This window comes from Sciurus carolinensis, chromosome 6 (genome assembly GCF_902686445.1).
Source record: "Sciurus carolinensis chromosome 6, mSciCar1.2, whole genome shotgun sequence".
In the NCBI taxonomy this organism is placed as follows: Eukaryota; Metazoa; Chordata; class Mammalia; order Rodentia; family Sciuridae; genus Sciurus; species Sciurus carolinensis.
This window is the reverse complement of record NC_062218.1, coordinates 83,208,111-83,352,289: the sequence shown is the minus strand read 5'-3', so window position 1 is coordinate 83,352,289 and position 144,179 is coordinate 83,208,111. Positions and strand designations below refer to the sequence as shown.

At 34.5% G+C, this 144,179-nt stretch overlaps 1 protein-coding gene and 1 pseudogene across 5 annotated transcripts; both read left to right on the top strand.

The window, feature by feature from the left end:
• The first annotated feature begins 49,786 nt into the window (after positions 1–49,786).
• LOC124986559 (transcription initiation factor TFIID subunit 13-like) lies at positions 49,787–50,162 on the top strand (annotated as a pseudogene).
• Positions 50,163–71,265: 21,103 nt separating this feature from the next.
• On the top strand, positions 71,266–142,196 carry Chd1 (chromodomain helicase DNA binding protein 1). Of its 5 annotated transcripts, none has more exons than XM_047555051.1 (38): positions 71,266–71,831; positions 73,849–74,052; positions 91,165–91,256; positions 94,365–94,566; positions 95,520–95,642; positions 97,363–97,427; positions 99,496–99,642; positions 99,792–100,060; positions 100,833–101,058; positions 101,455–101,555; positions 101,768–101,946; positions 102,783–102,910; positions 103,453–103,669; positions 104,489–104,578; positions 105,780–105,970; positions 106,883–107,071; positions 109,188–109,350; positions 110,150–110,302; positions 114,255–114,326; positions 114,851–114,999; positions 115,909–116,061; positions 116,571–116,667; positions 116,757–116,852; positions 118,815–118,991; positions 121,714–121,874; positions 123,214–123,255; positions 124,335–124,465; positions 125,138–125,276; positions 125,451–125,601; positions 126,239–126,361; positions 127,121–127,249; positions 127,699–127,962; positions 128,325–128,465; positions 133,435–133,613; positions 137,291–137,387; positions 138,546–138,597; positions 139,144–139,354; positions 141,116–142,196. In XM_047555051.1, exons 3-38 carry the CDS (start codon positions 91,180–91,182, stop codon positions 141,459–141,461), a joined length of 5,430 nt encoding a protein of 1,809 aa, XP_047411007.1. In that variant the 5' UTR covers positions 71,266–71,831; positions 73,849–74,052; positions 91,165–91,179; the 3' UTR covers positions 141,462–142,196. The 5 variants fall into 5 exon arrangements, with proteins under 5 accessions (XP_047411007.1, XP_047411009.1, XP_047411008.1 ...); XM_047555052.1 differs by having other exon boundaries at positions 71,267–71,831; positions 114,851–115,000; positions 115,913–116,061; XM_047555053.1 differs by lacking the exon at positions 91,165–91,256.
• Positions 142,197–144,179: the final 1,983 nt, after the last annotated feature.

Genomic DNA, 144,179 nt, shown 5'->3' with positions numbered 1-144,179 from the left:
TACCATTCAAAATTAAGGTAAATAATAGACTTTGTTAAACTTGAATCTTTTTAAAAACTCTTCCTACTTTCTACTTAATCTACTTCAGAAGATTGCTTCCCTGTGGCAAGTCTAAACACAAATATCTCATATTTAACTGATTTAGAACCTTCAGGAACCTCAATTCTCACCAGTATTTGCCTTATGAAAACAGTTCTCAGGACTGGGGGTGTTGCTCAGTAACAGACTTTCCTCGTATACATGAAGTCAATGGGTTCGATCCCAGCACCACACACAAAATAATAATAATAATAATAATAATAATAATAATAATAATAAACAAAAGGAAGCAATTTTCCCTGGTGAGCATTTCTTTCTCTCTCTCCTGACTGAGTCCTGTCCAACCACAAATCATAAAAAATTGTGTACCTAGATAGGAAGTTTTCAAGCATACTTGTTCCTTTTTTCTAATTAATAGAATTTTTTCTTTGACAAAACTTACATGTTCACTGTTTCTGAGCTTTCCTTATCAGTTAGGTACCATATTTTGACCAAACAGTGTTTACCTTTCTATTAGAAAACTTAGGGTTTTTTGTTTATTTGATTTGTTTTTTTTTCATCCTGTGGATTTAGTCTATGTACACTTTACCCCTGAACCACATCCCTAAACCTTTGTATTTTTTATTTTGACACAAGATATCACTAAGTTGCTTAGTGCCTCATTAAATTGCTGAGGCTATCCTTGAACTTGTAATTCTCTTGTCTTAGTCTCCCAAGTAGCTGGATATACAGAAAACTTAGATTTTAAAGAACCAAATACTTTTCTGTTGTATATGTCTGTCTGTATATAATGCATAAGCAGATGCAAACTACCTTCAAAGTAGTGTACTTACATGTCTTTAATCATTTTTAACTATAAAATTCACATATATCTTTTAGAAAACAGATAAAAGATCTGTGATCCAAAGTGTAATAAAAGTATGTTGTATTTGCTCTCAATATGTTTTATATATACATACATTTTAAACTTAAACTTCTTAAATTTAAACTTCTATTAATGTTTACAAAAAAGTTAGACATATTTTCTTAGCCAGTTATTCGCACAAGGCCCTGGGTTCAATCCCCAGTACAACAACAACAAAAAAAAAGGAATTAGGGTTCTTAAGTAGTTTTACAATACATCTAATGTCTATCTTTAGAGGTAAAGCAAAGGGAAAAAAAATCCATAATAGAGTATACTGAACTTATTAATTTTTACACATCAAGGCATCTTTTACAATGTCTACTATTTGCATTTTGCATAGTGAGAAAAAATAATGAGTTTTTAGAGCTGTTGTAAAATAAGTCAGTCCGCCAATATTGTTTTCTCTTGCCTGGTAATGACACAGATAGGCCTAGGTGGTATGGAGCACAGAGAAAGGGCATGTAAGAAAGAAAATCACCTGTTGAGTGACACTAACTTAAATATTGAAGGGCAAGGGGAAAGAGACTGTAGCATAAGCAAAGGAATGCCTAGAAATAGTCAAGAAATATTTCATAAATTGACCCGATCATAAAAATTATTAGAGATAAAAAGCCTCAGTACTGGAGATTCCAACTCATTAAGTTTAGGTATAGGCCAAGAGGCTTAGAGGATGTTTAATAATATACCCAATAAATTCCTGATTCTGGAAAGATTACAAAGCAATTCTAGTCCCTCCAACTGGAAGCCTTATTGTTTTAAGGCACAGTGATAAGGCAGTGGCCATCAGTGAGGTCACTTGCCAAAAACGATTTGTGGACCAAGTTTTGAAATTATCCTTAAGGGACTAAACTTCAGTTTGCAAACAAGATTAAAATTTCAGAAAAATCACTCTATAAAAACTGTTGTGATATGGAAGGGAAGCTAGTTTTAAAGAGCTTGATGTTGACAGTCTTGGTGAGAAATTACACAGACCTTAAGTAAATGAGTGGTAATGATCACAGAACAGAAAATGTGAAGAGATTCCTGGGAAATGTGAAGACATTCCTGGGAAGAGATGGTAGTTATCAGTGAGATGGACCTACAGGAGCAGACTAACTGGACAAGAGAAATGTCATTCATGAGGATATGACATTCAAGTAGAAGAGCAGTTCTAGGGGAAAGAAGGAAGCTCACTTTAGAAACACTGAATTTTATTGGAAATACAAGTGTAAAATTAAGTCCAACATTCAAAAGAAAGATTTGGTGGGAAGCATAGATTGGGATATAACCATGGCAGAAGTTGAAATTATGCATCTGAGAAAGAATGTTCTGGGGAAGCCAACATTAACATTTAAGTAGGTGAGAAGGAAACTACAATGGAGACTAAAGGGGAGTGTCAACTTTGTTTTTAAGGGCCAGGAAGGCTGGGGATGTAGCTCAGTGGTAGAGGTCCTGAGTTGAATAACCAGTACCCCCCCACCCCCGGAATAAAAGGAGAAGGATGGTATCACCAAAAAAGAAACTGACTCAATAAGAAGAAAATGTTCATCAGTTTTACCTGCTAAGGAGAAATCAAGCAACAAGTAAGAAGACCAAGACTGCCTCCTCAATATGTTTCTGGACAGCTAGGCTAATCCAATGTTTCCTTCCTATGAACTGAATCTTGAGTAATGACACACAGGGATAAAAGGTAATTGAACCTGAGTTTTATGTGATCATGAATGTCCATTGCTTCATTTTCAATGATCCTGTGCTTTCTGCCCTGAGGAGATTTGATTGGGTAGCATTTTCTTCTGTGCTATGAATTATACAGGCGTCTTTCCAAAGAATACCATTCTTTTCTCCATAAGTTATCTGAATATATTTCTTTTCCTTATAAAATTCCCAAACTGATGAAGAAATAGTGTTTTTGTTTTCATTTTAAGCAAAGCAAACCATTGTATATTTTCTGAATTAGAATAGAAGAAGAGGGGCTGGGGTTGTGGCTCAGTGATGGAGCGCTTGCCTGGAGCATGTGGGGCACTGGGTTCCATCTTGAGCACCACATAAAAATAAAGATATTGTGTCCATCTACAACTAAAATATTTTTAAAAATAGAAGGGGAGGAGATGATTGATAAAGTCATTGAGAGGTGGAGGTGAAATCTATGTATAGATTGAGAAATTAGCCTTGAGTTGAGCAGTCTTCCATCAGGAAATGGAAGTACAAATGCCAATTAAAAAGGTTTAAGTAAGAGAGAGAGGCAGGTACAGTTCTCATTTTGTGCCACTGGCGTTCTTGGTGAAATAAAATCATCATCTGCTTAGTATAAGAAGAGTTGGTGGTGGGAAAAGGCTTTGAGAGAAAGGCAAATGTTTGAACTAGCCATTGTCAGTTGATCAGGCCCACATTGACCATAGCTGGGGAACCAGCCTTAGCCAGGATGCAGCATTACACTGTCATCAGTTGGCACTAGTATGTCATTTTTCTCCAGGAATGCTCATCTCCAGGGTTGCAAAGTCAGAGAAACAGGATGGCTAATTTGAGAGTTGAAAGTAATTTTGAAAGTATGACTTAAGTAGTGTACACCAGTGTCTGAGGCTGGACAGGGGAAAATGGGAAGACAGAAAGAGACTGATTGATTAGGAGAAAATGAAGGACTCAAAGCATATGGGGTCGTGAGGTCAAAGAGCAAGCACAGTTCAAGTAAGGATAAGAAAGTTACCAAAGACAAATGGTGGAGAAAAGCAGATGTGTTGCTTAAACACAAAGTCTGAATATGAATGTCTGTGATTAGAGGATCTACTCTTAACCACCTTCAGACACTCTGCTTTTCTATCAGTTTTAGAATTTCTAATTTAATTTTCTGTGACTTTCCCTCACAAACTGGATGACCACTTGGTGGGGCTCTTACAAAGAAAATGTAAACACATTGATTTACTATTAAGATCCCTGAAAAACTAAGATTCTATGAAATTATGCAGTTTACTTTAGCATAGTCCAGTAAGTGGTGGACTCACTGAGAAATACTCCCTCCCTACTCCAGTCACCATTCTTATGACCTGCCCTTTCCAACTTGCTTCTAGTAGAACAGCTGGCCTCTAGGACTCTAACCAACCTAGATTTTTGGAAGACTCTTTGATTTTAACACAATTACTATTCTCTCTATGGCTAGGCTTATTCTAATCCTTTTTAACTAGTTCTCCTCTGGCAGTAGAAATATTTTTAAAAGAGAAACAGAAAAAGAGACCATATCCAGGTGTGGCGGTACATGCCTGTAAGCCCAGCTATATTCTTCAGGAGACTGAGACAAAAGAATGACAAGTTTAAGGCCAGTCTGAGCAATTTAGAAAGATTATGTCACAAGATAAAATAATAAAAAGGGCTGGTGATGTAGCTCAATAAGAAAGCATCCTGAGTTCCATCCCCAGTACAGAAAGAAAAAAAGAAAGAAAGAAAGAAAGAAAGAAAGAAAGAAAAGAGGGAAGGAAGGAAGAAAAAGAGAGAGGAAGGAAGGAAGGGAGGGAAGGAAAAGAAAAAAAGAGCAAAATGAAGACATTGCTCCTTTAGGTCTAGCCTACAAATAACACCTTTAATCTATTTTACCTTACAGGTTTGAAAAAATTCTATGGTTTAGTTCCACACCTTTTACTGCTGACTATGCAATGATGATCTGTTGCATAAATTGCCACTTTCTTTTATTCTGCAGCAGCCATGTATTAAAATTGTAAGGCTAGTAATTACCAGCAATGAGACTGGTATTATCTGCTGTGACTTCCTGTTCAATTTTACTTCAAAAGTGTCCTAGAAGTTTACCTTGCTTTGATAGTGATACTTGTTTAAGTGCCATAGACTACTTATTCTCCTGTTTTGTCACTGTCCCCCAAAATGTTCCTTTGCTACAAGAAGATTGTCTGGCTAGCTGGGTGGATATGGTACACACCTGTAATCCTAGCAACTCAGGAGGCTGAGATAGAAAGATCACAAGTTCAAGGTCGACCTTAGCTATTTAGCAAGACCCTGTCCCAAAAAATGAATAAATGGATGAATGAATAAGAGAACTGGGAGTGTAGCTCAGTGGTAGAGCACCACTGGTTCAATCCTCAGTACCACAAAAATAAAGAGAGAAAGAAAGGGAGAGTGTGGCTAAATTGATGATACTCATTTTTACCACTGGTCAGACAATTGACACCACAGGGTCTCATTACATGTTTTTTGTGGTTTCATCATGGTTTATGACCAACGCACATACTTTCTAAAGTAGTATGAGAAAAACAAGAAAAGGAGGTGATTACAAAATAGTGATACCCACTATTTTGGGCATTAAGAAGACAGGTAAGAGCTTCTCATTAAAATGTTAAAGATCAAATTCTTAAAGTTTCCATAAGCAGTTCCCTCTTCCTTTAATGAAGGGATGTAGTAGTTATCTTTACCTACCATAGAATTAAATGGAAATCTGTCATGATGAGATAATATGATGTTTTCCAAATATTTTTTAGTTGTAGGTGAACAGGATACCTTTATTTTATTTATTTATATGTGGTGCTGAGAATTGACCCCAGTGCCTTACACATGCTAGGCAAGCATTCTACCACTGAGCCACAACTCCAGTCCTGAGATAAATATGATTTTGACAAGTTTTCAGGTGACTGTTGAATAATCTTTAATATTGTGGAATCCATTCTTCTTCTCTACCCCTATAGCCACACAGATATGTGGCTTGCTTTCTTTTCACACTGAGAGGTTATATTTTGTCGTGTGTTCCTTAAGACAATAAGACTGGACTGTAGATCAAGTGGGGAAAGTGGTATTGGTTTTCACCTGGCTGGGGATGCTGCCTCAGAGATGGAAAGGGTGAAAGAAGTCCAAGAAGCTGTGAGTTGGAAATGCCAGTCACCTGTGCAACAGTTAACCCTGGTAAAATCATTTTTAGAAAAATCTTGGACATAAACAAAAATGGAAAAATAGCCACTTTATAGTGAAGAAATCTGGCAGACATTACCAAAGATGGGACAAACTGACATCATATGCTTCCTAACAGAATGCACTAAGAAGGAAATGGTGTTATTCTTACGTAGTGTTCTGCCAAAATGCACAGCCTGGGTCAAATCACAAGGAAACACCAAGAAAAAACAACTGAACATTCTTTCTACCAAACAGAACTCAAAAAATATCAATATCATGAAGCAAAGAGTAAAGGACACTTCCAGATTAAAGGAAACACAAGCGATATAAAGGCTAAAATGCTACGATCCTGCTCAATTCTGAACAAGCAGCTTAGTTTCTTTTTTTGTTTGTTTGTTTGGTTTTGTTCGGTTTGACTTTTGTATTGTTTGCTTGTTTGTTTGTTTTGTTGTTTTGGTACTGGGGATTGAACCCAGGGGCACTTCACCACTGAGCTACATCCCCAAACATTTTATTTATTTATTATTTAAGTTTTGACACAGGATTTCATTAAGTTGCTTAGGGCCTCACTAAATTGCTGAGACTGTCCTTGAACTAACAATCCTCCTGCCTCCGCCTCCCTAGTAGCTGGGATTATAGGCGGGCACCAGTGTGACCAGCAGCAACTTACTTTCAATTCAGTGGTTCTCTCTATGTGCAGAAAGGAGAGACAGAAGAGACAGGGAGAGGGAGAAATTAAATTTGGGTAAAATGTTAGCAATGTGTAGATACGAATGAAGTATATTGGTGTTATCTGCAATACTCTTGCAACTTTTCTGTAAGCATGAAACTATTTCAAAATAAAAGGTTAAAAAGTAAGGTCTCAATCAAATGAAATTACCCTGAAGGTTCAAAAGACCTGAACTCTTGTTCAAAATCACTGATGCCAGATAAGTTTCCGTTTTCTCATCTAGAACCATACAAAATGATCAGACGAACTAAGTAAGGTAACATATGCAAAAGAAGTCTGAAACATTTAAAATAGCATACGCTTGTATAGTATTGTTAGAAATGAGAGATCTATTAAGAGATCTATTAAGATGACTTAATAGATGGGGTGTCAGATCATGCATCACCCAGGAAATGACAGGTATCTTTCTCTGAATAGAGAAACAGAGGAATGTGTGGGACAACTTGAAAGCAAGAGTATTTTAGGTCATTTTCAGTAACTGACTCCCTATCCCAAATGGGTTTTCTTTAACAGGCTTTTATTATCTAGTATACATTGGACAATGTACATATTACAAGAATCACAAGGATAAATATTTCATATCTTCAAGGAATTCAGAGTCAATCAGGAGATAAAACTAAAAACTAAAAATCAATAATATAATGTGTTAGAAATGTCTGTAGGGGCTAGGGTGTAACTCATTGGTATAGTATGTGCTTAGAATGGGCAAAGCCCTGCATTCCTTTCTAGCACAAATGTACACACACATGCATATGCACAGAAGTGTGGGTGCACACACACGTATACACATACACACACAAACAACACAGTCATAGAAACAAGAACAGTAAATCTGAGGTTTGTAGGCAGATATAAGAGAATTACTGACAGAAAGTAATACTTGAACTGAGCCTTGATGAATGAGAAGAGTGCTTGCAAACAAGAAGAGAGCATTCCAGGCAAAGAGAGCTGCTGCTGAGGAAGGTATGAAAAACTTCATGTCTACTCTCTTGTTAGGTCTTTGCCTCCTGTGTGACAGCCTGTCACTCATTACCTTCCTGACTTAACATCCCCCATGCCATAGGAATCCTTTTCATTTCAATTCCTTTTCTATCACCAACTTCTAATGTTGGGGTATATTAAAATACTGTGGCCCACCCCAGTCATGAAGAATGAATGGAACCTGATTCTATTTGGAGGTTTCTGGGATTTTTTTAATGTTAATTAGTTCTCTTAAATCCATTCCTGGATCCCAAGAATGTTATGGATTTTTTTAAAAAATAAATAAGAATCAAACATCTGTGTACCATCAAACACGCAATCTCTTCTTTGCTTTGGAATTGGGGTTTATTTTATAGAGAATTTTGATTAATGGTGCAAATTAGTCTAATTACCAAATCAGACTAAAAGCTCTCAGAAGTGAGGTCGGTGGATTCATGCACTGTGGAAAGGCCAGACTTCTCATAAAGCCACTAAAAACTATTTTTGGAACTCATAAGATGACTTCGTTAGTATCAAAAACAGTAAGGTGTACATATCAGGACACAACGTAAGACACCTCTGTGGTTTATAAATTTCACTTGCAACCAGGGAGTAGAAACCTACAGCAGATACACTCCTCTGCTCCTACGTATAGGTAAAAGTAGAGTTTCAGTTTCAATCTTGCTCTTTCTTTCTTTGAAATGATCCTAGCTTCTGCTTTTGAACAAACAGTAAGAGTTTCTGATTCCTGTTTTATTGCCACTGAAGACCAAATAGAGAACTTGTTTTTGACACAGGAAATGCTGGTGAAACTCCTAGCTCTATCAGCACTTTCTAAGCAAATTTAGGTACTTTGTTTCTGGTCTCTGCACATGAAGGCCTTCACCTTTACAAGATGCTCATTAGAACCTAGAAATTAAACTAATCCACACCTTGGACATCAATAGTCTGATCTCCATTCACATTAGAAAACTAAAAGCATAGTACTACCGATTATTTAAAATTAATACAAAGAGTTATACAAAGCAAATGTCTGAAAAGTGCAATAACCTTGGAAGACCATGCTTTCCAAAGTCACATACTGGGAAGGCATTATAATAACTGACCTGTTCCTGTTCCAATGAACCAAGGGTTGTTTGCAAGACACCATGAATTATGATGAGTATGCAAGATCTTTTGTTTTAAAAGCTTAACAAAATGCAACAGTTTTAACTCTGTAGCTTTTGACTGCCATCTGGTGCTACAATTTGTTTTTTGTTTTTTGTTTTTTTTTAATATACTAACAAATTCTTCCTCCTTTTCTTCTCTCTTCACTAAAGTAATCTATATTAGCAAGATCTCTCTCTACTTGTTTTAGGTCATCTTGGGCTCTTCTGACAGTCCCTTTCAGAAATGTCTTTGATGATGTGTATTTTAAATGTACTTTGCCTATAATGAAAATGAAAGCTGGAGGGAGACTTCTTAAAATATGGGATTCTCAGATCAGGTTCCATTGCAAAATCAGGGTGGATTCTGAAATCCTCAGAGAATTTCAGAAATTCTCTGGAGGTAGTTTTGCTGGCATGTAACCATTTGTAGCCCACATTGTTTTTTCTCCCTGAGGATGCAAGGCTGTAATTAACAGTATTTAACTGAACAGTCACACAGTGCCACGAGTTGGGGGGGGGGGGGGGCGGTTTGTCAGTCCCCGAACTAATTCCTGTTTCCAAGTCTTTAGCCAAGGCTTCCTCAAGCTGTTCAAACAGATTCTCTGCTTTAGTTAACAGTCACTTGAGCATTATTCCCTTGGACACATTTTAACTTCTCCTAAAATGTAAATATTTTTTGCACTATTGTAACTTATTTATACTCTACTGTGATGGAAAAATCTACACAATTTTGATAGGTGATTGCTTAAAAATTCCAGAGTCAATTAGCAGGTTTTTAATATTTTTGACAATTTATTTTATTGTTGATTTACTGTGTTAAGAACTCTGTACTAGACACCCTTTAGAAGGCATTTTAATTGTGTGTGTGTGTGTGTGTATGTTTGCATATATTTTTTCAGTCTCACAATAATCCTACTGTCCACTGATCTTTATTTTATGGAAGGAAAATTGAGGTTCAGAGTACAGAAAGGTTCACCCTACCTATAAGTGGCAACCAGAATCTAAATTCATGTCTGATACCAAAGCTGTGACCACGGTTTTGCTTAGACCCAAACAAGAGCATCTTATTTTGCACAATAGCAGGAGCAGAGTAAATACATGAGAACAAGAGACCTGGTTCAGGAAGACTAGTTTGGAGTTGGGGTAGAAGAAACACAAGAAAAAAGGAAAATGAAGTGAGAGAAGGGAAACATGAGGGAAAGTTTATCTACTCCTTAAGGAGATTTATTGAGTTACTTTTTCAGGAAGGTACTAGGTTAACTACTAGCATAGAGGGAAAGAGGTAAAAACCTCGCCCTCAGAAAATGCAGGTGAGAGCAGAGTGGCTGCTTCAGTGACCCATAGACAAAGGACAGCTGCCAACCAGCAGCCTGTTCAGCATTGTCTATTCAGTGGCTCGGATTCGTCTGTTTGATTGGCTTTAAGTAGCTACCTGTTTGTTTGTTTGTTTTTTTCCAAATAAATGATACATGCACATGAAACAAACTTTGAAAAATAACAAAGGATATACAATGAAAATTAAGTAATTTCCCAGTTCTTCTTCCTAACCATCAATTCCCCTTCACAGAAACAAGACTTGTTTCGACTTTCTGTTATATTCTTCTAAAGATCTTCACACAACACACACACACACATACACACACATTCTTTAAGATGAAGTATATACATGTTCTTTAAAAAATAATAAGAAAGTCAGGTGCGGTGGTGCACACCTGTAGTCACATTTGCTCAGGAGGTTGAGGCAGGAGGATTGTCTGAGCCCAGGAGTCAGAGACCAGCCCAAGCAAAACAGAAAGACCCCATCTCTAAATAAATAAATAAATAAATAAATATTTTTAAGAAGATAAATGATAGCATACATAAACATTTTCCCTACATCTTTCTTTTCTTTACAAAACATATCATGTCAGTACATATTAAGCTGCCTTCACTCATCCTAATGGCTACCCAGAAGTCCAGAGTTTATTTAAACATTTGCCTTTTGGTGGATATTCAAGTTGTTTTATTTATGATTGTTTATTTTATGATTGGGAAAGTGCTCTAATAAACATCCTTATGCACGTATCAATATGTAAGTATGCAAGCATACTTATAGGGTGGATTCATATATTGGGATTACTGAGTCTAAGAATATGCCTATTAGTACATACTAGAACTTGACAGGCAATGCCACACAATACTCTTCACAAAGGTTTTCTCAACTCATATTCCATCCAGAAATATGACCATACCATTTGACCTTAGTCAACGTATAGGTGAAATATACAGCTTCTGTGGTTTTTATTTGAATTGCAAATATTTTTAAATACAGGGTGTTTCATGAAAAATAAAAAGGATTTCTAACTTCTCTTGAAAATCTGAAAGTCTGGCAACTCTGGAATCACATGGTTAACAGCTAAATAGTGACTCTCTGCTTAGATAGGGCATGTGCATTCAAAAGTCCACATGCATTCAATACCTCATATGCATATACACACAACCACAAATACACACACACACACACACACACACACAATCCCATGTCCATCTTCATCACTGCAGTAAGAGCCAATTGCCACTCATTATCATCAGGACAAGCCCAAGTGCTAAGCCATATCACTTTCTTGGTCTTACATATGTGAGTTTTCAGTTGCTCTAGAAGAGAATAACAACCAAACACACAAAAAAACAAAAAGTTAAGGGGACAGAAAAATAGGTGAGTATGGAAAAATTTATGTTAATGTAGTTAATGAATAACAAATTTTTAGCTCTTCTGAATGATCGTCCATCTTCCTGGAACTTTATTATCAAGTTATACACGCAATGTTAACCCAGCATTAAATAATTTTATACCACTGACACAAACAAAAAAGAGTAGTTTGAGAAGCTTGGAAACAACTCTAGATATGAAACTAACAATAATTTTGGACCCGAACTTCTAAAAGGCAAATGTCTTCTTTATACCAAGTAGAGAAAGTGGCACATGGTTTTATTTTCTTAGGCCAAATTAAATTTGTTGCTATATCCCAACTCCTCGGGGAAATAAAACAGAAGATATTAGTTACGTGGAGAAGCAGAAGGGAGAGTCTCCCAGAGTCTGGTTGACCCTGTCCTGATGACTTCGAGAAGAATTGTATATCAGTCATTTTCTAAACCCATGATGTGCACCCCAAGACCAGTAGCCCACTCCCTTCATAGGCACAGGAAAACTCTGCTCTGATTCTCCACATTACAGCATCCATGCACCTTCTGAGGATGCTTCCACCTCTAGCCACACAAGGCACATCTCCAGTTACCACACCTTTGAGAAGTACCTTGGTGGAGGTACACATTCATCTGTTCAGCTCCAAAATCCAGTTTTGATCCTTTCTCCTCTAACATAATCCAGTTTACTTTCATCCTGACAAGGTAGAGGCAGGAAGAGAAGTTCTAACAGCAATTTTTTTTTCAATATCTTTAGTTGTAGATGGACACAATAACTTTATTTTATTTATTTATTTTTATGTGGTGCTGAGGATCAAACCCAGTGTATCCATGTGCCAGGCAAGTGCTCTATCACTGAGCCATGATCCCATCCCCTCTAACTGCAACCTTTAAAAACAAATTACTGGCCACTCCTCTCTTGCATTGGGATAAGGAGATACTTTATTCTTCCTTTTGAGTTCACAGTGGGGAGACAAAACACCTCTTTGATTTTGATAATCTTAACATTCTGCTGCTTAAGAGAGAAAGTTCTGTGAGGACTTCAGATCAGAGCCATGTATTAGATTCTAGATTAACCCAACCAACCTAGAAAATATTTAAATTATTATAGTTGAACCTTACTATGAAAAAGTCTCTCTTCTCCACTGAAACTTCTTTCTATTTCTGGAAATGCATCTGACCTGGGATCTGAATCTAACAATCTTGAGGTTTTTACCAGGGAGTATTAATCTCTTCAATGCTGACCTGTCATTTAGCCATTTTCTTCATGAATTTGCAATGATATCTTCATAAAAAAATAGAGTTATATTTATCCTCAAGCTTTCGGTTGAAGGGAATAATGGGGTGGTGAAGGAGGACAGTTAGATTCAGGTTCAATTACAACTTAAAAGCAGACATGAAAATCAGAACAAGTATCATTCACACAGAGTTCATTCTACTGTTGACAGAATGCCAATTACATGTGTATCTGAATAAGTCTTCCTTTCTTGCAACAAAAGAAAAGTATAGAAAAGTAAGTTCCATGGCAAAAAATAGGTACATAAGAGGTAATTTTCCTACTTATGTATCAGCAACTGAACACAATTGAAAATTTTGCTTACTTATTTGTATCTCCTAACACTATTTGTATCTCCTAATTTTTATGACACTTCTTTCCTTCTTTTTTACCTTTTTTCTTTTTCTTCCTTTTTTTTTTTTTTTTTTTTTTTTTTGGTTACAGGGTGGGGTGGCAGGGGAGAGGCTAGGGAATGAGCCCAGGAATTCGCATATGCTAAGCACATAACACATAAGCATATGCTGAGTTAAATCACCAACCTCTTTTGTTCTGTTTCTAATAAATAATTTGAATTTTTTGATATGAAAAGGGAAGAGTTTTTCCAATATTTAAAAGTATATGCAATATTACATTTAAGTTAGCTTTAGTTATAAAATTAGTAGACTTTCCAAAGTCCACTTATTGTGACTGTCTCACAGATAAGTACAGAGAATAAAAATCCTGATTGTTGACATCTCATGTGGGAGAACAGTTAAGCCTCTATAAAAACTCAGTCCTGTACCTTGCCCTCTCAAGTGTAAGATTGCATCCAGAATTCAAACTTCCGGAATATAACTAATTTGCATTTGCAATTTTATAGTCTTTAATAAGCATTTAAGATTACAGTGAGATGCTTTAGCACCAATTTAAGACAAAATGACTGCAGGTAAAAAAATTTTGCAAAGTAGAGCTTTCCAGAAATAAAGTTGTCCTTAAATGAGAATGATGTCATAATAAAGCCATATATCAAGGACAATTGCCCAACATATGGTCTGTGAAAATTAAACTCATTATACGTTTTATGCGATGAGTCACCACAATTACAGTCACTGGACAATGTCTTCAGAGCAAATGTTGAATAGACTTTGCAGCTCACAGAAACTTTGGCACCTTTTATACATAAAACATTGCAGATTTCTTCATGTCTCACTTGGTTTTGTTTTGTTTTGATTTGAATGGAGTTAGCCCAGAGCTTCTACAGAATCCTCAAGGGAGACCAGAGCTTCCCTCCACCATTTCCTGCCGCTGGCTCCTCTACACTTTCTCTGTCCTCCGGACACCATTTGCTTTCCTCCTTCCACACATTTCTGCTCTTACCTGTTTAAGAATGATGTTACAATTGCATTAACAAAACAAATAAATTAAAAAAAAAAAAAAAAAAAAAGCTTTCCAGTTATGTTGTGGGGTCTTGACAGGAAAATGAGGAACTTGCCTGAGTTTGATCCCACTTCTTAAACATTTTCAGAGGCTCTCTGTCACTTTACTTAAAAACATCTATTACCTTAACTCGGTATTCAAAGATTTTATACTTTGCCCCAGTAGCTCATTTCAAATTTACTTATTGTGCTTCCCAATTACTGTTCCATATGACTGCTTTGTGGGTTGAATTGTGACCATCCGCCAGTCCCCTGCAAAGAAACATGTTGAAGTCCCAACCCCCAGTACTCAGAATGCACTCATATTTGGAAATAAGAGTTTTTACAGAGGTAGTTAAGTAAAAATGAGGTCATTATGGTGGGCCCTCATCCAATATGACTAGTGTCCTTTAGTTATAAAAGAGAGAAATTTGGCTACAGAGATAGACACAAACAAAAGAAAGATGATATAAAGAAGGGGCAGGCCAAGTGAAGACAGAGAATGGAATGATGCATCTATAACCAAAGGAAGGTCCTGGGTGGCCAGCAAACCACAGAAGCTGGGACCAGGCAAGCTACAAACCTGAGGTGGCATGGTCCTGCCAGCACCTTGACTTCAGATTTCTACCCCCAAAACTGTTTTGGTTTCAAGTCACCCAGTTTGACACTCTTTTGTTGTTGTGACTGTCTCCCTGGGAAAATAATACAACTGCCATGGAAATTTCAAACATCTGTTAATATTATTTCTTCTGCTTCTATTTCTTTCCCTCCCTTTTTCCTCTTTAAAATAGTCTATCCTTGGGGCTGGGGATGTGGCTCAGTGACAGACTGTTTCCCTGGCATGAGTGAGGCCCTGGGTTCCACCTCCAGCACCACAGACAAAAAGGAAAAGCATTTCTATCCAGTTTAGAAGGCCGATCCCTTCTTACTTCCTCTGCTGCCACTATCTTTTGTAAAAACAATCATTCCTTGAAATTTGAACTCCTATATAATTTTCTGTGTTCTTAATAGTAATAATTCATTTTATTATGTGGATATTTAAATTGTATGCATAAATTCTCTTCCTAAATCTAGTCTCTAAACAGAATATATGTCTCATCTTTATATTCCTTAGGCTAACAATGAATAATGTATACATATTTATAAATATTTTTAGTGATATATCTTCCATGTGATAAAGAAATAATTTAATGAAATATGGAAAATGTGAATGACTTTTAAAATTATCTAATTTTAAAGTATCTTCATTACATAAATAATACATATGATGGTTAAAAACTTTTTTCTTCCAACCTTTCTTTATATGCTGCAATAGTTTCAGAAGCAAAGAGACACATATTATACATTCACTTTCATATTTCACCTTATTCATTTAATTTTCATTCAATATATGATCATATGAGTTTCTTCATTTTTATTTATTTATATGATGCTTAAAAATAAAATTGGAATCCTGGTATGCAATTTTAACTCCTTCCTTTAGTTATTTTAATATTATACTCTGAGCAATGTGTATTTTAAAAATATTTAAAAGCATTATTTTTAATGGTTATATTATATTTAATTGATATAGTTACACCATAACTTACTCAGCGGTTCTATTTATGGTCATTGAAATGTTTATGATCATTACTTTTTTTAATTTCATGAACACAGATCACCAAATTGTTCTTCATAACTGACTTTTCTTTTTTAAAGTTCCATCAGCTGTGTTTGAAACATACCTATCACACCACATGCCTGAAACATTTGGGTACTATGTTTTTTATTGTCAATATGATATGTAAAATTATTATACCAGTCTAACAAATCATTTGATCACTGGAGATGAAAAATGCATATTAGTAATTTGTATTATTGTGAATTTTCTGCTTAAGCTGTTTGGTTATTTTTCTATTGTAGTATTAGCATTTTCTTATAGAATAGGATGTTAAGTAGACTTTTCTACTATCTTAACTCTAGACAATACCTTTAAAGTTGAAGTCTAGATGTGCAAGGTTAAATAGACACACAAAATACCACCCAAAATTGTGACCAGACAGTTCCCCAGTTCCAAGGGTTTAGGAAGAATCAGCAAAAACAGTTCTGTTTCTTACAGTCCCTTCCCACCTATCTGCCTCCTCTGCATGACAAACAGGACTATAAAGTAAAAAGAGTCAAATTCAGAATCATCATTTTTGGCTACTCCAGTACTATACAATTTTTGTAGCATTTTACTTACCCCTGCACCCATTTGCTGGTCACTCTCTCTAGCCAGAAATAGTTTTTGATGGTACTAGGTAGGGAGAAATGAGGCTGTAAATTTAAATTTTCAGAACTCATTTAATATCAAAATAACCAGAAGATTTTGGAATCTGCCCAGGAGAGTATTCAAGGATGAAAAAGAAATTTCAACACAGCACATTTTCAAGTAATGATTTTTAAAAAGTAAAACTATTTCATCTTCATACTCCAATAGAAACAGTAAATAATCTGTTAACCTTATTAGTATGAAATAGTGTTTTTAATTCTGACAAAGCATTAACATGTGTTGAAATTGTTTTCTCAATTTGTCTTTTGCCTTTTATTTAAATTTGTTATTTAATGTACTGTGTTATATTAAAACTATTGGCCGATCTGTACTCTTAATGAACCTTTTAATGAATTTTGTAACATCATGCTTTGAACATTTGGAAAATATTGCTTCACTGAGTTATACAGAGCTCTTACACTTCATTTTATAATATCAAAAATCACATTCATTAATATCACAACAACATCAGTTTAAAAGTCTTTATTGGAAGCTTTCAAGCTTACAGGGTTGGATGGTTTTTCAAAATACTAACTTTTAGTTGAAAGCTTGAGTCTTTCACAGGAAACAAAATATTGTCAGTTGTGTCCCTTGAAATCACGGGTTCACTTGAGTCATTTGTCAGAAATATATGCTAAATATCCTAGTCTGAATACTCCTAATTTGTCTGTCAATTGTTCTTTCAAATAAAAATGGTGCTCTTGGATAAAAAGCAGTTCATTTGTTTCCCAACTTCAACACACAAATGCTTTTCCACAAGGTAAGAACTGTATTTTGGTACACAGCAGAAGTGTCATGTAAAATGACTTCTTACTTGCCACATCAAATATTAAGAAACCATGTTCTGAAGAATGGAGATTTAATCCATTTAATCATCTTTATGAGCTCATCAGTATGATTTTTCCCCCTTCTAAAAAATCTAAATTAAATTTATTTTTGTGGCTGGGGATATAACTCAGTATTAGTGTGCTTGCTTCGAATGAATGAGGACCAGGGTTCAATTCCCAGTAACAAGAAGAAAAAGGAGGAAGAGGAGGAGGGACAAGGGGAAGTGGGGGGAGGAGACAGAGGAAGAGGAAAAAAAGAGAAAGAGAAGGAGGGAGGGAGAAAGAAAAGGACTGGGAATATAGCTCAGTGGTAGGGCACTTGCTTAGCATGAGTGAGGTTCTGGGTTCAATCCCCAGTGCTGAAAATTTTAAAAAGAAGTTAAAGGGGAAAAAAAGGAAAAGATCAGTAACTAATACATAAAAATACAAAAATTATACTTGTTAATGGTATACTATGTGATGTTTCAACACATACATACATTTTATAATGCTTAAACCAGATTAAACATATCTATTCTCCTCATTCATCATTTCTATGTGGTTAAAACATTCAAAGTCCTTCCTTTTAGCTTTTTGAAATATACCATACATGATCGTAAGCTATAGTCATCCTATTATGCAAATAGCACACCAAAACTTCTTGCTTCTATTTAACTTAGCTTAATACTCTATGATCACCATTTCCCCTTCCTGCTCTCCCTCCTACTCTCAACTTCCACTGCCATCAGTATTTTTATTGATGAGAAGCTACATTGTGTGTGTGTGTGTGTGTGTGTGTGTGTGCGCGCGTGTGCCAAGTAGTGAAGAATCCTATGAGTTCAGTTTGGTGCTCCTGCCTTGGTTTGTTGTATGGGGACAAAGGACTTACCTATCACGGCTTTTGCACCATCACTGTAAGTATGAACATAAAGAAATGACAAATAATATCTTAGTGCTATTTAAAAACAGTTTTGACCCCCTAGGCCATTTGAAAGGGCCTTAAGAAATCCTCGGAGAAATATTGTTTTATGAGATACCATGATAGTGAACACAATAGTAAGTTCTTTGATGGCAGTGCTGATAGGAACATTTCAGAAGGAAAATGCAAATCTTAAAGCAAATCTGTCCAAGTTAAGACTATCTCCAAAGAAATCAACCTGCCAACTGATTGCTAGCTGGTCTCCCAGGGGAATGCTGCTATTTCAGAGGTTCAGTAATAGTCCTTGCTATTGGTCAGGCATAGACTCAGCAGAGGAAGTAACCAGATCAGGTTTGATGAGAGTAAATTCATGTTATTGAGCCTGTGCATCATTTCCACCCCCGCTGTCACAGCCACTTAGAGAAGCTGAATGTCATCCATAAAAATGGGTCATCTTGTCTAGCTGATAACTGCAAGGCTCTCCACTTAGTGACTTTGGTTGGAATACCAGTACACATGGCAGTATCTGCCAACTATTCCTCTTTCTCCATAATTAATAAGCATCTTAAGGGAAATACTTTGAGACTATGCAAATGTTCTGTTTTTTTCGTCAAATTTTTGCCCACTAACTTTAGTACTAACTTTTGTACTCTACTCTGTGACAATTACCACTATGATGTTTGCCTAACAGATGTTTTCAATTTTCCTTATTTTTTTTAACACATATTAATTGGAATCTTTCCATTAGGAAGAAATATCCCTTCTTCTTCAATTATTTATTCACTTCTATCCAGTTGTATTCCTTCTGTTTGCCTGTCTTGCCAAGCCTGTAGAAATTTAGTAAGGCAAGGGAATACAGACAAATATTACTTAAAAAGACAAATAACAAAGAATTTACACTTTTCTGTCAAGTCAGATGGACTGGTAAACAACAAAAAAGTTAGATTAAGATCAGACACACAATTGATCAAAGCAACATGATTCCATAAGAAACAAATTGACCACAAAAAGACAAAACTATTTTACTGTGTGTGGTATCTTAAGAGCAAAAGTCAATGCGATTTGATAACTAATGTTCATTTGGTTCCTGACTTTTACAGGGTAAAGTTTCTAAATAAAAGAAGAAACAGGATGATTTACTTTAAAATGGACAGCAATTTATATTTTTTTTTAATTTTTATTTTACAATAAATTGTGGGGCTGGGGAGAGAGCTCAGTTGGTAGAGTGTTTGCCTTGCAAGCACAGGGCCCTGGGTTCAATCTCCAGCACCGCAAAAAAAAAAAAAAAAAAAAAAAAAAAAAAAAAAAAAAAAATTTAAAAATAAAATAAAATAAATTGTGGGGTTTTGAATGGTTTGAGTTGAGGTTTTTTTCCTTACAACTAAGATGCCTAGTATTTTTCAGAAAACAACTAACAAATAATTTTTTGAGTTTTAGTTCTATGAATATTGATGCAATCAAATGTTTCAACCTTAAGAAAGATTATCTCCTTACCTACATCAACAAAATATTTTGCAAAATAGGCTGTTTTGCAACAGATTGGTGTACAGTGAATCAGAAATTTTTGTTTACATGTGAAGAATATAAACATTGATTCTGGAAATGAGCCACAATTTCTTGGGTGGCCTAAGAACGAGTCACTAAACTTGCCTAGACCTGATTTTCCCATCTCTGAAATGATAACAGTTTTCACCTACCTCATTAAGAGATGTCAGACATTAATTAATGTACATAATGGGCTTGAGATCTGTGATTAAAAGCTGTTATCCTTGATGGAAAACAAAGCCATTCAACCATTGAAGGGTAGTAAACAAATCAGGGAAGGTGTGTAGTTCATGAGAAGAAATATTGAACAGAGAAAAAAGTTAGTCAGAAAAGGAGAGTAGAGACTGGAACAAGATTCTCATCTGATGTAAGTATTCATGCATTTTTTTTCTTTATATGATTATTTTCAGCTACTCAGGGGGCTGAGACAGGAGGATTGGAAGTTCAAGACCAGTCAGGACAACTTTGTGAGATTTTGTCTCAAAATAAAATAAAAAATGCTGGGGATGTAGCTCAGTGATAGAGTACTTGCCTAGCATGTGTGAGACCCTGGGTTCAATAAATACTAAGAAAAAAAAATGTTCTTGCCAAATTTGCATGTGCAAAGCAACTTTAATTTGGAAATTAAGAAGAAATTTTTTGAGTCTATAAAAGCTATACTCATATATTTTATAAGTGTCATCAGGTCCTATTTCACTTTAAAGAAACAGAAACTAAAAGTCAGAAATGATGCAAGTTATGAATTCAACCATGCCAATTTTAGTATTTTTTTTTCATGCCAGGTATCAGCAAACATCCTCAAGGAAAATTCATGAGTGAATGAATATGTATGTATATGACTTAAGTCAAGATAAAATCCTTAAGATAGCTTCACCATTTTAAAAAATGCTTTCCAAATCTTAAATAACTATTTGATGTGAACTAGAATGACTGATTGATTAAAGCTTTAAATACAATTCTATAACTCTTCCTATTAGAGTTTTATTAGACAAAATATTCCTCAAAAATATAATAAAACATTTTCTGTACTTGGAAATCCCAAAAGAACATAAAACGTATTATGACATTTGAAAACAATGTTTAATTACAACACTTAGTCACTCTTAATGTCACATGCTTTTAAGTTGTCCTCTTTTGTTCTTAAACAATGACATACACTTTTTAAATAATTACATATTCCTCTTCAAATGAATATAGGAATTAATTATTTCATTGTAACTATGTAAAAATCTTTATTTCTTCATTGAAAAAAAATGTGTTGAACACTGATTAAGCCTAGCACTATTTCAGGTACTGGAGATATAGCAGAAAACAAAATAACACTTATGGAGCTTAAGTTATAGCAGAGAAAGACAATAATAAAACTATTAATGATGAGTAGTTATTACCTATTAACCAATAAGTAAGCTTTTCAACTGGTGACAAAAGCTATGGAAAAAATAAAACAGGAAAGGGAAATGGGGAGGACGGGCAAACACAGAACATAGATCTCAATTTTTAATAGGATGGTCAAGACAGGCCCTCTACAAAGATATTGATGGGGTAGGAAGGCATTTATAAAGACCTTAGCTTTTATTCCAAGTAAAAAGGGAAGCCTTTGAAAGTTTGGAAAAGAAAAACTACATGGCCTGACTTCCCCTTTGAAATGATCCCTGATTACTACTTTCAACATAAGCTGGAGGCAGAAAAAGGGAGAGTGCAGCGTGTAAGTTAAGAGGCTGTGGTAGTAACCAAGCTGAGACTAAGATGCTTTGAAAATGGAGCTGCACAGTGGCTCATGCCTGTAATCCAGCTACTCAGGAGGTTGAGGAAAGGAGGATCTCAAGTTCAAGGCCAGACTCAAAGTAAAAAGAGCCTAGGGCTCCATCTTCAATACTACAAAAAGAAAAAGAAAGAAGAAATTAGAAAAGAAAAAAAATGTTTAAATATGATGGAAGTTTTTAGATTTGGGATATCTTTTGAGATAGATTCTAAAAGAAGTATATGTTTTGAGATTTGCATACCGATGATATCTTCAGTTTTTTGGACTTTTTTTGTTTTTTCTTATATCCAACGAATAGTTTGGCTGGGTACAGAATTCTAGACTAAAATTTCTCCTCAAACTTTTGAGAGTAATGCTTCATTGTCTTTCCCTAATTTATTTTTTCTATAGCCTTTGTCACTAGTTGAAAAACTTATTCATTGAAAAATAATAATTATTTATCATTAATACTTGTGTTATTATTTGTCTTTCTGTGCTATAACTTAAGCTCCCTAAGTGCTATTTTTTTTTTTTTTTTTTTGCTATATCTCTAGTATCTAATGGAGTAATAGATTGAGTGTGGGTGTGAAAAAAAATCAATTACTCCAAATTATAAATTACTTAGTGGTAATCAAAGATGCTCTAGCTGTCCTTCCTTCTTCCTTTATCCCTGCCTGTCTTCTTCCTTTCTTTTCCTTTCTTCACCCAGAATCAAGATTGCTTTGCATTCTCATAGCTCTTCCTGTTAGAGAAAATATGGAAAATTATGACCCTGGAAAGAGACGAGTGGCACTTGGAAATGTAGAAGAGCAAGGTTTATTCAGCCTTACTTCAAGCTCAGCAGACTCTTTTCCAAAGGCTGAGCATAGCCCTTTGTTCTCAATATCCTTTATACAGTAAGACTTATGGGTTTGAAGACTTTCTCATGCAAGTAGCCTTGATGTCTCCCCCTTTTTCCAGGCAGCTCTGGTTCCTGCCATAGCTGCTGAGCAAGCATGATTACAGAAGCAGAAACTTGCTGGTTACAGCTATTGACAGAGATAAAAAGAAACATTTTAGGAAGAAGTTGCCACTTCATCCCAGACTCTCAAGATTCCATCCCAATTTTTCTGTCATAGGTGTTTACCCTAATAAAGTCCTTGCTTTACAATTAGCATTCAAAACAAACAAACAAACAAACAAACTGAATTCAGTCACTTGTTGAGACTATATTTAGAAATAGTAAAATATGCAATAACTGTATTAGTCAGGAGAGTCTAGGTTATGGTACTATGATGAAAGAGAAAAAAAGTCAGATGAATATGCAATTTTTTTCCTATCTGCAAAGCTCACTGCAGGCCCAGGAATTATTCCAGGGTAGCATCCTTCTTTAGACTTTTCAGATAGATGGTTTTGATCTATTACTTCTTTCATCTCAATTTGAGGTCTCTTCCATAACCAGTAGAGGAAGAAAGATGAAAAACTGTAAATGACTTTTTTTGCAGGGCTGAGGGGAAGGGCTATTTGTTTTTATGGTGCTAGGGATTGAACCCTAAACCTTGTGCATGCTACCCCATGCTTTTCAATGCATTTGCCTTAAAGTGGCATGTAGCACTTATACTCACATTTCATTCAGCACATCTAATGGCACAGCTCTACTCAATAGCAAGGGAGCTGAAAAGTAGTTTTCCATGAGTCAAGAAAGGGAAAGAGCACATTGGTAAAAGCTAGCATTGTCTACCTCATAGTAGCAGTGTTAATTTACCATAATACAGATAGCATTTTCTGTGTAATAGGCTGGGAGAGGCCTATATCTGTCTATCTTTCTACTTATTCTCACAGAACTATCGTGATAGATACTATTAATATTCTTTTTCTAATGAAAAGCAGGTCTGATTTGGTTAGGAATGCTAATTTGATTAATAAATGACATAAAATCTTTTTGTTTTCACTACAGGGCTTGTGGCAATGGCAGCTGTGCTTTCAGATTTATAGCCCCCTGGATCTCCTAGAGCAGGGATTTCTAATTAGAGAGCTTCAATTGCTGACTTCTGAAATGAATCACTTTGTTTGCACCAAGGTCAGCCTTCACTTGAGTTGCTTCTAGCTAACAAGGATGCAGACCTGTTCCTGGGAGATGCCAAGGCTCTTCTGACTTGAAGGGACTCTCCATTGGTTTTGTAGACTTTTGCCTAAACTGTACAGCAGTAGCAGATTCTTTCACTTGTTCTTCCTCCTTCCTCCTACCTTGCTTGCTTTCCTTCTGTCTTTTCCTCTTTGACTTGCTTTTCAGTGATGGCTCCCCCAACCTCTCCCAACTCCCATTTTTCTCACATAGTTGTTTAATATGTTTTTGTATATGTAATCTCATCTTGACCTAAGCTCCTTGGAAGAGCCAGACTAACATAGAGCAGTGCATTCTATATTGGTTGAGTGCACATATGGTTATAATTTGTAATCATTTTGAATTTTAATTTCATTAAAATAATTTATGGACACAGTAAAATGTTAAATAGTACAAAAAGTTTATAATGAACTACAGAAAAACCAAACTTCCCCTTTCTATTTTTTTCTTCCCATTCCTTAAGTGTTACCAGTTTCAATATTTATACATTTTGTTGAGGTGAAGGAACATTAAACAATTAGCTAATATTATTCATTTTTGCTTAATCAATTACATATTTAATGATAGATTAGGATAAGTGTGTGTATATATACAGACATATATATACATATATATATGTATATATATCTGCATTTTACCTTTCCTTAGAATTTCCCTAAATGTCTTAAATTAGCAGTCACCGTTCAGAATATTATGAATATTTAAAGAACTTTACAACTACTTCAGACTGCAAAATGATTGCTTTTTTTTTCCACTCTAAGTTTCTCTGTCTCCCACCCTAGAGTTACAAATTATCATTCTCTCTTTTAATTTGCTTATATTACCACATTCCTATCAAAAAGGCTCTCGATTTTTCAGAAAAGTCTTTAAAATGTTTTTAGATATTTAGAATGCATTTGATTATCCTTCATCCCCAGTTTTTCCTAGCCATCTCTCTATGGAGTCTCCCATCCTCCTGCTCTAGTCCAGACTGATTGCATCAGATACAAAGATGTCATTGAGGAATTCATTTACATTGCCTTTATTCTGGGCATGCTGTATTTTGGTGTCCATGATTTCTTTCTGAGTTCACTGCTATGTTTAGATGGAATAACATAAAATAATATCTTAAGAAACAGTGAAAGGAAGATATGTGTTTAAGACTTACATATTGACAGTACCTTTAGTGTTTTTCCTTATATTTGATGAATACTTTGACTGGGTACAGAATTCTAAACTAAAATTTTTCCTCAAAATTTTGAGAGCAATGTTCCATTGCTTCCTAGATATACTTTCTAGATATATGTCATGTAGTCTGATGACATTCTACTTCTGATACTCCACATTACTACCTCTCTCTCTCTCTCTCTCTCTCTCTCTCTCTCTCTGTCCATTTAAAAATCTTCTCTTTATTTGTAGCATTCTGAAATTTCACTTTGATGTGCTCTGTTGTTGGCCTTCATTTGCTGCTATGGAAATAGGTTTCTAGTTAAACATATGGACTCACGTTCTTTAATTCTGGGAAATTTTCTTTATACTACTTTTTTTTATCTTTAAAAAAAGATCAGTTTTATTTCTACTAAAATATTTTAAGTTATTTAATTAAATATAATTCCATTAGATTACAACATAATTTGTAGTTTAATTTTAAGTCCAATTACTGTTTTTTTTTTAATATTATTGTATACAAATGGGATACATGTTGTTTCTCTATTTGTACATGGAGTCAAGGCATACCATTTGTGTAATCATACATTTACATAGGGCAATGATGTTTGATTCATTATTTTTTTCCCTTCCCCCCCCACCCCTCTTTTCCCTCTATACAGTCCTTCTTTCCTTCATTCTTACCACACTCCTTATCCCTAACCCTAAACCTAACCCTAACCCTAATGCTAACCCCTCCCACCCCCCATTATATGTCCCCATCCGCTTATCAGCGAGATCATTCGTCCTTTAGTTTTTTGAGATTGGCTTATCTCACTTAGCATGATATTCTCCAATTTCATCCATTTGCCTGCAAATGCCATAATTTTATCATTCTTCATTGTGGAGTAATATTCCATTGTATATATATGCCACAGTTTCTTTATCCATTCATCAACTGAAGGGCATCTAGGTTGGTTCCACAATCTGGCTATGGTGAATTGAGCAGCAATGAACATTGATGTGGCTGTATCTCTGTAGTATGCTGATTTTAAGTCCTTTGGGTATAGGCCAAGGAGTGGGATAGCTGGGACAAATGGTGGTTCCATTCCAAGCTTTCTGAGGAATCTCCATACTGCTTTCCAGAGTGGCTGCACTAATTTGCAACCCCACCAGCAATGTATGAGTGTTCCTTTTTCCCCACATCCTCGCCAACACCTATTGTTGCTTGTGTTCTTGATAATCGCCATTCTAATTGGGGTGAGATGAAATCTTAGGGTAGTTTTGATTTGCATTTCCCTTATTACTAGAGATGTTGAACATTTTTTCATATATCTGTTGATTGCTTGTGTATCTTCTTCTGTGAAGTGTCTGTTCATTTCCTTAGCCCATTTGTTGATTGGATTATTTGTATTCTTCGTGTAGAGTTTTTTGAGTTCTTTATACTTAAATAAATCAATTTCAAGCAATGAAATAGAAGAGGTCATCAAAAGCCTACCAACAAAGAAAAGTTCAGGACCAGATGGGTTCTCAGCTGAGTTCTACAAAATCTTTAAAGAAGAGCTCATTCCAATACTCCTCAAAGTATTCCATGAAATAGAAGAGGAGGGAACCCTCCCAAACTCGTTCTATGAAGACAATATCACCCTGATACCTAAACCAGACAGAGACACATTGAGGAAAGAAAATTTCAGACCAATATCCCTAATGAACATCGACGCAAAAATTCTCAACAAAATTTTAGCAAATTGCATACAAAAATACATTAAAAAGATAGTGCACCACGATCAAGTGGGTTTTATTCCAGGGATTCAAGGTTGGTTCAACATTCGGAAATCAATAAATGTCATTCACCATATCAACAGACTTAAAGTTAAGAATCACATGATTATTTTAATAGATGCAGAAAAAGCATTCGATAAAATACAGCATCCCTTCATGCTCAAAACACTAGAAAAAATTGGGGTAGTGGGAACATTCCTTAACATTATAAAGGCCATCTACGCTAAGCCCATGGCCAATATCATTCTAAATGGTGAAAAACTGAAAGCGTTCCTCCTAAAAACTGGAACAAGGCAGGGATGCCCTCTTTCACCACTTCTATTCAACATCGTCCTTGAGACTCTAGCCAGAGCAATTAGACAAACCAAAGAAATTAAAGAGATACGAATTGGAAAAGAAGAACTCAAACTATCTCTGTTCGCTGATGACATGATTATATATTTAGAGGAACCTGGAAATTCCACCAGAAAACTTTTAGATCTCGTAAGTGAATTCAGTAAAGTAGCAGGTTACAAGATCAATGCTCATAAATCCAATGCATTTTTATACATAAGTGATGAATCTTCAGAAAGAGAAATTAGAAAAACTACCCCATTCACAATAGCATTGAAAAAAATAAAATACTTGGGAATCAATCTCACAAAAGAGGTGAAAGACCTCTACAATGAGAACTACAGAACACTAAAGAAAGAAATTAAAGAAAACCTTAGAAGATGGAAAGATCTCCCATGTTCCTGGATAGGATGAATTAATATCGTCAAAATGGCTATACTACCTAAAGTGCTATACAGATTCAATGCAATTCCAATTAAAATCCCAATGATGTTCCTTGCAGAAATAGAGCAAGCAATTATGAAATTCATCTGGAAGAATAAAAAACCTAGAATAGCTAAAGCAATCCTCAGTAGCAAGAGCAAAGCAGGGGGTATTGCAATACCAGATCTTCAACTCTACTACAAAGCAATAGTAACAAAAACGGCATGGTATTGGTACCAAAATAGACAGGTAGATCAATGGTACAGATTAGAGGACATGGACACAAACCCAAATAAATACAATTTTCTCATACTAGACAAAGGTTCCAAAAATATGCAATGGAGAAAAGATAGTCTCTTCAACAAATGGTGCTGGGAAAACTGGAAAACCATATGCAACAGAATGAAATTAAACCCCTATCTCTCACCCTACACAAAACTCAACTCAAAATGGATCAAGGACCTCGGAATCAGACCAGAGACCCTGCATCTTATAGAAGAAAAAGTAGGTCCAAATCTTCAACTTGTTGGCTCAGGATCAGATTTCCTTAACAGGACTCCCATAGCACAAGAAATAAAAGCAAGAATCAACAACTGGGATAGATTCAAACTTAAAAGCTTTCTCTCAGCAAAGGAAACTATCAGAAATGTGAAGAGAGAGCCTACAGAGTGGGAGAATATCTTTGCCAACCATACCTCAGATAGAGCGCTAATTTCCAGAATCTATAAAGAACTCAAAAAACTCTACACGAAGAATACAAATAATCCAATCAACAAATGGGCTAAGGAAATGAACAGACACTTCACAGAAGAAGATGTACAAGTAATCAACAGATATATGAAAAAATGTTCAACATCCCTAGTAATAAGGGAAATGCAAATCAAAACTACCCTAAGATTTCATCTCACCCCAATTAGAATGGCGATTATCAAGAATACAAGCAACAATAGGTGTTGGCGAGGATGTGGTGAAAAAGGAACACTCATACATTGCTGGTGGGGTTGCAAATTAGTGCAGCCACTCTGGAAAGCAGTGTGGAGATTCCTCAGAAAGCTTGGAATGGAAACACCATTTGTCCCAGCTATCCCACTCCTTGGCCTATACCCAAAGGACTTAAAATCAGCATACTACAGAGATACAGCCACATCAATGTTCATTGCTGCTCAATTCACCATAGCCAGATTGTGGAACCAACCTAGATGCCCTTCAGTTGATGAATGGATAAAGAAACTGTGGCATATTTATACAATGGAATATTACTCCGCAATGAAGAATGATAAAATTATGGCATTTGTAGGCAAATGGTTGAAACTGGAGAATATCATGCTAAGTGAGATAAGCCAATCTCAAAAAACTAAAGGACGAATGATCTCGCTGATAAGCGGATGAGGACATATAATGGGGGGTGGGAGGGGCTAGCATTAGGTTTAGGGTTAGGTTTAGAGTTAGGCTAAGGAGAGTGGCAAGAATGAAGAAAAGAAGGACTGTGTAGAGGGAAAAGAGGGGTGGGAGGGGTGGGGGGAGGGGAAAAATAAAATAAATAAAATAAACATCATTACCCTATGTAAATGTAAAAAAATAAAAAATAAATAAATTAAAAAAAAGAAGACTTAAAATGAAAAAAAAATTGTTGTTATTGTTCTATTTTCTTGAAATTTTCATTTGTCATTATTTTCTATAGGACCTTTTTTGGTTTAAGGGTTCCCAAATTATTCCTTTTTAAAAATAGCATCCTATTTTTTCTTAAAAAGTACCATTGCTTTTGTTTCAAGGATGAAATATCTTTTCTAAGAATATTCATATTTTTATTTTTTAAACAATTTTTAATTCTTCTTTCATTATGGCAATATCATCTGAGCTCCTTTCCCCTGTTAGGTTGATTCAACTAGCGTCTGCTGAGTTGGTTACTGTTCCTCCTCTGCTTTTCACCTTCCAAATAGTGCTTTAAATTTCTTGTACACTGTTGTTGCCTCTTCCATTCTTCTTCAAGTCTGTCATTTTATTCCTAATTCCCTGAGGACATAAGTGGAGGTAATCCTTAATCTTGGTATCAGTTAAAGCCTCCATTAATATTGTGAGTATTGTACAATTCTTATACAGGATTTGCTATCATGTCCTATTTATTGGTACCATATATAAGGAAAAAAATAGTAGAATGAGTTTTAGTAGAATGAGCAGAAAAGGAAATAATTCTGAAACTTCACTCTTTTCATAGTTAATTGTTTATGCTGGCTGTGACTGTCAGGAGACATTTGAGAACTTTTCCTCTTCTAATAATCTTAAACAGTGAGTATCACACATTCATTTAAAAACAAATACTTCTATGGGCCTATTACTAGTTTCTGGAAAAGACAAAGATGATTGAGACCCTCTGTCCTATAATTTAGGGACTTGAAAAGGCAGGCTTCTCTAGAAATAATCACCAGAAAGTGAGATAAATTTTATAATAAAGATGTGGGTATGGGCTTAAAGAGTAAAGGAGGCTGCTCTGCAAGTTACAGGTAGGGGGATGCTTTTAACTATAAATAAAGATGTTTCTAATAAAAAAAATAGTAAAGGAGGGAGGGCTGGGGGTATAGCTGAGTGTTGGATCACTTTTAAGCATGTGTAAGGTGCTGAAAGGCCCTGGGTTCAATCCCCAGCACCAAACACACACACACACACACACACACACACACATATAGGGGAGGGGAAATACAAGTCCTATGTGAATTGTATAAAGATTTGCTAAAGCAATTTTTAAATTGTATCTTCATGGCAGGAGCTTCAAGTAAAGAATATTGGTGGAAAAAAAAAAAGCAGAAAACTATGAGAAGTTCTTAGAGGGTTACCTATCTGTTAAGTTTCTCTCTAAAGTTTGAAAGGGATGGATATAGTTAATGAAAAGGAAAATACTTAGCTTCGATTCCTTAGAACATCTTTACTGGGTTCCTTCATAATAAAGCACAGATGTCAGGTCAAGTAGCCCTGAATCATTATATATCTGAACTTCAGCTTGTGTTTAGTTCATCCCTGAGCAGAAACTGAACACTGGATTCAGGAAAGGGTTCAAACTAAAGAGCAAAGGGAAGTGAGTCATGTAACAATTAAAACCTGTAAAGAATTCATATAGTACCATAGCAAAAGAAAAGCAAAGAATCATGAACACAAGATTTAAGGTAGTGATTACTTGGGTAAGGGAGTGAAGCTTCCTTAGACCATTTTGTGCTCCTGGGAGACTGGGAAGTCTGTGACCAAGACATCATATGGAACTCTGTTCCTTGGCTTCCAAGAGAGTGCCTCCAATGCTGAGTTCTCTAAGGGGGAGGAGCATCATATCTGCACATGGCAGAAGAGCAAAAGAGAGTGCCCATTCCCTCAAGTCCTTTCTGTAGCAGCATTAACCCATCCATGATAACAGAGCCCGCATGACTTAAACATCTCCCGTTTGGTCCCACCTCCCAACACTGTTGCATTGGGGATTAATTTTTCAAAACATGGCTTTTGGGGTACACAGTGAAACCACATCAGGAGAAAACATGATAAAGAAGGTAGATGTAAATTATTGACAGTGTTCTATTTTTTCCTTGGGTAGATTCATGAAAGGTTCTTTTTTACCTCTAAAGTTATTAAAAGGAAAGAAGGATAGAAAAATAAGGAGGGAAATAAGGACATCTTGGTCAGACAAATGATGTAACTCACTAAGAATTATGAGTAAACCAGGTGTGAGTGGCACACCCTATAATCCCAGACACTCAGGAGGCTAAGGCGGGAGGATTACAAGTTCAAGGTCAGCCTCAGCAATTCATTGAGGCCCTAAGCAACTTAGTGAGACCCTGTCTCAAAACAAAAAATAAATAGGACTGGGATGTGACTTAGTAGTAAAGCATCCCAGGGTTCAACTCTCAGTATCAAAAAAAAAAAAAAGAAAGAATCATGAATAATTCCATCCTGTGTGCAAAATGTCCAATAGGAGAAAAGGCAAACAAAGAAAATGAGTGATATTTTAGTGAGGAAAAAGGGAGATAAGGCAGAAGAAAAAGAACAATTAAACTCTTAATAAAGTACTCTTAATAAAGTTCTGAGTCAGGTGTACGGTGGGTAAGGTCAGGATGCTATGGTTTTAATCTGGGGACAACTGACATCTAAAAGGCTGAGCCTTGCAGTGCTTGATGACTCAAAGGACTTCCCTGGCACAGGAGCCAGACTGTGGAAAGTTATAATTTGATCTGGCAATACAATACAGGAAGATGGTTCCTCTGCTCTGTAGCTTAGCTGGTCTCTGAGATTGCAGGAGTCCAGAACCACCTAAGTGGAACATGCTGTCAATCTCACCTAAATCAGGAAGACAAGCAGAAAGCAATGTAAGATCTATAATGGAAAAAGTCTAGAGATGAGAAATAGAAAATGCAGAGGGTCCTTCTGAAAGGTGATGATCAGGCAGTAGTCCTCCAGAAATCTCCTGACTTGAAAGGGGCTTAGTGTCCAGTCCTCGAGTTTCTTTAGAGCCTGATATTGTGGATAGGGGCAGGGGTGTGGGGAGAAGGGATGAGCTACTTCCAATTCAAGTCTCTCCTGGGGACAATAGCCTGCTAGAATGCCCAGATAGTTTTTTCTTGACTGAAGATAGAGTAGCTTGAAAGTGTCATTTTGCAGCATAGAATACCAAGAATACTATACCTGTTCAGTTTGTGGTGTAGGTGACTTGTAGGGGAAAGGAGAAAGGACACAATTCATGACTGCCGTGAGTTCATTTTGTGTGGAGAATATCTTGTAGGGGAAAAATAGTCTCCTTGCTGTTAGCATCATAAGCTAAGAAAATTTACAGATACCCACAGATAAATAATTTCATAAAATGTTCTAGAAACTGTTAGAAATTTTGATGAGATCTGAAATTCTCAATGAATTTATGTTAAAATGTTTATTTAAATATTTAGTGCAATAAAACCAAATGTCAAACATCAAGTGCATTTTTTTTTCACAACACTGAAAATTTCTGGGAAAACATAATCCAAAACATACCTTCCCCTAAGCCTAGGGTACTTAATTCCTTTTCCTGAGGGACCCTAGGACACCACACATTATGCTCGACTTCTGCATTCTTTCATCCAGTATTTAGGGTTTCCCTCCATGTATTAGGTCTTGGAAGGGACTATGCATTACCTTTAACACAGCAGATTCCTTATTCTTGCTCTGGTCCCAGTTCCCTGCTGGCATTCAGTCAGCTATGTTCTGATCACTGCCTTCTGGGAAGCCCCTGGTGCAGCATCATCTGTACTTCCTTGCCAGGCTGTAGAAGGAGGGATGAAGCACTCTCTCTGATGTTGCTTGCAAGGAAACAGACTTCATTCCTCCCTCTGGCAGTCACCATCTCATTTCACCCTGTCATTTTTTTTCTCCCTTGTTCATAAGATCATTTCCTTTCCTCTCCTAAATCTTCCAGTGACCTCTGTCCCCTCAGTCTGACCCAATCCCAATGCATCCCTGAGTTCTGGTCTTACTACATTTGAAAATTGCACCAGTACTTCAGTGAAGTGGGTTAAAGAAAAAAATTAATCACTACCACACTGTCTGACTCTCTTTTCTCCCCACCTCTGCCACCTCCCTCCTCCTCTCTTTCTTTCTCTCTCTCTCTCTCTCTCTCTCTCTCTCTCTCTCTCTCTCTCTCTCTCTCTCTCTCTCTCTCTCTTTCCCCCCTCTCCTTTCTCTCTCTCTCTCTCTCTTCAGTACTGGGGATTGAACCCAGGACTCCACACATGCCTGGCAAGTACCCTATAACTGACTACATCCACACCCTTTTTTAACTACTTTTTTCTTTTGCAGTACTAGGCATTAAACCCAACAGTGCAGTACCACTAAGCTATACCTTTGTTTATTTCTTTGAGACAGGTTCTCACTGAGTTGTCCAGGCTGGCTTTGAACTTGTAATCCTCCTGTCTCAGTCACCCAAGTAGCTGGGATTACAGGTGTATGCCACTGCACCCAGCTCAATATACTTCTATAAAGTGTGCACCCTTCTTGAGAAGAATTATAGCTTCTTTTGCAGGAACCAGGAGGTTGATAACTCATATCATGTGTGTCCATGAATACAGGCAATTTTCGGACTCTGAGAGTATTGCTATTGAAAGTGTCCCAGACCAGCAACACCAACACATTAGGTTTAAGAGAAGATTGTGAAAGGAAGGTGCTACAGAGCTGCCTATGAAGCTGTAAGGCTTCAGGTAATGTTTTCAATGGTTTCTACTGACTGGAGTGGCACTTAGATCTGTCACAGTCTGGGATCAATGTCCTAGACCTAACTGATATGTTTCCTAATGCTTGGGATCTATAAGTGCTCTAGGGGGAGCCCAACTACTCCCAGATACATACGTGCAATAAGAGAATAGAGATTGTGTTAGACAGTTTCCACTGTATTTGCAGATAAGAGTAGAGTCTGGGGGTGGAGTTAGGGTACACAACTAGATACACATCCATATAAATAAGCCACAGTGCTCATCAGAGTCCATGCTTAGGCATATATATTCATGAACTCTGTTCTTCCAATGTGTGGATATCAAATTCCATATCTTGGGAAGTAGATGTTATGTTCAAAAGGATTAATTATCAAGGCATCTAGGAGACAGCTGTACAGCTGTACAGCAATCTCTCCAACTGAAGAGCTGGGGAATCCTGATGCCCCATAGAATTCATGAATGTTACTGCCAACAAGCAACTAACTTTATTCCTAGTAGGATCAAAAGAAATCCAGGACACCCAGCATGACATCATGTGCAATGAGGATGCCCATATCATACAAGGCAGCAGTAAGTCTTGAAAGACATGGACTGAATAGGCCCATGGCCTGTGCTGTGTTTCTTCTCAGTCCTCTCAAGTAACTCATCTCAGGTCAAAACACAACTGTTCATCCTAAGTACGAAACTAGAGGTCCAAGGAACTACGAAAACCACTTCTGACCCTTAACATCTTTGAAGGGCACTCCCTCTGGTAATTCTGTCTCAGAAGGGGTAGTGGGGGAGTTGATGCCAGTCAATAGTTGATTTTTTATTCAACGCCACCATCAGCCCTAGACATTACAGCCCTTTGGTCCTCCATGATTCACAAAAACATGGAAGTTAATTTTACATGTCAACTTGGTTGAGCACTAGGATGTCAAGATATCTGGTTGAACATTATGTATATGTGTCTATGATGGTGTTTCTGGAAGAGACTGGCATTTAAATTGGGGGGCTAAGTAAAGCAGATATGACTCTCCAGTCCTATGAGGGGCTAATAGAAGGCAGAGGAAGTTGAATTTGCTCTCTATTTGAGCTGGACATTGATTTTTCTCCTGTCCTTGGCATTCATGGTTCTTAGGCCTTCAGACTAAGACTGGAATCTACTTCAGCTTTCAACTCTTAGAACTTTGAACTATACTTTTCTGAGTCTTCAGATGGTAGAAGGCATTCTGTGGGACTTCTCAGCCCTTATAAAAATCAGATAAGCTGATATCTGATTGTACACACAAAAATACACACATTCACACACACATTTCCTTTTGGTTCTATTTCTCTGGAGAGCCCCGACAAATACAAATACTGAATACCTGTTCAGTTATTTTAAAATATAGTCATAGACCAGGTGAAATGGTGCATGCACATCTAAACTTTAAGCAATCTGGGATGCTGAAGCAGGAGGATCACAAGTTCCAGTTGAGCCTGGTCAACTTAGCAAGACCCTGTCTCAAAATAAAAAACAAATGGCTTGAATATCCTCATTGGTAGAGCACCTCTGGTTCCATTCCCAGTACCATGGAAAAGAAAAAAGAAAAAGAAAGAAAGGCAAAAAAGAAAGAAAGAAGAAATAGTTTCAATATAAAAATGGAGAGATTTATTTTTCTACTTTTGGAAGTAGTATGAGAATTTCCTTTTATTGGATAGAATGTTTTTATTGGGAAAAATATTTTTCTTAAATCTGAGAGTAGAAGCTGGGGTTCTGAAAGTCTAGGTATTGGCTGGTATGAAAACTTAGGAAGAAAGGAAATGTAACACTTCATAATAAAAGGGGTGTGAGTTTCTGGAGGAATATTTGAAAGAGGAAAAGAAAAGTGAGCAAAGCTGATGGATATATGAGGGAAGGACCAGAGAGAAAACCCAAGATATCTGAGAAAGAATCTGGGAAATCAATTGTCTTACAAGAATAAGAACTGTGACATACAGACTCTGCCACCTTGGCACCTGTAATACGTCAATGGAAGTCAGTCCTTCTCCCTAATATTTTAGTGTGAGTCAATTTTTGTATGAAAGTTCTGAATTACGCATCTTATATGAGACAAGGTAAAACAAAATGAGCATCTGGGGATGCAGGAGGCAACGGAAAGCATTTCCCCACTGAAGGCTTCATTGCCTCTTTAAGACTTCCATAAACAGGTTCTCCTTTCCAGATGAATAGTGTGAAATCTCCTCGTAGGGGAGATCCTTTAACATTGTTACCAGCCATTAGTTTGGAAGGACAAACTACATGGAAATTCCTCAGAAAACTTGGAATAGAATCACCATTTAACCCAGCTATCCCACTCCTCATTTTACACTCCAAGGTCTTAAAATCAGCATACTACAGTGACACAGCCACATCAATGTTTATAGCAGCTCAATTCACAAGAGCTAAACTATGGAACCAACCTAGGTGCACTTCAACAGATGAACAGATTTAAAAAATGCGGTACATATACACAAGGGAATTTTATTCAGCCTTAAAGAAGAATGAAATTATGGCATTTGACTGTAAATGGATGGAACTGGAGACTATCATGCTAAGTGAAATAAGTCTATACCCAAAACCAAAGTCCAAATGTTTTCTCTGACGAGTGGATGCTGATCCATAGTGGGAGTGGGGGGTAGGAAAGAATGAAGGAACTTTGGATTATACAGAGAGTGAGGGGAGGGGTGGGGCAATGGGGATGGGAAAGACTGTAGAAGGTGACAGACATTATTACCCTATGTACATGTATGATTACACTACTGGTGTGACTCAGCACCATGTATAGTCAGAAGACTGAGAAGTTATGCTCCATTTGTGTACAATGTGTCTAAATGCAGTCTACTGCCATGTATAACCAGTTAGAACAAGTTTAAAAATCAATTTAAAAAACATTAAGACAGACAAACTGTTAGAACTTTCTAATTATTTACTTATTTATCATGAGCTTTACTTAAAATTAAGGTCAAAATTCAATTTTTTTTTTTTTTTTTTTTTTTTTTTTTGTGAGAGAGGACTGAGAATTGAACCCAGGAGCTCTTTACCACTGAGCCACACCCCCAGCCCTTTATTTTTTATTTTTTGAGACAGTTGCTCAGGGCCTTGCTAAGTTGCTGAGACTGGCTTTGAACTTGGCAATCTTCCTGCCTCAGCCTTCTAAGACGCTGGGATTACAGGCATGTGCCACCATGCCTAGCCAAAATTCAATATTCTTTAAAATTATTGACTATATCAATGAGAGTTTCACAGACACTACCTAGATGTTTATAAACCCATATCCATTCTGGATGCACAGATGATACTTCTCAGACTCCATTGCAATTAAATGTTTGATAGACTGAGTTCTAGCCAATCAAAATAAGGACATAAGTGACACATGAGGAACTTCCAGCCTGACCCATAAAATTTTCTCATGTTAGATCGTCAATCTGTTATCTTCTTTTTGGAGTTCTTGAAGCACCCAGAATAGGGAAGAGCCTGGATCCCTTAAAAAAATAAATAAATAAAGTAAAATAATTAGAACAACTCCCATCCAAGGCCATCTACCTGAGACTGTTGAAAGAGTGAGAAATTCAATATGGTAAGACACTAAAATTTGGTGTTTATCTGTCAGACCAGTTTGTATTACCACCTAACTGATAAAAAGAATTCGTTTTCAATACAAGAAAAGATTTGCATCCTTTTTCTAAAACTTAAAAAAAGAATCACAGTATTTTGGAGTCAAAAGTGAAGTAAGAAACTCTCATCCAAACTATGCTCTCTATTTATTGACCCCCAAGTTAGTTAATAACTTTTCATGAACTCTTCAAAGTAATATTACCAACATCTTGCTTCACTTGCCACATCCTTCCACCATGCCAACACTGGGTTTGGGAATCACTTTCTCAAGTATGATATCTTCACTGTCAGGACTGGGACTTGTTTGGTTTGTTTCGTTTTGTTTTTGTCCTGGGGATTGAAACCAGGAGCTCTTGACCATTGAGCTACATCCCCAGCTCTTTTTATTTATTTATTTATTTTTATTTTGAGAGAGGGTCTCACTAAATTGCTTAGGGCCTTTCTAAGTTGTCGAGAGCCAGGTTTGAACTTGCAATCCTCCAGCCTCAGCTTCCCAATTCTCTGGGATTACAGGTGTGTGCCAACATGCCTGGCTCTGGTACTTGTTTTCAAGTAAATCCCAAGTGGCAATGGAAACACATTTAAAAAAAATTACTGAGATTATAAATACCAAATGTTTAAGGTGCTAGTATGGGTCCAGATGAAATTGCACTCTAAATATTTGTATAAGAATTAAAGCAAGGTCCAATAGTCTTCCCAGCGAGCAGTATCCAGGGATTTGATGCTTAGAACATCTGTTTCTACTATATAATTGTAGTGATGTTCCATGATTTTATCTCAGGAGTTTTTTTCCTTCCTCCTGATTGTATCTTACCCCTTATAAGTACTATTACTTCAAAAACAAATTTCCACATCTGCCATTGATAAGATTCTAGAATCGATTTTTAAAAATTTTTTAATTTATTCTAATTAGTTATACATGACAGTAGAATGCATTTATGCATTTTGATAAATCGTACGTAAATGGAGTATAATTTCTCATTTTTCTGATTGTACATATTGTAGGATCACATCAGTCAGGCAGTCATATATGTACATGAGGTAATAATGTCTGTTTCACTCTACTATCCTTCCTACCTCCATACCCCCTCCCCTCCCTTCACTCCCCTCTACCTAATCTAAAGTAACTCTATTCTTCCCTAGCTTCCCGTCCCCTTGTGGTGAATTAGCATCCGCATATGAGAGAAAACATTCAGCCTTTGGTTTTTGGGGTTTGGCTTATTTTTGCTTAGCATGATATTCTCCAACTCCATCCATTTACCAACAAATGCCATAATTTCATTCTTTTTTAAAGAGTAATATTCCATTGTACTTATATACCACATTTTTTTTATCTGTTCTCTGCTGAAGGGTACCTAGACTGGTTCCATAGTTTAGCTATTGTGAGTTGAGCTGCTTTAAACATTGATGTGGCTGTGTCACTGTAGTATGCTGATTTTAAGTCCTTTGAGTATAAACTAAGTAGTGGGATAGCTGAATCAAATGGTGATTCCATTCCAAGTTTTCTGAGGAATCTCCATACTGCTTTCCAGAGTAGTTGCACCAATTTGCAATCCCACCAGCAGTGTATGAGTGGACATTTTCCCCCACATCTTCACCAACATTTATTGTTCCTTGCAGTTTTGATAATTGCCATTCTGACCTGAGTGAGATGAAACCTTAGAGTAGTTTTGATTTGTATTTTCTAATTGCTAGAGATGTTGAACATTTTTTCATATATTTGTTGATCGATTGTATAGCTTCTTCTGTGAAGAGTCCGTTCAGTTCCTTATCCCATTTATTGTTTGCATTATTTGTCTTATGCTGTTAAATTTTGAGTTCTATTTATGCTTTATCTGAGGTGCATGTGGTAATGATTTTCTCCCAATCTGTAGGCGCTCTCTTCATATTATTGTTTCTCTTGCTGAGAACAAGCTTTTTAGTTTGAATTCATCACTTTTATTGATTCTTCCCCTCCCCTCCACACCTTTACTTAACTTTTGCACTTTAGGAAGCCAGATCCTAGGCTGACATGGTGAAGATTTGGGCCTACTTTTTCTTCTGGTAGGTGCAGGGTCTCTATTCTAGTGCCTAAGTCTTTGATACACTTTGAGTTGAGTTTCGTGCAGGGTGAGATAGAGATTTAATTTCATTTTGTTATATACAGCTTTCTATTTTTTCCAGCACCATTTGTTGAAGAAGCTATCTGTTCTCCAGTGAATGTTTATGGTGATTTTGTCTAGTATGAGATACCTGTATTTATGTGGGCTTGTCTCTGTTTCTTCTATTTTGTACCATTGGTCTATGCGTCTGTTTTGGTGCCATTACCATACTGTTTTATTACTATAGCTTTGTAGTATAGTTTGAGGTCTGGTCTGCCTCACTTAAGGATTGCTTTGGCTATTCTGAGTCTCTTATTTTTCCAAATGAATTTCATGATTGCTTTTGTGAAGAACATCATTGGGATTTTAAAAATAATTGCATTAACTTTGTATAATGCTTTTGTTAGTATGGCCATTTTGACAATATTACTTCTGCCTATCCAGGAGCATGGGAGATTTTCCCATCTTCTAAGGACTTCTTCAATTTCTTTCTTTAGTGTTCTGTAGTTTTCATTCTAAATGGAGAAAAATTGAAAGCATTCCCTCTAAGAATTGGGACAAGACAAGGATGTCCTCTTTCATCACTTCTATTCAACACTGTCCTTGAAACTCTAGCCAGAGCAATTAGACAGAAAAAGTAAATTAAAGGTACAAAATAGGTAAAGAAGAACTCAAACTACAACTATTTGCCAATGACATGATTCTACATTTAGAGGATCCAAAACATTTCACCAAAAAACTTCTAGAACTAATAAATGAATTCAACAAAGTAGCAGGGTATAAAATCAATAAATCAAACATGTTCCTATACCTCAGTAATGAATCCTCTGAAAGAAAAATTAAGAAAACTACCTCTTTCACAGTCATCTCAAAAAAATTAAAATACTTGTGAATTAATCTAGAATCAATTTTTAAAATATATTTATTTTTTAGTTTTAGATGGACATAATATCTTTATTTTACTTATTTGTCTTTATGTGGTGCTGCAGACTCAAACCCAGTGTCTCACACATGGTAGGCAAGCGCTTTACTACTGAGCTACAACTCCAGCCCTAGAATCAATTTTGAAAATTGGCATGCCATGATTCCTCCAGAGAAGCATTTTTTTCAAGAGTTTTTAAATATTTTTATGAAATATTAAAAATATGGCCTTTATATTTTTTTTATATCCACAATTGTAAACATGTAATTTGTTTTGTGTATCACAAAAATTCAGTCTTTAGGTAGGTTCCTTAGTTCAGTGCTTAGTAACATTGGTAACTTTATTATGCAATCTGTTTGATGAAATACTGTTTGGGGGTAAGGGTTCCCAGACTACCTTAGGGAATTCTGCTAGTATGTTCTAGTTCTACCAGCCCCACCTTTCACCTTAATGAACTCACTGGTTCATTTCTACTATGTAAAAATAATCTTTATACCTTATACTGTATTCCCATTGCTACAGTGAAGGTTTAAATTGCAGCAGTTGATATACAACACAGTGTAGATGAAGCAAATTGCATATTAAATGCTTTATTCAAAGGTCAAAGTAAAACTTTGTCCTTTTGACAACACATAACAATGGCGATAAATTTCAACTTGTATGTATTTTCAAGATTGATGTCCCATTACAGAGCCAGTAATCATTTAAAAAGTCATGGAGCATCAAGATTGTGCTCTACTAATGAAACTACAAGTAGCTTCTTGCTGTGTAATAAAGTTTCCACTTTGTGTTTTTCAGCATCTTACCGTTTTTTTTTTTTTTTTTTTCTTCCAAGGTAATTCTTTTGAATTCTTTTGAATGTGGTAGCATTCTCATGGTCTTTTAAAAAATAAAATCAAAATGTTTAATAAAATCCATGAAGTAAAATCTATTTAAAAATATACTTGATGAATTTATTTTGTAATAGTGTGTTTTATTTTGAATGTTTGAAAGTGTTTTCAACTAACAGCATTGAAAACCTATAAAGTGAGATTGATAAAACATTGGTTAAAAAAAAGTGTTTGTTTTCAGAATAGTTTTTGTGATTTCAAAATAGTTGCATATTCTATCATTCTTTATGCAATGTCTATCAGCAAAAAAAAAAAATTCCTAATACTTCTTCCTTCTTAATGTCTCAAGTATTCTCAAATCTTTTTTTCCTGTTTTTAATGATTAATACTAGTGGTCTAGATATTTACACCTTTAGAACAGCTTGTCCATAGTAGATTCGTATTTGATCTCTATAACTCTAAAACCTCCAATCTTTTCTATACATAATGACCTTAAAATTTCCTAAAATTCCCTTTGAAATGTTGTACAATTATTGGTTCATTAGACCACTTTCTTATTCAGTAACTTGATATTGCTAGCCAAAGTAGTGATTATTTGTCTGTCAGTCATAGCCGACTCTTTTTTGTAACACTAATTCCTACTACCAAGTATACTTATTTATGCTAAATAAATATTTTGTAAAGTAATGGCTTTGAAATTATTCCAAGTGGGTGCTAGTGTATAGCAGAAAGCAAGGAATACTGCAAGGTTAAAGAAAAAACTATGTACTGAGCTCTTACAATATGTTCACTTATTTTCTCAGCCTGTGAACTAGATATCATTCTTCTTTTTTTCTAAATAAAATATATTTTATTGGTTCTTATTAGTTATACATGACAGTAGAATGCATCTTGACATATTATACATGTATAGAGTATAACTTCTCATTCTTCTGGTTGTAGATGATGTAGAATTACATTGATCATGTAATCACATATGTACATAGGAAAGTAAAGTCTAATTCATTCTACTGTCTTTCCTATTCCTGTTCCCTGTCCCTTCCCTTCATTCCCCTTTGTCTAATCCAAAGTACTTCTGTTCTTCCCAACCTCCACCCTTTATTGTGAGTTAGCAATCTCATATCAGAGAGTGCCATTTCTCTAATTGCTAGAGATATTGAACTTTTTTTCAGTTATTGGTTGACCGATAGTATTTCTTCTTCTGTGAAGTGCCTATTCAGTTCCTCTTCCCATTTATTAGTTGGGTTATTTGGTTTTTTTTTTTTTTTTTTTTTGGTGTTAAGTTTTTTGAGTTCTTTATGTATCCTAGGGATTAGTGCTGTATCTAAGGTGCAGGTGGCAAACTGCACAAAAAGTTAAGTGATGAACAAATACACAAAGCTCAAAAGTGGTAAGTTAAGAATCAAAGATGGGTCTAACATAAAACCTTTTGTCTCTTTTTTTTTCACTTCAGGAAGTGCCATCTCTGTTTTGAATTAGGAGAATGGTTTTCCTTACTGAGAGAGAATCAGGGGTATGGTGTTTTTTGTTGTTGAGAGAGAGGGGAAATTCCATGCTGCACAAAAGTTAAGAGTATGAACAAATGGGCATACATTTGCATGAACCGTTCAGGATAATTTGAGTTGCTGACTATTATTGCAGCACAGATCCACCACCACCTCCATCTGGATGAAGTAAAGAGACAGGGGAACCTGCCAGTGGTCGATCTGGAGCAGAACTTGGGACAGAGGGTAGAATTACTTACTAAGCAGGTAGCCACAGTAGAATGCATATTATCAGAGGTATTCTAGAACAAGGTGGAACTACCCTTTTTTCTTCTTCCTCAAAGATAACCAATACTCTAACTTCTAAAATTTTACTTTGCAACATACATTAATGGAATTATGCAGTATACTATTGATTAGTCATTTGTTTTCTAGGAAAGCATGACTATTTAGATCCTTAAATCCATTTTTTAATTGGGTTATCTATTTTCTTGCTATTGACTTGTAAATGACTTCTAGATGTTTTGAGAGATTAACTCCATATCAGATACACAGTTTGCAAATATCTTTTCCTATTTTCTGAATTGCCTATTCACTCTGTTGTTTATTTCCTTTGCTGTACAGAAGCCCAATTCATGAGAGACTAAACATGTTACTTTGGGGATTCCATATTTATTTACTCAAAAATATGTATTGAGCATGCATTATATGCCAAGACCTTTTAAGAAGCTGGGAATGTTTCTGCAAATACAGCAGAAAACCCTTGCTTTTATGAAAAATGGTAGAATGAGACAGACATCATTACCATATGTACTTGTATGATTACATGAATGGTATGAATCTACATTGTGCACAACCATAGAAAGGAAAAGACGTACCACATTTGCATACAATGAATCAAAATGTAGTCTGTAAAAATAAAAAAATAATTTAAAACAATATGAAAAGAGTACATATAAAGGAAGGTTGCTGGAAAAACTTAAATGTAACAATGAGATCATTCTTTTTAAAAAAAAAAAAAAAGTCCAGTCCAGAAGATAGTTATGCATTCTCATTAGGAATTAAGAACAGTAGGTAATTGAAAATTATGTTCCTTGAGAGAAAAAAATAGGAAATATCTTCCTGAATTTAAATATATGAATATTTCCAAGTTATATAAACAAACATACTTTATACTTTAAAAAAAAATTCTTGCTTTCATTCCCTAGTATGGGAAGTTAGGCATTAAACAAAACAAAATAACTAAAATATATAGCATGGTGGGAAATGTCATAATGTCTAGAATGTGTTTAAAATATTCCTGCAACAAAATAAAACAAAAGGGGGGGGGACAGATTAAATAATACTGGTAAAATATTATTGTTGGAACTTGGGGAAAGAACATAGGGGGTTCATTACACCCTTCACACACACACACATACACACACACACACACACTATTGCTAATGTGTGATAAATGCTATGTAGAAAAGTAGAGAGGATCAGGAGAATAAGGAGTTCCTGTAGTAAATTAAAAGAATAATGCTTAAGGATGGCCTGCTGAAAAAGGACATTTGAGCAAAGAGCACATAAACAAGGGTTACACATTTACTCCTGTACTCAAATGAACAATGACAATGAGCTCTTTTCATTTTCTATCTGATCATTCTTGTGAGCCCCTAACCTTTTGAGAAGCAAACAAGGAAAAAATCTAAATTTAATTCATCTCAGGAAAATTTCAGCCTGACCTACTTGGCTGCCTCAAAGGTGTAGGACAGGACAGACTGATGAGGCAATGGGAAGACATTATTATGTATTATCTATACTGAATACAAGCTTGTCCGTTAATTATAACATATTTAAGGCACTCAAGGATTTTCTGAGTATGCAAGCTTGCCAATTTTTATGCCTACCCCATGCTTATTATTTTCATTTTCTCATCTTTATTGCACAACTTCCCTCTCATCACTCCCCCTTCCCCCACCTACCCTCCCCCACAATTAATTGCTCCCTGGTCTTCCCTTCAGGATCACACTGAAGATTGCTCTACCACTTTACTTCTCTTTCTTCTTTCTTTCTTTCTTTCTTTCTTTCTTTCTTTCTTTCTTTCTTTCTTTCTTTCTTTTCTTTTCTTTTCTTTTCTTTCCTTCTTTTATTTACTGTAATATTATCATGAGGAAGGATATCATTTCCTGGGGCCAGTAGGAGTGGGGCCTATACAGTATAATGTCAGTTATAGTCTATTTGGTCAAATGCCAATTGTGGTTTTAGCTCAGCTTATGCTTATCATTCTAGGAATATAAACATCGTGCAGATGACTCATCCATATCTATTTTTCACAGTGTCTTGGTGACCTTAAAATTTCCCCTGAATTCAGTCACTTCAAACTCTGCTTTTTATAACTGACATGAATACTATTCCATTCTTTGATGTGAGATATTTTCCCTGTGATCAGTTCTACTCAACACCAAGAATTTGAAGACTCTCATGCTGTCTCTAAGCCCTGCCCCCACACCACTGCAATCCCCTCCAGCAGAAGCAGAATTAACCTCTTTTCTTTTTCTGTCTCATTGAATTGTCTCTTTTGAAAACCCTAGGCTAGTATTTTTTTTAAAAATTCACATCACAGTTTAGTGTGTTGTGAATAGTATATTAAGAAGAAATTTTAGTGGGCAGAATATATCAAAATACATTGTAAGGAATAAAAGTATTCTTGTGTGTGAAACTTTTGTTTCAGCTGTAATATACATACACCAAATATTACACATAGATGTGAACTGGGTCATAATAAGTGTTTCCTATTGTGGTCGGTGGTGGTTTGAAAGCTCAGTAGCTACCAGCCTATCTTTTGATATGTTAAATGCAAGCAAAAGGAGTTTGGGAAAATCTTTTCACTCCCCAGGTTTGCAAGACAATTCTCTTCTTAGAGAGGTCAGGAAAGTCAGCTTTGAGTCGCAAAGCTGATCAGTGTCCTTTATGGTACAGCTTCTTTTGTGTAATAATCCTCAGCCTCCTTTTGTAACATAACTCCAAAACCAAGGAAGAGGAAGGCTACAAAGAAGCTTTATACATATCGGTGTGACATTGTAAAATATCATGTTTTTAAACATACCAATTATGAGTCTTAGGTTTTCACATAGAGTTACAGTTGCTTAAGCAAAGAAGGCACTTTTTCTTACTGATCCCAAGACATCTTTGAGGAGTGAAAGCAAAGACGAGCATGTCCCTTGGATCACTGTGGGAAGAGATGCTGGTACCTGTAGGACGAGCAGTTTCCCTCTATAACAAATTAGATCAGTCAGGAGAGTATGTGTAAATATCACGATCAGCATCCCCCTCCCTCAACTTTGGGCTTAAATAGATGCACTTCTCCCACCAGAAGGTAAACTCCATGAGGACAGGTATTTTCACTGACTATTACATCATTTCCAGCTGGTAGAGCACCTACCACCTATTGTTTGCTTAAACAATATTTGACAAAAATAACTGCTGATTTTGATGCATTTATAAAAATTTCTTTTAAGACTAGTATGTTCCTGACCACCTGTAATCCCAGTGGCTCAGGAGGCTGAGGTAGGAGGATCTTGAGTTCAAAGGCAGCTTCAGCAAATTAGCAAGAACCTAAACAAGTTACAGAGATCCTGTCTCAAAATAAAAACAAAATAACTGGTTGGGGATGTGGCTCACTGTAAGTGCCCCTGGTGAGATAGATAGATAGATAAATAAATAAATAAATAAATAAATAATAGTATGTTCCTAGATTCAACAGTTAGCAACAAAATGTAATGGTCCCCACATAGGGATTAGGTGTTAGGTTGGCTAGGCTATAGCACTCTGGGTATGAGAATAACTATAGTGACTCTATCAGCTGCAGTTGTCTAGAGCAGAGAAGATAGTCAGAATCTCAGAGGCTAAACAAGATCAGAACCCAATAGAAAGAAAAGTACCATACAATTCGACTGATTTAGAAATAGAGTACAATGGTGATTAGCAGAGGCTGGGGAGGTAGGGCAAGGAGCCATAGAATAGATTGATCAATGAGTACTGAATTACAGTTTATGAGCTAGGAGTAAGTTCTGCCATGCTACTGCATAATATAGTAAATATAGATAACAATAAAGTACTATATATTTCAAAAAGTTACAGTGGTAAACTATTTGGCCAGCACATGCAAGGCCCTGAGTTTGATCCCTACCACGAAACAAGAAAAAAACAAACAAACAAAAAAAAAACTAAAAGATTTGTAATGTTTCATCATGAATAAATAATAAATGTTTGAGAATAAATATATTTAATCTGATGTAAACATTACACAATACAAACATGTTTTGAAACATTACATGGTACCCCAGTAATAGGCACAATTTTTGCTTTTATGTATCATTAAAAATAAATTTATGTCCAAAATGAATACATTAATTAAACACAATTAAAAAATATTCAAAAGCCCAAAGTCATACATCAATGCCAAGTCAAGGAAATAAATTTGATGGAATGAGGATTCAGGATATATATAGGAAAGAACCAGAAATAGGGACATGAGTCCAAGAATGGTGTTTGCAAAAGTACTGGATTCAGCTTCTTTTCTAGAATTACAAGTAAGTAGCATGCAATGAGTTATATAAAGATATACAGAGATCAAAGAAAGAAAAAAAGAACATAGGAAGATGTGAATAAAGCAATGGAAAAAAATAACTTAGATACATTTCTAATTAGACCTTTCAAGACTTAGTCATCAATCATTACCATGATACAAGGGAATATTAAAATTGATTAAGAGAATTTACTGAGGACTGAGGTTATAGCTCAGTGGTAGAGCACTTGCCTAGTTTGTGTGAGACTGGGTTTGATCCTCAGCATCACATAAGATAAATAAATAAATAAGTAAATAAGTAAATAAATAACTAAAAGTATTGTGATTATTTCCTCAGTTTTTACTTGTGTAATACAAATCTTCATAGCATAGTATATTTCAGAACAAAGACATAGACATTTTTAAGAAAATAGACACTATTTCTAAATGTTATGAATAAGAAGGCACCACTGATTTGAGGTTGTGTTCAGTCATCACTGAGAGTTGGTTTTGAGTTATTTATCTCAGCATTTATTCTTATTAAACTTTTCTGGGTGATATTAAAATAAATAAATAAATAAATAAATGTGTCCATCTACAACTAAAAAAAAATTTTAAAAAGAAAAGGACCAGTGGCATTAGTAAATAAATATATTTGTTATCTAAGCTTCATCTTCTGTTGTTTTTCCCATAATTATAAAGTATGGATTCATTCAGGTTTTTTCCTTATTTCTCTTTCCCTATTTTCTTGTAAACATATACATAAGCTGTCACAGGTTGGGAGCTCAGGAAACAGACTGCATGTAGGAGGATTGTGGAGAAAAGGGGTTCTCTCCTGAACAAGATGTGTGAGAGGAGAGGGAAGTAGGATTAGAAGAGGAGGAAGTTGAAGTCTGCGGCAGTTGCAACAGAGGTCTCAGCTGATCCATGGAAACTCTGAAGCCCTTCTAAGAAGTTGTACTCCCACATCAACAGAGAGGTTTGACTTGTATGAGGCAGCTTCTTTATGTCAAGATCAATTTCCAGAGAAAGTAGCTCTGGGTGTCAGGCAAACAAGGATGGAAATTTCAGTCCTTAAAGGGCTGGAACTAGAGTGTCAGACCACAGAATCCACTACAGATCCTGATTTGTACCTTCACAGAGGTGTGTGTATGTGCATGTGTGTACACATGCAGTTAGTAAATCTCTGGTTTGTAAGTGTATAAAAAATGACTACTGATGACAGAAGCTCTCTGATGACTTAAATATGATGGTAAACTGACTACATTTGCATCTGTTATGAAGATACAAAAGAGATCAACTTTTCAGTTCATATCCCAGGCGCACAGAGACTATAAATCCAGGGATAAAACCAGGCTCGAGAAAATTCATCTCTTTCCTAAGAGGAACAAGTCAACGAAAACATTTTTTGTTTTCATGCTTCTGATCTTTAGTTTCCTCACATAATAGTTTTATAATGGGAATCACATCATATTATTTAGGATGTCTAAATAATACCAAATATATCTTTTGCCATAAATTTTCAGTCTGTCAAAGTTCTTACTAAAAATAATTTTAAGAGACATACAGATGCCTCTATATTGTGCTTAAATAATGACTTTTAGAATCACCCGAAAGTATCACACAGAATAAAGCAAAACTAAGCTTCATGGTTTTTAAAAATATGTTGCTGGGTTGTCTCTAATATTCTTTATAAAGAATTCAGGTGTATATAAATGTTACCATATTAATAGAAAAATAGTTCATAAAAAGTAGGTAACTGGATTAGAAAAAGGCATCAGGTTTATTTGTGAATTCAGATAGTGTGAAGTAATTATTTTATAACATGTGTTGGATTAACAAGTAGTTCTGAGTCATAAACCTGACATTATTTAAGCCTAACTTTTTTCAGATCTCTTCTGAATCCACTATAAATTTCATATCTAATTCCTCTTTCATGGAAACATATCAAGGAAAAACTAGATATGGGCAAGTGCTCAAGACAAAGTTAAACAAACTCCGCCATTAATTGGGTAAGTACTTTTGGATAGGTCATATAAGCTTAGTCATTAATTTTCTTACCTATAAAATGAGGGGTTTAAACCAGGCATGGTGGTGCATGCCTGCAGTTCCAGTGACTGGGGAGCCTAAGTCAGGAGGAATGTAAATCAAGGCCAACTTCTGCAACCTGGCATGACGTTTCTCAAAAGAAAAATGAAAGGGCTCAGGATGTACTTCAGTGGTAAAGCACTCTTGGGTTCAATCCTCAGTGCCTAAATATATAAAAAATAAACCACAATGAGGGGGTTAGACAGGTACTAATTAATCTTAGACAGTTCTAAGAGGAATACCAAAGATATAGATGATTCATCAGCACTGAGTTTAAATAGGAAACAGGATATATTAGCTGAAGAAAGTTTTTTAAAGCAGAATTATAGGATTTCTGTCTCTGAAATATATATAAGCCATAGAATTTGTAAAAGTAGTCTATGACTGCCCTCTCCTGTTAATTATATTTGAAGATAATAAATAGACAAAATGCTAAGGTTTTTATTTTAAACAAATTTGTAAGATTATCCCCTTAAATATATGCTCATTTACTCAGAAATGAAGAATATTAAAAAACTATGTTCATGTAAGTTTGATCAAACATTATACATTTTACAGTTAATGAGAAATCCCATGGCTCTCTATGCATTAAGAAATTGACCCAAGGAAATAGTATGCAACATATTAGGCACATGAATGCATGTCATTAAATGTAAGTATATAACACTAAGGAAGCTTAGAAACATTTAAAAATACCATAGAGATGTAGGAGCAGAGTTGATCTCCTCATAATTTTGCCTCCAAAAATCAGCAAGGAAAGTTCTATCATATAACATACTTGTCAAAATCTTAAAATTCAGTTGGGCCCAGTGGCCTACTGCAGCTCAGGAGGCTAGGGCAAGATGATTGCAAGTTCAAAGCTGTCCTCAGCAATTTAGCAAAACCCTAAGCAACTTAGTGAGACCCTGTGTCAAAAAAAGGGCTGGAGAGCGGGATGGCAGATGAGGAAGAAGACCGCGCACCTTTGAGGAGGAAAATGAAGAAATTGGAGGAGGTGCGGAAGGTGGGCAGGGTAAAAGTAAGAGACTTTTTTCTCATGAATTACGATGTACGATGTATGAGTTTGGGGATAACCACAACTCTTACACTGAGTCAGTGGATACTTCTGAGGACCTTGTCACAGAGTTCATCACTGAAATGACTCACAAGGCAATATCAATTGGAAGACAAGGTCGAGTACAAGTTGAAGATATTGTCTTCTTAATTTGAAAGGACCCAAGGAAGTTTGCTAGGGTTAAAGACTTGCTTATATGGATGAAAAATTGAAACAAGCTAGAAAAGCATTTGATGAAGCAAACTATGAATCTTGATACTTTTTGTACTTTATGAAATTTCATTATCTTCTGTGGAAATCATATACGATAATTGTGTATTTTCTACAGTAATGTCCTAATATCTAGGCATGGAGAAACAAAATTTTCAGCCTTTATTTTCATGTTCTTGATTTTAGATTGATACTTGAAACTTTAATTGCCTGCCTTGACATACTTGAATTACTTACTAGGTTTTAATGACTACATGTAAGTTAAAGTACCTTGAAAATTATGCAGTTCCTTCTGACTTTTGACTATCTAAAGGATGAAGTAGTATTTATGTATTAGGTATATTTGTACCATTATAAGCTATACTATAGCTATTTACTATGTGAAATTTAAATGTCATTTTGACTATGACAGCTGAGTCTTATACGTTACATATTCTGAAATTTTTAGACAACTGTGGTCTGAAAGGTTAGTAGACAGTGAACTGGTTTGTGTTTCTTTTAAGGAGATGATATTTGAAACTATACGTTTTTCTAAGAATGTGTCTTAAAAGATAAATCGTTTTAATATTCTTTTCTAAACAGTGATTATTTTATTTTATTTTTTTTAGAAACTTAAGAGTTTCATGTTGATGCTTCCATGTTGAAAGGCCTTTTTGATTTAAAATGTTTTGGGACTTATATTACTTTTTAAGTTTTAAAACTCATTTTCCTGATCATCTATTTTCAGTAACAGGAATGGCAATGTATAATAAGTTAATGGCAGGATAAGCATTTGGGGAAGCGTTTTATTAACATATTTGTAAGTACTCACAGAAATGTGTAGTTGACTGAAACCATATGCAGCTACAGAAAACACTTTTGTAGAACAGAATATACAGGTTTTGTATGCAGTTAGCTTATTGCATTAAATTATTGACCTTAGCTTAAAATAAGGATTATAATTGCATTTAAAGAGATCACTGAATGTTACTGTTTGTGAAACTGAACTTTTTGATTCCACTTATAAACTGTATCTATAAATCAGTACCTGGGAAAATTTTACTTTCTTAACCTATTGATACAAGGAATAAAGTATGAAAAATTAAATAGAAAAAAAGGAGGGGAGCTGGAGATCTGGCTCAGTGGTAAAGCACTCCTGGGTTCAATCCCAAGTACCAAAAGAAGAAGAAAAAAAAAGAAAAAAAATGTATGCCAAATACCTTTTCTTTTTTCTTTTTCTTTTGAGGGATCTGGGGTATACTGGGGAATGAACCCAGTGCCTCATGCATGCTAGGCAAGTACTCTACCCCTGAGCTATCCCCTTAGCCATTTTTATTTTATTTTGAAACAGGGTCTCACTAAATTGCCCAGACTGGCCTTAATTGCAATCCTTCTGCCTTTTCTCCCTACTAGCTGGGGTTATAGGTGTGTGCTTCCATGTCTTCTGTGCACCAAACATCTTTAACATCTCCTAACAATAAGTGATACTATTAGGTATTTGCTTTATATTATCTGTTTATATTCTCTTTTGATGGTCAATTTTTATTATCACTTGTTTTATTCTGAGCATCAGAAATTAGAATTTTAAAATTCCAACATAAATTCCCTTACTTCTATAACCAAAAATTCAACTTGTAGAATAATTCATTCATTTATTTGGCAACTTTAAAAAATTAAAATATAATTCACATACCATGAAATTCCCTCTTTTAAAGTATATAATTCAGTGGATTTTAGCATCATCATAAGAAACAACCACTAGTTATCAGATGCCTACTATGTACCAGATTTCTGGTCAATTTCATATTCAGGTTACTAGAAGTCAAGGGTTTTCAAATAAGAACATGAATATTTCTTATTTATGCCAGAAAAACTAGATAATAATGGCATAATTCTTAGTTCCTGGCCAGAGAATAATGTAGCCAATACGAAAATGGACTATGCTTTCAGGATCAAAGACAATCTAGAGTGCTAAGTCAAGAATTATATCCTTTTTGCCACATCCTGACATGCTTGTAAACATAGATTAAATCACTGGCATGGTTGGACAGATGTGGAATACTTTATCACCATGTAGAACCTGAGATCATGGAATTTTAGAGCTAGAAGATACTAGAGGGATCATCTAAATCTTTTATCTCTGCTTTATAGTCAGGGAACCAAAAGTCAGAGAGAGTTAAGTCACCAATTTGGAGTGAAGTTTTATATTCTAATCTAGTGCTTCTTTCTTATGACATTCCCAAATTATCCACCTCAGTGTCCAGGATTATTGGAGGAGCCTACAGTGCTTCTACAATGATGTTTGGGTGGCTGAATGGAAGAACTTCTGCAGCCCAAACTTCTTGCTATGTTCTAACAAGGCAAAAGGGTGAATAAAAAATACAAATGGTGTGTACTTACATGGTGAAAGACTGGCAGAGGGCAAACCCACTTCTTTGTGCCCTTTTATAAGTGCCATGATTCCACCATGAGAATTCAACTCTCTTAACTTAATCACTCGTAAAGGCCTCAGCTCTTATTACTATCAACTTGGCATTTTTGTTTCAACATGTGAGTTTTGGGGGGATATATTCATACCACAGCGGAATGAAAGAGCATTGATTATATTCTGTGGGATTATTTTATTCTCTTAAGGCTTGCACTGTTAAGTTTCCCTGTTAAAAGTATTGGTTTGTCTTTCCCTCTTAAAAACATCCTGTCAAGCAAGTCACACAGAACTTTTAAAAACAAAGTTAAAACTAACCAGGGCTTGAGGCACTTATGTTACTTGCCTCCTCCTCTCAAGGGTATCCAAATAAAAAAGTTTTTCCTAAACAAAAGGGAACTTGGTGTGTCACTCAGACTGCTGATTGATTGGCTCACTCTTGGTCTGTTCCTTTAGACTACCATTACCTATATATTCTGCTTATTAACTACCTCACTTCACCTTAGGAATGGGGAGTGGGAATCCCCTCAGGGATATCCTGATACACCCCTGGTTCTAAAGCTTTGCTTACTATTTCCTGAGGGAGCTGGTCTTCAAGGAGTTCCCAAAGCAAGCCTTTGAAGACCAGTTCCCCCAACTAAGTGCTACCAAAATGCAATTGGGATAAAGAGTGGGATGCAGACTGACATAGATCAAGGCTCTTTGGGGTCATTTTGATAAATTTACTTCAGTAGGAACTTTGACTTTCTCAGGTTACTTACATCTGCCTGCTAGGGCTGCTGTAACAAAATACCGTAGACTGGATGGCTTAAAAAGCAGAAATTTTGTTTCTCACAGTTCCGGAGGCTTGAAGTCTGAGATCAAGGTGTTATTAAGGTTGGTTTTTTCTTAGGTCTCTGACCTTGGCTTATCAATAGCTATTTTCTCCTTGTGATGTCATGTGGTCTTCCGTCTGTACTTGTCTCTAACTTTCCTCTTCTTAGGATACACCAGGTCATACTACTTTAGGGCCCACCCTAAAGACGTTATTTAAATTTAATTACCTCCTTGAGGGACCCTTAGTCCACGTACATTCACACTGAGGTACTAAATGTTAGGATGTCAACATATACAATTGGAGAGGGGACATAATTCAATCTCTAATTCTTACCTTGCAGTGGAAAACACTGCTGGTAAATGTTTAACAACCAGCTTTCCAAAAGAAAAAGATCCAAATTGTACCATTTGCTAATTTCAGTGGACATACTCTTCTACCACGTGCAATTTCAAGCTACTAAGGTGATTTCCATGAATGCAGAGTTGGGAGGAAATAAGCAGCAGTACATCATTATATAGTACTTCTATCTTGGAGATATAATAGATGTAAATAACCTCAACAAGTAAATATAAATAAGCTCAAAAACATATGTCAGGACTCAGTCGACTTTTATGTGAAGGACCAGGGAGTAAATATTTTCGGATTTACTCAACTCTGCATTATAGTTTAAAAACAAAACAAAACAAAAGAGCCATAGACAATATGTAAATGAATGGCTGTGACTGCATATCAACAAAATCTCAGTTGACAGCTGGCCTTTGCTCAGTGACCAGCAAGAGATCTAGTATTCTAATTGCTTCGTCATCAGCCTTCAACTCACCTGCCTTGTTTCAGTCTAACTCTTCAAACACAGGACCTTATAAATATTAAGTAAGCACTCTACTACCAAGCTACATCTCCAGTCTCTCTGGGCCCACCACAGTCTAGTTCTTTTCTTACTAGTTGCAGGTATCCTGTGAGACTTCTCAGGCTAGAACAGTGGAACAGCCATGAAAGTACACACTTTTATCTTCCTTTTTGATAAAACTTGCCATTTAGCTGCATTGAATACCATTAAGCTAACTGCCTCGACATGCACATATTCAAGACCAGCAGTCCTGTTTAGGCAATCTCTTCCCTGCTAGCCCTCAGTCAATGACTGAGCATGGCAATGGTGGTAGGGTATAGTCATTTCCGTTCAATGTCGGATTTCCCTAAGAGACAAACTTTTCTTCATAGTTCCACCCTGGGTTGGCTGAATTTTTTCAGATTTGTACTAGAGTCTGATGCTTTCCTTCTTAAATTTTTTTTTTTTTTTTTTCAGTACTGGGAATTGAGCCCAGTCATGCTTTTCTACTGAGCTATATCTCCAGCTTAAATTTGCAATCCTGCTGCCTCAGACTCCCAAGTACCTGGGATTACAGATGTGGCCATGATGCCCAGTTTTTTTTTTTTTTTTTTTTCCTTCCTAATAGTAGTTTCTTTCCTTTTACCATTTTCCCAATGGACTTCTTACACTCCTAACTTAATGTCATCTTCTACTACTGGAGCATCCAAAGCAATAGCTGGTATAAGAAGTAGTCTGAGAATGCAGACAGTAAGATGGTGCTATAATCTGAATGTTTGTATCTCTGTTAAAATCATATGTTGAAATACTAACCTCCAGTGGGGCATGGTGGTACATGCCCGTAATCCCAGCAACTCTAGAGGCTGAGGCAGGAGGATCGCAAGTTCAAAGTCAGCCTCAGCAATTTAGCAAGGCCCTAAACAACTTAGTGAGCCCCTATGTCAAAATAAAAATAAATAAATAAAAAGGGCTGGGGATGTAGCTCAGTGGTTAAAGGCAGCAGCTGGGTTCAATCTCTGGTTCTGGCCCCTCTCTAAAAAATGATGTTATTGAGAGGCAGGGCCTCTGGCAGGTGATTAGCTCTCGTGATTGAGATTAGTGACCTTAAAAGATTCCAGAGAACTAGCTTGTCCTTACCATATGAGGACACAGCAGGGAGACATCAGTTATGAGGAAGTGGGTCCTCACCAGACACTGAATTTGACACGGCCTTGACCTTGGACCTCAGCCTCTGAAACTTTAGGAAATACATTTCTGTTTTTTATAAGTCATTCAGCCTATGGCCTTCCTCCACACCCAGTATTGGGGATTGAACCCAGGGACATTCTACCACTGAGCCACATCCTCAGTCCTTGTGTATTCATTTTATTATTTTGAAGCAGGGTCTTACTGAGTTGCCCAGGCTGGCTTTGAACTTTCAATCCTCCTGCCTCAGCCTTTCTAGTTGCTGGGATTACAGGCGTGGGCCAGCACACCTGGCCAGTTTAAGGCATTTTGTTATAGCAGCACTATAAAAAAGGAAAATCAAACCATCTTTCACTTGCTACTTCACACTCCAAAAAGAATACTTCTGTGACCAGATGTGTGGAAGCTTTTCCCCATAAAAAACAGTTCTCCAGTGGACATGAATTGAGTAATTTATAATTCAATTCTGACCTCGAGATATTGTCAGATACCACAGGTTGAAGACTACCCCTCTCAGATACAAGTTACAAGCAGTAGGTTGTCACCCATGTTTCTGAATGACCTGCAAGGTGTGACTCTTAATCATCATAATTGGATTAAAGGATACCTAAAAACCTGGAAAAGCATTATTTTGAATGTGTCTGTGAGGGTGTTTCCAGAAAAGGAGGTTAGCATATGAGTTTAAGTGGATTAGATGGGGAAGATCTGCCTCAGCAGGGGTATAGGCAGGCACCACCTAAGTGCCCCAGGGCCTGAAGAGAACAAATACAGAAGGTGAACTGATTTCCCCCAAGAGCTGTGGCACACTCATTTCCTGCTGTGGCCATCAGAAGTCTAGGCTCTCAGGACTCTCACACAAGAGGCCTCCATGTTCTCAGGATCTACACCATCGGCTTCCCTGGTTGAAGGCATATGAACTCAGACTGAGCCTCACCACCAGCATGGCACTCCAGGTTTTGCAGCCTACTTTTGGATTTCTAAGCTTCCACAATTGAATGAGCCCAATTCCCTTATAAATTCCTTCTCATACTCCTATATACTACCCTATTGTTTCTGTCTCACAAGAGAACCCTGAACTAATACACTATTTTCTAAGATGGCTCAGAGAACTCAGAGCAACATTTTAATTATATTTATGGCTTACAGAATATTTCAGAGAACACAGACAAAGAGCTGGATAAAGAGATGGATTGGGCAAGGTATGAGGGAAGGGACAGAGCTTCCCTCTCTGGTCATGCCATCCTCCCAGAAATTCTACTTTTCAAAACCTAGATGCTTTTCAACTCTGTTGCTGAAGCGTTTTTACACAGTTTGACATCCAGCTCCTTCCACCCTTCCTAAAAGTGGGTGGGTCTCAAAGTTAGAATCCTCTAATTCTATAATCACTTGATCTGGTAACTGGCCCCATTTGGAGGAGATCTACAGTCCCCACCCAGTCATCTCATCAACTTAAACTCAGATATTATCAAAAAGGGCTGTGATAGTTTGAATATTGTTTGTGTATGTACCCTAAGGGATAATGTGTTGAAATGTCATCCTCATTGTGAGGTATTAGGGGTGGAACCTTATTCCAACTATAATGCTTAGAGGTAGGATAAATTCATCCTGTTAGAGCCCCCATGATTGAATACTGGTGGCTTTTTAAGAAGAGAGACGGGTGGGCATGGTGGCACACACCTGTAATCTCAGCGACCTGGGAGGCTGAGTCAGAAGGACTACAAAGTTGAAGCCAGTCTCATGATTTAATGAGGCCTTAGGCACCTTAGCAAGACCCTGTCTCAAAATAAAAAATAAAACAATCTTTTTAAAGGGTTAGGGGTGTAACTGATTGATAAAGCATCATCCCTGGGGGTTCAATTAACTTAGGTTAATCAGGCCAATCTCTAAAGAGGAACTACGTGACCACTACGGTATGGGAGAAAGGATCGACTTCTACTATAGGCATTTGGCACTCATACTACTTCCACCCCTACCACTCCAATAGAATTATATCTATATAAGATTCATGGGGCACAGTGATTTTATTTTCTGTGCGTAAAATTTTATACTTCACCTGGAATTTTAATTACTTCTTTAAAAAATTCTAAAGTATTTATTTATAACATATCTTTAACTATTTTTGGAGGGTGGGGTAGTGGGGACTGAACTCAGGGACACTCTATCACTGAGCTACATCCCCAGCCCTTTTTATTTTTTTATTTTGAGACAGGGTCTTGCTTAGGGCCTTGCTGAATTGCTGAGGCTGGCCTCAAACTTGCAATCCTTCTGCCTCAGTCTTCTGAGTTGCTAGGATTACGGGCATGCTCCATCGTGCCTGGCCATATCTTTAGTTTTTTCAGATGTGTTATCATATCAGGTTATCAGGGAGCTTACCTACTAGTAAGGGAGAAGACAACAAACAAGTAAAACAACAAAGTAAGGTAACTGCATATCATCGTCATTAATAAGAAGGAAACAAACACAGTAACTAGTAAAAGTGATGGAGGAAGGCTTCTCTAAGGAAGTGACATCTGACCCCAGACCTGAAGGGTAACAAGAGCCCCACATGGAAAGGTCTGGGAGAAGCATTCCAGGCAAATCAGAGTGAAAGACTGCGAATGGAAAAGAATTCAGCAGGACTGAGGAGAGAAAGCAAGGAAAGGAAGCCAATTGGCTGGAACAAAATGAGCAGGGGAGACTGATAGGCGAGAGGACTTTGGAGAACCAGACTAAAGTGACATCATGCAGGCCCTTGTGAACTCGGTGGAAAGGAGGTTGGATTTTTCTGGAGTGTTAAGCAGTGAAACAATATGATTTGTTTTGTGTGTTTAAAAAGCCTCTTTTTCAGTTTCTATAATGAGAGTAGCTGGGAAGAGACAGGGCAAACATGGAAGTGTGAAAATCAGGCAGGATACCATCACCATGTTCTAGCAGGTCTAGCAAATTGTACACTTAAAGATAGGTTTTTGTTGTCATTATTGCTTATTTTGTTACTAGGAAATGAAACTAGGGGTATTCTGCCACTGAGCTCTATCCCCAGTTCTTTTTTGTTCTGAAACGGGGTCTCACTAAGTTGCCCAGGTTGGTCTTCAAATTGTGATCCTCCTGCCTCAGCACCCAAGTCACTGGGTCTACAGGTATGTACCACCAGGCCTGACTTAAGGTAGATTTTTTAAAAAGATGTTTGAATAGTCTTCAAAATGAGATTTTTTCAATGTATGTATTGTCATTTAAAATTAGATATTGATTTATCTATGAAGACCCATAGGTCATCAGAGTTGCACAAAGGCAACTACATATATTCTAGCTTCCCTTCAAATGTGTCCGTCTTGTCTAAGGTTCATCTCCCATTTGCTCTGGAAGTTTGGTTACTGACATACAAAAAATATTAGTTTTACACAAGTTTTACTTATTTTTTTTAATAAAAGTGGCATTAGCTAGAGGGAAAGAAAACAGGTGACCTGCAAGAACACATTAAGAATCATAAAATCAAATTAATTTAAAACTAAAAAAATAAAGCATTCATACCTAATCATAACTATTATACTAAATCCCCAAGTACAAATTTCAGGTGTTCGAAAAATTAAGGTCTACAGAGAACATGAGACGTAAAAAGAAATAGAGAAAGCTCTTGCCAAATGAGTATTCTTACGTCCTCAAATCAGTATTAATACACAAATTTATAAAAACAAATTAAAGGTTGAAATTAACAATAAGTAGGTGAGTGTTCACTTAACCAGTAATCAACTCTACTTCTCATTTGCTATTCTCCAGGTATATCTGTGTCTTTCAGTTCTTTACACACGAGAAGTCCCTTCTACCAAGAGTCTTTTCACCTGATCTCCTTCTGCACTTCCTGTTTCTTCCTCCAGTAGGCTCCATCTCATCCTTTGACATATAGCTCAAAGAAGCCTTCACCACCTAACCTATCACTTTCCATTTAAATGTTTCTCTTTATTCTGATATTACCCTGACTTTCCTTTACTAATTCCATCCAACATTGTAATCATATTTCCTTATTCTTCTGCTCTGTCCTCCCCATCCTTCAAACTAAAATGTCAACTCCAAGTGAGAAAAATCCTTGTTCATCTTAACATTGTTTTCCTACTACCTAGCCTGAGAATGGGCATATACAGATCATCCAGGAAATACTTAAATACATACTATAATCTGTGAATTCAACCAAGTGAACTAGAGCATATTGTGTCCAGAATAGGCCCTTGAAATTTTTTAAGACATGAATTAATGGAACCACCTCTTGCCAATTAGTTACTAGAAAATCTTCCCTTTTATAGAGCCCTTCAGGGCCAACCCTGAGGACTCTAAGGTTCTTTACTTCTGGTTGGTGCAAATGCCTTTGTATTGGAGAATGGGAGGTTTCTGAAGAGTTGAGATTGTCTGTGGTCTGGGCTATTGCAGATTTTGGAAGTTTTTAGCATGAAACTGCTCTATCATAGAGGATGGCTTACCAATTTTTTCTTAGGAAGTTAACTTTTACATTTAACTAAAAATGAAGACCTTTGTGAGTGAGGCTTTTCCTTAAGTTTTCAATTCTTCTGGACTTCTGTTTCTTAGCAACAGCTGGTACTCTGTCCATTCACATTGTTCTGTTTTAGCTTGAAAGAAACAAAAACATAACATGGAAGCTTGCCCTTTAGTAATATCTTTGTACACAGTGCACTCCAGTTCTAATGGCTATTGATAGACAATATATAAGGTACCATCATATTTCTGCGATGCATTGAAAGGAATGGGCAATAGAAAATATTTTGGGGGGAACTGAAGAATTGAAATTCTTTAAGATCTTCTGTTCTTTCTTGAGAGTACTGTTGCTATTGTTAAGATTTCACTTTCTGGCATTTGGTGTAAAAACTTCCATGTTAGAAACAACGTGGCAATTCAACATGCACCTTGAACAATTTCTGGTCTTAAATTCTCAGACCCTAGGCTGTAGGTAGAAGAAATAGCATCCAATAACTCAAATTGATCAAATTTGGAGCAAATTGTCAAATTTACTATAATCTTCTTTCATTTGGAAACCTTGTTTAAAATGCCCCCTTTACAATATACTTTTCAAAACTCCATATATAGTAACCCATACACTTGACATTTTAAATTCTTGGTTATCAAATTCTCTAATGTCTTATTCAGTGGCTATATTATCTGGGTCTTAAGACATTATTGGAGAAAGCCTGCATAAAAGATTCATATCCACATAATGAAAACTAAGTTTTCATCTTATAGTAGGAAGTCCATGTTACCCACTAACTCACCTTGATTTTGCCAATTTTAGCTTCTCTCTAGTTTGTATTTGCAACCACACTCACAAACTGGGGCAGGACTTTCTCAGTTGCAATTGGCTGAAATCCACTCAAGCTGGTTTAAGTTAAGCAAAGAAATGAAATTTTATAAGGACAAATTATGATAACTAATTCAAAGATTCAGAGCAGATCAAAGGAATTAGGATTGGGAACTGGAAAGCTATCAGGAACTGAGGCAACTATTAGAGCTGGATCTGATATGTCAGCACTGCTTCAAGAAAGCATGAGCTCTGAAGTTAAACTGCCTAGGTGTTTGACAACATTGTGTATGTGTGTGGTGGTGGTGTGGGGGGTACTACTGATTGAACTCAGGACCTTGCACATTCTAGGCAAGTGCTCTACCACTGAGCTACATCCCCAGTTTATTCAGCTTCTGTACTTACTTTATCTGCACAGTAGTGATAACTATTAATTTCATAGTTATAACATTTACAACCCTGAGTGACACAGTGAGCAATGTGAAGTTATTCTTGTTCTTCAACACAACTCTTGGATTCTCCACATGATGCTTGCTATCAAACGTCAGGCAGCCCTGGTCTAACTTTATATCTTTTTAGTTCAAATGATCAGTAGCCTGACAAACTTCTTTCAATTCATAATTTAAATTTTCATGACAATCTAATTGTTCCAGTTAGGGTTCAGTTGTCTATTGGGCTAAAGTCAGAGGTGTCAGGTCACCTAATACATATCTATATGTAATCACTAGGTGCTGAGGGATACCCCTTCTTGTGTGTGGACATTTCTCAGTGGTGGTTAATTACGAATCAAGGCTGAACTCCAAAAAACAGCAGTTTTCTATATTTCTCTTAAATCACTGATCTTTTCTTTTAGGGTCACAAAAAGTAGATAAGTGACTTACTGACTGTATTAGTATAGCTAATTATGAAGCTGTATTCAAAACTAAGTCTAACTCTAAACCAAATGTTTTTAATAAAATGTACTAAGTTGTTAATTTTTTGAGAAATATCAGGTATTTATTTAACCAAGTATTAATGTATTTAACCAAGTATTTGTGAAAAGACTTCAAGTAGTTAAAAACTGGCTTTCCTGTTTTATTCTAGCATTTAAGAATCAGGGTGAAACATATCTACAATAAAGTTTACCAAGCTTAAGGGTTCAGCTTGATGATTTTTTTATGTGTCTCTGAGTGTATATGTATGCTAAAGATTGAACCCAGAAGGTCTATATCACTGAAATAAATTATTTTTATTTTCAGACAATTGTCCAAATCACTCTTGAAGTTGTGTTCTTTTTGCTTCAGCCTCCTAGTCACTGGAATTACAGGTGTGTGCCATTGCACCTGACATTGATGAATTTTTTTCATAATATACACCAATGTACAAACCATTAAGACCAAGATAACAAAAATTTGTGTCCAGAAGGTTCCCTGTGTCCCTAATAAGTTCAAACCAACACAGAGAAGTAACTGTTATCCTGACTTTTATCATCATAAATTATTTTTGTCTATTCTTGAATTTAATACAAATGGAATTGTACAATGTATTTTTTTCTTTTTCTTTCTTCATTCTTTTGTACTGGAGATTGAACCCAGGGGTGCTGTACCACTGAACTACATTTTCAGCTCTTTTAATTTTGAGACAGGGTCTTGCTAAGTTGCTGAGGGCCTCCCAAAATTGCTGAGGCTGGCCTTGAATTTGCAATTCTCCCATGTCAGCCTCCTTAGTCACTGGGATTAAAGGTGTACACCACTGCAACTGGCATTTTTGGAGGGTGGGTTATTGGGGACTGAACCTAGTTTGGGACTGTAATGAATCAATCTGCTAAAAATCATACAAGACTTTTAGTAGACACGAGCGTTCATTTCATTGAGTATACGCTTACAAGTGAAATTGTTGAACTATAAGGTTTGGCCTTAAGTTCAGCTACAATACAATGGATGCTACCTATCAATTTCCCAAAGTCATTGCAACCAATTTGCAGCAATAAGATTTTCAGTTGCACTATACATTTTTGACAAGGAAAATAACATTATAACCAGTCTATTGTGCTATTTACATTTCTTAGTTCTGCAAAATGTATTTTATTTGAAATTTGTTGTTGTTGTTGTTGCCAGTTATAATCACTGATAAATTTAGGTAGAACCATATTCAATAGTACCCTTATCAAACCACACTTCCCTTCCATTAAGATTTCACTAAAAATACTATCTGACTTTCCATTCTTTACAGGAGAGTATCTCAACTGGGACACTACCATATTTTGGGTCAGATGATTCTTGAGGTCCAGAGGAAGTTGTGTGGGGCATTGTAAGATCTCCAGCAAATAAGTAACACCAACTGCCTGAAACTCATCCCCTGTGACAAGAACTAATGTTTCCAGATTTTGCTAAATGTACCCTGTGGGGCAAAATCCCACCTCCAACAGCCATCAAGCACCACTGCTTTATAAGTAAGTATATTGGCCTCTCTACACTTTGCCTAAATAAAATATTACATGAGTTAATGCAGTGTTAATAGGATGATGACAGTTTTTTCAACACTAAGGGCACATCAGAAGAGAGATGGAGAGCTTTTAAAGAATACACATGCCAAGGCTCCACTTCAAAAAAATGGAATAGAATCACTTGAGGTGGAGCTTTAGCATTTTATTGTTTAACATATCAGGCAATTCTAAATGTTGGCACAGTTGAAAACCACCATTTAAATATGTTACTCTTCCCAGGAATATATGCTTTAAAATAGATTTATACAAATGAACTTTCCAGAATTAGTACAGAATGAGGCATATAAATTGGGTACTAGCAGACTCTCAGAAACTCTCAAATCACATTGATAAAGTGACCACCCATAGTCCACAACTATGAACAATGTTATTGTTCAGTTCCTGACTGAAAAAAATAGAAAAGATATTTTTACCCAATCAGAATCTGTTTACTTTTATGAATGATTAATGTTTAATAATCCTTCCAGCTAATTATTATACCCAACTCTTTTTTCATATATTCAATCACTCTCAAAATAGTATTTCCCATTGTCTTTGAAATACCTTAAGTCTTTCATCAAAGCAAATAAAAATACCCAAAGCTCTCAAACCAATAAAAATCCTACTCCCTCCTCCTGTCAAAGTAATTGAAAGAGAAACCTAGACCAATTTTTTCTTTTACTTTTTTTTTAAGAGCAAAGTAACATAATTTATTAGAGTAACAGAAAGAAAGTAGAGCTCCCAAAGAGGTAGAGTCCCAAGAGAGGGATACCAGAGAGTGGCTATTGTCTAGGGGTTTGTACAGATCTACAGGATTAAGGAAGCTATCCCCCTACTCAATCCTGAGCAAGGTATTCAGAGTCTACCAGTTCTTCATGCGTCTTTATCCCAATCAGGCTACTGTGCCTTTTTTGCTGGGGGTCTGGGTATCAGGTAGTAGATGGCTCACTATCACTTCTTTTTTCTCTCTCCCCTCCTCTGCTTACACAGGAGTTAGTCTGACCTTGATAAGGTCTGGTTTGTATCTGTAGTTTCTCAGTCCCACTACACAGAGGTCTGACCTTGAAGGAACCCAAGTCTCCTGCCTGTCCATTTTAACTCTTTCTTCTGCCTCATTCCCCCTTTGATGAGGTTACCTTAACTACTATTAATGAAGAAGGGCAACGACCACTCTGCCTTCTTTAGGCTAGCTGGAGGGTCCCAGTAAGGGAACAGCAGACAGAATCCCTCTATAGAGGTCTATCTACTGGGTGCTTGTAGAAGTCAGGTGGAATTTCCACAACAGGTTGTATTTTTATGACCATCTGGAACTTCATGAATTCTGTGGGCATCTCATGCATCAGGGTAGTCCAGAGATCTACGGTAGTAGTTGGCATGTAACTGAATGAGGTATATATGGGGCAAGAATCATGCTAGGACGACAATAAATAAGACATCAAAGTATTTTTTAAATATTTAGCACAAAATGGTGATTATTATAACCAACTTGTGAAGACCTCGAAGGCAGTAACTTATTAGCACTGAAGGTGTGGTCTGACATGCCATTTATTTGTGAATGGAGGTAATTTTAAGTCTTTAGAAACACTAGCATAATTTGTTAGACATATCCACAACTACCATCTGATTTTTGTAAAACAGCTTCTCATCACTATTACCTGTGTTAGTAGGATTCCTTTAGCTGTGTCACTCAGGACTCTCCTGGTAAAGTACATTAGTACTTTTAAGTGCCCCATTATATCCTTTAGAACAATCCAAGGGATAATATCAGGGCTAGAGAATCATACCTGTGAGAAACAAATTGAGCTAAACTACATAGGATATTAGGAAAATTTGTAGGTCACAAACTGACTCAGAACAAACTTGTGACTCTGGCAACATCTTTTGAGGTAGTTATCAGGCACTCCTGTATTAAGAATGTGTTCTTTAAAAAAAAAAAAAAGGTTTTCTTTAGTTGTAGATGAACATAATACCTTTATTTTTTTAATGTGGTACTGAGGATCAAACCCAGTGCCTCACATGTGCCAGGCAAGTGCTCTACCACTGAGCTACAACTCCAGCCTCAAACCCTTTCTTTATAGCCCCCCCCCCCCTCATTTTAGTAATTTTGGGGAGGTCTGACACAAGTGTATATCTCAAGTTACATAGAACCATTGTCTTTTCTTTAAAATGTCCATGTATGACTATGTTTTGGTTATACTCTCCTGAGTCCTCACAATCCCCCTGATTGGGAGGCCAAGTGATTCCCTAGAGTTGCAGGGTCCTCAGAAAAGTCATGTTACTCCCTGAATTTTGGTTGACCTTAAAGGGCAAGGGCCAAAATATTGGCTATTTTTTCCTTAGCCCTTTTACTTTCTTGATTTTTGTCTCCAAGTTTTGGTTTTAAACATCCAGCAAGTAAGTTTTACCAGTCTTAAAGTAAAACTGCTGGGTTTTAACTTTAATGTCTATAATTTTATTGTTATTCCTTCCATTTAATTGAGGTCAGTCTCAGTAATGAAAATTAGCCTATATCCTGTCTATCCTATAGGTGATGGCTTGTTGGTGCACATTAACTCAGGTTGTTCTATGAGAAGCAGTATTTTTGGAAAACACTTTTAAAATTATGTTTCATAAGTCTACCTAAATATTAGTTAACACAAAATAATATTACATCCATCTGAAACATAAATCAAACAAAACCTAAGAAAGCTCCAGATGAATTCCATTTTTTCATTTATCACATTGCATTCAAATTGGGCTTCTTATCTTTTAATTCCAACAGAAGAATTCTTGCTAAGGTCACTGATGACCATCATCTTACCAAATCCAGTGGCTATTTTTTTCAGGCCTTACTTCACATGACTTCTCAGTGTCATTTGACACTGTTCACCACTCCTTTGAAGCACTTATCTTCTCAGGAGCACAATACTCTCCCACACCCCCCTTTTTTTTTTGATAACAGGGATTGAAACCAGCTGAACTTAACCACTGAGCCACACCCCCAGCCCTTTATTCCTTTTCACATTTTTATTTAGAGACAGGGTCTCACTAAGTTGCCTAGGGTCTTGTTAAGTTGCTGAGGCTAGGTTTCAGCTCCCGATCCTCCTGCTTCGGATTTCCAAGCTGTTGGGATTACAGGCATGCACTACTGTGCCTGGCTTCATAATATCCTTTTGAATACTGGTTCTTATCTAGCTTTTCTTCTTCTATTTAGTCAAAATGGAATTGTACTTCTTCACTTCACGTCCCTAATCTGTTTTCAAAATAGTTAATGTATAATCAAGACTTTAATTTCTCTTTATATACTTGTTTTTATTTTCAATCTAGATCTCACTTCTCAGACCTGCACCTGTATATAAAAGCCTCAGCACAAGAAACTCAGAAATTTATAAACCAAATGATCCTCCCACCTACCCATCTCCAAATACATTTTCAAGGAGTGTCGTCATGTCATCACTCAGCTGCAAATGTACAACTTTCCACTTCCTTCATCACAAAGTCCAACCACATCAAGTCTTAATCTACTTTTCCTTTCAAATCTAGTTCGCCCTACCTCCATTATATTACCCTGGTCCAACATGTCTTTCTAACCTCTTTTATCTCCTCATTTTGGATTATTCTACCAAGTCTGATACATCTCTATCTTCCTTTGAGATTTGCAGATTGAGTACATTTTGCAATTTGCCAATCCCATCAAGTCACTGCCCCATTTAAAATCCTTCAGTGGTTTCTCATTGTCTTGAACAATGTACTTCTTTACCTAGCCTTTGAGCCCTGAAGGGGCTCTAGTCTAGCCTCTAGTAGATTCATCTCACTCAGTTGCTGTTCACCCCAGCACTACCGTGCTTCTTATGTTCCCTTATAGATAGGATGACTGTGTAATTTACCACCCAAACCTTCTTACAGGCATTTACAGAACACCTCTTTTGTGAATAAGGACTATTTTCTTTTTTCCCCCCTTTTGGTGTTACCGGGGATTGAACCCAGGGGTGCTTTATTACTTTTCCTTTTGGTTTTTGAGATAGGGTCTCACAAAGTTGCCCTAACTGGCTTCTAACTTCTAATCTTCTTGCCTCACCCTCCTGAGTAGTTTATAGGCATGCGCCATGGTACCAGCAACATCACCTATACTTGGTAAACTGAGAAGAGCAATGACATGATTTTTCTGGCCCCTGAATTTTTGTCATTTTTTTTTAAACTTGGAAAAAAATCTTAATTCCCTGTTATTTAATTCATACAATTGTTCAGTTCTCAGAGCATGTCATTTTATTAGGCCAGACTTTCCTGACTAGTTTTTTATTATAGATTCTCACAGCAATACATGTTTCTTCACACTATTTTTCTCGATTGTGATTTTGCAGTGTGATTGCTTCCTACACTAGACTAACTCTGAAAATGTGTTTTTGCTCTATTATAATTCCCCCAACTCCTAGCATGACATCTGATGTGTAATAAATTTGTACATATTTATTGAATGTCAATATAATGAATGCGCTGGGGACACCATCTCTTTGCTCAAGGATTTTACAATGTAGTATGGAAATAAATGCTGTATCACAATTCAATGATATGCCACACTAAAAGAATGGTTAATTCTGTCTTAAAAAGGAGGTCAGAGAGCTGCCTGCCAAGTCAGTACAGTTGTGTTAGGGTACTCTATACTTCTTGACCACTTACTTAAATCTATAAGAGACTGACCCAAAAGACAGATGGGCTATATCCATTTATGATAAGAAATATCTTTTCAATGACCTGGAGAAATGTATGTTGAGAGTGTCAAGTGTCTCCTAGAAATGATGGGAAGCAATGATGAGGTCAGACTGTGAAAGGTTAAATATTAAAATTTCATGAACATGAGATATTCACATACATCTGTTCATATATATGTATATAAATATATTTTTGTATATGAGCAGGGGAGTGATTTTGTTAGATTTCAAATTCGAAGAGAACTTAAGAGTGAGCTGAAGGGAAAGATGTAGAGAAAACAGGGACCTAAACACAACACAGTGGTAGGGATGAAGAGCAAAGGATAAACACAACACTTATGAGATAAAATGGACAGTATTTGGACAGCAGTGATAAAAGGTGAGAGGGAGTATTAACAGCTAAATGTGCCAGTTTGATAGAGGATAGTCATTTAAACATTCTTTTTTCTTCTTTTCTCTGCACACAATTATGCATGTAGAAGTGCAATTTTTCTCACCTATCAGATTTTATACAGAGTTGCTTCTTGGTATTATCTCTAACTCCAAGAACTTTCCATTGAAATCTTATCATGATTTGAAAATTTATCAGCCAAGAGTCAGGTGGAGGCGCATGAACTTGTGGTCCCAATTACTCAGGAGGATAAGGACAAGAGGCTAAATTGAGCCCACAAGTAATTTCAGGCCAGGTTAGGCAACATAGCAAGACCCCATATTTTTAAAAAATAAAATAAAAATCCTCAAATAAAGTGACTATACATAGGTGAATGAGCTGTTGTTGGATACCGAAGCAATCTGGGAGTTTTTTCCAAAAGCTACCTAGGACCTAGAAATTTTGCATATCAGAAGAGAGAGGAATGGGAGTGTTGGGCACTTACAGTTAGGGGAAAACAAACAAAAAACAAAACAAGCAACTTCCTAGATGAACTCTGGAAACCATAATTATTCTATACTTTTCTGATTCACAAAATACAAAATGTAAATTTTCAATTCCACTGACATAAAATGTCATGAGTTCAATTCAGAGGACTTTGCAACAGTTTAAGATTTTAGACTATAGATGCTCCTCAACTTAAAATGGGGTTATATGCCAATAAGCCTATCATAAATTTAAAATATTCTAAATCAAAGTGTACTTACTACATCTAACCTATTGAACATCATAGCTTGGCAACACAGAGTGCTGTTTACCCTTGCAATCACATGTCCTGCTGGGAGCTGCAGCTCACTGCCACTACTCCGCATTGTATAAGTTAGCTTATGCTGGACATGGTGATACATACCTGTATTTACAATTTGGGGTCCACAAAATGCTATCTTAGATTCTGTAATATTCTTCCCAAGGAACATGAAAAATTTCAAAGGAGAAATTAAATAGTAAAAAAACAAAATCAACAACAAAATTCCCCATGAGTTGAAGGTAACTTTCTGGGATTTTTACTATATACATGTTGTGATTATCAATGTTTATTATTTTGAACACTGATGGTTTATTAAAAATGAAACTGAGAATTACAAAAATATAACTTTGCAATACTCACTGGCTTTAAAAGAATGGTACTGGCTAGATTGTTGCAGTTTTTCTTTGTACATTCTAAAATTCTGCACAGCAATAAAGTATGACTTTACTTGAAATACAAATCTCCAAAGTTCAATAATTTATTATAAATTTGACAAGATTATGTTTCTGCAAAAGAGATCCCCAGAGCTCTTACCATGTAGACTAGCTTTTGAGGCACAATAAGTAGTCAAAAAAGGTTTGATATGCTTTCAGAAAACATGTAAAATAGACTTGTCTATACAGTGAATCCTTTCGTAATACAATGACAAAACGTAGTTCAGTTATACATGAGGACTTCATCATCTGAACCACACTTGGTATACTTTGTCATGCTTAGATTTTCTGGAGATTTTAGTTTTTATCATTCTAGTAATTAAGAAGAAGAAAAAAAAGGCACAGTTTGTATTCTTAAGGCTTAATATTAATAAAATCTTAATGTTAAAAATTAGTACTTAGTTCACAATACTTAAGGGGCTTCAGAACTGGAGATTTGTATGATATTGATATTCCCCTGAACCCCAATTTTTTTTTTTTTTTTTTTTTTTTGTGGTGCTGCTGGGGATTGAACCCTGAGCCTCACACAGGATAGGCAAGCACTCTACCACCGAGCTACATTCCCAGCCCAAAGCTATTTAATGTCTAGGAAAGGAAAGAGAAAAAGAGGTAAAGCACACAAAGAATGGTAATGTTCTATTTTGTTTCATTACTTAATGATTGAAGATAGGCATGTTTTTGAATAGGTCATGCATACCTCCTCCCATTCCTCAAAGGTGAATAGATCCTTGGATATTCTGAGCTCCTTGGAGATAGACCAAACCATTTAAGCAAGTATTTCCCAAATGGGAGAGTTATTATTTTGGGAATGTGTGTTATGAAAATCATATTCATTTGACTTGGAAGGCAGACCTTTAAATTAAATCAAATGACTTAAGAATGGGATTAGAAAGTTTCAAAACTTATCGTTAACCTTAACAAATTCAATACGAATTGGCAGACCTGAAAAACAGATGAAGTGTTAACTAATTTTGATCATATAAAAGTGCTTTCAAAAACAGTGAAGTGGGATATCACCAAGCTTGAAAAGATAGTGTTTCCAACACATAGAAAAGATTGTAACTGAAGCTTGCAGATACAGTTATGAAAGAAACTGTCAACTAAATTGCAGCACGTAAAACTGAGACAGTTACTAATGTCCCTCGAGTAACTTTTTTTGTTGCAATTCGGCGCCGCACCCTCCAACCCGCCCTTCGTGGAGGGACCTAAATAGGAAAGGTTGTAAAAGTTATTTTCTGAACCAGGAATGGGTCACCCGCAAATGAACCAAACAGCGTCACAGGATGTCAACAACCAGAACTCTATTTTCTCTCCTTCACCGGTGCCCCGCCCGTGCAAGGTATCAGCCCCGGAGGGACGTTCAGCGGCAGGTCGCCCCGGCGTAGGAGGCGGCGGGAGGCGACCACAGTTGCCCAACAGTTGGGTTCCCAGGCTGCCTGGTGTGACGCAGCAGCTCCCGCCCGGCCTCTGCGGACCAAAGCTCAGACTCGGCCAGGGGCCTGCGGGAGCGCGGGGCGAGGCCTGAGCGACTCGACACTAATCGCGACCCGCCCCTTCGGCTTTTCCAGCGCGGTGCTTTCGCGACTCCCCGAGGCCCACCCCGGTTTTTCCCTGGTTCCTCCTCAGTTTCTCCGCTGCGACGTCCTTGCGCGACCGTAGGAGTGACGGTAGCGCTCATACCCGCACGGAGCGAGCCTGCAGCTCCCTTCCCGGAATTCGCCGCCGGGCCACGGAGGGCGGGCACCGAAGCGAGGTTCGGCCGGACACAGCCTCGACCAGAGTCCGGCGGCTTCCGCGCAGCCAGCGTGCGCGCCCCCCGCGCGCGCGCGCACCGCTCTCCGCCCCGCCCCGGCACCAATCGCTTCCCCTCAACGCCCACGACTCCACGACGTCGTCCCTCCTACCGCCCGAGCGCCTGCAGAAAGGGTTCAGCGTGCGCGTGGCCGCCCGTCTCGCGCCCAGTGGGGAAGGGGAGTGAGCAGAGGCGCTTACGTCGCGCGGGAGGCGGGGGCGACGGCGACCTCGGTGGCGGCGGCGGCTACGACGAAGACGGTTGCGCTCCCTCGCTCTCTCGGCGTCATGGCGGCTGCCCGGGGCCGATAAGCGGCGGGAGCGGGCGCGCGCGCGCGACGGCGGCGGAGACGACGACGACTCGTTACTTCCAGCTCTTGCTGCCCTCGCCTTTGGTGCTTCAATAATGAATTGATTGTTGGATCCACTCGGCAGGGAGTCGCGCGTTGGTGCCGCGGGCCGGGGTTTCCCCTTCCCCGCCGCCTCTTTCCCCTTCCCCCACTCCTCCCGGACTCTTGCTTACCCCGAGGCGCCCGGAGCCCGAGGACTCGGCGGCAAGATCGCGGGCCCGGGCGCGGGGGAGGCCGCGGATCCGAGCCGGCTGCCTGCGAGCCGGCTTCCTCCGCCCCGCCAAGCCCGCACGTCCGCCGGTAAGAAAGGGGGTGGCGGGCGGGTCAGGATGTGGCGGGGAGGACTGGAGCCCGCAGGGCGGAGGGCGGCGGCGGCGCGGTGCCCTGGCGGCGGCCCGGCGGCCCGGAGAAGGCCCGGTCGGCCGTGCGAGGGCCGGCGGCGGCGTTGGCGGGCGGGCCAGGCGCGCAGGGGGCGTGTGAGCGGCGAGGGCAGGCCGGCCACCGCAGAGCGCATCCTTGCGCCGGCCGACCCGGCCCGGGCTTCTGGGGCATGGAGCCGGTCGGGCCGTGAAGGAAGAGCCGAGAGTGGCGAGCACTTGGCGGTGCGTCTGTCCTGCTGCAACCCCGGCACCCAGCACGTGGGGATCTGCGGGGAGGGGGAGGGGGCGGCGGCTCGGGCGAGCCTGGGAGGGCGCGGGGCGGTTCTGCGGGAAGTTTGAGGCGGGAAGAGACTCTGGGACCGGGATGGAGGCCCTGTGGAAAGGGGAGAGGTCCGGGAAGGAGGCTGATGGGAGCCAAACCGAGTTGGACGGATGAGCGAGGGGATGGTTTCCCATCCTCTTTGGAGTGCTGCTTCACAAACTTGGAGCAAAGCAACTGTTAAAAGACGGAGGATAGAAGTGGAGGATTGTAGAGGTTTAACGACTTAGACGCATTGTTGAGACGTACGGGAGACAGCAGAGAGCTGCGTGAGCTCTGAGCTTCAGAACTTAGGGTTCTGGAAAGGGTTTCGGAAAGAGGACTTACTCGGAGAAGGGAGTGAGAGGGGAAAGGAAGTTACAGCGCACAGAGAAAGCCATTTTGAGGGGCGAAAGGAAGGTGAAAGGAAAAGAACGAAAAGGAGAGAACTTTCTTAATGAAGACTTTAGGGAAAGAGAGTACTTAGATTTAAATCTAAGACTTGTTAATAGTAAAGCTTTTTGACTAAGGTTGGAATTTATGTTTAACATTAGGAATAAATGTTGAGTGGAACAGTTAACTTTTTAGATAACCTGCTCTTGCAGAAGAGGGTGTACTGCCCTGATGTCTGAAGAATTAAAATCCCGATCCACATGCAGAATTTGCTATGATTGAGCTGGCAGCACCGTTTTTTCACCTCTTTGTATTTGTGTGTGTGTATGTGTGTGTGTGTGTGTGTGTGTGTGTGTAGAATGGAAATAATCATAGGAGTAAATTTTCATTGCTGAGGTCGGAGGACAACTCTGCTTCAGTAGGCTGTCTCAGTACTTTCTGACTGGGGAAGGATCTGACGTCTCCTTCCCCCGCTTCTTCCTCTCCCTCCCCTGCCAGAGATCTCCTTTGTTTATTCGTGGATGGCTTGTAGGTGACTCTACTGTTGTGCTGAAATCTTGAGAGGTGGAAATACTGTTTCTTGGTGTATTTTTTTTATTTGTTTTTGCACCAAATCTTTAATTAAAAAAAGCACAGAGTGTATATTACTTTTTCTTTTTTATGGAATCTCTACTAGGCCAAACTAGTAAATATTAAATTTTTTCACTTCCCTATCAGTTTACCTGAGAAAGAACATGTTTATTTTGACCTGTGTATTTTTGCTAAGATTTTATGATAACTTTTTATTATTTTTTTCTCACGTGAACATTTTCAAAAACTTTCCTTCACAGGAGTATATGAAGTTCTTGGTGATAGAAATTGGGGCTTAATTAAGTGTAACCCTTTTCTCCCCTTCACTTATTTAATCAAGTTATCAAGTAAGACTCCATTTTCTAGGGATGTATTTATATGTTGCAGGCTACCACTTTGCTTTAGTAATTTATATAATATTGCTACACAGTTGGCAGTCTCTGAAAGTTTCATCACTCCAGAAATGTTCTGATTTCTTCTGTGGAAAATATGTTAGCGATATAGCTGACTAAATTCTAGTAAGTAATAAGAGATACGTCTAATAGAAGCTGAGATATTTTAAATAAAAGGCCTCTACTCTTTTCTTACCATCTCTAGGTAGATTTCTACAAGTTCTAAGCAGGGCTTATCTTTTTTTCTACAGAAAGTGTTCTTATTTTGTTAATGTTTCCCTTAGGTGAATCAAAGAGGGTCCCAGGACCACATCTTCTGAATGTTGAAGAAAATTCATCTGTGAATTTTTGTTATTCAAAGAGGAGTCAATATTTATATTCATCTTTTAAACTGGGAAGATTTATATTTTATTTTAAAACTTCCTGATATTTACAATGAATGGACATAGTGATGAAGAAAGTGTTAGAAACAGCAGTGGAGAATCAAGGTAACCAACAACTTTATTGATTGTTTACTGTGAGGAGGACTGAATAACTTTGCTGTTTTTTTAAATTTGTTGTCTTAGATATCCAAATATTAAAAAGGTTTCTAGTATTTGAAGCTTTGTTGACATTACAGGTGCTAATTATTTTTAAAAATATTGAAGTTCCAGAGGACTTAAATTTAGAACATTTTGAAGGTTTATATTTCAGTTAATCATTGAAGCTGGAGCCAGTTAAAAGTATTTAAAAGGATTTAACCGTTGGTGAAAAATCCTAAAAATAAATGCAGGAAGAATTGGTACTAATTTTTTTTTTCCTGGCATTTGGTTTTTTGCACCGTTACTGTCAAATATGATAACCCCTAGTCACATATGGCTATTTAAATTTATATTAATTTTAAATTATAGAATATTTAAAATTTAATTATTTAGACAAACCAGACACATTTCAAGTGCTAAATAATCACATGACTAGTGTCTAGTATAGTGGATAGCACAGATAGAAAACATTTTTATCACTAAAGAAAGCTTTAGACAACATTGATCTGTACATTTATTTTCCTATATCCCTTATTTTATTTTTATGGTGAACTTTTAATTAAATGAGTTAAGAGCTTTTACTTGTGCCATAGGTTTTAAAATTAGATATATGTAACTTATATATGAAGAAACCTTTCACATATGAAGACACTTAAATTCTTCTTTAGCCACCCCCCCAATTTTGAGTTGCTTATACACAGATAATAAAATTCATAGTTTTGTGGACTTATCATAGATCAAAATCAGCAAAATGAAGTTTGAAGTCATAATGGTTACTTATCCCACTTCTATCACTTATTAACTATGTGAGCTAGGGTAAATTAACCTCTGATGCTCTGATTTTTGCTCTTTTAAAAATATGGGGACCTGGGAATGTTGGCACATGCCTGTAATTCCAGTGACTCAGAAGGCTGAGACAGGAGGATCACAAGTTGGAGGCCAGCTGCAACTTAGTGGCGGACCCTGTCTCAAAGAAGGGTTAGGGATGTGACTCAGTGGTTAAGTGCCACTGGGTTCAATCCCCAGTACCAAAAATACGTAAGTAAGTAAGTAAATACTTACAATGAGGATTACACCGTTTATCTTAACTTTCAATTGAGAACTGAGATGCTTCTACAGGTAAAGGGCTTAAAATGGTTTCTGATAAAATGTGTACTTAACATTTGCTTGTTATAATTAACATGTTTTATGTAATAGTGCTACTTAACTGAGACATTACTTGTAGTGATGGAGAAATGGGGTGGACAAGAAATAGGAAAGTTGGTAGGAGGGTTTAAGAAAAAATGTTGGATAGAAAATTATGTTGTGCTTATGTGTATTTGATGTGAAACTTGGAATTTTGGGGCCATGCTGAGTGTATTTTTTCACCTTTCTCTGGTAGAATATTTGGATAGCAGGAATGTCAGAAACAGTAAAAACTAGTCATGGAAAACATCATTTAATTGAGCAAGTATTATTGGTCTAGGAGTTAAAAACCTGGACTGACACCATCTTTGTACTAGTAAGTTCTCATGATTTTCCCAGTTGTAAAATGAGAAGTTGAACTAATTTGAAAGTTTTACCCATCCTACTATTTAATTACCAAGTATAGTAAAGTTGCAGACAACAGAGTTTGACTGGAATTACCAGAGGCGAGGTTAAATTAGAAGTCTTTTGAATCTCAGCTTTGATTCAGATCTCTGTAGCTATACTGACTGCAGTAAGAGAACAGAGAAGAATCATGTTGTATACATTCTCTTACTCATTAGTGAACAATGAATTGATTAATAGATAGAAATATCCAGAGAAAATTCAAGAATCAGTCTCCCTACAAAATAGGAAAATATTGTGCTTGGGTATAAGGAGATTACCTGCTGGTGTATTTTGACCACTTATCTGTTCCACTAATCTTTTATAAATTTTCTATATTTTGCTGCCATACTTGAAAGAAGAATTATAAATTCAATTTAATAGTACAAGTGAAAAAAAATTAGACCCTGTGAAATCGTATTTACTTAAAGGATTATTTTAGAGTGCATACTTTTTTAAATGATTGCAAATCATATTTCTCTAATTATTCTGAGTCACCAATTCTACCATGTACTTCTGAGAAGTGTGGTTATCTAGTTATCTAGTTTTTGCAATTGCTTTGGCATTTGTCAGAAAGAGAGAGACTTGGTTCTGTTTTGCCTTCATTTTCTTTTTCTTTTGCTCTTTCCTTGCTCTGCTATCATTGTTAATAACAGTTACTTTTCACCCTTTCCCCCCACTGCTTTAATCATTACACACTGCAAAGAAAAGAGTTCCTGCATAGTTAAAGACTGAGGAGGTGACCCTTACAGATAGAGAAATTTTTAAAAAGTTGATATAGGTAGCAGGTTGTTTAAGAATTTGATTTTATTGGCTGGAATTTTAAATTGTGTTTTTGCTGCAGAATTTTCTTTGTGAAAGTTTCTGAAGTGAAATAGAATTAAGCAAGATGTCATTGGGCCTTTTCAGTTATTACAATTAACTTCCTACCAAAAAGATAAAAAGAGGGGAGGGTTAATTCCCTCTGTATGGAGCGCTTTCTGTAACTATGGGCTGAAAAGAAAAAAAAAATGCTCAGGAAAATAGGTCCTTTTGACTATACTGTAACTGTTTTGAAACTTACTATGAAATGTGGGCCAGGATGCACCTGTACAACAGTTTGAGCTCGACACCAATTTTTTTATAACTGAAGTTAAACTTTCTAAAGATAATGTTGGAAAGTTTCAAAGCCCAGGTTTCCAGCTGTGTTGAACTTTTGTTGTTATTTGTAACCAAGTTTCTCAATTCCTGGCTAGACTTTTTTTTTCTAATTTTAAAGTTATTTTAAATGATGATTTACCCTAGTAATAGATTTGTGGGTAAATACCTGAAATATAGGATCACAGTTTGCTTATTTTTAGTTGGTCAGTAGGTGCGTGCATGTAGATGAAATTTTCAAAAAAATTTCCAAGTACATTTAAGAATTTATTTGAATCACTTTAATTCCTAAATATAAATGTAATCCTTCTGAATAATTGTTATGGAGTGGGGGAAACATTGATGTGCTTTAATAGTCTTAGTCATTTCGAATTCATTTATATATGGCAACGGAATTTTATTGACCTGATTCTTAGAATAAACTTATTTCACTGAGGCTTTTTACAGTGTTAACAATACTTGATATTAATACCTGGAATCTGTGTTAATTAATCTGGAATCTAATTCAGATTTATCTGGAATCTGTATAAATTTTACATTTATATAGAGGAACCCTATGTTACCTGGCATATAGGAAATACTGTATGCCAAGGAAACTTGGGAAATACTTGTTCTTTTTAGTCATACATGACAGTACGAGTGTATTTTGACATACATACATACATAGAGAATAACTTATTTAGGATCTTGCAGTTGTACATGATGGGGAGTTTAACTGGTCATGTATTCATATATGAACATAGGAAAGTTATGTCCTATTCATTCTACTGTCTTTCCTATTGGAACTACTTTAATTATTGTTTCATGCTTCAAGTGTCTTGCATCTCAATTTTAAAGTGTTTTGAGGAAGCAGTGGTGGTTGTAGTGAGTAGGAAGTATGATTAATGGAAATGTTCAGAATAAAAATTCTTTCTATGCTGAATATCCTGATCTGATCATTATACATTGTATATATTTATTGGATTATAACATAGTACGCTATAAATGTTATTTTGTTACACAGAAATTATTGTGTTAATTAAAAAGAAAAGAAAACCAAAAAATCCTTTCTAAAATTCACAAATAGAGGTTACCAAATTAAATTTTTCTGTAGAAAAATAAAATTTATTAAAAATTGGGGCTCAAGGTGTATCTCAGTGGTAGAGTTTGCCTAGCATGTGGGAGGTCATGGATTTGATCCCAGGCACTGACCTGTACCCCACGTTATTAAAATGATAAGAAGTTAAAGCCTTTGAGAAGGCCTATAGTTTAAATAATCTGTTAAATTTAAGGAACACTGAATCATAGTTAATACATTTTTCACCATGTAACTTATATGTCTTATTAGTATCTGGTTGAATACAGTTGTGGTACACCAATTTGTGAAACATTGCATGTGTGTTTACACATAGCAGAAAGATTCCTTGCCATCAAAATAAAGTTTTCCACAAAAAATTTTGAAAAAAAATTTAAAAGGCAATATCATTTAAATTTGTGCTTCCTGAACTTACTTTGTAGTTACCTCAGTTTTTTTTTTTTTTTTTTTTTTTCCTTAAGTCATTTCATTACTGGCTCAAAAGTTATGCTAAGAAATGCTTAGAAAGACAGGATAATAAGAAATCACAGTGCTAGGATAGTTAGAAATCATTGAATTAAGAAAGTTGGCTGTAAGATTTTCCTGTGATGTCATTAATTGCAGGAAAGTATAACTCTTTTTTACATTTCATTTTTTGTTAATTCCTATTTCTTGGTTCATGTTATGTGCTTTCTTCATCTTTTCTTACTAATTTTCTTTTCATATACATGCTGTTGAATCCAAGATCATACCAATTCCTTTTCTTCTAACAACTCAAGTATCTTACATAACAGGAGCTTTATTAGTAAACAATTATTCTCTCTCAAGGCAGAATTTACCAAATTGAAATTATCACAGAGTTCCTTCAGATTGTGGTTAATCTAGATTATGGTATTTAGACTTTTATCTGGTGAGGATAACTACATGACTTATTTTCAAAGACTCTACTTTTCTGAATACAAGCATAGGGTATTGTGTAGGGAAACTAAAGTGAAGTTGCCCAATTGTTATTCTGCTTAACTAGTTGTTTACTTAAGGTCTTGATGACTGGTGGATTATATCTGTTATAGTTTTGTGTTTAAAAATTAGAGTATTCCCTTATAAAGACACAACGAAAACATTTATTTGTGGGAAAGTTTTAAGACATGCAGAAATAGGAAATCTGTAACTCTGTTTGTGTTCCCTGTACTAGCAGCATTGGCATAACTTTGGAACTTATTAGAAAAGTAGAATTTGGAGCCTTGTCCCAGACCTATTGAATCAGAATCCTCATTTTAACAAGATTCCTAAGTGATTCTTATACATATTCAATTTATAAGCATTTGTAGGAAACTTTTCCTGAAGACATTTTAGCATCTTTTTGCTAATTCCCCCCCTTTTTCTGTTAATGATGCTATTACATGCAGTTTTTATTTTTTAGAATCCCCAAGAAAGTGTCATGAACTGTACTAGTAAAGGATAAGGGAAATTTCCTTTCTAGAAATAACAATGACAACCAATATTATTGAGTTCTTTTTTTTTTTTCTGACTGAACCAAGCATGGTACATATAGGTCACTGTGCATTATATGAATTATTTCAATACATTCTCACAAAACTGATAATGTGAAGTTTTGTAATTCCTACTTTGCACATGAGAAACTACTCATAGTTTCTTAAATGTTTTTTGAACTATTAACTAATTTTCAGTCTTTAACTGGATTTCATTTGTTTTCCCATTAGTGCTTCTTTCTGCTCTAGAATTTAGTCCTGGAGTACTATGTTTGATTAAGTTGTCAGATCTGTTCAGCCACCTTGTCTTTATGTTTTCCTCTTTCTTTATTTTTCGTGACCTAATGGTTTTGAAAAATATGTCAGGTATCTTAGAATATCCTTAAATCTTATATTTGTTGTTTTTCTTACAATCAGCCATAGTTACTTGTTTTGAAAGAATGTCACAGATAGTGTTCTAGTCACATCATATGGGGAATTAGGATGTTAACCTTTGTTGGTTTCTGCACTGTCAAGTTACTGGTTTTTTTGTCCATTTTCATACTTTATTGCCTGGAAGCAAGTTACTGTGTCTAGCTCACTCTCAGTGGGGTTGAGTGGTAATTAAGCTTCATCTCCTGGAGGGAGTGTATCTACATATATTAAGTAGAATTTCAGTAAAGAATTTTTTTCTCCATTTCTTTTCTCTTTATATATGCACAGATTTATGTATACGTATTTATATATATATTTATATATATATCTACATACACACACATACATATATTATACTTTGGGTTATTAGTGAGTTATTTATTTTGCTGTGAAATTAATCAAATGGGAGCCTTTTCAGGTTAACTTCAAAAAAAATTTTTTTTAAAATTTTAAACCTATCTTTTTTTTTTTTTAAACTCAAGAATTGGCCATTCTTGAAGGAGCTCCCTGGTTCCATTTATTCTAGAATGATTTTAGAAATAAAGACTTGGGTCCTGAGTGTGCTTGTTACTACTCAAATGTCACTCATCTAGGACTCAGACAAAGTGAACAGAGATAGGTGACACATGTTTACATACTAAAGCAAGTATATCTAGTTATTTCTGTATCTGTTTGCATACATATTAAAATAAGCATGAGTTCATACTGATATTTCTACTGCTAATCCTTTATTATAAGGTTCATTCTAACTTCCCTTAAAATCTCTTATGTCCAACAGTGAGAAATGTGAATCCTACCATCCAATCTCTTAGTATTCATATATTCCACATAGCATGTATGTAAAGCAGTTTCTGAATTTATAGACTGTGGGCTGGGGAGATAGCTCAGCTAGTAGAGTGCTTGCCTCACAAGCACAAGGCCCTGAGTTCGATCCCCAGTACCGAAAAAAAAAAAAAAAAAAAAAGAATTTATAGACTGTACTCCCTGGAGAAACAAATTTATTAGCTGTTTGTGTACAGTGTACTTTAATATTTAACCTTACAGTTTTTAGTCAAATCTGTGTTTTCCTAAGTTACTCAAGTTAGCTTATTTTTCCTCAACTCCATCAGGGTATTGTGTCATGAATTTATAATAAATTTAGATTCATTTGTTAGTCTTCTTTCCACCCCAGGATTCCTATTATACTTGTTGACTTTTAAAATTGCTTAATTACGTTTATTCTGTGACATATAGTTCCATGGGTTTTGACAAATGGATAACATTGGTTATTCTCCACCCCAGTACTGTACGGAACAGTTCCTTCACCCTCAAAAGTTCCCCTGTGTATCTTAGATTTACTGAATCAGAATTTCCATTTTAAAAAGATTCCCAGAAGAATTATAGCAAAATTCATATGCATGTATATGAAATTATTCACCTGGAGTCATTCAACATTTTTGCCATGTAATAAGGCTATAAATTAACTTCTGAAAAGATTAGTATAATCTCAAAGCAATAATGGAATGAACAGTTTATATACACAATCATTGAGCATATTAAGATTCATGGTGCCATATAGGCATGGATGTGAATTGAAAGAAAATGGACTTTGGTAAATTACTAGAGTGATAATGAGCTATATGGAAAATTTTAAAGGAGCTCTTTAATTTTTCTAATCTTAATTGTGAGAATTGATAAAGTTTGTGAGAAAAAGGAAGAAGTAACGGTGTATATTTATATGAGTGATGGAGATAGTTTTTATAGCTATCATTTCCCTTGATGAAGAAGTGAACATCCTTTTTATTAGATATTGGGTATCCTAGATTTGTAGTTCAGTACCTTGAGGTTTTTTCAGTATATGTTGAAGTTTTTATGTGGCTTACTTGCAGGTAAAGGAAAGAGAAAAGAGGAAGCATCGCAAAACTTAAAAAAATTTTAAAAGGAAGGATAGAAAGATACCCTTGGGAGGAGTGTATTCTCTATGTGAGTGAACTGGTCAGAACCACTAGTTTAGGAAGAGACACCAGGAATCTATTGTACCATAATCAACTTGTTATATAAATGAGTAACTATGGGAATTGCAGTTCACTATTGAAGATATATTATCATCTGTTACTATGATATGAGGGGACTGCTTAGTTAAAAGTCAACCTTAATTAAATGTTAAGTAAGATCCAAGTTACCAGTGAGATTTAAAACGGAGGCAACCACACATCATGGTGCACACCTGTAATCCCAGCAACTTGGGAGGCTGTGACAGGAGGATTGCAGGTTTGAGACCAGCCTCAGCAATTTAGTGAGGCCCTAAGCAACTTAGAGAGGGCCTATCTGAAAATAAAAAAATTTAAAAGGGTTGGTGATATGCCTCAGTGGTTAGTGGTTAAATACCTCTGGGTTCAGTCCCCAGTACCAAAAAAAAAGAGAAAAGAAAAGAAAAGAAAAAAAAAAAAAGAAAAAAAGAAGTGGCAAAGTTGTGTCCAAATAATACTCACTTTTAGAATTCAGTGCTTGTGATCTCTCTCTTAGAACTGGGGCATAAGGCACTATAGTGGGCACTCTCAGATTACTGCTTCTCATCTCTTACTGCTGTTGCTTTCAAAATAAATTTATCTGTCTTTAGAGACAATTTAGACAGTTGAGCAGCTTACTGTGTGGTAGATACCATTGAACACTAAAATTTGAGCTGCTTCTTTGAAGCTTATAATCAAGAGAGATAGCCTTCATAAATATATGTAATGCCAGGTGGATGTAGTAAATGCAGAGAAATAACAAAATCCTGTGCTATTTCATATGTAAGAGAGAGAAATTTGATGACAAGGACAAATGATTTAAGTTGCATATTAATCCTGTGAATAAGGCGTTTGTGGCTTTTATTTTTGCTTTTCTTTGATCATTTAAAACACTGAATCTTAAAATTTATGCATTCTAAAAGTATCTCAGTAATGTGGTTTTTATGATGGGGAGGCATTTGGATTGGCTAGGCAAAAAACAAAGTAATTTTATACTAAGGCAGATGATAGTAGAAGACAGTGAATTCAGTGATCAGGAGTTTAAAGACATGGGACCATTGGAGAAGAGTGCTGTTACTTTCTACTTAAGGTAGATTATAATTATTGTCATTTGATTCAATGTCTACAGTACTCTTCACAGTTAAAAATGACTAAATCTTGATTACATTGGTTAAAGGAAGAAGCTTCATGTGGAAGGAAATTTTTAAGAAAAGAATTAGAATTAGCTGGGTGCAACTGGGTGCTAGGGTAAATAATCTTTTCTTCATTCCTGTTTTTACATATTTTTTATGGAAGGATTCACCCTCTCTCTGATCTCAATCACTTATTATTCTGGTTATATCATTTACTATTAGTAAATGACTACATTAGATGGAGTTTATTCTTATATGCACCCTTTCTGCAGACTGTAATACCAAATTACAAATAATTTTGTTTAAAATTATATGATCCTTTTTTATGGCAGTATTTATTAAAGAAATCTGTATATATGTACGAACATGTGTAATCTCGGCAGCTTGAGAGGCCAGGGCAGGAGGATCACAAGCTCAAAGCCAACCTCAGCAATTTAGCAAGGTCCTAAGCAACTTAGTGAAACCCTGTCTCAAAAAATAAAGAGGGGTGGGGATGTGGCTAAGTGCCTCTGGATTCAATCCCTGGTGCCAAAAGAAAAATAAGTAGTGACAATAGTAAAATGAAATTTCATATGCCCTTCATCTGCCATCAACACATTTCATCTCATGGCAGTCAAGTTTGATCTCTGCTATCTACTACCCTCCCCAACTCCCTCCCCAACTTGATTATTTTGAAACTTAATTTCTACATGTGTTAGATTTCTACATGATAGTTTATACTAATGGAGGAAACAGTCATCAGGTTGAAATTGTTAGAGCTTTTAATTATAGAATTAGACATTTTTATTATGTCATTGATATTGTGATAAATTGTATTTTATGTAGCTGTTCAAGATTTTTAAATGTATTTGTATATAGCCCTATTTCTCATCTGATCATTCCTTAAGGGTTTACTAGAGAATATTTAGTTTACCTCAGATTCAACACAACTGACCCAAACAGTTACCTTTGAAATTATTGATACTAAAAGTTACCCTTCCTAGCATCCACTTCTAGCAGTTTTATTCTTGGTTGTTCAGTTAGAGACTTTAAGGCCATAGAATCATATCACATACGTTTTAAAAAGTTCTTTCATAAGACTTTTTTTTTTCTTGAATTTGGTAGTTGAATGCATAAAGAAACTATTGTTTTTGGTGCTTGGTGCCTAACATAGCAATGGCACTACGTGATTTTTTTAGAGGCATACAGATGGAGATAGTCTCCAAATTTTCCAAAGCCTTTGGAAAGTTATTGGTAGTTGTTGTGTTTTTGGATAAAACTTGTGTTGTATGTGTGCTTGCATGTGTTTACCACACTGTTATGTGGTAATATACTTATGTACAACTTGTGGTCCAAAAGGTTTAAAAACAATTATTCGCCTTTTGTCACAAACGTGTTTTTTGTTAATGTTTAGTGTTTACTTATTATCTACTACTTTGTACATTGTTTTTCCAGTTATGCTGAAGTGGATCATGGTCTTAATAAAAACAAATAAAGGTTCCAATTTAATGAATTTAAGATATAGTTAGAAGGAGAGGTACATATATAAAAATAATTGTAATATTGTAAAGGAATTATTAGTAACATGAACAAAATGTTGTAGGAACATGAGCTGAACCAGTAACCTGTGCCTGAGGAAAGTGGAGATAGCTATGTAAAGGACATGATATTTTTTGAGTAGTCTTAAAGAATGGAAAGTTTTATCATTTCTGAGAGGAGATGTTTTCCAGATGGGGAAAGTTTGGGGTTGGGTACCTATGCTGAGTTTTATAATCTGTAAGTTTTGCCCCAGTTGCCTTTTTACCACCTCTGGTTACTCTCAGAAATTGATCCATCTTTTTTATTTTGATTACACATAGTTTTTATTTTTTTCTGTAACTCTTTGCCCCCAGTATAAACCCTTACACAACAGTTGATGAGCAAGTGAGGTCAAATTCTATATAAATAAAAGGTGTTCTTCCAGAAATGTTTATTGTAAAAACAATACAATATATTATTAATTAGAGAACCATTTAATATGCTATGCTAGAGACCCCAAATTTACAGGGGTTCAAATGCAGTTATTTTTCACCATCAGGTAAGTGAGCTCTACCTTTTATGATTATGCAGGTACCCAGGCTTTGTGGGGCAGCTTTTTAGTCCTTAACATATGATTTCTGATTATCCAGTGGTTATTTTCAAACAGTACAAAGGAGCTGGAAACAGGGAAGATGATATAAGGCAAGCTGTTTTATATTTAAGGATATGATGTAAAGATCACATATTACTGACTATATATCTATAGCCAAAATCGGTTTATGAGGCCACAACTAGCTGAAAGAAATACTGGGAAATCTTATCTTTAGCTGGATAGACTTATATCAGTCAAAATTGGAGTGATGCTGTCTAATACTAGAGGACAGACATATGAGATTGATAAGGTAGGCAATGAATAATAGCTTTTTATTTTTGTGTCCCAAACATTAAGGAATGTTCTTTTAAAATGAATTACTCTCAGCTGGGCATGGTAGCACATGCCTATAATCTAGCTACTCAGAAGACTGAGGCAGGGAGAATAATAGAAAGGGCTAGGGATGTAACCTTTGGGTTTAATCCTCAGTACCAATAACTTAAAAAAAAAAAGAGAAAGCTACATAAAATAGTAAATACATCCATACATCCTGTCATCCTAAATAGTAGTTTTCATTTTTCTGAATTTTCTTTCAGTCCTCCTTATACATAATTTTTACACTTTTTACCATAGTGTTAGAATTTGCTTTTTTTTGTTGTTATTAACCTTCTTTGAACCTCAATTTGTTTATAATAGAAATATGAAAAGAGTAAACAAGAATCTAATGTCTGATACATACTACCAACTAGTAATCATTATATATTCCTCTTTATTATATAATCTGTTTTGAAGATTTTAATATATGTGTAGTTGTTATTCATACACATTTCTGATCTTTGTTTAAAATTATGACAGTCCAGAGAAACCTAAAGCAAACTTTGAAGTAAAGATTCTGATCTTTAACTCAGGAGAAAGATCAGTGGTTTTTATCTGTTATAGCTATCAATATTGAACTCCTAAGTCAGGTAGTATGCTTTACTTCTTTTCATCTTCACAGTAATCTTAAAGTATATTTCCATGTAGCAGAAACCTCAGGCTGTGCAGGCTCATCTAATGGGTGTATGGATGTAAGCAATTACAGTGACAAGAAAGGGTTAGAAAGCTAGGAGAAAATAATTCACGGTTGAACTTCAAAACACCAATAAATTAACCCTGAATTTTCCCATAGTGTATCAAAAAATTCTTTTAAAAATTCTCCAAAGAAACGTTTTTGAATGACATAGATATTTAGCAATGTTAGGGTGGGGAGGGAATAAGACAGAATGAAAATTTAGTACAGTGTACTTCTTTAATAAACACAGTTCTTTGTTTTGTCTGTGTGTACAGCTCTGTTTGTCAGGCACACAGTCCGCTTTTATAAACTTCAATGGGAAATTAGATTACCTTATATCAGTGTGTGTGCAGTAGTGTATCACCCTTCCAACCAGGAATCTAATCTAAATATTACTAACAGTTTAAAACAGTTATAGAGAAAAGGTAGGGAAATGGAAATATAATAAAGAAAAATAGATAATAGAATTTAAAAAGATTTAAGGCTTTGTTAAAATCTAATTTACTTCTTATGGTTAAATACACAAATGATCTCTTTTCCTTCTCTGGTATTACTGGTTTGAGATGTTCTTTTCATTTCCCCTAACCACTTCCACACCCACTCCAATATTACTTTCTTGACATTTTAAATCTCCATGATTTATCAGTGCTTGTTTCTTCTGTTGGTAGTATAGTGGAAGGTAAAGCAGCTGCCCATTTGCTACTGTTTTTCTTAGAATGTCATCCATTATTTTATTCATGAACCCAGGATAAGTCTTAGTTTTTTCTTTAGTTCATAGAACTGATTTTACCATTCTGTCATGTTGAACTTTCTCTCCCAAAGCACTCCCTTCCCTAAACATGTGAAAATGCTAGGCAAAATAGAGCAAAGGAAAAAACTGAATTGTGTGACTGAACTTGAAAGAAGGCTTACTTCTATTTGCCAGAAACAAAAGGGAACCCAGAGCAGTAACTTCCGAACAAACATGACAGCACAGGGGATATTTGAAGGATCACAGGACCTTAGGAAAAGAGGCCAGGATTAATATTGGAATTAAGAGTCTGGCTGCAGCTGAAATTAAAAGTATTAATTTTCTCCTAAAAGCTGGCACTGTGGAAGATTTGCTTCCTCTGAAAAGAGTCTAGGAAAACTCCTTACATATGGCTTTAAGGACACTTTTCATTGTAAGGATAAAATGGAACACAGTATGAAAATATTTTATAAATTAGAGTTATATGATGTAAAGTTTTATCTTAACTGTAAAATAAATCAGAAAGAACCATAAGAACCTACCAGATAACATAAATGAATGAAAATTTCCAAGTATTAGATGTTTGTTCAGGAAAGATGATTTATGAATTTATGAGTATGTGCAACATCCATAGGAACCACTGTTGTCTAGGTTTACACAATTGTGACTGTGGGAAGTGGACTCAGTGTTTTATAGATTTTTCTGATTCTTCAAAAGTCATTTCTATATAGTATATTTAAATTACGTGAGTTAGATGAAGAACCAAAAGAAGAAATACAGAGGCAAAGAAGCCTGGAGGAAGACGAGAATTTGTGTGGAAGATTGAGACTTAAAATAGTTTCAGTTAGAAAACGAAAGAGGAGATAGTATTAATATTTATTGATTCACAGATGTATTTTCAGTCTGTCAAGTACAATGCTAGAAAGTAGGTGTACACTTGTTAAGTAAAACACCCATGTTCATGTTACCACGTTTTAAAGTGCCAGGTACCTAAAATTGTTTTGAGGAGAAAGACCACAAAAAGCATGACTTCAGAAGTAAAGGATGAATAGTAGAGTAGTTATACTAGGGAAGAGGGTCAGGTGGTGATTAATAGTCTTTCTAGATAGACATAACTATTTACACCAAGGCTGTGAGGTGAGAGAGCACAGGAGAGCCAAAGGAACTCAGGCTGAAGTGCAAATAGAGATAGAGTGGTTTTAGTTGTAAAGGCAGACAGAGATCAGATTTTAGTTATTTTATATCAAGACAAGGGTAAGCCATTAAAACCCTCAAAATCAGTTGTTCTGACTTTGCCACAGAGTGTAGTAAGAATGGAACCCATGCATACAGATTTTAAAAGTTGGGATGTGGTGATTTTGATGCAGGTTAGAGTTTGAAAATCATTTCTGTCAGTTAACCCATAGACATAGAATCATAGCATGTGAGTTAAATGAAATTCATGAGTAGTGAACCTTTACAGATTGCTACACTAAAATTTTTAAAAATTTAACCTTAAATTTTCAAAAATGGATTTCATGTCATTTCTTATTAAACAGGATGTTAATTTATTATTTTTTAGTCATTCAAGTTATTAGTATAAACTATAATACAATAACCTTGAAAATGTGGGGACAGAATATTGGCCTTTATGCTAAAAGAAACTGCACAGATGTAAATTTTGAGCACTTTATCTCTTCTGCTGTTGTCTGCAAACTTTGAAGGAAAACCAGAAGGACCAATAAAGGAAGCACATCTAGTTGAGTCAGCTGCTATTGATCAGCTTTCTGGGGCAGTACAACCCAATACTTTTGATTATGTCTCATTTGTCAGAACTTAAAGATTTTGACCATACTGGATGATCTTGACTTGGAATTTGTTACTAAGGACAAGAAGACATAGTGAATTAATTAACTAGCAGTTTCTGAGGCAGGTATCGAGGAAAGTTTTCATTTACCTTTAGCATTCATTTTGTCATTTCAGGTTTCTTAAAAGTTTCTTGCATTTCTTATATTTCTACGTGCCTAGTTTGGCCAGTTTGTTGGCTGATTATGTATTAGATACTTTTATTTATTTATTTATTTATTATTCCAGTGAATGTTTACTTACACATCCTTATTCATTTGACTTGTGTGACTTTTGAATCTTTTCATCTTTGTGCCCAATCTTGTGCAAACAAGAATGTACAATATCGAATGTTAATGGAGGAAGCTTGAGATATTAAAAATATTTTTTCATTATTTTTAAAATTTTGAGCTAATTTTAAATTACACAGTACTTACCAGAATAATATCAGCAACTTGATATGCCCTTTCCCAGATTCACTAATATTTTAACTTTTTTCCACATTTTCCTGTCATTTTATCTTTAAAATCACATGTTATTTGCATACATGTTAATGTTTATTTAATTTTTTGAACCATTTGAGAATAGATTGCAAAAGTCATGCCTCTTTCTTGTTAACACTTCAGTGTATATTTTCTGAGAATAAAGGCATAAGGCCTCTATAGTTAATAAAATCAGGAAAATTTACATTGATACAATATTATAATCTTCAGTCTGTATTTCAGTTTGGTCAGTCATCCCAGTCTTTGTTCCATGTCCAGTGTAAGATCCTGTACTGTATGTGACTTTCATGTCCTTTAATTGCCTTTAATCTGGATCATTCCTCTTTGTTTTTCATGAGATGAACATTTTGAAAAGTACAGGCTAGTTATTTTACAGAATGTATTTCTCAACTTGGGTTTGTCTGATGTGTACTTAAGGTTAGATCTAGGTCATACATCTCTTATTCTGTGCAAGTAAAGGTTTCTTAAGTATATGGTCGGTCAGTCTGCCCCTGTTGGCATTGCTGTAGGAGAAGGTATTGCCTAGTTTCTTCACTGTGAATTTAAGTTTATTCATTATAGCTAATAAGTTATTTGTTAAAAGACACTTTGCAGCTCTGTAAATATCTTACTCATCAAACTCTACCCCTAGGTGTAACTTCCAGTGATGATTATTGCTTGAACCGGTATTTTCTATAGTTATTCCAAAATGATTGTTTTCTATCACAACCACCTTGTTCACATTTGCTAGTTGGCATTTAGAGCTGTCAGAACCCTCCTCTCTGACTGTCTGTCTCAGCATGGACCCAGTGGTTCCTGTTTTATTTGTGGGGTAATAATCCTTTACTGTCTTCATTTTGATGCTCAAATCAGTATGAAAAACCTCTTCATATTGTCTTCTGCCCCCCCCACCAGTATCCTCTCTGACATACCCTCCTCTTTTTTTTTTTTTTAAGTAATTTTTGCAAGATTGTTTGAACTCATCATGTACCTTCCCTGTCAAAACCTTAGAATCGGCCATTTCCCAGAGGAGTTAAATAGTGTAGAGTAGTATTTAGAATTCCAGATCTGAGTGCTAGGTGATTATAAATTTGAAACTTAAAAGGTGTTTACATTGACTGATGAGTAACAAATCAAAGACACAGTGCCATAAATACAAAAAGATATCGTCAAAGGGGTCTTTTTTGATACCATTATTTACAGTGTCAAAGATTGGGAAATGTGCCTGTTTTTACTTGAGTGATAACGTGAAACAATGGAGCATATGCAAAATAGTGTATGAGCAGTTGCATAAAGGAATAGTAAGGGCTAGTTCAGTGGAGGAGTAGTTGCCTAGCATGTGTGAGGCCCTGCATTTGATCCTCTCTCCCTGCCCAAATGGGTAATACATTTGCTATGGAAAGAGTTCTAGGATATACTGTGTATATATGATTTTTTAAGATTGTAAAATATGTTAATCTCTTATGAAAGAGGGAGCATAAATGTTCAGTTGTTTATTATAAAAGGGGAATGTAAATTTAAAACTTTAAAGAATATTTACTATAGTGGGAAAAGTATATAGTATAGAAGAAAAAGGATAGAACATGGGTTTTTGACTAAGTACCTTCTCTGTAGCTCTAAAGTTGGATCCAAGTAAATAAAGCAATACTAAATGAATAAAAGTCCTTAAAAATTAAAAAAGACAAGTGACCCTAATTATACCAAATTGGTAGCCACATAGAAATAAATTATTTCACCTGATTTTAAAGCAGTAATTTGTGAGAGTATTCCTGAGAATAAAAAGAATTGCAAAGGTATTTTAACCTTCAGTAATCAGATTGTTAGTAATAATGGTATTATTTTGGAAAATTGTATGTATTCTGAGATAAAGCAAACAAATAGTTGCTAATGATGTTTGAAGCCAAGAAACTCAATTCAAGTGATGATATAAATATGAAATGAAAGGAATTAAGTAAAAAATCTGCAAATTTGAATTTTAATTGAAAATTCTAGTATAAATTAATGTATTTTCTCTAAAAAATACACATGTCCTAGCCCATTCCATTAAAAACAATGACCAGTCCAGGAGTAATAGACTCACCTAGTACTGAGATTGCTATTATTTTCCCATTTAAACAGAAGAAGAGCTTTTTGATGAAATGTCTGAGTTACAGCCTGAGGCAAGAAATATGCAAGATGAGCCTGGGACATCTTGTCATACCAAAAAGCAAGTAAGCTATCAAAGATTACTTGAAGTCTTATCAAAAGGACTCAGGAGCTAATCAAGGATTTCCTATTGGCTAAAAGTGGGACAGTTTGGAAATTAAGAGGGATGCTAGAGTGTATTAAAATTTATGAAATAAGTTCAAATCCATGAGGTTTTAATGAGACTAAAAATTATTGATGTGCTTTGAAGGATGCTATGGTTTTAACTCTTTTGAAAGCTGGTAAATAAGAAAAAATGAAAATGCCTTTCACTTATGAACTATGCCTCTAGGATAACAAATATGAAGAGGGAAAGTTTCTTTGTATTGTCCCTAATGAAGAAATGATATCAGATAAATGAATAATGATAAAATACCACCATTTTACTCCCTTTAATTAAATAATGGATGAATCACACAATCACCAGTGCTTGCTAAACTCGTTAGGTATAAGCTAATGAGAAAATCTATAATAGAGAATTAGGCTAGGATGAAATCTTTCATGAAAGACCTTATAGATGTTTGACCATTGTTATAGAAAGACTTAAGACCTAAAATTAAGCTGTGATTAGATTATTTGAAACATTTGTAGTATGCTGAAATAGAATTATTGGGGAAAGGCTTTTCACATATTTTAGCTTATAGTTTCATGTCTGAATATAGAGATTTTTTTCTGTCCCCTCACTTTTAATTTTTTGAATTTCGAAACAAGGTATATAAAATTTGCATAATTTCAAAACTGAAGAGTACCTTCAATCCATATTGCCTCTATTCTCCTAGCCATTTTTAAATTAGTTGCTGGTTTATGCTGCCATTGGTGCTTCTTTAAAAATAATAAGTGTATATAAATATTTCTGTCTTCTTTCTTATACAGAGAAAGCATAGCATATTGTTTTATTTGTATATTGCTTTTCCTTTTTTTTTTTTTTTAAATTAACTACATCCTAAAGATCACTCTTTGGCAGTAAATAAGATATTCCGTACTCTGCATACTCTTTTTTAATCGGCACACAGAACTGTACATATTTTATGAGATATCATGTGATGTTTATATATGTGTATGTGTAATGTTCAAATCAGGTTAAGCATATTTATCTCCTCAAGTATTTATCATTTCTTTTTTGGGAAAACATTTGAGATCTTTTCTTCTAGCTTAGTGGTTTGAAATAAATGGCATCATCATTATCTATAGTTTGTAGTCACACCTACTGTGCAATAGAACACCAGAACTTATTTCTCCTAAGTATAACTTAGTACCTACTGGCTGCTACCCCTGCCCCCAACATCTTTGCTTTTTTTTTTAATACTGGGACTTGAACCCAGGGACCCTCCTTTACCACCAAGTTACATCATCCCCAGTTTTTTTTTTTTTTTTCTTGAGATGGGAGTCTCAGTAAGTTGTTGAGGCTGACCTCCAACTTGCCTTATCTCAGCCTCTTGAGTTGCTGGGATTATAGATATGCATCACTGTGCCTAGTGTCTTAAACAGCACAGAATGATATTTATCAGTTTACATAAATGTCTCAATGTTTGTTCTTTAATGGTAAAGACTTTGTCTCATCTTACTCTCCCCAGTGTCTTGAGTCAGTGATGATTTTTCTTAACTAGTGGGTTAATGGAGAAATAAAATCATTGCTAAAATTTCTCTCAAGCACTTTAAGTAAACTGTTAGGGTTTGTGGTCTGGGATTGAAGCAAGGAGTACTCTATCACTGGGCTAAATCCCTTCTTTCTCTTTTTATTTTATTTTATTTTATTTTTGAAGAATCTCACTAAATTGCTGAGGTTAGCCTTGAATTTGTCATCCTCCTGCCTTAAACTCAAGTAGCTGAGGTTACAGGTGTATGCCACTGCATGTCCTTCCTTCCTTCCTTCCTTCCTTCCTTCCTTCCTTCCTTCCTTCCTTTCAAGTTTAAAGGCACTATGCTGTTTTGGGGCCTCCGAACCATGTGATGAAAGGATAGAAACAGTGGCAAAATGATCTTGATAGCATAAACCTTTCAGAGGCAAGTTTTCATTTACTGTTTTCCAAGAAGAAAAGCATTCCACTAGATGTTAAGAGCATGGTATGCTTGTTCATATTTTAAACATTTTAACTTATATCTGACTTGAGGAATCAAAATTCTTTCTGCAAACATTTATTTGTTTCCATATAAAAAATAGTCCTTATTCTAGAAAAAGGATTAGGGTAACTTTATTTTGTAGTCTGTTTTCTTAGGCCAGTTCTGCCATCTGGTGGCATTATTGAAAATTACAGAAGGTAGTAAAATTGGATTGTGCAGGAACTGTTACCTATGCATTTTGAAAGCCAGTTGAAATTCTGTCAAGAACTGACTTTACCATATGAATAGAGATTTAACACTCAAGTTTCCAACAATTCATATGTAAACATCATGTGCCCAAATGGCCTTGGAAGTAAAAACAATTTTACACACTCAATTGCTTAATTCAGGCCATTTCTGTCCTACTTTGGACCAATAATGAAAAATGGGAAAAAAGATGGTTTCTCAATGAGCTGCTAATTGCTTTCTCATGGTTGTGTGTAGAGGTTAGAAAATGTTGAGAGAATTTGGTATTATTTCAGATTTGTTTCTGTGGAACCATGAGAAATTTAAATAATTTTCTTAGAAGTATTATTGATATTTTAATGTAAATTATATTTTATAATAGTTTATTTATAGTAAATTGTTATATCCTGGAATTATAGAATAAAGGAATGGTCTTGAAAATAGATGAGAACTACAAATAAATTTCTTTTACACCTTATACAAGATTTTTCAACATTAAATCTTTCTTTCACATAATTCTTTTTTTTTGTAATTGCTGGAGATGGCCTCTTAAACTTCTGTGTACCATGACTTAAACTGATTTTCTTTCCAAGTTTCTAGTCCTGGAGCCTGTACTTGGGGTTTTGTTTATTAACTTGGAGGGAGAATGTCTTATTGCTTATGTTTTTAAATCTATCAAATATGTTAGTTGCTACAAATTAACTAACATTGATTCTCTTTTCTATTTGGACATAGACAGTTGAATATATTGAAATCATGTTTAAGGATTTGGGACTTCCTTCTGACCATTAAAAAAAACTAAATTCCTAATGAATTTTATTTGAATTCTGTGTATTTTCTAATTGTAGCCAGTCAGATGATGATTCTGGATCAGCTTCAGGCTCTGGATCAGGTTCGAGTTCTGGAAGCAGTAGTGATGGAAGCAGTAGCCAGTCAGGTAGCAGTGACTCTGACTCTGGATCTGAATCAGGCAGTCAATCAGAGTCTGAGTCAGACACGTCCCGAGAAAACAAAGTTCAAGCCAAACCACCGAAAGTTGATGGAACTGAGGTAATAAATAAAATATCCAATGAAAATTAGATTTCCAGCATTACTTTGGGAAAATTTATAGTATTACAAAACAATTTCAAACATTAAAGTTTACTTTTAGTAGTTCTAGAACTTGTGGCTATGTATCATTGTCAACTAATTAACTTAAGTGAAATAGTGTATAACCATAAAGACATGCATAACATACATGCACACATAAATGAAGCCTTTTCTGCCTCTTTTTGAGGCAGAGGTTGAATTTAATAAATAATTCAGTTTCATGGGTTAAAATTAAAGACTTCATGCAGTCTGCTTGTTAAGCTTACAGTGATCTCTCCTTTCAAGATCTTCAAAGGAGGTACTTTATTCCTAATAGGATGAAGATTTAATAGAAATTTGCTTCTGCAAAGATAATTGATAGAATAGGTTAGGGTTTTTCCTATTTGAAACAAGCTACTACAGCATAAACTAAGACCTGTCCATACTTCCCAATAGTATATGCTGTTATTACTCAGTGTACCAGTCCCTAATGTGATTAGATGCTTGGACTAAGACTATAAATCAACCTACAACTGCTTTCATGGAAAAAAAATCTTGCTTTAAAAGAAAAAAGGTCAGCTGAGCTTAATGTGCTTGGTGACATAGTTGATTTATATTCTGACTCAGGCTCTTCATCTTTACCATCAAAATAGATAAGTACACTGGGAGCACTGGCATAGCATATTTTCAGTTTGTTTTTTAAAGTAATACTCTTTAAGAGGATTATTGTCATCTATGAAACTTGAAATTCCCTTATTTTCTTATATATAGTGAAGCCCAGCATTTTAATTATTTTGCAGCGATATTATATGTAACATGAAAGAGGAAAATATTCTTAATTTATTATTTGGACGGAGAAAAGATGTTAGAATTGCCAGAAAATCCACTGTTTTTGCCGCATTTTATCTTTCTCCTGGTACATGTTTCTGTTACAGTTTTGGAAATCTAGCCCCAGTATTCTGGCTGTTCAGAGATCTGCAATGCTCAAGAAGCAACAGCAGCAGCAGCAGCAGCAGCAGCAGCAACATCCAGCTTCATCTAATAGTGGATCAGAAGAGGTGAATTTTCATAATGAGTTATTTAAAAAGTAGACCTTATGCTTAACCTTTTTTTTTTTTTTTTTTTTTTTTTTTTTTGTGGTGCTGGGGATTGAACCCAGGGCCTTGTGCTTGCGAGGCTTAACAATTTAATTTTTTTTTTTTAACAATTTAATATTAATGAAGTTACTAAAAGTAGTTTCTTTGAAAGAATAAATAGGAAATACCTGCATTTAAATATATTTATGAAGAATCTTGAAATATAAATATACCATTATCCAGTATTTCCACTTTAGGGATTAATTCAGAATAATGGGAAATGCATGTGCATTTGCTCATCATAGTGAAACTAGGAATAAACGCAAATGTGAAATTTGAAGGGAAAAAATTAAATAAGACATACATCTGTACACACCAGGGGATAAATATTATACTATTAAATTTGTATAGAATATTAACACAGTTTTTAAGAAATGTTTTTATTTCTAACTGAAACATAATAATTGTACATATTTATGGGGGTTAGAGTTTGATATTTCAATGCATATATACAATGTGTTAAGATTAGATGAAGGTACTTGGCATACCTATCACTTCAGATATGTGTAATTTCTTTGCATTGGAAACACTCAGTCTTCTCTACTATTTTGAAATATTCAATTAATTATTGTCAGTTAATAGTGTTTTTTTTTTTTTTTTTTTTTTTTTTTTTTTTTTGGTACTGGGGATTGAACCCAGGGACACTCAACCACTGAGTCACATCCCCAACCCTTTTTGTATTTAATTTAGAAACAGGGTCTCACTGAGTTCCTTAGGGCCTCACAAAATTGTGAGGCTGTCTTTGAACTCTCCATCCTCCAGTCTCAGCCTCCCAAGCCGCTGGAATTACATGCTTGCACTACCACTCCTGGCAGTTCATAGTTCTTCCTGTGCTATAGAACATTAGTTTTTCTTCCTATTAAACTGTCTGCACTCGTCTACCCATTAAAAATACTGACTCTATCCCTCCCTCTCCCACACCCTTCTCAGCCTTCTCAGGCTCTGGAAACTATTATGCTTTTAGTTTCCACTTGTAAGTGAGAATGTATGATATTTGTCTTTTTGTACTTGATGTATTTCAGTAAATATGTCCTTCAGTTCCATTCATTTGTTGCAAATGATAAAATCTTACTCTTTTTAATGACTGAGTAATATTGCTTATTGTATATATGCCACATTTTCTTTATTCATCTATCAGCGAATACATAAATTGGTTTTATACCGTATCTAGTGAATAACAAAATTATTGTCATAATAGTTGAAAAAGACTAGGCTGCAGTTATAAACAATGTAGTTCCTATGTGTGTATAAGTATATATACATAGGTGTTTGGACAGAAACATTCAGGAAAAACTGGATCAAAAATTATCTACTGTTGAAGAATAATGTTATTTCAAAATTTGGCATACCAACAGCTAGGATTCCTTATTGTAGCTATACTACACAACAATGATTACCAGAGAATGATGGATGTCAAGGTTTTATACAAAGTGCTGACATTGTGGTATTTATCTGATTTCATTATTTCAATATCCAATAAAATGTTATTAATTACTTTAAGCCAACAAATGTAAATATGAGAACATGGAACAACAAGAGACTTTACAGGTACTATTATTAGCAAAGTGAACATTATGTAGTATACCCAGCATGGTTAAATTTTAAACATTAATGAATTACATTTAAAAATTTTTCTTTACAGGATTCCTCTAGCAGTGAAGATTCTGATGATTCATCAAGTGAGGTCAAGAGGAAAAAGCATAAAGAGTATGTCATTTTTTTCATCTGACTACTTTCACATCAGAAAAATACTAATGATTTTGTATTTCTTCTTTATGAAAGTTGTTGCCAAAATTAGACCTTTAGAAATTCCTTGTTCATGGCTTTTATAATTTAAACCATTAACTCATAACATTTATCTTTCTTTGACTCTTAGATTTTTATGTCATTTATCTCTTATAATTCTCACCCCTAAATATTTGTAAATTTTAAAGATGTACTTACTATCAAAAAACCTTAATAACTTGGGAAATGTAGGAGCATGGAGATCATAGGAGATTTGATTGATTGTTAATTTATTTTATTAACTATCTTTACTATTCATCTGCACATGAAATTTACTTCACTGAGAACTCAGTTAGAAACTCACTGGAATTGCATTACAAATTATGACAGTATTAAGAGTCCCTCAGATTTTCAACTTATATACATTTGAAATGGTTTGTTTTTTTCTCTCATTTTGTAGAACCTTTGTTCTGTTGTTGGGTCTCTAAATGTTCTATTGGTCTTTGATATTCTGAATGTTCACTTTGCTATATTTTTCATATATCTTTAATATGAAGATTCATATTTCTTTTAACTTTCCCGAAATTCATTTGTTGTATCTTTGAAAGTTTTCTTTCTTTTTCTCATTAACTCAGCTGTTCCTGTTAATATGTATATTGGCTCATCCAGTTCATTCTACATAAATCTTACCATATATCATGTTTTTTATCCATTTATTGCTAAGCTTCATTGTGACTAATTTCTTCAAATGTGTCTTTTAGATTTCAGGGTTTTTTTTCTTTTTTTGCAGTGTGAGGGATCTAACCCAAGGCTTCATACATGCTAGTCAAGCACTGTACCACTGAGCTAGCCCTATATTCTAGCTTCTATTGCAAAGTCACTACATTTTCAAATGCTTTGTCTCTTCAACTATTTAAGTCTTTCACTGAGCTATTAATATTTAAACGTAGAATGAGTATAAGTATATATATTTAAAAATGAATGGTTTTTGATATATTTACTTCAATGTAGAGATTATTGTATTACAAAGAATATAATAGATTTTTTTCACATGGCCTGCATATTGCTACTTTAAACGTCCAAGCCCTAAAAAGATCTCAAGATGAAAAACAATTTGCTTTTGTTATTTATTTTCGTAATCAGATTTTATCATGTGTTTGTTTTTGTTACCTTAACATAGTCCTAATTAATGCAAGAGATGCAGAGCAATGGAGCTGATATAAGACAAAGGTTGATTATCCCTATATGAAGTGCTTGGGTCCAGAAGTGTTTCACATTTCAGTTTTTCACACTTTCGAGATATTTGCAGACTTAACCATTTGACCTTAAAATTCCAAACCTGAAATGTTCCCAAATCTGAAACATCCCAAACATGATGCTCAGTAAATTTCAAATTTTTGAATTAGGAATAGTCAACTTATATATATTAAGAACTCAATACGTATCTTTTATTTCAGCTTTAACAACAGAACATTGACTTGTGCATCCAGTATTTTATTTTACATGTGGATTATAAAGAAATAGATTAAATGACTAAAAATAGTAATGACAATAATTGTTGGCTATTGTTTAAGATGATGCTATTGGTAGTTTTTTTTACTTTTTGAGCATTTTTTTCTAAATGTATTTTAAACTTTTTAAATGAAAACAGTATTATTTTTAAAACTTATTTTAAAAATCTCAGCCTGCAGAAAATTAAAATGAAAGAAATTGGGGTTTTTGAAAGAGCAAGTGGAATAATTGTACAGTATTTTTAAAACTAAACCTGTGACTTTTGAGTTAACATAATATGTTTTCATCTGTAATGAGAATAAAATACCAGTTTTATGTACAGTTCATTTGAGGTATCTAAATAAAATTCTGAAGTTAAATCTGTGAAGAATATTTTCCAGTGTTATTTTACAGACTTTTATATTTTCTAGCATAGATAAAAGCAACAATATTTTTTACGTTAACTTGAAGAGAATTTAGTTGGTCATATTTGTATTTTATTAGTGACAATTTAATTACATCTGTGTAAATAAAAATACTTTACAAATTTTGTATACAGTGAAGATTGGCAGATGTCTGGGTCAGGATCTCCATCTCAGTCTGGTTCAGATTCAGAATCTGAAGAGAGAGAGAAAAGTAGTTGTGATGAAACAGAGTCTGATTATGAACCGAAAAACAAAGTCAAAAGCAGAAAACCTCAAAATCGGTGAGTGCATTATGTTATTGATTTGATGCTAAAAATTATTATAGAAAGTATTCCTTCTTTTTCTATATAGTGTCTTAAATCTTGCTTTAGAATAGTATCTTTAAAATGCCCCCACCCCTTTTTTTTAACCCCCGCCTGTCCTCCTCCAGCTCTAAGTCAAAAAATGGAAAAAAGATTATTGGACAAAAAAAGAGACAGATTGATTCATCTGATGATGATGATGATGAAGATTATGATAATGATAAAAGAAGTTCTCGTCGCCAGGCAACTGTCAATGTTAGCTATAAGGAGGATGAAGAAATGAAAACAGATTCTGATGATCTACTAGAAGTGTGTGGAGAGGATGTTCCTCAACCTGAGGAGGAAGAATTTGAAACAATAGAAAAGTTTATGGACTGTCGGATTGGGAGAAAAGGAGGTATTTTTCAAAAAAAAAAAAAAAAAAAAAAAATTTATTGTTTGGTTATTTAAATAATATGTACTATAATAGGATAAAGTATTTAATTTTTTAAATTCTGAAAGCCAAGGTGGTGGATTTTTCTTTTCTTTTGCTTATTTGCTATAAAACTATACTTAGCCCTTCTCAGAAATTATCCACCTGATCTCATGTCATATATGAAGGATACTTAGAAAATTTCAAACTTCTGCATTTGAATTTTTCTCTTCTTATACCTAAATAATTAATTTCTGTTTGAGTATTTTCAGTTACACAAAGTGTTTGGTTTTTGAAATATTTTTCATCTTAAGTATGTAGGTTATTTTTAGTTACCTAGAGATGTAGTTTCAAAATAATAATAAATTAAAATAATTAAAAATCAGCTGAATGAGGTGGTGGTTGCCTGTAATCCAATGACTTGGGAGTCTGAAGCAGGAGAATTGCAAATTTGAGGCCAAACAAAAAAACCTAGCCTCCTAATTGTCAGTATCCTAAATGGCATGTCAGTATTCTAATCTTGGATGTTCCACTATGTTTTGGTCTTATTTATTTTTTTGAATTTTAAAAATGGGATTAAATTTAGATTTTATTTCTGAAAATTGAGTTGCTTTTATGTGTAATGTAACTTGACAAATTTCTGTACTGATTGTTTGCTTATTTGAGTCATTTTGTACTAATATTCTTGAAATTTAGAACCAAAAGGAAATAATCCTATAACAGAATTATATGGTAGTGTCTCTACTTTTGTTTTTAGCTACTGGTGCTACTACAACCATCTATGCAGTTGAAGCAGATGGTGACCCAAATGCAGGATTTGAAAAAAATAAGGAATCAGGAGAAATCCAGTATTTAATTAAATGGAAAGGATGGTCACATATCCACAACACCTGGGAGACAGAAGAAACCCTTAAGCAACAGAATGTTAGAGGAATGAAAAAATTGGATAATTACAAGAAAAAAGATCAGGAAACAAAAAGATGGTAAATATGCCCTCTACTATACATACGCACAAAGATGATAACTAAGCTTTTTTGGTAATACAAATATATTCAAGAACTAAATGGCAGTCTAAAATACTTCATAATTTATAGTATGCCATGTCAAGGTAAAATTCTTAGGGTAGCCATATCCAATTTTTTTCCCCCTGTGTGTATATCTGCATCTGCATCTATATATGTGTATCTCATACGTTAAAAATTACAAATTTATAAAGTTAAAAATCAGTGTTGCTCTATTTGTTTCAGTTCCTTCATTATACATCTTGGCTTATGTGATTAAGTGGCAAAATGGGAGCTTGTGTGCTACAGATAAGTGTTTGGTGGGATAAGTTATTTAGAGGAGAATTTGAAGTCTATTCTTGTTTTCAAATTTTTCAGGTTGAAAAATGCTTCACCAGAAGATGTAGAATATTATAATTGCCAACAAGAACTTACAGATGATCTCCATAAGCAGTATCAAATAGTGGAGCGTATAATTGGTTAGTAATAAATGATTGTGATAAAACTTATTTTGTTTGTACTTGAAATTTTTAAAAATTGATGTTTACATGTCAAATTACAGTAGCTTGCTCTTATTAGAATGATAATTTTAATAAAGCAGATGAATAATTTTTACTTGTGTAACCTTTGCTGAGAATTTCTCTTGAGATTAAATGTCCAAAGATACAATAAATACTGATTTATCTCACAGCTCATTCCAATCAAAAGTCAGCAGCTGGTTATCCTGATTATTATTGCAAATGGCAGGGCCTTCCATACTCAGAGTGCAGCTGGGAAGATGGAGCTCTCATTTCCAAAAAGTTTCAAGCATGCATTGATGAGTATTTTAGCAGGAACCAATCAAAAACCACTCCCTTTAAAGATTGCAAAGTGAGTATTATTTGACATTTTTAATTAGTGAAAATGTCTTTATGTATCACAAATATTACAGGTATAAGTAGAGTTGTATTCTGATTTCAGACATACTTAAGGGAGACTACTTTTTGGTTAATAGGTCTTACAGGAAGTAAGGAGTCCTCCAATTGCTCTGTGATCTTAGATGTGGCATTGACTTTTATCTTTAGTGAATCACATTATGTCAGAAAGGTGAAAAATTGATGGTGATGGTGATCATTGTGGGAAATAGACTGGGGAAACAAAATAGAGAAAAATTGCTTGAGAATAGAGGGGTTTAAAAATAGCAGATATTTTCTCTGAAGGTAGGAAAGAAGAAGAGGGAAATACTCATAAGAAAGTAACCAGGACTAGTTTGTCTAATACTTTTGAAATCTTCATAGTTGATATGAAGTTATTAGTGATAGTTTTCAGGTTTCTTATGGTATTTTAAAAATTGAATGGAAAGCTAAACCAGTATTATGGTTTCTTTTTAGATGAGCAATGGAGGAATGGCTATGAATGAATCTAATATATATAGTCTTTGCTTGTGAATACTTGAATCCCATGTATTTTTGCAGTAACTGATTTTTCTCAATAATTTTTTATTCAAAAAGAGGGCAGGATATTTCACTGTGTGTTCTTGTTAGAATACTAGAAAAATAGTCTAAATCCCAGGTGTATTTTGATATTGATATTGTATTTTGATATTCTCTGACATTGAAGATTTTAGATGGAATTTTATAGTTTGTGGTGAAAGTTGAAATTTTGAACTTCTAGTATAATTTGTTATATTTAGTAATTCTGTAAGTTAATATTTACTTCCACTACAGGTATTAAAACAGAGACCAAGATTTGTAGCCTTGAAGAAGCAGCCATCCTATATTGGTGGACATGAAGGTTTAGAATTGAGAGATTATCAGCTTAATGGTTTAAATTGGCTGGCTCACTCTTGGTGCAAGTAAGTATATTTTAAAATCATTTTCGGATTAAAAATCTTATTAACAAAGAGTTCAGAGATGATTTCCTTTTTAAGGATAAGGCCCTTTTACATGCATTTCCTAGTTTGTATAAACAGTTCTTATTACATAATAAAAAGAAGGGAATTAAGAGTTTAACTTGTTTGATTGTTGGAATTTTTCAGTGTGTTTTTATTCAACTTAAAAATCATATGTACAGTCTCATCCTGCAGTATTTCTTGAATATTTCTCTTTCCTCTTGTTATTCCTAATAACCATTTAGTCCTTACTTTTTCCATATCTCTTATGATCTCTACCCTTGAGAGTATACACAACCCTGTAAGTTGCATTTTAGCTATGATTTTTCACCTTTGTTCTTCCTAGATACTTTTTATAATTATTTACTATATGTGGACTTGACCTCTAGTAGATCATATACATGTTCATATAAATGTGTCCACATGGTGTGAAAAGTACATGGTATGTATATATTGAGTCTTTATTGTGTACTTATTTTACAAATTTTTGTTTTTTAACTTTGTAGGGGAAATAGTTGCATACTTGCTGATGAAATGGGCCTTGGAAAAACAATTCAGACGATCTCATTTTTGAACTATTTGTTTCATGAACATCAGTTATATGGACCTTTTCTGTTAGTAGTACCACTTTCCACTCTCACGTCCTGGCAAAGGGAGATTCAGACATGGGCTTCTCAAATGAATGCTGTGGTTTATTTAGGTGATATTAACAGCAGAAACATGGTAAGTTGTTTTCCCACAGATTTAAAATCTGGAAAGACTTGTCTTTGACCATGAGTATTTTATCTTTTTTGTTTTTGTTTTTTGTTCCTGTAGTTCATTCTTTTTGTTTTGTTCATTTGTTTGGCACTGGAGATTGAACCCAGGGGCCCTTTACCACTGTGCTTCATCCCCAGCCTTTTTTATATTGAAATAGGGTCTTGATAAATTGCTGAGGCTAGCCTCAAACTTGGAATCCTCTGACCTCATCCTCTTAATTAGGTAGGATCACAGGCATGAGCCTCCATGTCTGGTGTGTAGTCTTAATTCTAGCATGGAATTTGCCACAAAGACATAAAAATAATAATATAATTAGATATAATAAAATCAATTTTGGGTTTAGAACTCATAGATGTATATTTTTTAACAACTTATAGAAAATTTCAGATGTACAAAGCTGTCAATATAGTGTCATCTCACTTCACAATTTTAACTCATTGCCAGTTTTCTTTCTTCTGTACCTCTACATATTACTGTCCTCCCATTGTTGAGAAAACTCCAGATATATTCATCTATAAATGTTAATATTAAATGGATTTCTTAAGTTTTGATTAATGAGAACTTTCTTCAGTAAAGGTGTGTATTAAAATGATGTTTGCTTTTTTTAATAAAATGTGTCTATGATACTGTTTGTATTTTGTGAGATTAATACAGTATGTGGGACTTTAAAAGAATAATTTTTGTTGTATAAACATATATGGATTCTTTCATGTATTTCGAGTGACTTTTAATTTAAGAATAATTTGCTTAAGGCTATTAATTATCCTTAAAATTTCTTAATAGATAAGAACACATGAATGGATGCATCCCCAGACCAAACGGTTAAAATTTAATATACTTTTAACAACTTATGAAATTTTATTGAAGGATAAGGTATGTAGTAGCTCTATTGTTTTCCTGTTTGGTATATGTCAGTTTTTCCTTTACTGTATGTTTTGGACAAAATGAAAGGATAATTTAAATCATGGCACAGGCCAGCAAACTATAGTTTATGGGCTTTTTTTTTTTTTTTTTTTTTTTAATATAGCTAAGAATGGCTTTTACCTTTGAAAAGGTTACATTTACAGGGTTATGTAGAAAGAATGTATGATAGAGACTACAGGTTGATCTGCAAATCCTAAAATATTTATGATCTTGCTCTTTACAGAAAATGTTTCCCAACTCTTCACTTAAACCAGTTTATTAGTGTCTATTGATTTGGAAGCATTTTAGAGAGGAGGACGATGCTGAACAGGATTAAACTACCACTATATGAAGCATTATATTAATTGTTTTATTAAATTCTCCCTTCTACATTTCTATTTGTTGTTTCTACTTTACTGAAGAGAAAAATCAAGTCTCCAAGAATTTAATGGAATTGCCTAAGATCACACAATTAAGCAGCAGAATCAGGCCTGTTAGAGACCTAAATTTATATATTAGAGATTTATATAGTTTATGAAAGTCAAGTAGTAAATAATACTTGCAGTGGAAGAAGACATTGTTCCAAATTGACATTAATGGAGACCTTCATTAGACTTAGGATTTTTAAATTTGATTTAATTTTTTTTTGTTTGTTTTTTTGGTACTGGGATTGAACCCACAGGTCCTCAACCACTGAGCCACATCCCTAATCCCTAGGCCTTTTTATTTATTTATTTGTTGAGACAAGGTCTCAATAGGTTGCTTAGGGTTTTTGTATTTTGCTGAGTCTCGCTTTGAACTTGACCATCCTCCTGTCTCAGCTTCTCGAACTGCTGGGATTATAGGCGTGCACCACCACCAAGATTTTAAAATCTTACAAAAATTTTAGATATCATTCGTTTTTCCTTTCTTATCAGTATGTTTGCTCTGTTTTCTAATGGTTAAATTAATCATAGAAAAAAACATTTTGCATGATGTGTTATTCAATTTGGCAACTCCAGTAAATCTTGAAGTAAAAATTATTATTCTATTTGAAAATTAGATGAAATTTGTTTTTAATTTGCTTTGTTTTAATCAATTCACATCAGGGGAATTAAAATTCCATATTTTTAATTTAAATTCCAATTTTTTTTCTCAATTTTAACTTTTTTTTTTTTTTTTTTCTTTTAAGGCATTCCTTGGTGGTTTGAATTGGGCATTTATAGGTGTTGATGAGGCACATCGATTAAAAAATGATGACTCCCTTCTTTATAAAACTTTGATAGATTTTAAATCTAATCACCGTCTGCTTATCACTGGAACTCCTCTACAAAATTCCCTCAAAGAGCTGTGGTCTTTACTACATTTCATTATGCCAGAAAAGTAAGACAAATTTGGGATATAAAACTTTAGTCTTGACTTTGTATGGTAATGTTGGGTGGGAAAAAAATTAATGCAGGGAATAAAACCAGTTAGTGTTTTTTTTTTTTTTGCTGTAAAGCATTGTTTCACAGATTATTGAGAAAAATAAAAGGACATGGTGGAGTGAGATAATATTTGGAATTTGTGGTATTTTAATTTTTAAAATTTTGTATGTAAAACTTAAGCCATGTGTAATAAATTATATCAATTGATTTACCCATGCTCAATATACCTTGCTTAGAAATCAAAATAGCATTAGTCTTCGAATTTAGTTTTAGCAGTAAAAAAAATAACAAGCTGCTTCTAATCCCATTCTACAAAATTAGACTGGAAAAGGTTAAATAACTTTGTGATGGGCACCTGAGCATTGTTTTTTAATAAAGCCATAGCTTTAAATGTTTATTTGTTTCTTTGGTTTTTTTTGATACCAGGAATTGAACCACAAGGGTAGTTAACCACTGAACCACATTCCCAGCCCTTTTTAATATTTTATTTAGAGACAGGTTCTCGCTGAGTTGCTGAGGTTGACTTTGAACTCATCATCCTCCATCCTCAGCCTTCTGAGCTGCTGGGATTAAAGGCGTGTGCCACCGTGTCCAGCTAAATGTATATTTGTGAGAAATACATACTTAAATACTTCTGATTTAAGCTCAAGGAAATTTATGACTTATAAAACTCGTATTTTACATATATATGTATGTATGTATGTATATATATATGTATATATACACAAAATTGACCTCTTGGGAGGGAAATTTTTAGAAGTGACTTTTTTAACTCTTGTTTTCTAAAAGAATATTCCATATGACTACCCTGGATAATCTCATATGCTTTTTTTTTTAAATGATTATTCCATTATTTTAAATTTTAAAGGTTTTCTTCCTGGGAAGATTTTGAAGAAGAACATGGAAAAGGAAGAGAATATGGTTATGCAAGCCTCCACAAAGAGCTTGAGCCATTTCTCTTACGCCGAGTTAAGAAAGATGTAGAAAAATCTCTTCCTGCCAAGGTTGAGCAAATTTTAAGAATGGAAATGAGTGCTTTACAGAAACAATATTACAAGTAAGCTGTACACAGAACACGTTTTGAATATTTAATTCTGGTTGCCCTCCATTTTTTTGTCTTGGTGTTATCACCCTCCTCACAAATAGGATCTTAGAGCAGTAGCAACTCTTGTATTTTAGAATGGGTTTATTTTATTATATCATGAGGCATAGATATGATGATGTCTTCAATTTGTGGGTAACATAATACTGAATCATCTTCTAACACATCATTTAGTCTCTTTCTTAGATGTTATACTATTACCTGATAGAGATTTTTTTTTTTTAAAGTATGAGAATTTCCATGTTAGTAAGGTATTATAGTTATAAGAATTGAAAAGTGGAGGTTAAAAAAAAAAGCTTAGGACTGAATTTTAGGCTCCCCTGTTTTATGAAGAACAGTAACCTTTTGTATACATTTTGCCTGTCAAAATCTTTATATTAACACTGTTTAAAGAATGAAAAAAGAAAATGTCCTATCATCTACTTAAATACTTAATTGCATAAAGCAAAACGGCACATGTGTTTTTTTTGTTTGTTTGTTTTTTGTTTTTTTGGTTTTTTTTGCGGTGCTGGGGATTTGAACCCTGGGCCTTTTGCTTGGGAGACAAGCACTCTACCAACTGAGCTATATCCCCAGCCCAGCAAAGCCCATGTGTTTTAAGTGTAAGTATCATGCATTTAGAAATATACTTATTACTTAATTTTTAGGTTTTTATTAGGGAAGATTTCAAAAAAAGTCACAAAAATAGGATAATAAAATTGTTTTAGCATTTTTGCCACTGTGACCAAAAGACCTGATAAGAACAATTAGAGAGGAAAAAGTCTATTTTGGGACTTAGAATTTGAGAGGTCTCAGTTCTTAGATAGTTGATTCTAGTTTTCAGGGTCTGAGGTGAGGCAGAAGATGGAGGAAAGCAGAGAGAGAGAGAGAGAGAATATTGAAATAAGGTCTGTCTATGGCCATTGATTTGTGTTTTTAAAGTCTCTTATCTGTAGACCCACCCTTTTTTTCCTTAAAACTTACTTAATAAGAAAAAAGCTATTCTATAGAATTTTTCCAGTGTAGATTTTGTGTAGTATTCTCTATAATATAGAATACTTTGACATATCATATTTCCTATACATTGGTAGATAGCTCCTTGTTTAGATTCAGAGTTTTAATTTGTGTTAAGCATACGTTTTATAGTACAAATAGAGATATTCTAATTCTGGTATGGAGTTGCTTTTTAAAAAGTGAAGATTTTTATCATAGAAAATATCAGGAAAAGGAGACTGAAGACACAATCCCCTCTAATTCTTAGTGCTAGTCATATATCATGAAATTTGAACATTAGACTCTTCCAGGTACATTTTGGTTAGCTAAGATAATAAAGTACTGCCATAAATGTATGTAAAGCATTTTAGAAATTCTTTCTGGAAGGAAAAAAGTCTTTTAGTTTTTATTATCTCTTTTGGTATTGAGAATTGTCCCTGTGTTCCATTTTACTTTTTAGCCCATACTCAGGGAGATAGTGAATAGTAGTGAAGAATGCTAGAAGAAGAATATATAAACTATATAGTTGGGGATTTTCACATCCCTTTAAAGATGAATTTTATAAGAAGAAAGTAAAATGTGGTATAAGAGAAAGTAGGTCTTAGGAGGAGGAAATGTTTTATGTATTTTGGACTAGTAGCACTAAAAGTTATTCTGTAAGTTGCATATGTGTTGTGTAAACGTAATTTAGAGAAGTCAGTGTGACTAAAATCAGGCACTGTGAGGTTTCTTTTAGGTCTGAGAAAAAGGTCTCATTTCAGAAGCTGTCTAGAGCAGTAAAATTTGTGAGAAGGTTAAAGTAGATGATACAGTTGACCATCTTTGTAGCAAATTTTGAAGTGGGAGAATTGATACACTATCCCTATTATAGTACACTATCACTCACAGTGTTACTTAAAGCCTTTTCTATGTACAGTTAATGATTTACATAACAAATAATTTGTTCCAGTGAGTCTTATGAATGAGGTTTAGTCCATGGTATATCCAGTTGTGAATTTCACAATAGTGCAATTTTGCTTGTGCAAAATTGGTTTTATGGTTTCAGAATTCATCTTATTAATTGTTCTGCTAAACATCACTTTCATTATATTTTTTCCAGATGGATTTTAACTAGAAACTACAAAGCCCTCAGCAAAGGTTCCAAGGGCAGTACCTCAGGCTTTTTGAACATTATGATGGAGCTAAAGAAATGTTGTAACCATTGCTACCTCATTAAACCACCAGATAATAATGAATTCTATAATAAACAGGAAGCCTTACAAGTAAGAATTTTTAAATATTACCTTGTGATAAAGCAAAATTCTAGAAATGTTTCAGTTTTAACTGAAGATGGTGCAGTGCTTTAATACATTTTTCAGATGTTCTCATTGGTTAATGTTTTACTTAAATAAAGGTCTTGATTATTTTTTAGTCTTTATAAAACTTGTAAAATTTTAATTATATAATTTTTGATTTGTTTTACAAACATCTCTCAAACTATGTATTATAGTAATTTATTCAACAAAAATCTATTAGCATGTTCATAATTGTGAAAAATTTGCTATAATGATTATGCTAGATTTGTGAATTTGCAAATAGTAGTCCAAAGAATTTCTTGATCTCTGAGCTTCCCTATTCCCAGTACTTCTGGAAGAAAAATTTTAAAATATGTGAGTATACCTGTAATCCAGTCAAACTGAGGGACCAGGTTCAGTTACTAAACTATAATACATTTGCTTATTCTCTTAAATATTGGATTGCTTCTTCTTGTATATTTTTGACTAAGATATTTGGAGAAATAGTATGACAGCTTACAAATAGAATAGGACAGTATGTAATCCCTCCAAAAAAATAAAAGAATTCTTGTGCTCAATGGTAAGGGACAGTTTTAATTTATGTAATACACTAAAATTGTAAAGGCTCTAGAAAATTTTGAAACTGAAATTGTTTTTATCCCATTATGAAAATATAAAATCTCAATTGAAAATAATTAAAAAGCAACTTATTGTATCATTTGCTTTTTTTAATGTGTTTGTAACAGTTTATTATGTCTTATAGCAGTTTAATTTATTGTATCCTCAGCACTTAATTCGTAGCAGCGGAAAATTGATTCTTCTTGACAAGCTGTTAATTCGCCTAAGAGAACGAGGCAATCGTGTTCTCATTTTTTCTCAAATGGTGCGGATGTTAGATATACTTGCAGAATATTTGAAATATCGTCAGTTCCCCTTTCAAGTGAGTATTTCATTATCTTTATTTTCATCTAATTCCTCAGTTTTACTGAATTACCTTTGAAATTATTTTGTAAATGTAGATTTTATATCAAATGTATTTTCCTTTAAAGAAATGTTTTTTTTTAAAGAAATACTTGTCATTGTTCCCCTTTTTGTCTTATATTTATCAACAAAGCAGTTTTTCTTTCTTTTCTCTAATTTTCTCTTAATTCTGTCTTTAATGCTTGCTTTAGATTTTAAAGCATTGTATTGAGGCAGAGTTTGAGTGTTTAATATTAAAGTCAGGTGCTATTCTCAGTACTTCAGTGTATTTAATTCTTATCGCATTTTTATAAATAGTGCCAGAAACATAGTTTGATGTTCATTATATACAGCTAGTAAATAGTATGTATTTAGTGCTGGCAGTAAAATAAGAGAAGTAAAAGACTCATTACACATAATTCCTGCTCTGTTGGAATCATAATCTGATGTGGTAGACACATTAAAGTAGGTAGTTACAAATAAATATAAACATCCCTGTGGTAAGTGCTGTGAAGGACAAGTTTTTATTGATATGATCAAGGTTAAGAAATACATAGTCATTTAAGGGGAATAGTAGAAGAGTACCATTATTTGAGGTTTTTAAAACCACTTTGAGATGTTATTTCCATGCTATATAATTCACCCACTTAAAGTATACCATTCCGTGATTTTTTTTTAAGCATATTTTACAGATGTGCAACCACGTCAGTTTTAGAACATTTTCATCACCTCAGAAACTAACTCTGTACCCTTTAGCTACCCCTTGCCTTTCCATTCCTCCTCTTACTCTAGCCTTGCTCTGGTATATTTTTAAACAAATTATTTTGTGTACATGGTGATCAAATGGAAAAATAGTACAGAAGTGCTTGTAAGCAGTTCTTTACCACCACTTCCTTCTTGTTCTAAATCATTTCCTGCTGAGAATTATTTTTAACTTTTTTGTTTGTTTTGTTTTAGGCCATGCCATAATAAATGATATACCACTATGCTTACAGGCTTTCTAGTTGTAATTTAAATGTTTTCTAAGACTTTTCTTTTTACAGTTGAAAATTTATGTTTGTATAATGAAATCAATAAAGTTCTTATAACTATTTTCTTTAAAAATCATTAGAAACTTTTTAAAATAATGTCAATTATGAACAATCACTTTGAGCTACATGTGTAAAATGAAAAAAATTGTCAGCAAACAGTGCATGTTTAACATCACTTGCAAAAAAAAAATATAAAAAGTCATGTCATAAATTACTGCTGTCATGCCTAGTTTATTTGGTCTTACACACCATTGATATTCTGTCTTTATGCTGGAGTTGGTAGGGCACCTTGAATTTTCTTCTCTGCTCCCAAGAGGGAGATCACATTTAATCAGGCCACAATGAACAGTCTTTTCATATTGCCCTTGGTGCCCTTTGTCCTACTTGACTCCAACTCAGTCATTCATTGATAATTCCCTCAACCCAGTTAAGTAAATTTGGCATACATGCTAAGCCAACTTGTGTGATTGCTGTTAACTGGTTGGGGTTCCCATGAACAATCTGCACTGTACTTTAAAAAAAAAAAGAAAAAAAAAAAGTGTTGTCAGTTACCATGTAAATACCTTAAAAACCTGATCAATTTCCAAGTGAATATCTGTTTTCCCTAGGATATATGCTTACAGAAGTTAGAGTGGGCGTCTTATAAATATGGTGAATTGAACACACTTTGTTTCTTTTTCTTCTAGAAAGTCAAACAACAGTATAGTGACTGGGGGCTTGGTGGGTTAAAAACCTTCCAGAACATGGGCAAGACAGTGGAATCTGAATGGTAGATAAATTGGTGGTAATTGACTTAGTAGATCTGAAAGAACTGAATAAGTAATCAGTGTGAAAAGTTCAGAAACACACTAATCTACATTGCAAAAATCTGTGAAGGTTCAGGAATTTTTAACACTAGTAATTCTGAAAGCAGGATACAGGTGGGGCTTTAAAAAAAGATTGAAAATATTATTGAAAAGGACACATTTATACTTCTGTTCCCTTCTGAAACTTCACTAAAATGGTAGCCTCGTTATTTGCTTTGTTATGAGGAATATATTCAATTACCCAAATCAATCTCAACCAGAAACATGTTTTTACACACTTGTATTTTAATCATTTCCTGAGTTTTTGGTTTTACTGTTGTAACTAGTACCTTTTAGGTTTATTATTTTCTAGCTGTTTTCTGTTGCTTTACAAAAATACCACTGATTTTGGTTATTTATCTTGTAACTTGGAACTTTGTTACATGATGCATTTTTATAATTTGGGATTTCCATTTGATGGACAGTCATATTGTCTCTGAATGATAATTATTTTTAACACTTATAGGTTTTCTTTTCTGTAAAAGTCTTTTTTTTTTTCTTACTGCAGTGGCTATGACATTTAGTCCAATGTTGAATAGCAATACTGAGAATAATTATAATGGTTTACCATTGAGTATAATGTTTTCTATAAAAGGTCTGCATATTATTTCAGGTTAAAGACATTCCTTATAATTTGTCCACTGAGAATTTATATAAAAGATTATTAAATGTTATTAACTATTCAGAATACTTTATAGAGTAACAAAGCAGAAGTTGAAATAGCTTCCAAAAATATTGTAACTCACCAACTGAATGCATGATCACAGTAGGCAAGGTATTTCTAATCTAGAACCAATTTATTAAATTGGTTTTGGACTGGAGCTGTAGTTCAGTGGTAGAGCACTTACCTCGCATGTGTGAGGCACTGGGTTCAATCCTTAGCACCACATAAAAATAAATAAATTAAAGGCATTGTGCCCATTTACAACTAAAAAAGCATTTTAAAAAAATGTCAGGACTGGGGAGATAGCTCAGTTGGTAAAGTGCTTGCTTTGCAAGTATTTAATCCCATGGGTTCCATTCCCAGCACCGAACACACACAAAAAAATGTCAATTATAATTAAAGTGAAAATAATAGCATTTTTTTTTTCTTAAATCTTTTTTTCCCTCCCCTTTTACTCTCCTGGGGATCAACCCAGGGCCTCAGGCATGCTAAGCAAAGCTTTCTACTACTGAACCATACCCTCAACCCAATAATGGCTAATATTTAGGAAGCCTCATGTATGTCAGGCACTGTGCTAAGTTCTCTAGTTTGTGAAAGAGGCCCTTTATGTCCATTTTACTGATAAAGAAGTTGACATTGAGAAAATTCAAGTCTCTTGTCCAAGGCATCCAGGATATTTATTCAGTCTTTTGAAATAGAGCCCACATTGCCTTTGAATCTTTATCATGCATCAAAATTAGCTGAAGGGCTTTTGCTGAACCCTTTTCTCAAAGTTTCTGATTCAGTAGGTGTGGGGTGAGGATCAATAATTTGCTTTAGGTAATTATGTTCTCAGTTAACACTAATGCTATTGGTTCAGTAATCACACTGGACTTTATCAATGTTTTTTATAGTGTGGGTTGTAACCTGTTAATGGATCTGGGAATCAGTTTAATGAGGTACAGCATTTTAAAAGATGAAACAACTGGGGTTGGGGATATATAGTTCAGTTGGTAGAATGCTTGCCTCGCAAGCACAAGGCCCTGGGTTCAATCCCCAGCACTGCAAAAAAAAAAAAAAGAAACAACTTATAAATTATGGAACTGTAGTATATATAGTACATCTCATGAAATTTATTTTAGGTATATGTAAACTTATTTCAGGTGTTTGTATTCTTTAACATATCTCCCACATTGAGTCTTAAGCAGAACAGTGTGACAGCTGATACTACATATACTCTTGGGGAAGCAATCATTGGTAAAGAGCACAGACTAGGGACAGAATTGGACATTATTTTATAGTACTGTGTATTCATAAAATTGTAGTAAAGGACACCTGCCTTTCTATACTTCATAATTAATTGCTTTTTAACATTTTGTGGTATATGCATTATTGTAATGTGTTTTATTATAGAGATTAGACGGATCAATAAAAGGGGAGCTGAGGAAACAAGCTCTAGATCATTTTAATGCTGAGGGATCAGAGGTATGTATGCTTTAAAATTGTAAGTTTTGTTTCAATCACATATTTTGTGTAGTCATCATATTTATAGTTTGATTAAAAAGCCTTTTCAGTACTAGTGAGTTCATTAGCAAATGACTTTTTTAAAGTCTGTTTTCTGTTAAATCTGAGAATTTTATGCTTTCTTAACAATACCATTTCAACATAATAATTTGCTTTAAAGTGAATTATCCCATTTTCATTTAGAATTCTTTTTATGTACCTTATCCTTTATTTTTTAAAGAAATAAACTTTACATATATAGTCAAAGCCTCATCCCTCCCCTATTCCTTTCCCTCTTTTTTTAATCATAATTAAACACCTAAATAATTTGTTTTTTCCTATTAACATGTGTATTTGTATTTTGGAGTATTGCTGATTGCTCTTCCTAAAGATTTATGTTATTAATTTTCAATGTTCATTTTTAGTTTTATTAGTAAAATCATTTTTCAATTTGATTATTTGTTCACTTAGAATTTTAAATCTTGCTTATTTACATTTCCTTATAGGATTTCTGCTTTTTGCTTTCTACAAGAGCTGGTGGTTTAGGGATTAATTTAGCCTCTGCTGACACTGTTGTTATATTTGATTCTGACTGGAATCCACAAAATGATCTTCAGGCACAGGCAAGAGCTCATCGAATTGGGCAAAAAAAACAGGTATTTTTGATTTGTATTATTTACTGGTTTAGAATTTAGTGTTTAGAATTGTCTAAGATCATCAGGAAATAGAGGGAACATAGTTATTTTGATATTTAACCAATAGAATACTGAGGAAACCAGTTTACCACAGTCACTTGGAGTGTCAGACATAATTGAGGTAACTAGTCCTAAATAGGATCATGCATTCTAAGTACAAGCATTTATTCTGTTCTTCTGTAGAACAGTGTTTCTTATTCAGTGTAAAAACTTATTAACATCTTCATTGGTTATTTTCAACTTTTGAATGAGAGTTTGAGAAGTATAACCCTACCTTTTTACTAGCCTATATTTTGCCCCTATGCTTACAAGATAGCACACACAAAAGCTACTTCAATTTTATAAAGTTTATACAACCATCTGGCACCACTGTAACAAAATATTTCTCTCCTATGGTAACTGTTTCAACCATATAGAACCTCTCTCTGATCTAAAAAATAGTGGGAGTTCTTCTCAATTTTGGGAAGCTTCGTTTTGTGGTTGAGGCTTCTTCATTATCTTGTGGAAAGGTTCATAGAATTTTTATTTTAGGGAGTGATGAAACATCAGAATCACAGGAACTGCCTTAAGAACATCAGAAATTTGCCCTTTTTTTTCTTTTTTTCCCAACTATATCAACTTTAAAATAGCAAGTTATTTAAAAAAAAGAGAGAGAGAAAGAAAATCTTAACTAGTCTATAAAATGGAAACATATATTCTCAAAAGTTTTTAAAATTGAAGAACTTTTAACCATATGTATATGTTTTTAAATTTTGCTTATCAATAGTATAAACTTCATGTTGGATTATTCAGTCTGTGTACTACTGTTTGGGCACTTCAGGTTAGCACAACAAATTTTTACTGCAGTTTGTTTCCTCATGCATGTTTTTACAGGTGAATATATATCGTCTAGTTACCAAGGGATCAGTTGAAGAAGATATTCTTGAAAGGGCCAAAAAGAAGATGGTTTTAGATCATCTTGTGATTCAAAGAATGGACACAACTGGCAAGACTGTACTTCACACAGGTTCTGCTCCATCAAGGTGGTTACTTTAGTATAAAAAAAATATCATTTTAGAGTTACCCTAAATTCATTTTTCTAAAATTTTGCATCACTAAGTGAATAACTGAGGTGCTGTATTTTTGAAGACTGATTTCTAGTCAGAGTGTGTACATTCAGTATTTGGTTTTTCCAGTACAAATTTATACTCTAAGGGGAAATTCCTTGAACTTCAACACTTCTAGGTCCTTAGTTTAAAAAAATAAGTATACTAGGGAAGGATGATAGAATGAGACAGATGTTATTACTCTATATACGTGTGATTACACTACTGGTATGAATGGGGAATGAGAATTACGTTCCATTTGTGTGCAGTATGTCAGAATGCATTCTACAGTCATGTATAACCAATCAGAACAAATTTTAAAAATTGCAAAAAAAATTGTAATTATACTAAAACGTCACCAGTTTAATTTTCTCATAACTGTTGTAAAGGTGACTGTGTAAATGTTAACTATTAAAATTATTTTTATTTGTTTTTCCTGTTTTTAGTTCTACTCCTTTCAATAAAGAAGAATTATCAGCCATTTTAAAGTTTGGTGCTGAGGAACTTTTTAAGGAACCTGAAGGAGAAGAACAAGAGCCCCAGGTTAAAAAAAAAAAAAAAAGCCTCAGAATGTGTGCTTTATAATAGAAGGGAAGAATTTGCACATATTAAAGTTTGTCTTTTAATTATAGGAAATGGATATAGATGAAATCTTGAAGAGGGCTGAAACTCATGAAAATGAACCAGGGCCTTTAACCGTAGGAGATGAATTGCTTTCCCAGTTCAAGGTAGATTTCTTTTTTTCTTTTCTTTTCTTTTTTTTTTTTTTTTTTTTTTTGGAGATTTTTCTTTATATAATTGAGAGGGATTGAGTTTCTTAGTATTATTCTAATTTTTCTTTTACATAAAATCAGTAAGATAATTTTTCTCTTAAAAAATTTGGTTTTCTAAAAATATTTTCTCAGAAAAACTAGTGGCAACTGATTTGAATAAAAGACCAAGTCACTTATGAACAGTTAAACTTAGTTGGGTGGGGGACGCTGTTACTTCCTAATTACCACCTGAATAATGCTCAGCAAATAGCATGTCCTCAAATACTTGAATAAATGAATAAATGAATGGGATCTCCAAATTTCTATGAAGACTTTTTATTAGAGCAATTTTTAATATTATATCAATTTAAGCATTATCACTAATGCTTAAGAAAACTAATACTGAAACATAATCACTAATAAGAAAACTTAAGTAAATTGAATAGACAAAATAAGCAGTAAGTTAACCATTTATTAATACTTACAATGTATTATAAGTCAAACCCGGGTTTGGTTGAGGGTGGAAGAGCTGTAAAAAGAGCTAAAGCAACATGTATCAGGTGACATTATGGAGGAGGTTGAGTGCCCTTGTTTAGTGTGAGTAAACAAGTTCTACATCTTACCATTTACTATGAACTGAGGTTCTAGGGAATCAGTTCAATTCGTAGCATTGTTCATTCAACAAATATTTACAGAGCACCTGCAGTGTGTGCCACACATGAGGGACACACAAATGAGTAAAAACTTGGTAATGTAATCACTGTGTTTTGTGGGGGCAGGAGAGAATAGACTGTAATGAGAAGAACTGAAGTAGGGAGATAAGTTAGACAATTACAATAATCTGTTGAAAAGTGAAGATTAATGGAACTGGCACTCACTCTGAGCATGATCTAATTGACTCTTTCCAATTACAAAGTTATATGATTTGGAAAAATTTGACTAGTAATTTGGAAAAACTTACTGATAACTAGAATAAGTACAGGTTATTTTTATACCAGTGAGTTGGTATTCACACACCATTGGGTTTTTGGTTATGGTATTTTTATAATAGGAAAGAATAAACATTACTTTTAGCTCCATTCCATATATGGAATAAGCATAGTTTTCTTGTCTTTATCCAGTTATTAATAAGTCTATACATTTTAATATATTAGTACTCATAGCCAGTTTTAATGAGTGCTTGCTGTATACCAGACTGTTACTTTAAATGTTCTTTTATCCTCACAAAGTTACTTTGCTATTTCTATCTATTCCTTTAGAAATGAGAACACTAGGGCTTAGGGAACATAAGTCATTAATCTGAATTCTAACAGAGCTCCTGTCTTTACCCACAGCTCTTTACATTCTACTTTTCTGATCATAAAGATATAAGAATATTGTTCAACAGCACTTGGTAGTTCATGGACTGGTCTGGGAATTCTATAGGATATTATTTAGCATGTTAATAGTATAAACTATCTTTTTTGTTGTTATTTGTTAACTGACTCATTTGCTATCTGCCTCTAGTTCAGTTACATTTTGTTGAGCAGCAGGGCAAAGAGAATCTTTCCCAGGGGTGGGGACCATTGTTGGAAGTCATTTGATTTAAATCTCTTTGCCCTAATGAAGAAATAAATGTAGATAGGTTAGCAATCATATTTGGTTTAACTCATAGTCTTAGTCATGTTCATTTTACTGAGGTATTTTTATTTTTGTGTTGTTTTTGTTTTTGAGTGGAGTTCTGTTACGTTATGTTGCCCAGGCTGGCCTCAGTCTCCTGGGCAAATGATTCCCCTACTTCAGCCTCTTGGGTGGCTGAAATTACAGGCACAGGGCATTGTGTCCTACTGCTATTTATGTTTTAGTCTCAGATTTTGTCATGTCACTACTTCTCCCTTAAGAAATTTATAATTTAAGGATATATTTTTCTATAATACTTTTTTTGTTAAAATTTATCAGGTTGCCAACTTTTCAAATATGGATGAAGATGACATTGAATTGGAACCTGAAAGAAATTCAAAGAATTGGGAAGAAATCATTCCAGAAGATCAAAGAAGACGATTAGAAGAAGAAGAAAGACAAAAGGAACTTGAAGAAATTTATATGCTCCCTAGAATGAGAAACTGTGCAAAACAGGTGACTTTGTAATTTAAACTTTCCTGTCAAGAGTATAGTAATTACCATGAACTGGTCTTTTGTTTGTTTTGTTTATATTTTTTTTTTCTTTTCTTTTAGCGCCTTTGATTTAATAATGTTTACCTTATAAAATGAGGTGAAAAGTGTTTCCTTTTCTTTTTGGGAGAATATTAAAGGACTTGGGAATAGTTCTTCATTAAAAAGTGGGAGTATTGTTAGGGAAGATATCTAGGCCGGTAATTTTCTGTGGTGTTTGTAGAATGTTTAATGGTGCCTTTCTTTCACTTACCTAATGTTAGTGTTTTCTTTCTTGATCATTCTAGGTAGAATTTAATCAATTTTATTAATCTTTTCAAAGAACCAGCTTTTTGTTTCATTGTTTTTTCTATTTTCAATTACATGTGTTTCAGCTCTTTATCTTTTCTTCTTACTTTTGGTTTCATTTGCTTCTTTTTTTAAAGTTTTTTAAGGTGTGAGCATAGATACTGAATTGGGATCTTTCTTTTCTAATATTAGCATTTAATGCTACAAATTTTCTTTTAAGCACTTTTTGTGAATCTTCACATTTTAATGTTTGGAGTGTTCTTATTTTTGTTCATTTCAAAATAATTTATAATTTCCCATGCAATGATTTCTTTGATCCATAGTTTTCTTAGAAGTGTATTTTTTAATTTCCAAATGTTTGGAAGATTTTGCAAGTATGTTGTTTAATGACTTCCAGGTTAACTAGAACTGGTCAAAGAGCTTTCTTTGTGCAATTTGAGTTTTTAAAAACTTTTATTTTATGGCCCAAATAAAATAAATACCTAATTTTAAAATTATGGTAACATTGGTATGGCAAGCTCTGTTTTATTCTTCAGCAAAAGGAAAAAATCCCTAATATTAGGCTTCTTTTTGCATTAACCTTTATCTTTTAGAACATTAAATTATAAGATTATTTGCCTTGATTACTCAGTTTTTTGGTGCCTCAGTAAATTTTGAATCAGAAGCAGGAGTCCTGCCTTATTCTGGTCATTGCCCAGTTACTACTTCCAAAATAAAGAGTTTTTATGTTGTTGTTTGCTTTTTGGAAACAATCATAATAGGAGTGTTCTTATGCCCTTAGGACAGTAGGTGGGAAGGGTTTGGCAAGACTTCCTGCCTGTCCCCCAGAAGTTGACTACTACTTTCTCCAGGCTTACTCCCTAGATCAAAGTTCTCTCCAATTTCCCAGCATGCCAATCTGTCTCATAAGTGCCTGACAGAGGTTTATAGAAAGTACCTGAGAGTGACTTCAAGTTTTCACTGTGTCTTTGCTTTCTAGGTGTCCTGTGCTATCTTGTTTGCCTACCTTTAGTCTTTAGCAAGTGTAATGTTGTGGTCATCCTGTGTCCCCTCTCCCCCACTGCTGGTGATTGAATTCAGGGATTCACACATGCTAGACAAGCTCTCTACCACTGAGCTACACCCCCTAACTCTGCCTTTAGCAAATTATACCTGCCTTCTTTTGCCTGCTTATATGATACTCAATTTCTATCACCTTAGCTCTTCATAAGGGAGCCAATGTTCAATTAATTTTTCATCTCTTCTTGTAAACTTGTATCTTCCCTTATATTTTAGAGGAGTAGATTTCACCATGATTTCAACTCTGATGCCTTTAAGAAAAATTATGATTTTGTAGGTTAGATTTGTTGTTAGGGTGGGAGCCTTGGCCTACCAATTTTCTACAGAACAAGCAGTAGTGGGATGAAATAATTTGACCTGTAAGTGACTACATTTATTGTTTCTTGCTTATTTCTGTGAACTCTAAAATTATTTCCTTTTATAGTGCATGGGAAGCATAGCATTACATTAATCTTATGAAAGGGTAAAAGGAAATTAAAATAAGAATTAAATTTATCCTTGACTTAGTCTTTACATAATAGGGTTCAAAATATGTACAGCAGCTTTGGAAAAACTCCAGAGTCACACAGTATATTTTTTGCTGTATGCGTTAATTATGTGGATGTTAGGAATAGACATGTGGATTACATGGCATTTTTTCTGTCAAATATTTGATAGCCTAGTTAGAACAGAAATATGTGAAAAGAGGGATAAGTAATCATCCTTCCACCCCCAGATAGATGCCTAGTAGTGTTATTATAGTATACAACATTCTAATTTTTTAAATGGCTATCATTTGTTAGGTTAAATAGTAGCCACATTGTTTTAGAATTTATTTTCTCTTTGACAATGTATCATGAATGTTAATTATTCTACAATACAATAATAATATTTCTAAAATTGCTCTCTGCCCTATCTTAAATACCCACCAGAGATACATAAGTGTCTTTTTCTGTACCATTACCAGTATTGACTATTATTACTTATTTGGTGTTTTCAAATTGGTATATTTTAAAAAGGTATATTTAATTGGTATATTTCATTGTTAATTTATTTTGCATTTTAAAAAATAACATTTAGGTAGCACAGTTTTGTATTTGTTATTTGATTACTTGCTTATTAATAACCTTTTTCATATTTTTACAAGAGACTGATTATTGTTGATTGATAAGCATGCTTTATGTATTAAGGCTATTAATTCTTTTTCATTAACATGTTATTGTTTTTGTTTGCTTAATTACTTTTGCTTATGGAATATTCTTTATAATATTTTTTAAGGTTTTACAGTGTTTTTCTTTGCCCTTTAGATAAAAACTTAACTTTACCCTAAGCTGGGTAAATTTTTGTTTTCAAATTCCAGATTAGTTTCAATGGAAGTGAAGGGAGGCGCAGTAGAAGTAGGAGATACTCTGGATCTGATAGTGATTCAATCTCAGAAAGAAAAAGGCCAAAGAAACGTGGAAGACCACGCACTATACCCCGGGAGAATATTAAAGGATTTAATGATGCAGAAATTAGGCGGTAAGATGATAATAGACCATTTTGTTTTAACTTGGTTTCACTAGAAAGTAAAACGAAAATATGAAAATATAATAATTTTCAAAAATCAAGATGAAAGTTTTAGAGGAGGCAAGTATATGATGTTTTACTAGGAATTGAGCATTCCTTACTGCTTTGGGGTTCATTATAACTGTAAAAGCAAGTTCACTTTCTAATTTTGCATGTTATTTATTGTTAGGCTAGACTACTAAAATCCTTTGGTTTTATTAATGTGTTTCAGAATAATGGTTTTGTTTATTAAAAATTCACACTACATTGATGATTCCCAGCATTAATAATTTTTTGTGGGAATAATTTAGTTCTGTATTTTTCTATTGTCTTAACACTGAAGTGATTGCTTTTTGAAAGTAACCATGTTTAAAACATTTCTGGGGTTGGGGATGTAGCTCAGTGGTAGATTATGCATTTAGCATGCACAAGGCAGATGATCACCAGCACCACAAACAACAGTAACAAAGGAACAAATTTTGATATGACCAAGTAGGAAATGGGTTAAGATTAGCTATGCAGAATAAATTCTAGCTTTTGCTCAGAATATACTATACTTCTTTAAGGGGGACAGAGTAACAAATTATTTTGTTAATGTTTTGCATGTGAAATTTGTAAAAAATTGTTCATTACTTGAGAGTTTGTTTTTCTGTTTCTTTCAAGCCATTGTAACTTTTGTCTTTTAAATCATAGACCTGACTGATAAGGTTCTTCCTCATTCTTCCTAGCAGAAAACTAAATACATTGTTAGCTTTCGTTAAGAGTACTTTTATGACATCTGATTTGCTGGACTTTCTGTTTTTACTTGAAGAGGCATTTCATCTTCTACTTTTCCTGGATATTTTTCCTCATCTATCAACCACCTACATAGTTTTTCTGAAGTAAAATTTTATTTTCCATTGTTTAGTGTAATACCACACATCTTACTTATTTTTATCAGCACTTGGAATGTGAGGAGGTGTAATATGATTGATAATTATTCTGGAGACACTTCCTGTGATATACTTCGAACATTTTTCCAGTCTTGTGAAAATAATAAAGTAATTTCTAAAATAAAATTTAGCTTCTATTGTTTTATTTACATTGGTATCTTAAGTTCATCCTGGGTGTAAAAATACTTCTTGTTTTACTTGATTTATAACTTCTTGTCTCAACATTTGTGTTTATACCACAGCTTATTCATTTTTTGGTCAGTAAATGTGCTTTCAATTTATTTTTGCACTAATAAGTATTATCTTATTTCTGTGTGTTATATGTATTTTTAAATGGATAATGAAGGACACATTTAAACCAAGTATTTATTTTCTGCTAGGTTTATCAAGAGCTATAAGAAATTCGGTGGCCCTTTGGAAAGGTAAATGCATTTGTCATCCTCACAGAATTATGAAATTTTGTATACGGTCAACTTGATATGTATTCATATTTAGTTTGCTACCTTGTTCAGTTTGCTTTTTTTTTTTTTTTTTTTTTTTTTGCGGTTCTGGGGATCAAACTCAGGGCCTTGTGCTTGTGAGGCAAGTACTCTACCAGCTGAGCTATCTCCCCAGCCCTTCAATTTGTTTTTAATAGGCACTTAAAAATTATAGGAATCCAATTTCAGATTTCTTATGTTCTTAATTCTGGTCTGTAAATTTTTCTTAAAATCATCTATAAAACATTTAAATTTTATTTTTATACCTAATGCACTTTTCATTGTCACAGTTTTCATTATACAACTTATGAAAGCACAAATTTGTTTTATAGAGGCACTGAGTTGCTAACTTACCACTGCTATTTTTTTTTCTAACTAGGAAATTCTTAATTTTTAAGAATTATATCCTCTTAGTATACAAACAACTAAAATTCAGTTTAAGCTATGAATTAATCCTAATAATTATTGTTCATTTAAATATTCTTTGTCCTTTGTTGTGACCAACCCTTTGTAGAGCTGCAAAGACTCAAATTAATTTGCCTTATCCTCTTAAAAACTTGTAAGAGAGAGATTATATTGTTTTCTTTTGAGGTGACTTAAGAGGCAATGAAATACATGTGTGATTATTTAGATGATGGAAAAATGTCTTTAGTGTTAATTTTTCTTATCTGTTTGCGTATTTTACTCTCACTTATAATTGTCATAAAACTTCCTTTTGAATTACTTGAAATTTGATCAGTTTGTGAAAAGTTTTTAGAGAATTGTGTGACCTTCAAATTTGTAGTATGCCATTTGCTTAGTAACAGATTTTCAAAATTTATTGTCTTCGAATGTGTAAACAATTTGATTCCCTACCAAATTGTCCTAGCTTTTTACATATTGTATGTGAATTATGCAAGCTAGAATTTATAGGACATTTAGTAGAGTGATATTTTGATCTTAAAATAGAAAACTTGGTTTATCATAAATATTGCCACATCATTTAACATTATATGCCTGAAAAGTGTCTTACTTTGATACAGATTAGATGCAATTGCTCGAGATGCTGAATTGGTTGATAAGTCAGAAACGGACCTCAGACGATTAGGAGAATTGGTACATAATGGCTGCATTAAAGCTTTAAAGGACAGTTCTTCAGGAACAGAACGAACAGGTAATATTAAAATGAGTGATTTAAAAAAAAATAAATGAAAGTTTCAAGATATACTTTTTTGAGTTTGGTATTATATCTTAACTTGCCTGTTCATTAGTCTTAGAAGATGCTTTACAAGACAAAGCAAGGACCTGAATTACAGGAAGTGGATAACAGAATTCCAGTTTTAAGGCAATAGAATCTATCCTTTAGAAAGGTCCCTGATGTATTCTGACTGGAACATAATGTCAGAAATTACTGTTAGTTATACTTTTCTTTTTAGTATGGATGACTAGGGGAAGAAAATATAAATATACATGTGATATTGGTTTGGTGCATAGTTACTTTATTATGCTTATTTTGTAGTTCATATGTCTGAAAAATATTTACATGAGGTTTAATAATCAGATATACTAAAAAAAATTATACTAGAAATTCTTAGAGGCTGACAGTACAAATAGACAATCTATCTTGTATGATTAATAATTCACTTAATTACATGAAATACAATTTGAATCTACACTGCTAGATTGTGATGATTAGTTTATTATATATTGTGAAAGTTAAATTTTGTCACTAATCCCTTCCTCAATAGTACAAATAATACTTAGTATATGTAATAGCATAAATTGTTTTGCATTTTGTAAAATTATGTTTTATATTTTTTTCTATACTCTTGTTTAAAAAATTAAGGTGGGAGACTTGGAAAAGTGAAGGGGCCCACATTCCGAATATCAGGAGTACAAGTGAATGCCAAGCTAGTCATCTCCCATGAAGAAGAATTAATACCTTTGCACAAATCCATTCCTTCAGATCCAGAAGAAAGAAAGCAGTGAGTTACTTTATAAAATTTTTGTTGTTAAATAATTTTGATATGAATGTTTGTTAAGTCTTTATGGCATTATTGACTACTTTTGAATTGGAATTTTTAATGACTCATACTTTTTTCAGAATTTTTTAGTAAGTCAATTATAAACATGGCAGTAATTATTAACTTTAATAATAGGTATACAATCCCATGCCACACGAAGGCAGCTCATTTTGATATAGACTGGGGCAAAGAAGATGACTCCAATTTGTTAATTGGTATTTATGAATATGGATATGGAAGCTGGGAAATGATTAAAATGGATCCTGACCTCAGTCTAACACATAAGGTACTTCTATATCTCTTGACTGTTGGCTTTAATACAGACTTTTAAATATTAGTACTCTATCATTTGTTCTTATTAGGCAAAACTTAAATAGTCAAGATATCCACTGTGGAAGTTTCCTCAGGAAGACTATATTAGGTCATCTTCTAGACAGGTGATACATGTAGTCCAGGAATTTTTTTATACATTATATAGTTAAATGTAGTGTTATTGAGAGAGGAAGGGATTCTAAGGATAATGTAACGTTTAATAACAGTGAATGTTAAATGTACCTTTTAGTATATTTGAAAGAAATGTGTAACCTTATACTTTGTTTTCATTGTTTTGGAGGCATATTTATTTAGAATTCATTTCTAAAAATTAAATTTTGCCTGTTGTGTAGACATTTTTAAAAAATGTATATTGAATGAGTCATTCCTGTGAATACTAAAATTTGTAACTTCAGTGAGTTATTATGCTTCTGAAAATGGTTAAAAGTTTTTCACCCGTAAGGTTTTTTTCCACTTTTAATTGTTGCATTATAGTTGTACACAATAGGATTTATTGTTACATATTCATACCTGCACACAGTATAATTTGGCCCATCGCCAATAAGCTTTTTATGTTATTTAAACAACCTGAAAATTAATTGATTTTTCAGATTCTTCCGGATGATCCTGATAAAAAACCACAAGCAAAACAGTTGCAGACACGTGCGGACTACCTCATCAAATTACTTAGTAGAGATCTTGCAAAAAAAGAAGCTCAGAGACTTTCTGGTGCAGTAAGTTAAAATTTACATGCTTAAGAGTAGTTTATTTTCTATAAGGTAAACCTAGTTTACTGATCATGCTAGACATGCATAGTTAATACATTTTATAAGTTTTTTTTTAATAGTTTTATTTGAATATTGGTAATGTTTTGTTTTAAATTATTTCACCATACATATGAAAACGGTTGAGTTCATTTTTTTCTTAGGATAGGGATTAAAGAAAATTGGTTAAGAGCGTTGAGTTCTTTTTGAAAAGTTGAGCCTGTGTTCTATTTTATTAGAAAGCATTAAGACTTTAAGGAATAGTATCAAAGGTCACTGAGCTTATTTATGAGGAAGCTCAAAAAAAGAAAACACCAAGAAAGGGGTGATTGGAAACTTAAACAACCTTTAAAAGTTTACTTAGGACTACAATAACTACCTGTGCACTATTAAAAGTAATTTTTAGTAGTAACTCTGGTACCATTGAATTTAATCAAGGGTGGTAGTTTCCTAATTGTGAAAAATTCATTTATATTACTCATTCTTTTTTAAAGGAATATAATTGGCTAGTAATTATCAAAATATGGGGTAGAAATATGTGTTCTAACCTTTATATTTAGTATTTTTGAGGTTTTTAAATAATGAAACTCATGGGCTGGGATATAATAACACTTCTAGCATGGACAAGGCCCTGGGTTCAATTCCCAATGCTGCAAAAGATAACAATAAAGAAGAAAACTTAAAAAAAAAATCTGTGGAGTTGGTTAAAATGAAAAATAATATTTTTAGGGAGGTTTAAAGAGAAGAAAAATAAGAGCTAAGAAGAATAAAGCAATGAAATCTATGAAAGTGAAAGAGGAAATAAAGAGTGATTCCTCTCCCCTGCCTTCAGAGAAGTCTGATGAAGAAGATGATAAGGTAAAAATGCATTTTTAGAACAGTAACCTTTTCTGTGGAAAAGGGAACATGGCATGTTTTCAAGTACATTACATTTAAAAATTGAGCTAAGGTCTGAAATCTTACTGTGAAATTTTTTTTTCTCCCCTTGTGGTTCATAATGTAGTCTCATTTGTAGAACAGAATTCTACCTATGCAGTAGATACATTAGATGCATAGAGCAAAGGTCCTTCCTTTTCAAACATTTGCTAATTAAATGAACTTCTGTCTCGATTAAGGTTATTATAAATTTGAATGGGACTGGCTTATATTGGTTTATAGGAAGATAAACATTGCATGTATCTTTAAGGGGATTCTGGGTTATCTCTTTCAGAATCCACATACATGCAATCCATAGTCACGCAAAAAAAAAAAATTAGTCTTTGTCAAAATTCAGTTAGTAATACATTGGCCATACTTGCACTTTCTAGGATGAGATCACTTCTGTGAAACATCCAAATAAAAAAATTAAAACAGAAAGAGACAGTGAAGAGAAACCTGAGCCAGATGTTTGTATAAAGAAGGAACCAGAAGAGAAGAGGGAAGCAAAAGAAAAGGAAAATAAAAAAGAACTTAAAAGGGAGATAAAAGAAAAAGAGGATAAGAAAGATATAAAGGAAAAAGATTTTAAAGAAAAAAGAGAAAACAAAGTAAAAGAAGCTATGCAGAAAGAAAAAGACATAAAGGAAGAAAAGGTATGCAATTCAAAATGTAAAATTTAGAAAATAAAACAATCAGTATATTTACATTTAAAGATACTAAATTGCATATCAGCTTATATAAGTCTATTACTGAGTTCTTCAGAAGTGTTTGTGGGAATGTAGTAGAGGAGAAAAACAGATTTGAACACTTTTTTGATGCCTTTACATATAGGGTACCATTATAGGGTAGCTTGATTTTTGGTTTCCCAAAATAAAATTTGCGAAAGAAACCAAAATAGATAAAAAATATTCAGTGAGAATAAGCACATGTAGGTTTTATTGAGACAGTAATTGTTTTCTGAAAGTTTTAATCATCTTGCCTTTGTGGTTGGGTTGTTTTTATTTTCTTTTTTTAGTTGGGTGAATCCAAGTCTGAAAGTAAAGAAAGATCAAAAAAATCTTTAGTGTCTGATGCTCCAGTTCATATCACTGCAAGTGGTGAACCAGTTCCCATATCTGAAGAATCTGAAGAGCTGGATCAGAAGACATTCAGCATTGTAAGCAATAGATTTTCTGATTATTATTAATTCATGTAAAATTTTTTAAGTTGCAATTTCATCTGTGAGCTGTTAACTTAGAAATGTACTTCAATATGATAGTACTGCAGTTTAGATTGATATAAATAATAGGTTTAAATTTTGAAAGGTGTGTTAAATTTAAAATCAATTTTGAAAAGCCTTTAGGAAAGACTGAAGGAGGTTTAGAACATTTTTCCTTTAGTGTTGAAAATTTAAGGTAAAGAATTGTAAATTCTTAAACCAAGAGGTTTAAGTATTCTAGTATTTCTTCTGTATGATGAAACATTACTTTTATCTCAGTCTGTTAACAGACCAGTATTTTTAGAATATACAATGAAAATGTTTCACTAAGTGAAAAAAGAAAAAATTATGTATAAAATATAAACTGCAATGTTTTCTTACTAGATTCAGTAGACATAAAATTGCCCTGTCAAATTATTATGAATGTTTCTGAAAACACTCCGTTTCTGTACTAATTTTGTTCCAGACTGACAGGTTCCCATACCTTACTGTTGAATCTGGTTTAAAATATACTGGTTCTGCTTGCTATTACGTTTTTATGTTCTTCAAATAAGAGAGAACCTATCTTTGCCTTTTTACAAAGGACTTTTTAAATGAATATAATCAAGAACTCACAGTGGCCCAACTGTAAAATTATTTGTGATAAAAATTTTGGGAAGACTTTACAGTAAGATTACAGTATAGGGATGCAATAGGTATATGGTTTATATTGCTGGCTCTAGATCAGAATGCTGCTGTTTGGAAAGTAAGTATTAAGATTAAATGAATTGGTACTTGTAAAGTTTTCAGAACAGTGCTTTCCTCAAAAGCTCAGGAAACATGAAAATTGATAGTGATTGTGGGAGAGGTTGTGACTGAATTCAGATATGAGAGAAATGAAAAAGTACAGGTATAGAGCAAAATTATAGAGAAAAGAACTGAATGATAGACAGATATGGAATTTTCAGAGCTTTAAACAGCATTACAATATGCATCATTGTAGTTCTAAGATCTGAAGGTTTATACTAGTTGAGCAATTAACTTATGTCACTTGTTAGACTGGGTTATAACCTTAGTTTTATCAAATAACTGTACTTGAAAGATACACATTTTCCCTTCTAAAACTAAATTTGTGATTGGCCCACTATGTTATTCTTCTCACCCTCTTGTCACACTTTTTTTCCTCTTTTGGACACTGACTAGAAAATGCTGATAGAATGAACATGTGCTCATTCTCTGTAGGTTTCATGACTTCCCCAAACATAGCTTCACATGCTTTCCTTGCTCCTTGAAAAATAGTAGTTCCTTCTACAGTTTCACAGTTTTCTTGTTCTTACTGTTAGCAGTTGACATCATTCTAATCAGTGAGAATTTGGGAATACGCCAAGTAAGCCACTGCTGCTGCTCCTGTCTTCCGGTTGTTTACTTGAGCTATGTGTGCTATTTCTGGCCTTTTTCTTTTCCCCTTTCTTTTTTTCTTTCCTTTTTTCTTTCTTTTTTTTTTTTTTTTTTTTACAGAATTTTTAAAAAATTTGTTCTTTTTAGTTATACATGACAGTAGAATGTATTTAGACATATATCATGTATACATGGAGTAGAACTTCCCATTTTTGTGGTTATACATGATATGGCTATACTGGTCTTGTGTTCTTGTGAACATAGGCAACTTATGTTTGATTCATTCTATTGTCTTTCCCATTCGCATCTCCCCTCTTTTCCCCCCACAACAACCTGTCCAATTTGGCGCGCATTCCCCACCACCCCGCCGCCTTCCCAGGTCTATTGTGAGCCAGCATCTGCATATCAGAGAACATTCAACCTTTGGTTTTTTGGGATTGGCTTATTTCACTTAGCGTGATAGACTCCAGTTTCATCCATTTACTGGTAAATGCCATAATTCCATTCTTTATGGCTGAGTAATATTCCAATGTATATATGTACCAAATTTTCTTTATCCATTCATCTGTTGAGGGGACCTAGGCTGGTTCCACAGCTTAGCTATTGTGAATTGGAGCTGCTGTAAACATTAATGTGACCATATCACTGTAGAATGCTGATTTTTAAGTCCTTTGGCTATACACTGAGGAATGGGACAACTGGGTCAAATGGTGGTTCCATTCCAGGTTTTCTGAGGAATCTCCATACTGCTTTCCAGAGTGGTTGCACCAATTTTCAGTCCCACTTATAGTGTATGAGTGTACCTTTTTCTTCACATCCTTGCCTGTTACTGTGGTCTTTCATTTTGATCTCTTCTGTAGGATCATACACTGGATTCCTTGTCTCATTTTCAAGGATAACTTTTTTATTTGTGACTTAATCTAGCCTCCCTGTCTATTTTCTATTGACTTTTTTTTTTTTTTTTTAAACCCTCTCTGTTGGGTAGGAGTGGAGAATATGAAACTCCTCACTTGAACTGCTCTCTCTACTCTATATACTTAATTATTGAGTAAGGTAAGATTGCTCCTCTGCCTTTTTTTTTTTTTTTTCTTTGCCCACATTTTCTCTTGAGCTTTCTAACATTCAGGTCACTACTCAAATGGAAAGTTTTCTTCTGTGCCCAGTGCATAAATTTTCTCTTCATGAATCTCCATAGATGATCTTTTGTATATCCTGGAACTGAAGAATGGAATAGTTTTAAACATGGGCTCTGGAGCCAGTCTTTCTCAGCTTACACTGGATTATACTTCTGTTTAAGGAATTCCATTTTACTGGGTCTAGTTTTTAAGAAATTAGGCACCCTTTTCTTGTTCTTTTTTCTCTTTGATCTTTGCCTTATTTAGCACCTCTTGCTTTTCCTTTTCTTTCATTGAATCATTTTCATAAATGATAGTATAACTTAGTGCTAAGTTAAGAAATAGGATTTGAGTCAGTTGATCTGGGTTTCTGATGTCACCTTGTACTAAGCCTCAGTTTCTTGTACTTTAAAATGTATAGAAAAGTAATATTGTCAGAGTCAGAGGTACCATTTGAAGCAAAACATAGCTGTTAGTACCTAATAAGGAATTTGTTAACTACTGTAATTTCTCCATTTCCTATATTCAGACTTTAGCTGTGGCACAGATTTTAGTCTATTTCTTCACTCTCTACTCACTTCCAAAGGAGCAAATTCTTTTGGCTCTACACACTGATCTAAGTCAGAGCCGTCTCTGACTGTACTGCTTCTATCCTTCCCTGTCTATACCTTAGTTTGTATTTCATACAGTGACCAGAGAGATTATGGTGGTTATATGAAGGATAGAGTCATATACCATGTTAATTCTGTACTTAGAATTCTCAAGTGGTGTTTCAGTCTTTTTCAAGAGTGGTTGAAAAAGTCTAAAAGGTAGAGCATCTGGTTAACTCCTGTCATCTCCTGATTTCTCTCTCTCTTTCTCTTGATTCCAGTTATATTGATATTCATATTGTTCCTTAAACATGAAAAAACAGATTTTAGGACATGTGTATGTACTTTTGGCCTCTGCTTGGAATGTTGTACTCCTTATTTTCTCAAACATCATTCTTTCCTAAAATCTTAAGAAGTTTGGAAGCTCCTTGCTCTAGTTTTTCTTGATCACAGTTGTTACCATCTAACTCCCAATGCTTTGCTTATATTTTGGCTCTCATGAGAGTCCAGGTTTCATAATGTCACTGTCAGACTTACTGCTGTATGTCCTAGAAATAGAGTAATGCCGGGAGTGTAGTGTGTACTTATATATTGAGCCAGTTATTTTCTAGCAGGGTATGAATTATCAAACCAAAAGCTGGAAACAGCAGCTATGGAGAATGCTAAAATTATGTAGGAAATCAAGAAATTCCATTTGTTTTTGAAAAAAGGCATTGGATGTAACTGAATTCTAGTTTGAACAAAAGAACCCATAATTCTGATGATACTTAAGCTGTTCTTGACAAAGAATGGAAAACTTCCCAACTGATTCAGCCATTAAAACAGAATAAAATACTCCTAAGCAAATCCATACCTATATAGACAATTTATAACAGAGGCCCTTTAGAGTGGTGGAGTAAGGATTTCTTTTTTTTTTCTTTTTTTCTCTTTTTTAATAAATGACATCAACTAAATATGTCTGATGTTAACCCATCTTTACTTCCTAGAATTAAACTAACTTGCTCTTCATGTGTAAATTTATATGGATATTTAAAAAAATTTTTTTTTACATTTTTACTCATAAATTTTATCTAACGCTTACCCTTTTCATAACATTTTTATTCTCTTGTTATAAAGTTATAGTTTTATTGGTGTAATAAAACTGAATTATGCAATTTTTGATATCATTTTATTAGCATGTAAGTATTTCTAAAGAACAAGCTTAATCATCATCACCCATCCCCACTTCTCCGACCACCCAAAATATAAAAGTCACAAAAGTCATCATTAGCTGGGTGCAGTAGTGTGCACCTTTAATCCCAGCTGCTTGGGAGACTGAAATAGGAGGATCATGAGTTCAAGGTCGTCTGGGCAGCATCATAAGACTTTATCTCAGAAATTTAAAAGGTCTGGGGATATTTAGAGTGCTTGCCAACACCCCCCCCCCCCCAAAAAAAAAAAAGCATTGCATTGCTTTGTGCCAAAGATTTTGGATAGACAACTTATACATCTGTATTATATAAAGATCCAATTGTTTTACATTTTACAGTTATTATAGGAAAGATTTACTCTGAAGTGTATTACTCTCACCATTTCTTAGTATTCTCTAAGTTTATGCAGAATGGTTCACTGTAGTATAAAAAGCATTCTTTTTTTATAACTGAGTAAAATCCAAAACTTTAGCTTTCTCAGAGATTGATTTTTAAATGATAATGAAAAGCTTTGCTTTGTATGTAAGAGTTGTGTGATTTAACTGCATATTTTGTCACATATTTATATTTACTTATGTAAACATCACTGAAATAGATTGATCTTATTGAATTCATGTTTTTAATACAGTTTTTGTATATTTTTCCCATTTTCAAGTGTAAAGAAAGAATGAGACCTGTTAAGGCAGCTTTGAAACAACTTGATCGGCCTGAGAAAGGCCTTTCAGAAAGAGAACAACTGGAACATACTAGACAATGTTTAATAAAAATTGGAGATCATATCACAGAATGTCTGAAAGAGTATACAAATCCTGAACAAATAAAACAGTGGAGAAAGTAAGTGACATACTTTTTAGGAATTGGGGAACTTAAAGTATATAACTTTCATATTTTTATTTTTCTCCAGCTGAAGGTTAGTGACAAAATAGCATTTAAAGAAGTAATGTAAGAATGAATGTTTTAATTTTCTCCCTTTAATTTCAAAGCATTTTATTCATGAATGGTTATCTATCACAATAAGTTCTAAGTGGCATCTCTGCTTTTAAATAAGAAATAGAGCTGTTTCATTAAAATTCAGATTACATTTTATTTTAAAATGTCTTTAATTCACCAAATTATTCTCAGTAAATCTTTAGAAATCAGTGTGCCTAAAGAATTTATTTTACATAAATTTAGCAATTTATCTTCTGGATTTGTATATGAAGTCATAAAAATGAACACATTTCAATCAACGTAAAATGCAAAACATCTATTTTTTTCCCATTACTTTAGAAACAGATGGATCATAGTCGATCTTAAAGTTGTAAATCTGAGCTGTGATACTATTTTACAAATCACATCTTTTAATGATTACCAGATCCAGATCAGAGTTAAGCCAAACTACTAGACTTCATTAGGAAAGAAGGAAAATTTGCACATAACTGTCAGTGATGTCAGTTTATTAGTTTGTTGACTTCTTTACTATATGCATTGCAGCTATATATCAGAACAAAAGGCGTAAATAATTTCCTGGAGGAGCTTTAATGATAAAAGTTTAAATATATGTATATATCCAATTCTTGTTCCATCCCCTTTTGCCTTAAATTCAATTAGAACCCATATATAAAAAGAAACTAGAAAGTTGATCATAATCATTAGCCTTTGTATATAAGTGAAAACTAATGTGTAATGTTTAGAAAAACCAAATCCATGCATGGACAGTAATAATAGTAGCCTAAAATTTCGCGTGTATGAGATCTTGGAATGATTTGCTAAAGTTGTCATCAGAAAATGTGTTTAGTGTTCCCCTCTTGGCTAATTTTTAACTTTAAAACCTTAAACAATAATCAGTATCATTGAGCTCCAGTGTTAGCTCCAGAACGATGGCATCTATAGGCAAGCCCTTTAATAAGCTGTGAGATGCTGTAGTTTTTTTCAATTATTGCATGATAAATTTGATTATATCATGAGGAATGAGAAACAGTGATTCTAAAGTACAATATTCACAGTGTCTGGCATAATCTTTTATTTATAGATGGTTTATAGACACATAGTAGTTTGCCTTCATCTGCCCGCTTTATGTTCCAGGACCCCTAATGAGTACCTGAAACCAGGGATTGTACTGAACCATATATATGTTAGGTTTTTGCCTGCATATAAATAACTACAATAATGTTTAATTTTTAAATTAGGCACAGCAAGAGATGAATGCCTTTTTCATCTTAACTCAGTACTTTACGTGCACACTATATCTATAACCAAGAAAAGTAGCATAAGTTTTTTTCCTTCATAGTTTCACAGATAGAAAATTCATTCTTACTATTGATCTTAGCAACCTTAGTGTATTTTTTTTTTCCTTTATCTTTTGAGAACTTTAACCGTTCACATAAAAGGAACATTTTTGTGGCTTCTTTTTCCAAATTGGCAGCATCACTAATCAGGCATTTTGGGAACCATAAAAATAAGGGTTACTGGAACATAAGCACTACATTAGCTGTACAGTAGACCTGAAAACCAAGGTGGTTACTAAATGACCTAACAGGTGAGAAGCACATACAACATGGGTATGCTGGACGAAGGGATAATTCACATCCCAAGTGAGATGGAGTGGCAGTGGGACTGGGGCAAAATAGGAGGCATGAAATTTCTTCCTGTTACTCAGAATGGCACACAATTTAAAACATGATTTATTTCTAAGATTTTCCATTTAATATTTTCAGACCATGGTTGATTGTGGGTGACTAACTGTGAAATGCAAACCTATGGAAGTTGGGGGTGCAGTGGACGGACGCCTACTATACCATAAACAGAATTATTCCATCCTTCTCAAACCTTTTTAATTCATGATCTCCAAAGTGTGGAACCCTAGAAGAGCAGTGCAGGGAAGTTCATTTATGTAGATTAGGCTTAAAGGGGATTATAGTCAACTTCTTTTATCTTTCTATATGCAAGATCTAAAGTTTAATTTGTTCTGTCAAATGGTTCCCAAACATAATTTTGACTACAGCTTGTTTACCTTTGATAAAATTGGAAAAGTGAAGATAGTGCTGTCAATTATTCCTAAAGCTAAATTTAGCTAATTTAATAGTGACTAATACAAGTAGATGTTATTTCAGATTTAGTTATCAGGAAATGGAGGGAAAGTCTTTGGAAGAAGAGAGACCAGTAGCCAGGAGACTCCCCTGTCCCCCAGTCATGTGTCATTTTACCTGTAAAGGCCATGCTCTAATATGTTTTCTTTTCCAGATTGGGCAAATAATATTTTTCATTTTTCTCCCCTTTAGTTCTTAGCCACCTTGATTCCATATTCCTTGCTGTTATTTTCTCCTGCCACTGCCTACCTCTGGTTATATACATTTCCCTTAAAGAGAGGGGAACAGAAAGACCCCAACTGATAAATATTCTAGAGATTGAATTAGCTTTTATTTTGGCCTTGTCTGGCCATAACACCACCTGTGCTTTGGCCCAACAATAGTTGTGTAGGTGATATAATCAGAATCTAATTCCTGATTAGATTTTTCCAGGGCAAAATTGTTTTTAATAAGAAAATTATGAATAAAAAAGCAGTTCATTAATTTTCTACAACTTACTCTTGTGAATTAGTTGTAGAATATAAGTATGTTAGCGATAGTCTGTAAATTCATTTATTTTCTCAGCCAAATTTGCTTTTAAATTATATTTTAAGGCAAATACCCCTACAGAGAATGTTTGTGTTTTTGGATGGCAGCTAACCTAATATAGCATTTTTTGGCATGTTTGAAAATTAAAAATTATATATATTTAAGTTATACAGTTTGATTATTTTATATACATATTTGTTAGGAAATCATCACTGAAATTTATGATTAATTACTAATGCCTGCCTTTGGAGGGGAAGAGAGACCCAAAGATATCATCTAGTTACCTAACTTCAAGTATCTGATCATGTTACTTTTATTATGACCATTACATCACTATTTAAAAATGACAATTTCTGGACTGGGGTTGTAGCTCAGTGGTGGAGCAGTTATCTCACACATACGAGGCACTGGGTTGGGTCCTCAGCACATGTAAGAATAAATAAAATAAAGGTATTGTGTCCATCTACAATTAAAAATGAAAAAAAAAATTCTTTAAAAAATAGCAATTTCTAATGCATTATTTAGGACCATTTTTTACAAGCTTAATTCATATTGTCTGCTGGTGTTTCTGCTCAGACTATTAACATAACCTGATCTCTTACAAAGTCTGTATCATAACATAAATCTCTGAGTCCCTCCTTGGTTTGTTGGTTTACATATTTTGGGTCCATTTCAAATCAGGATTATTACTGCTTTTCATTCCAAAATGAAGGGTTTTGGAAGAGAAATAGAACTGTATCATTAAAGTCTTCCAAATGTGAAAAAAGTAAATATAAAAATTAATCTCTTTAGACTTTGTTTCATTGATGGCAATTTTTATGTGTATTATGTGTTTCTGTCAGGGAATGGTGTTCTGTGTTCTCTGAAAAAACTAAATATTTTCCACAAGATTAATTTATCTTTGTTTTCTTCTAGAAACCTGTGGATTTTTGTATCTAAATTTACTGAGTTTGATGCAAGAAAATTGCATAAATTATATAAGCATGCTATTAAGAAGCGCCAGGAATCTCAGGTAAAATAACACATCATATTTTTTATTCTTTAATGTGTCATTAAAATCATGATGCATTCTTTATTACATAATAACTCAACTAATTAATGTAGAAGAAATGAATGATACAGAAAAATCACAATTAGAAAATAACATTGCTGGTGTTATGGCACATGTCTATATTCTCAGCTGCTCAGGAAGCTGAGACCAGGAGGAGCACAACTTCAAGGCTGGCATGGGCAATTTAGGAAGACCTTGTGTCTGATTTTGTTGTCGTTGTTGTTGTTGTTTTGGACGAGGGATTAAAACCCAGGGACACATTACCACTGAGCTATATCCCTAGTCCTTTTATTTTTTATTTTGAGACACAGTATCCCTAAGTTGATTAGGACCTCACTAAGTTGCTGAGACTGCCCTCAAATTGGGACCCTCCTGCCTCAACTTCTAGAGTCAACTGGGTTTACAGGTGTACAACACTGTACCTCACTTAATCCTATCTCAAAAAATAAAAAGGACTGTGGACATAGCTTAGTGGTAGAATACTCCTGGGTGCAATTCTTAGTACCACAAAAAAAAAAAAAAAAATGAAGAATACAACTAGAAAAATAACAGCAGTAGTAATTGTTGTAGGCAAGATCCACAGAAGGAAACTAAAATTAATGTAATCATAGAAAATAACTGATACTTTTCAAAAATGTCAAAGTTGTAACAATAAGAAAAGACTAAGGAATTATCACAGAAGACTTAATAACTAAATGTAAGTTCCAGATTGGATCCCAGAGCAGAAGAACAACATTAGGGAAAATGTTAAATCAGAATAAAGAATAAAGTCTATGGTTCAGTTAATAGTATTGAGTCAATCACTGTTAATTACTTGGTTTTGATCATTATATCTGGCTGTAAAAGATGTTAGAATTAGGAGAAGCAAGGTGAAGGGCATAAGGGCATTTTTGATACTATTTTTACAATGTGTTAAATTTAAAATCTCAAAGTTGGTTTTAAAAATCAATCATGGGACAGAATAAAGAAAAAGGGAGATTTGTAACTGTTACATATTCATTCTTATGTTTTATGTGAGTACTTTGTTCAGTATCAGAATTTTCTTTTTAAGAATTCCTCCCATTCCTCTGTTTTATAAAGGTGTTTGAAGGCATTTAAAAGATTCTTTTTTTGTTTTAGCAAAATAATGACCAGAACAGTAATTTGAGTGCTCATATGGTCAGAAATCCAGGTAAGTAAACTTTACTAGTTATTTTGGAAGATAAAAAATTGTTCTTTTTTGTTTAACCAAAGTATGAAAAGGATTGAGTTGTTCCAGTTTTAAAGTCCCCTATATTGAGAAGTTACTGTAATTTTCATATATTCCTACATTATTAGATAAAAATCTATTCTCTTAAAGAGTAATGTTTTAGCTTTTCCATAAACCAACCAACTTGTCAGTTGGTAGAAATTGTAAGATAATTTTTAAGATGAATGTTTATTCCTTTTTAATGTAACTTGGAATAATGCATTCTTTCTGTATAAGTCAAAAATCTGAAAAAGAGTATGTATATTTCAATTGTGAGTTTTTTTGTTTTTTTGTTTTTTTTAATTTCAGAACCAAGTTACCCTTCTAAAAGCCTTATCTATGTGCTTTTATAGACCATTTTTAAATGGTTTAACTGCCTGTATTTGGGAAATGATTTTATTTTGGCAGGAGTCACTGTTATCTAGAAATAATAATGCTTTTACCACATTTTTTAAAGTCACTAACAAAAGTTGGACTTTTATCCAACAGATGTGGAAAGATTAAAAGAAAATACAAATCACGATGATAGCAGCAGGGACAGTTACTCTTCTGATAGACATTTATCTCAGTATCACGATCACCATAAAGATCGACATCAGGGAGATTCTTACAAAAAGAGTGATTCCAGGAAAAGACCATATTCATCATTTAGTAATGGTAAAGATCATCGTGAGTGGGATCACTACAAGCAAGACAGCAGGTAAATTTGACAAGTTACTTTTGAAATTTTGCTTATTCGTGTCTTTCTTCTTTTGATTAAACCATACTTGCTGTATTTGACCTATCAACCATTTAATTTTCACACAATCAGAATAGCTCTTGTTCTGAAAGTTAGAAAAATTGACTTAGTATTTTTTTAAAAAATATTTTTTAATTGTAGATGGACACAATATCTTTTTTATTTATTTGTATGTGGTGCTGAGGATCAAACCTAGTTCCTCACACGTGCGAGGCAAGTGCTCTATCACTAAGCCACAAACCCAGCCCCAACTTTTTTTGTTGTTAATAACTGATTGTCTCTATAAAATGGTTTTTGAATTATAAAATCAAAATCAAAATATGCAGTGAGAGATAAAAATTGTAGTAGGGAGTTTTGTAACTGTAAGTTGTATTCATTATTGTTTAAAAGTAGCTTTATGTTGAGAAGATACTGTATTTTTAATATATACCTACATTGTTGGCTTTGGAGAATATTGGCTCAATTATGTTTCAAAATAGGATAAAGTAAAACTTGATGAAATAGTGGTTCAAATTTGATGAAGGAAATTCTGCATTTCATATTTAAAATAAAAAAGTCATGAGAAGAAAAAAAATAATGTATGTGAATACAGTGTAAGGTTAAACTTAATCTCAGCAATCTGATACAGTACTGAAGTCCAGGAAGTTTTAACTATGTATTGTTTTTGTTACTTGAAACCTTTGAACACTAGACAGCCTGAATATATAACAGCATTTTATTCCTTTATTGGTAAAGCACTGTTTTTAATAATCACCATTACTAAAATTAAACTCGAACACTGAGAATGAAAGCAAGTATCAGCAAGAAATCATTGTTTAGAATGTAAACACACACTTCAGGGTACCCATGAAGCCCTGAGTTTGATCCCCAGAAAAGAAATAGAAATTAGAAGACATTGTATTTTAGTTGTGTTCACAGCAGCAATTTCTTCTCTGAAAGCTCTGTCACACTAAACATATTAACTATAGAATGACTTAATATTAGAAAGGGGGATATAATAAAAATGAAAAGCCATATTTGTAGTAATATATATTTATAATTCCACAGGCTTCTAGAAGATAATTTTGTTTTTAATAAGAACCTTTAGTCAACCAAGGAAACATGTTCACTGTGTTTTTTTTTTAAACAGGCAAACATAGAGATTATTTCTCATTAAACTGCTACATTTATTTTTTAGCAAATTGCCACATTTATGTATGGAGTAAAATCACATAATGGTAAAACATAGAACAAGTCATCTTGAGGAAGGTTTTAATAGACATCACCAACCAACGAAAATTCTCCTTTTTAAATTATTTTGGACTGCATTCTCACATTTAAATTTTTTTCAACTTCACTGTTCACAGAAGGTTCAGATTTTAAGGGTTTTTTTGGATAGTTGTGATTATCTCACTTTCAGCTTTCAGATAATTAAGATGAATTATTACAAGTGATTCATAATATAAAAAGCAGTGTTCTTAAAATGGGCATGGGAAATAAGGTACTGTCTGAGATACTCAGTATGCTTCCCACTTTAATGAATCAAATAATTTTTTCAAAGACATATTTCCAGTAATTTTTTAAGGCTTATCTATGAAGTTTAATAAATACTGAGATTGTATACAATACTTTAAAAGCATGTTTTTAAAGTATTTTGTTTTGGTTTTTAAAAAGATTGTATTTGGAAACATTAAGTTTACATTATTAGTTTGACTAAAAAAAACCCACTTTCTCTTTTATTAGATACTACAGTGACAGAGAAAAACACAGAAAACTGGATGATCACAGGAGTAGAGATCACAGGTCAAATTTGGAAGGAAGTTTAAAAGATCGATCTCATTCTGATCATCGATCTCATTCAGATCATCGGTTACATTCAGATCACCGGTCAAGTTCTGAATATATACACCATAAATCTTCCAGGGATTATAGGTATCACTCAGATTGGCAAATGGACCACAGAGCTTCCAGTAGTGGCCCTAGGTCACCACTAGATCAGAGGTCTCCATATGGCTCCAGATCTCCATTTGAACATTCAGTTGAACACAAAAGTACACCTGAGCATACCTGGAGTAGTCGGAAAACATAACAAAAACTGATGTTTTGTCTTTCTGGACTTTTCTTTTAGCCATATATCATAAACCAACACAGTAATTGCCTTACATGACTTGAAAGATATAAACAGATCTTCTATCAGTAGCAGTATTGTTACTTCTTTCCAGGATGCAAGGTCTATTATCCCAACAGAAGAGAAAATATTTTTATATTTAAGGATTATGCTGCACTGTACTACAAATATTGTAGTACTTTTTTTTTTTCTTTTTTAAAGAAATGGAAAATGTTTACTCTAACAGGGACCTCAACACTGCCCTCCCATATAGGCTGGATAAAACTGTTTTTAAGTCAGTGGTTTTAGACTGACCTCCATTTAAATTATGTTTGTATATGAACTTTACTCTGACCTGTGATCATGTTTCAGGAAGGAATGAAAGAGAGTTCTTTTCTTAATAAAGAAAAAACACTCAAGGACTTTGTTCACTTTCCAAAGCTACTTGTTTACATTGTACACTGCGACCACCTTGCCGCTTTTCATCACAAGCTTGAATATTTAAATTCTGTACTTATATCTGTAATATAGCCAGAAATTTCCTGTTTGTGATCTATTATGCCTTTTTACAAGAAAAAATGGCTGTAAATTATTGTAAATGTATTAAATGAGCTTTCCTTACTTTCCTTCCCCTTCTCAGGCTTTTTTTGACTGTTCCTTTCCCTACCAACTCAGGCCTTCTTATTAAAAAAAAAAAAAAAAAAAAAAAAAAAAAAATCAGTGTTAATAACACTTTTTAATGATTTGTCTTGATGGAATCATTGTTTAGAATGTAAACAATGGGGAAAGGGGCCACTTATTTCCATTAGTCCTCTTTTTTATATTGAATATTTTATTAGATAAATGTGTCCCCCCTGTTTTTTCTTTTTTAGTCAATATTGTGTTTGTAGTTTTTAAAAAATGGTGAAATAATATGGAAAATCTAAACTGCATGCTCTGGAAACATTTTTTTCAGATGCATTTGGTTTAAAAGAGTAGGTGTATGAACACTCTGAGAATCCAAAACAGCCAAAAGTTATTGTAAATCCATTTGTTTTCCCTTTTCATGTGGGCAATAATGTCAAATGTGCTATGCAGCCAGGTTAACATTTTAGACAAACTTGATTGACTTTTAATATAAACTGTTACAATGCACACTGATTGTATATAAAAACCTTATATATGACAAATTAAATTTAAGAAAAAGGATATGTGGGCTCCTGTACTTTTCTGCTGCATTCTTATTCCCTTAAGCACTTAATCCACCCCCCCTTAAGTAACATTTAGCTACCAGAAAAGGGGTATTTTGGTAAGCAGTTGAATATTGGTGATATGTAGTACTACAAATAATCTATTTTGAAGACTATATGCATCTTTCTATGAAATAAAACTTAGATCATAGAAATCTTTGTTGGATCCTTTGGCTTTCTGCAAATACTATTTTAGGATGCCTTATTTATTCACAGATTTTTATTGTACTCGGAATTTTTGAATCATGTGGCATACATTCTTGGATGTATGCTGTGATGTAACAAATTTAAACCTTACCTGTGACAAATGTAAGTATATGGATATATTTCTATAACATTCCTATACATGTCCAAATTGTTGTGGAAGCAGCAATCTACTAAAATTTATCTGTAGATTTATTTTTTAATATTTTCCTTTTATCCAGCTAGGTCTAAAATTTATATAATGTGTATGAAACAGTACCTTCCCTTTTAAACATTAATTATTATTTTAGATATAGTTACCCTGAAGAATGATGATGTCTTTTGTCCCTGGTATAAGAGACATCATATGAAAGAGTAACTTCATAGTTTATAATTAAATATAAAAATGACAAAAGAACTCAGTGCTGACATTTTTTAAAGTTTTTCACTTTTCTATACATTTAATATTAATAACTTTATGGCACAAGAGCATTTGATTAAAAAATTATGCCCAGTGAATTTACTAACACAGATAATGGGCAGGGGTTGACCTTTCTTAATGCATTATTTTGTAGCAAGCTGTGACATTTGCTCTATATCCTTTTGTGCAAATTTCATGGAACAGTATTGCATTTTTGGAGATAAGAGAATGAGCTCTAGTTTTAGCAGTGCTATACTTAGACATTTTAGTCAACTAGCTGAGTTGAATGAAGAATCTAAAACTAACACTTATTAATTGATAGTAAATATGTAATTATTTGTAAAAAGTCAGTAATTATTTAGGAAAGGAACAAGCCATAAATTTGTTAAGAAACAATGGAGAAGAACGTGAGTACCTAGATACAACAGGGATTGTTCTCTATTAAAATGCTTATTTTTTTGTCTTTTACATGCTCATTCTGCTTTGCTATTTTTATCCATTTGTGTTTAATTATTTAAGGCTGAGAGATTTTGCATAACAATGTACCAGTTTACTCTCCACTTTAATAATATACAATAAATGATTCTTATTAAAAGCAATGGCCTCTGCTTATAAAGAAAATATTCTTCATTTAGGGTATATTAGAAAATAGTTTTCAGAGTAGAAAATTGGAGTTTGAATGGTTTCCTTCATTGGTTCCAGGGTGAGTGGCTTAATAAAATGAAAAACCATCAGAATTTTATATACTCTAGATTACATGTGATTTTTTTTAAAAAAATCTGTTTTTGTAGTTTTATAATGAAAGGGTTGAGTGCTAAACAGATTTATACAGATTGTCATTCATTTTCATGTTTGTCAAGAACATTT

Coding starts and splice junctions, on each gene's coding strand:
- Chd1 (XM_047555051.1), top strand. CDS start 91,180: ATGAAATGTCTGAGTTACAGCCTGAGGCAAGAAATATGCAAGATGAGC. Junction 118,992..121,713: donor TGAGAAACTGTGCAAAACAG/GTGACTTTGTAA, acceptor TTCAAATTCCAG/ATTAGTTTCAATGGAAGTGA. Junction 127,963..128,324: donor AAGACATAAAGGAAGAAAAG/GTATGCAATTCA, acceptor TTCTTTTTTTAG/TTGGGTGAATCCAAGTCTGA.